Here is a 144,179-nt window from a genome sequence, read left to right on the forward strand (position 1 = left end):
GTACGTGCTAGGAAAATTGCAAGAAATGTTGCAAACAAAAGAACTTAATGTTAAGCAGTGGAGATGAGTAGTACAGCTGTATAGTTGATAAGGGCAATATGCTCTGACGGAAAGCGTTGGAAGATAACCAGAATTTTACCCTCTGTCGCGGTTACTTTCAGCTAGCTAATACTACTGGAGTTTAGAAGAAAGAGAGGAAATCTCAAAAGAACCTATAAAATCCTAACAGCACTAGACATGGTAAATGCAAGAGAGACGTTCTTGATGACCAGAGAGTCCAGAAGCAGGGGTCACAGTCTGAAGATGCAGTGTAGGCCATTTAAGACTGAGATGAGAGGAGTTTCTTTTTATTTTGAGACGGGTGAGCCTGTGGAATTCTCTGCCACAGAAAGCAATTGAGACTAAAACATTGAATATTTTCATGCAGGAGGTAGGCAGTTCTAAGGGCTAAAGGGAACAAAGGGTAATAGGGTGAAAACAGGAACAGGGTACTATGTTGAATGATCAGCTCCGAACATATTTAATGGTGGAGCAGATTAAAAGAACCGAATGACCTATGCCCGCTCCTATTTTCTACATCTCAATTTTCTACTCCTGTTTTTTCTTCAGAAACCTCAGGCCCTTTCTAGGGAACTATACATGTCAAACAGATGTTGCTTTCAGTATCTATATCTCTATACCATAGTAAGTGTCGTGTTTCATTTAAAATCGTATTAAATGCTTTCAGATGAAGGGTTTTTTGTCTAGAATACACACAATAGGCCGAATGGCCTCATTCTGCACCTTAACGATTCTGTAAACAGGATTGTCATTTTGAGATGAAGAAAAAGTTTCGAATATAAGAAAAACACGAGTATAACAAAAGGATATAATTTGGAAGGGACTTTCTTCTAAAGAAAGAAAGCAAATGTTGATTGATACAAAAGGAAGTCTATGGTGATGAGAAGGTGATTAATGACGTGGTGGCGAGTCAGTCCCGGAACCAAGTGTCGCGCCTCTGGCAGGGTTCGGGAAAGTTTTGGTGACGGACAAGAAGATGGCGCTTTCCAGTGGGAACGTGTGTCGGAGGTTTTTGTTGCTTTTAGCTCAAGAAAACCTGGAGTTCCGGCTCCCGGTGAGTCCGAGTCGGGCCCGGGTTCTGGCCGCCCGGTGATAGTCGGAGGCGGGACTGTACTCTCGGTCAGACCCGGCCCCGCGGATCCACTTCCAGAGCGAGAGGAGAATTTGTAGCATTTTATGTTTCAGATTTCCAGCAGCCGCAGGAGTCACTTTTTACGGAGGCCGCTCCGTCCATCCTGTCTGTGCCAGTCATGAAACATCCACCTATTATAAAATAAAACAAAGAACTGTTGATGCTCGAAATCTGAAATAAAAACAAAGTGCTGGACGAACTCTGTCTGCATTGACTGGCAGCATCTGTGGAAAGAGAAATGTTCAAATGTTTTTCAAGAATTCCTGTTTTTGATCCATCAATTCAACACCCATTTTCCAGCACTTAACACATGCCTTATATATTATGGGTTTTAAAGTGTTCCTCTAAGTAGTTTCTAAATGTCTTGAGGGTTCCTGCTTCAACTATCCTTTCAAGCAGTGAATTGCAGATACCCAATACCCTCTGGGTGGGACAAAAACTTCCTTAAATCCCCTCTAAACCTGCTTCCTCCCATAAAATATTGGCAGTTGGATATTGATCCCTCAACAGAGAGGAAAGGTTTCTGACATTGTACCTTTATCGATGACCCTCAATTCTGTACCTTTCAAACAGATTTCCCCCGAGCTTTCTTCCAAACATTTTCTGAAGGAGAGTCTAGACCCGAAACGTCAGTTTTCTTGCTCCTGTTAAAAACTCCTTGGTTTGCAATGTTCTTCCAGAGCTACACTTTGTTATCTCAATCCCAAACCTTTCTACTTTCTCGTCACGTCTGAATCTCACCCTGCCCTGACAACAGCCTGGGGAATCGTTGCTGCATCCACTTGAGTGCAGTCACATACTTTATATGGGGCAACATACAGAATACTGTAAGCAGGTCAATTTGTGGCCTAACTAATGTACTGTAGAGCTCTTGTCATAATCTACTTGCTTTTGTATTCAATGCCTCAACTAATAAAGTGAAAAGTCACCATAACCACCTTTGCACCTTAACTACTCGCAGTACTTTGTTATTATTTCAAGGAATGCCAACTCAATCATTGCGTAAAGCTAAGAGCCCAACCTGTTCAGAAACATATGTTCTATATTTCCCTAGATCATTTGCTGAAGCTAGTTCATGCTCCAGGTGCCGAAACTTTCTCTGCATCTCATCCAAATTCACATGAAGTGTGAGATCTGATAACAGTTGCTTCACACGGAGTTACATGGGTGGCCAGTCCATGTCTCTGCTATATCACTGCGGTGCTTTCCCAAGAGCCGAAAATTTCACCCACACACTGTGATGCAAAGCTGGCTTCTGTCCACCAGGATTTGATCCTATACCTTTTGCTGGTGCAGTGGGTAAAATGACCATGGGATCGAGTGGGCCCCAAAGAAGAAATGCTGTAAGGCTCAGAACTGTGTAATGGTCTTGACCTTGAAGATAGGAGCAGCAGTTACCAACTTAGTTAAACCTCTCTTCCATGTTAGTTAAGTTGTACTCATGATGGTTTGATGAATACTCTAGAAGTTTCAGAACAGTTTTTAAATAACTTCCTTTCAATCTAAATTAATAAGACTAATTCTTATACTGTTGTAAACTTTGCAGATGGTGCATTCGTATATATTGCATGAAAAGTTGTGTTGTTTGATTAGAGTACTGTTATTTCTCATCTGATGCCTCAGCCCAGCAGATGAATGATCTCTCTAATGTGTATGAAAAGTCTTAAGTTTTAAGTGAATCTAATTTGGGTCGCTCCTTTCAGAAGAATGAGAGGTGATCTTGCCAAAAGACATAGGATTTCTTAAGGCATTTGACAGGATTAACACTATGAGGATGTTCCCCTTTACTGGAGAGCGTAGGTCCCAAAGGCACAGTCTCAGAATAATTTAAGACTGAGATTGGGAGGAATTCCTTCTCTGAGGGTTGAAAGTCTTTTCACCTCCTTGCCATGGAGAGCTGTAAGGGCAGACACTTTGTGAATATTTAAGTCTGAGATAGAAAGGTTCTTGATCAATCGAGAAATCAAGGGTAATGGGCAAAGGGCAGGAAAGTGGATGTGAGGAATATTGGATCAGCCACGATCCTACTGAATGGCAGAGCTGGCTCGTGGGGCCCAAAGGCCTACTACTTCTTATGGACTTAATATATTCTGATCTGTTTGTGCACTTATGTTATTCAGCGCAAAATCTGCCTTTGTGATACAAAATGGTTAGTAACTGCTGGTGCAGCCTGGTCCAGGAATGGAAAACAGATGGTTCTCATCTTGAAGGCCAACATTGGTGAAATATTTAAGCAACCTTGCTGATTCAACTTGTGTGCCATTCAATTATTATTCTAAACAGGAGCAATCCTCACTGTCTGTGCTTTTGTGATTCAGTATTGTTGAAATGAACATCTGAAGTAATTTTATTGTCAACTTATTGCTAGTTCCTAAACCATTAGATTCAGTTACTTGGCTAAAATGATCATCAAGACATCCTCAAAGGTAGGAAGAATTTTACAAATTTTATTTATTTTTTATTCTCTAGTACAATAATGTGACTACCATTGAGCACATCTAAACTTTTCCAAACAAAAAGATATTGGAGGGGATATTGAAGCTCGGATCAGAAAGTCCTGTACTGTGATCAACGAAGTATTTATTAACTCTGTACTCTTTTAATTCAGAAGGGTTTGATTAGTTTTCAGGGTTTTTATATGTGCCATTGCCAACCACTTATCTTTTTGTTACAGGAGCTAAAATCCCTGTTTTCTCTTTGTGCTGGACAATTAAGGTGTGAGGAAAACTTTGATGAAAAGGTATGTTATGCCCTTAGTTTGTGCTGAAATAATCATATCACGCTACACTTGTAAACTATTGGATTTGTTTATAAATATACTGAGAAATCTCAAGTTACATTACAGTCTTTGCTTGTTTGCTTAGTATGTTGCCATTTTCTGCAACATATATAGTAATTTGCATGTGGGTTTTTTAAATATTAGTGATTGTGCAACAGTCTGCAATGGTCACAAAAGCATGTTAAACCTTTTTGATAGAAAAGTATAAGCAAAGTTTAACGGCTGTTGCTGACCAGCATTTTCCACACTCAGTATATATTCTTGTACCCTCTGCATTTCAGGCACAGTTGCTAGCCTAATTCCTCCGTACATGAGGCCTTAGTCAGGTTCTCAGTCATGTCCTGCATCAGTTTCCATCCCTTCTACCATCATGCTGATATAATGATCCCATCCTGTTAAGTACCTGTAAAATGAGTAAATTAATTTTAGGCCAAAAGGTGATATATTTCAGAAGTTCAATGCTTGAAATAAAAGCAGAAAAGAATGGCAGTGCAGGCTAAGCAACATATATTGAACAAAAAAATAGATGTTAAAGTTTGAAACCTTCTGACCCTTTGTGGTGAAGAATAAATTTCTTGTAAGAGTGTATTCCTCGGTTCTTACGCAAGGTGTTACGTGTGAACCAAAACTCTGAGTAACAATGCAATTTATTTTTCCCAAAGACTGCCAATTAGTTGTAACAGGAACTTGCTAAGTATGAAAAGCTGCCTTCTTTCTCAGCTGCCAGTCAGAAATCCACATCTTTCAGTGGCTTGGTTTTATGTTGGAACAAATTTCCTGGCCTGTGCTCTCACTCATTTTCCATATTGTACTCTGTTCTGGCAGTAGATTATTTATTCGTCTTTAGCTGAGTCTTGAATGTTTGGTTCATTTAGAAATTCTTGAGTTTCTAGTAATATCTGCTTAATAGTAATAGTAATAGCAATTCTCCAATCCTTATCTTCCTCTGGAACGGAAAGACATACAGTACCAGAGGGATACAGATTTGGGTGGAATATTGGACGCTCAAGTTTACACTTTAGTGGTGATGAGGAGTAGTCATTTTTAAACAACATTAGAACCTTATACTGCTCACCTTCTTACGGTGTTGCCTTTTTACCTGGAATAACACATTCCCAGTTCATTAAGTTTAGAGTACTTTCTGGATTTTACTGCAGTGAAGCCAAAAGGACAGTCCTTATCCCAGGCTTTTCTTTTTGCTTGTCAACTCAGTGCAATTCTGGATGTAGTTTTATTTCAATCGTCCTTTCAGTGAGAGTGTTGATTTGGGGAGAGGCAGTTGCTTCAGGTGATAGAGCTAAAGCAACTGTTCTTTCTCCTGCTCCCTCTGTTTCTCCTGTGACTCATTTACCTCCATGAACACCGCCGCCTCCAAGTTCTCCTTCAACCCACTCACAATCCTGTCTTAGAAGTATATCGCTGTTCTTCACTGTCAATGGGCCAAAATCCCGGAATTCCCTCCCTAATGGCATTGTTGGTCAACCTATGGCAAATAGCCTGCAGCAATTCAAGAAGGCAACTCACCAACACCTTCACAAAGGCAACTAGGGACAGGCAATAAATGCTGGCCAGAAAGCCAGCAATGCCCACATCCAGCAAACAAATTAAAACAAAACTGATTAACTGGTGATGGGAGCGGGATGGATGGATTGCAGGTGCTGTGAGACAGTACCTTCCCTTATCCTTGATTGATTCAGCCCTGACTCATTGTTAGGGGCTTTCAGCATCACTGCCATTAGATTATGTGCTACAACCCCGGCCTAAATCCTCAGCTTTATCACCACCCTCTCCTGATTTTAAGGCTGTCATTAAAACGCCAACTGAGTCTCCTGTGCTTTGGTGTATTTTTTTCCATTTGCTTCAGTGAGATGCCATGGAGCATTATTCTAATTTATAGATACTGTATGAATGTTTTACTTCAAGGGGCTGTAATGCCACTGACATCAAACCTAATGCTACAAGCCAAATAGTGGGAAAAATACTGAAGTCACAAACTCTTGCATCGTCAGCTCTCGTGTATTTAGAAATGAACAGGATTTGATATTGTGACTATGCAAAAGGAAGCACAATTCATGTTATTATTCAACTTAGAATTAGTTTATGATTCATGAAACGTCTGCAGTTTCTGTGATATTTGATACCAGAGTTGCTACAAATCTGTTTTCATTCGTTCACGAAATGTGGACATTGCTGGCTAGGTCAGCATTTATTACCCATCCCCAGTTGCCCAAAGAACAGTTAAGAATAGACCACATTGCTGTGGGTTTTGGTGTCACATGTGGGCCAGACCAGGTAAGGATGGCAGTTTCTTTCTCTAAACGACATTAGTGAACCCATGGGTTTTCCCAACAAATGACTTTGCTTTTACAGTGATTGTTAGACTTTTAATTCCAGATTTTTATCAAAGTCAAATCCACCATCTCTCTATGTAGGATTCAAACCCAGGTCCCCAGAACATCACCTGGGTTTCTGGATTAATAGTCCAGTGATAATACCACTAGGCCATCACCTCCTCTTAACCATCTATACAATATATCAGATTGTGTGGTTAATAAGGCTTCTCTACTGGTTGGATTTGGAGTTTTATTGCTGTTTCAAGTTAGTGATGTAGTTTTCAGTCTCTTCTAAGTAGGAGTGAACTGCTGTAGTTATGGAAGTGCTTGAGGATTCAAAGCACATTTTGTTGCAGGGTGATGAATGTAGATGTTCAAATTCCTGTAATGTTCAATAAAATTTGTAAATTTCCTAGATGTGAAGTTTAGTTTAATGCCAACGTGTCTTAACTTAATTCACATTCACTAAATATCTTTTAAAAGCCTCGTCAATATTCCTGACATTCCAAGTGTCTTAATTTATTTTCAGTCTCCATTCTGGATTCTCCACATTCCCTCTGAGGACATGGCAAAAGGAATCATGAAACGGACAGTGTGTGCAAAGTAGGTAATTCATGTAACTGTTTTTGATGAACAAAAGTTGGAGAGTAATGTTTGCCTCTCTTGTTTATACATTGCAAAACAACCTACACTATCTCCTGATATGTGGGACTCTGAATTCATTATGGTTGGTTGCTGTGGAATATTGTTAAAAATGGGTTGTGTATTACAATGCATGATACTTGTGCATAACAAGTCAGGGCCAATAGTTGGGTGTCATTGAAATATAAAAGCATCTGTTATTGCCAAAAATATGGCATTGGCATTCAGTTCAGTGCATTAATATAAACATGTATTTAAAGAATTTTTTTATTGCACAGTGGCAAATCCAACTGAGAGCTTTAATTTTTTTTTCTGAAGTAAACAGTGAAAAATGTTCTATCTTCCTTGTCTTGCTCTCTCCCATTTTCTTTTGTATTTTCACTCTTCTAAAAATCCATTTACTGTTTTCCCTTTATCTGTTCAATTAGCCATGTCATCCAGGGCTCAAAAGATTAGCATAGCTGCACATTTATTAGACTTGAATTTTAAGTATTTTCCAGAACTGACATTAGGTTATAGATACTGGTAGAAAGTTATCTGATTCAGCCTTTTCTCTCTTTATAACACCAAACAAATGTTACAGCAGCAGCTCCACTGTGGTGCAGCAGATGTATTTGTTCTGCACTCCATCAGTCTCTTTTTGGAAGACATGCCACTAATCTGCCAACTTGTTTCCTAAACTTTATTCCATTTAATTTTTGTCAAATGCTTTTCTATCTTAGTGAACTCTTCCCTTTATCAGCACTTTACCAGTCCAGGTCCTTGTCTTAAACTAATTTCCTATGTCTTTCTTTGAAATTAATTATTATCCCCTTGTTTCCGTTTTTGTTTGTTCACCAGCTTTACGTAATTTAGTTTTTGAAAGTAATGGTCCTTTCGTGATAGATGAAAAATGTAGAAGGTTTGCACTTTGAAAAACACCTCCAGCTTTGACCACTATTTTGGGATAGTTGAAATACCCAAACGTTATGTTGTTCCCACTTATCTGCAGAATGTGTAAAAAATCATGAGGGGCATGGATAGGGTGAATAGTCAAGATATTTTCTCCAAGGTAGGGGAGCCTAAAACTAGAGGGCATATGTTTAAGGTATGGGGGGCAAGATTTAAAAGGGATCTAAGGGACAACTTTCTCACACAGAGGGTAGTGTGTGTATGGAATGAGCTGCTAGAGGAAGTGGCGGAGGTTGGTATAATTACAATATTTAAAAGACATCTGGATGGGTATATGAATAGGAAGGGTTTAGAGGGATATGGCTAAATGTTGGCAAATAAGACTAATTTAGATTAATTTAGGATACCTGATCGTGGTGGCTGAGCAGTTAGCACTGTTGTCTCACAGCGCCAGGGACCCGGGTTTGATTCCACACTCGGGCGACTGTCTGTGTGGAGTTTGCACATTCTCCCCGTGTCTGCGTGGGTTTCCTCTGGGTGCTGTGGTTTCCTCCCACATTTCAAAGATGTGCAGGCTAGGTGGATTGGCCATGCTAAATTGCCTGTAGTGTTCAGGGATGTGAAGCTTAGGTGGGCTATAGGAGGACGGGTTGGTGTGGACATGTTGGGCCAGAGGGCGTGTTTCGACATTGTAGGGATTCTATGATTCAAAAGCGTAGACAATTTGGGCTGAATGGTTGGATTCCATGCTGTACATCTCTATGACTCTATGATCAGAAAAATCTTTACCTGTCTCAATTTGTACAGGTTCCCTTCATGTTTCTTAACTCTTCCCAGATGGAATCTGTCAATTCAATGCACTTGAATGTTCACTGGCAATGTAATATAATTAATCCCTTAAACTACCATACAACCTTTGTATCCCTGTCAAGCTCTCCTTAATTTGCACATTCTTCCCGAGTCTTATTTAATCTTAAGCCACAAATATATCCCCCTTGGTTCAGTTGGTAGCACTCACCTCTAAGTAAGGAGGATGTGGGCTCAATTCTGACTCGGGCATATGAGCAAAGAAACTAGCCTGATATTTCAGTTCATTACCGAACAGAATGCTACACTGTCAAGAGGTGCTTGTCTTTGAATGATACTAAACTGAAGGTGTTTATGTCCAGTCGCTAGGTGAGTGTAAGGAGCAGGGACGTCTTGCTGCAATTGTACAGGCCGTTGGTGGGACCACCCCTGGTGGGTTGTGTGCAGTTTTAGTCTCACTACCTGAGGAAGGATGTTCTGGCTATGGAGACAGTGCGATGGAGGTTTATCAGACTGATTCCTGGGATGGCAAGGCTGATGCAGGAAGAGAGATTTTATTCACTGGGTTAGAAGAATGAGGGGGTTCTCCTAGAAACCCACAAAATTCTAACAGGACTAGACAAGGTCAATGAAAGATTCCTAGTGATTAGAGAGTCTCAATCTAAGAACACAGGATAGGCCACTTTGGACTGAGATGGGAGACTTTTTCACCCAGAGGGTGGTGAACCTATGGAATTATCTGTGATAGAAAATGGGTGAAGTCAACACTTTAAATATTTGCAATAAGAAATTAGATGTAGTTTTTAGGGTATGGGAATAAAGTGGGAACACAGTACTGAGTTGGATGATCAATCATGATTATACTGAATGGTGAAGCAGGCTAAACGGCCTAACTGGGACATAATTTTAAAGTGAAAAGCAGGAGTTTTAGAGGAGATTTGAGGAAAAATTTGTTTTCACCCAGACGGTGGATGGGTTCTGAAGGGTAGTTGAGGTGGGAAACCTCACAACCTTTGTGAAGTTCTTGGTTGAACACTCGAAGTGTCATAACATTCAAGGCTATGGGCCAAGTGTGGGAAAATGGGACTAGTGTAGGTAATGGTATATTTTTGATGGTACGGCCTCAAGCCAATAGCTTTCTCCTGTACTGTATGTTTCTGGCATGTTCCTCCTCCAATATTCTACGTGTCTAAAATTTCTCTCCTTCACATATTCAACATGTAGCACAGTGTACCATCCACTGGTTATTGTCCATTGGGCTATTTGTGCCAATCTATTGCTTAAATCTTAACTTCCCTTTGGAGACTTCGTATGTCCATCTTCCTTTATCATTAGTTCTTTTCTAAACTCGGGTATCTAACTGTTCTCCTTCCTCTTCCAAAACATTTTACGACTATTCTCTAATGTTCTTCACCCTCTAATCTGTGAGGAAACATATCGCTGTCAGTCACATCTGCGAAATCGTTTTTTTGACGACAGAATTGTATGCCACTATCACTGTCTTATTCTTGCCTCATATATCCCTGGAGAGTCGTTTTTTTAGTTAAGTAAATGTTGCAACTAACCCAGAGTTTCTGTGTGTGTTACAGTAGTTTGTGTCACAGTTTCCAATATTTTGGAGCAGAAAGTGAAAGAGGTGGGCAGAGGGGGCGGGGTTGCCTTGTTAGCTAAGAATGAAATTAAATCTATAGTACTGAATGACATAGGGTGAGAGGATGTGGAGTCTGTGTGGGAGTTGAGGAACCACAAAGGCAAAAAAAACTATTATGGGAGTTATGTACAGACCTCCTAACAGTGATCAGGACCAGGGGCGCTAGATGCTCCGAGAAATAGATAGGGCATGTTAGAAAGGAACGGTCACGGTGATCATGGGGGACTTCAATACGCAGGTGGACTGGGTGAATATTGTTGCCGGTGGATCCAAAGAAAGGGAATTCATGGAATGTTTGCAGGATGGCTTTTTGGAACAGCTTGTGATGGAGCCCATAAGGGAGCAGGCTATTCTGGACTTAGTGCTATGTAATGAGCCAGACTTTATAAAAGACCTTAAAGTAAGGGAACACTTAGGAGGCAGCGATCATAATATAATAGAGCTCAGTCTGCAGTTTGAAAGAGAGAAGGCAAAATCGGATGTAATGGTGTTACAGTTAAATAAAGGTAATAACAGGGGCATGAGAGAGGTATTGACAAAAATCGACTGGAAGCAGAGCCTCGCGGGGAAGATATTACAGCAACAATGGCAGGAGTTTCTGGGTGTAATTGAGGACACAGTACAGAGGTTCATCCCAAAGAAAAGAAAGATTATCCGGGGTGGGATTAGACAGCCATGGCTGACAAAGGAAGTCAGGAAATGTATCAAAGAAAAAGAGACAGCCTATAAAGTGGCCAAGAGCAATGGGAAATCAGAAGATTGGGAAGGCTACAAAAACAAACAGAGGATAACAAAGAGAGAAATAAGGAAGCAGAGGATCAAATATGAAGGTAGGCTAGCTAGTAATATTAGAAATAAGTACTTTGTGTCAGTCTTCACAGTGGAAGACATGAGTAGTATGCCAACCATTAAGGAGAGTCAGGGGGCAGAGTTGAGTATGGTAGGCATTACAAAAGAGAAAGTGCTAGAAAAGCTAAACAGTCTAAAAATTGATAAATCTCCTGGCGCTGATGGGCTGCATCCTAGAGTTATGAGGGAGGTGGCTGAGGAAATAGCAGAGACTTTGGTTGTGATCTTTCAAAAGTCACTGGAGTCAGGGAAGGTCCCAGATTATTGGAAAATTGCTGTTGTAACCCCTTCGTTTAAGAAAGGATCAAGGCAAAAGATGGAAAATTATAGGCCGATTAGCCTAACCTCCGTTGTTGGTAAAATTCTAGAATCCATTGTTAAGGATGAGATTTCAAAGTTCTTGGAAGTTCAGGGTCGGGTTAGAACAAGTCAGCATGGATTTAGTAAGGGGAGGTTGTGCCTGACAAACCTGCTAGAGTTCTTTGAAGAGATAACAAGTAGGTTAGACCAGGGAAACCCAGTGGATGTTATCTATCTAGACTTCCAAAAGGCCTTTGATAAGGTGCCTCAAGGGCGGTTGCTGAGTAAGGTGAGGGCCCATGGTGTTCGAGGTGAGCTACTGGCTTGGATTGAGGATTGACTGCCTGACAGAAGGCAGAGAGTTGGGATAAAAGGCTCTTTTTCAGAATGGCAACCAGTGACAAGTGGTGTCCTGCAGTGTTCAGTGTTGGGGCCGCAGCTGTTCACTTTATATATTAATGATTTGGATGAAGGGACCGGGGGCATTCTGGCGAAGTTTGCCGATGATACGAAGATAGGTGGACAGGTAGGTAGTACTTAGAAGGTGGGGAAGCTGCAGAAAGATTTAGACAGTTTCGGAGAGTGGTCCAGGAAATGGCTGATGAAATTCAACGTGAGCAAATGCGAGGTTTTGCACTTTGACAAAAAGAATACAGGCATGGACTATTTTCTAAATGGTGAGAAAATTTGTAAAGCAGAAGTACAAAGGGATCTGGGAGTGTTGGTCCAGGATTCTCTAAAAGTTAACTTGCAGGTAGAGTCCGTGATTAAGAAAGCGAATGTAATGTTGCCGTTTATCTCAAGAGGGTTGGAATATAAAAGCAGCGATGTGCTTCTGAGATTTTATAAAGCTCTAGTTAGGCTCCATCTAGGATGCTGTGTCCAATTTTGGGCCCCACACCTCAGGAAGGACATACTGGCGCTGGAGCGTGTCCAGTGGAGATTAACACGGATGATCCCCGAATGGTAGGTTTAACATGCGATGAACGGCTGAGGATCCTGGGATTGTATTCATTAGAGTTTACAAGGGTGAGGGGAGATCTAATAGAAACTCACAAGATAATGTATGGCTTAGAAAGGGTGGATGCTGGGAAGTTGTTTCCGTTAGGCGGGGAGACTAGGACCTGGGGGCACAGCCTTAGAATTAGAGGAGGTAAATTTAAAACAGAAATGAGGAGACATTTGTTCAGCCAGAGAGTGGTGGGCTTGTGGAATTCATTGCCACGGAGCGCAGTGGAGGCCAGGACATTAAATGTCTTCAAGGCAGAGATTGATAAATTCCTGATCTCACAAGGAATCAAGGGCTACAGGGAGAGTGCAGCGAAGTGGAGTTGAAATGCCCATCAGCCATGATTAAGTGGCAGAGTGCACTCGATGGGCCGAATGGCCTTACTTCCACTCCTATGTCTTATGGTCTAACTGATGCAGTGATGAGTCTAAAATAAGCCTGTTCATGTGTTAGGTCAGAAAGCACGTTCCCACATAAAGATTGAAGCAGTCTGAGACACCTACCTCCAGAAAGACTTTGAGGCTTGTTCAATTGAACCTTTGAAACTAAGATCAATGTTCTGTTAGGCAAGAGGAGAAAGGGATATTAGACTAAATGGTAATGGAACAATAACAGAAATTAGAAAACCTCAACAAGTCCGGAGAGGAAGCAGAGCTGACATTCTAACCATCACCTGGTCCCTCTCTGACTGCTCCCTTCCCTTGCTCGACATCTCTGTTTCCACTTTTGTGGATAGGCTGGCAAATAGTATTCACTAACTCCCACAGTTCCTTTAATTATACATCCTCACTGTGCTTCCTGTAAAGCCTCTATTCAATTCTCCCAGTTTCTCCGTCTCTGTTGCATCCATTTGGACCAAAGGGTCTGTCTCCATACAGTATGACTATCTGTTCCAATAACAACTTCGACAAGGGGGCCTCCAAAGTGTCAACCTTCTTCCTGAACTGAGATTCTCCACCACTGTGGTTGACAGTGCCCTCAGCCATGTCAGGCCCATCTCCTGCACTTCGGCTCTCACCTCCAGGTGATCATTAGTTGCCATTTCCTCCACCTCTGGCAGGATGCCAACACTACATACATATTCCTTCATCAGCCTTCTGCAGGGACCAGTCCCTCTAGGACACCCTGGTCCACTTCTCCAATCCCAACATCTCACCACACTCCAACAGCATCTTCCCATGAGGCAACACCTCCCTCTATTGCCCTGGGCACACCTTCCCAGGTGAAGCAGTGATTTACCTGCACGTCACTTAATCTAGTCTACTGTGTTTACTGCTCACAATATGTTCTCCTCTACACTGAGCAGACAAAACGCAGATCGGGTGACTGTTTTATAGGATACCTATGTTCTGCCTGCAAAAATGACCCCAAGCTTCCAGTTGCCTGCCACTTCAACACACCACTATATCCCTTGGCCAGCATCTCTGTCTCAGGTTTGTTACAGCGCTCCAGTGAACCTCAGCGCAAGCTGGAACAACAGCATCTCATTTTCTACTTAGGAACACCATAGTCTTCTGGACTCAATATCAAGTTCAATTATCTTGGAGCCTCAGCACCTTCTTCCATATCCTAACCCCAACCCCAACACACCAGGCCTTGCCATCACATGGACTGCTACCACAACCAACCCATGGTCCCCATTAGCAGCTATTCATTGTCCCGTGCTGACCTTTACCCTCTTTGTCTGTCCAACTGTTGTTTTCTTTTTTTCTCTCTCTCTCTGTCTCTGGGCTCCATCTCTGCCTATCATTTGTTCTGTCCTCCCCCCATATCATCTTCAGCATATATACCAACCTTTTCCTAAGTACAACCATTCTGAAGAAGTCTCACTGGACCTGAAACATTAATTCAGCTTTCTCTCCACAGTTGTTGCCAGATCTCAGTTTTTCTGTTTTTGTTTCTGATTTCCAGCATCTGCAGTTCTTTAGGTTTTTTTGCCAAATGTTAAATGGAATTAGTATACAGATTTCCCCCATGGCTTAATTCAATGATTGAATAAACACAGTGGACTAAATGACCTATTAAAAAACACAGAGAATCCTGGAAATTTGGCTAATAAAGGTTTAGGGAGTGCTTCTCCATCAAAACTAATTCTTAGTGTTTCACAAAGGATTATTCCAATACTTTTTTCAGTTACTGATTGGAGCTCTGATATGTCCCACAGACCCTGGCCCTTCTGGCTACTGTTGAAGATCTAGAGGCCTAATGACTGTCCCAGTGGGGGGAGCATGGAGTACTTACAAACTGCAGTCAGAGGGTTCTCTTCAATCTGAGCTGTAGTACAGCCACCAAAGCATGCAGCTTTTGGCATCAGCCCCAAATCATAATGTCTTTGCATTCACAACAGAACTATGTAAATAAAAATAAACCTCAGGGGATCTCTCTCCCACTGCAACTCTCTTGTAATCTCTTCGGCCACTCCCCCTCTCTCCCTATTGATTTCAGAACCTTCTCCCCATGCCCCCTTTTCTGATGAAGGGTCTAGGCCTGAAACGTCAGATTTTGTGCTCTTAAGATGCTGCTTGACCTGCTGTGTTCATCAGCTCCACACTTTGTAAATTAAAAATAAGGTCGGAAGTTAGAACTATTCCTCATTGCCTCATTTTGTATTTTCTGTTTAAATGCAAATTGAGTTCTTTTTCCCACCATCATCAACTAATGGAAGCACTGAAGAGTTTCGGGTAACAGGAAGAGTTTTTCCAGGTAGGTTATTTGCTGTACCTTTTTTCTGACCTTTGTTCGTTGATGTGGGTGTTTCCGTGGTGCAAAGGTTGAGAAATTTGGCCCCTTTGTGTTTTAAGGAAAAAATATTGCAATCTGATAGTTAATGAGCACTACTGATAGAATTACAGTATGTGTATTATTCCTGGTGTTTCACCTAGTCCACTGTATGGCAACAGAACCCATGTTTGAAGAAATTGTTTTGGACACAACAACCATGCTTTACTTTGCAGATCAATATTTGAATTGTGGGGTCAAGGAAGATCACATGAAGAACTTTATAACTCACTGAAAAATTATCCTGCAGACAGAATGGTGTGTATGCACAGGAACCATCTACATTGTCTTGCGAATGTTGCTAAAACTGTAGGTCTGAGTTAAATTAACCATATTTATTTTTTTCTACTTCAGATCCCATTCCTTCAGTGTGGTTCAACATATCAGATAAAGGTTTATGCATTCAATAAAACATTGACACAAAAAGAGAGGATTCAAAAGATAGATGTATGTATAATATTCCTTCAATATACTGTCTATGGTTTAGCTTATGTTTATTTTCACAGTAGTGTTGGTTAATCTAGAAGTCTGAGAATATTAAGAGAGAAAATAACTTCCTGAATGCCTCAGTTGGTAACTAATTGCTAAATGTGTAACTAATGGCATACCATACCAGGGCTTTTCATCCTTGTTCTTCACTGGATTCGATGGTCAGAAGATAGCATTAAAATTGTTTTCAGCACATATAGGTTAAAGTGGGAAAAGTGATTCCTGCAAAATATGTGGGGATGGGGACAGGTTGTGTACTGATGGTGTTCATAATAGCTGAACTGTTGGCAACTTCATATTGCACAATAGAAAAATGAGAACTTGAATAAAGTTTCAGATACCAATTGTGGTGTCAGAACATAATTCCCTATATTTGGAAGAGGTGGGAGACTTCTATGGCAAGAAAAAAGATGATTTTGCTCAGACTTGCTTCATTTAAAGCTGCCACTTTTGCTCAAATTAGATACACTTGTCAAAAAAAATGGAGGATCTTGTATAATAGTTTTCTCTGGGAAAATCTTTGATCTTTTCAATGTTTTTGTTTGCTATTCTAATTATACATTTCCACCAATAATTTAGGAAAGTGTCTTTTACTTTTGCTCCAGCCAACAAAATCATAGAATCTCTGTAGCGTGGAAGCAGGCTTTTCGGCCCATTGAGTCCACACTGACTCTCCAAACAGCTTCCCTCGCAGGCACCCCCCCCCCCCCCCCCCCCCCACTCCAAACACTGTAACTCTGCATTTAACGTGGCTAATCCACTTAGCCTGCACATCCCCGGACACTATGGGCAATTCAGCATGGCCATTCCACCCAACCTGCACATCTTTGGACTGTGGGAGGAATCCCGAGCACTTGAAGGAAACCCATGCAGATGCGGGGAGAATGTGCAAACTCCACACAGTCTCCTGAGGCTGGAACTGATCCCGGAACCCTGATGCTGTGAGGCAGCAGGGTTAACCACTGAGCTACCGTGCTGCCTATACTATACAACTATTTATCTAATACTATTTAACTAATTTCACAGTCTACCTGCTTTTCAATAATACTGAAAGCAGCAAGCATTTTGATTAAGTTTTAAAATCATAAGAAATAGGATCAGGAATAGGCCATTTAGCCCCTTGAACCTGTTCCATCCTTCAATAGGATCATGGTTAATCCAACATTCTCATATCCACTATTCTGTGTTTTACCTGTGACCCTTGATTCCCCTACTGACAAGAGTCTATCTATCTCAGCCATAAATATATACAAGGACTCTGCTCCCACAGCTGTCTGTGGATAGGAATTTCAATCTTCTGAGAGAAGAAGTTACTCCTCATCTCAAACTTACATTGGTACCTCTTAATTCTAAGCTATGCCATCTTGTCTTAGACCCTCTCATGAGGACAAACATCCTCCCATCATTTACCCTGTCAAGGTTCTTAAGAATCCTATATGGTTTGAAGAGATCACCACTACATCTTCTAAACTCCAGAGTAGAGTCCCAACCGGTTCAGCGTTGTTCATAAGACAGTCCCTCCATATGAGGGATTGTCCTAGTGATCCTCATGTGACCTGCCTCCACCGAAATAATATTTTTACATAATTAAGTGGACCAAAACTGCTCACAGTACTCCAGCTGGGGTGTCACCACTATCTTGTACAGTTGCAGCAAGACCTCCCTCGTATTATACTCCAATCCCTCATGAAATAAGGCCTGGAATTCCACTAGCCTTCCTGAGTGCCTGCTTACACCTGTGTGTTAACTGTCTGTGTTTTGTGCATACTTATCCCCATCAAAGTATTTATGCCTAGATTTCTCTTGCTACTTCATACTTTCATTTACACTCTTATTGATGCAGGGTTGTGCTTACAAAGACGGATAGCAAATCTCAAGTTACGCAAATCGTGCTTAATTATTTCCTTGTTGATAGCTATCACTGTTAGAGACCTGAGAGTAGGCTTTCTTCTTCATTGGCCTGTGATGCAGGAGGAATGAGGGGAAAAATGAATATTCATAAAAATGTTATTTGTAGAGCAGCTATCCAATATTATGTCTGTTGCATGACTTGGCTCAATATTCTGCCCTTCCATCATTGCTGGACTGTGTCTTGTATGTACAGCTACAGGGTATGCTGCAGAAACTGACCATCTTCCACCTTCTTTCTCAGTCACCTTTTGCACCATCTGAATGACTGAATGACTTGTTATTATCAACGAGCAGTCATGGAGATGCCTCTGAAGACATAATGACGAATGGAATACTATCCAGTTCTGCCTGCCCGGTTATAGGAAAGTTATTATTAAGCTGGAGAGGGTTCAGAAAAGATTTCCTAGGATGTTGCTGGGTATGGAAGGTTTGAATTATAAAGAAAGGCTGGATTGGCTGGGCCCTTTTTGGCTGGAGCTTTATAAGTTTGAGAGACAACCTTATAGATGTTTATAAAGTAATGAGGGGCATAGATAGGATTAAAGGTAGTAGTCTTTTCCCTAGGATGCGGGAGTTTCAAGACTAGGGCATGTTTTTAGGATGGGAGGAGAGAGATTTAAAAAAGTCATGAGTGGCAAATTTTTTACATAGGGGGTGGGTCGCGTATGGAATGAACTTCCTGAGGAAGTGGTGGATGTGGGTACAATTATGACGTTTAACAGACATTTGGATAAGAACGTGAATAGGAAAGGTTTGGAGGGATATGGGCCAGGTGCAGGGACGTGGGGCTAGTTTAATTTGGGATTATGTATGGCTTGGACTGGTTGGACCAAAGGTTTCTTTCTGTGCTGTTTAACGTAATGACTGTGTGACTCTATGACTCGCACATCACTGTGGAAATAATGCTATCACGTCTAAGTTACACGTTGTACAGTATTGGGCATAAATTCCTTTTCCTTCATAACTGTTGGATCAATATTCTGGTGTTACCCACCTTAACTATCATTAAAAGCACCATCACTACAAGGATTAAAGTGCTTCAAGGAGAAGACCCAGCATTATCTTCTTAGGGCAACTAGCAGTGGGTATCATTCAAGGCTTTCCCCTGTCGTCCAGATCGTGAGAGAAAGTCAAGTAGAAACACCAGGAGCTAGAGTGGGAATGTGTAGGATGTATGTGTGCTTGGAAAAGAGTGAGTGAAACTAGCTGGAATGAGTGAATCACTGGGAGAGGGTGCCTGCAGATTTGAAGAAGTATATTGGCTGAATAAAACGTTCCAAATGATCCTTTGATCTAGAGATAAGGTTAGGATAACCTGTTGGCTATTGTGCTGTGCTAGTCAATCTGAGGTTCAGAGTTCAATTTCCGCCTTGCCATTTGTAAATTACATGATAATTCTTCATCAGAAAAATAACCATGAAACTGCTGGTTAGTGAGAGACACTGAGCTGAGACACCAGTGGTTGATGAAAAGGACCTGCCACATTTGCGTAGCCAGGTCTACTTGTGTCTCCAGCCCCTCACTACATGGCTAACTCTTCAGCCTCTTCGGGTATCGAGGGATATGTAATTTCAGTATTTCCCACATCCCATTCCAAGGACAGAATAAAAGGGTGTCCAGAGAAATCTGCAAGAATTTGGTATGTGTATACAAATTGCTGCACGTTAGCATAGGGATAAACAGTATCACTGAAGTCCCCACTATCAACATCTTGATGATTGCCATTGATCAGAAACTGAACTGGACTAGTCATATAAATGCAGTGATGACTACAAGAGCAAGTCAGAGACTAGGAATTTTGCAGGGATGACCTCACCTCCTGTTTCCTCAAAACCTGTTTCTGATGAAGGGTCTAGGCCCAAAACATCAGCTTTTGTGCTCCTAAGACGCTGCTTGGCCTGCTGTGTTCATCCACCTCCACACTTTGTTGTTTCTCAATCTTCTACAATGCACAAGTCAGGAATGGGTGGAATACTCCCCACTTGCCTAGATGAGTGCAGTTCCTCTAACAACACTGAAGAAACTTGACACCATATGAGACAAAGCAGTTCTGTTGATTGGCATCACATCACAAACAGTCAATCATTCCACCCACTGACACAGAGTACCAGCAGTGTGTACTATCTACAAGACATACTGCAGAAAGTTGCCAAAGTTCCATAGACAGCAACTTCCAAACGCCTGACCATTTCCATCACAAAGAACAAGGGAAGAAGATACATGGGAACACGTGCAAGTTCCTCTCCAAACCATTCACTGTCTGATTTGGAAATATGTTGCTATTCCTTCAGTGTCACTGGTTCAAAATCCTAGAGCCTTCTCCCTAAGAGCATTTGGGTCAACCTACAGCACATGGGATGCAGTGGCTCAAGATGACAGTTTACCACCACCTTCTCAAGGGCGAGAAATGTCCACAAGTGGATAAAAAAATCTTCCCATGCTTGAATTTTACTACTGAAGCTATGGTTATAGTTCACTTCTGTCTTATAACTAGAAACATGACCTGCAATATTTTATAAATATTAGAAAGCAAGCGTGAAGGTTGGGGCATTCCTGAATAAGATGATTATACAAAGTACTGGGAACTATCATTTTCACAAGATTAACATACCAACCAATGCATGTTCTAATTATCGAAGTTGCTAGAATGTAAAAAAGAATGTTCTGATGAATTATGTTTCTGTGATGCATGTCAATTTGTCTGAAATTTCATCTCATGTTCTTCACAGAATTTAGACTTCCTTCCCTTTCAAGGAACAGTGAATCTAAAGAATCCAGAGCATGTGTTTTGTTTACTTGAAGACTATGGTACAGACCCGAATCATGCTCCCGAGAAGCCTTTTTCTATTTATTTTGGAAGATGGGTGAGGATTTGTAGAATAATCCCCTCCATAGAAATTTAATATTTGTTGATAATTAACATTTTTGTACTCCTCCCTCACTGGGTAAATGTCCTATTTGATGTACAAAGCAGAAAATGCCCGAAGTTTTAACCCCTTATTAAGTACTGGTTTAATTGATCTGAACATGACTAGTAATAGAATGGCTCAATTGACCTCAATACGTAAATTACCCTGCCAGAATCCCTACTATAACGTGGTTTGTATAGTTAAATAGTCTGTAAACACCTGGGGTTCAAAATTTGTCTTGCTGTTGGTTTTTGAGGGTATTGGTTAATGAAGTGAGTGGAAACTAGTACAGAATTTTGTTATGCCAGTCTCCATCCCATGAGCCCTGAAATGAAGTTTTTCTTAGATACAGGAGTTGGATACTATGTCTAATTATCCTCAGTTGGACTGCTGAGATGATATTGCCAATGGAATTCCTCCTCCTCATGTGTCTGGTTCTCCAGTACACTGTACACTTGAACAAAGTTGGTGTGTAGTACTTTAAGACAGTGATACTCATGATTTCATTACTGCAGTGAATGATAAAACTGACATTCCACCAAAAGGACCCATTGTGCTATGCTGTGCCATTTGCTTCAGTGGCTGTCCAACATCAGACATTCAGCTTTCTCCTCCTCATTCAGCTGTATCTCTACCTGGTAGGTAGTTATCTACTTCATATAAATACCTGATCCTGGGGATTCTAGTGGAGCCAGGGGTATAACTTGGTGATCCTGTTTCATCCCATTATGTCAGCAGAATAAAAGAGTGAGCTTTCATTATCATGCTGTCTAAACACACCCTTGAAGAGTGGACATTAGGTAAGGAGGGAGCAAGGGGTATTTATCTATAGCACTCTAAGAATCAGTGTGTTCATGGGAATTGGAGGAGAATTAGAAGATTTAAAAACAAACGTTCCTCTGTTAAAGGAAAACACACTTTATTTAAGTAATTGTTAGTGATTGGCATCCTTCTATCTGTGAGGGATGATGGGAATGCAGTCTCAGAAATGATGTGGTCAGGTGAGATCATGTACTGCACTTCCTTTGAAAACTGAACAAATTATGGAAGGGCAAAATCTGCCATGACTGCCTACATGAAATTGTTGCTTCCTGCTATTACAGGGTAGTCTCTGCTGATGTCTTGTTTGCAGGGCTAGCATCTACTTTGGAGCTTCTCAAACCACATGTTTTGGCGGTGGTGAATTTCCATTCACCGCGGGTATCCTGTTTACATCAGTCGTCTGTTTCCGACTTGTCATGATTGATGTTAAGGATTTCATGTTTCTTGATTGCGTCTGTGAATCGGAGCTTCAGACATCTTGTCTGTCTCTTGGCATGGGGTATCTCCATATGCAGCATATCTTTGGAAATGCATCCATCATGTGCACATGCCCAAGTCAGCTGAACCCATTTTTACTTCATTGGCAGGCTTAGTATGTGTTTGCTGTATACTTCATTGGCATCTTGGTGATGCTGCGGACACATTGTTGATAGTGGGAATTAAGGTAGTAAATGCTTTTTCTTGTGAGTTGTAAGTTGACCAGGCTTTGCCACAATGCAGCAGTATGCTGATGATATGGACCTTGTTAGTGAACATCTTGGTATTGTGGGTCAATTTGTTATATTATTGTTTTTTGAGTTGGCCATACCTGGTGGCAGATTTTCCGCTGTGAATGCTGCGCTCTTCATTAAGAGACAGGTTGTTTGTCACCATAAGTCCAAGGCAGCAGAATATCACTGATTACTCCCAGTAATGTGTTGTTCAGTTGGATCACATGTGAACAGACATTGTCATTCCCAATACTAGCTTTCTTGGTGAGAGGCAAAATGACATGGGCACAGGGTTGGTTCTGTTTGTATGACTGATGGAATATCATCAGTAGATAGAAATTCTCTGTTCGGGGCTTGCTATCCTTTTTCTTGGTTTTCAGTCCTGATAGATTGAGAAGATTAAGTGAAATACAATAAAGGATTCCATAGAAAATTAGTTAATTTATTAAAAACTGAAAGAACTGCGGATGCTGTAAATCAGGAACAAAAACAAAGTTCCTGGAAAAGCGCAGCAGGACTGGCAGCATCTGTGAAGGAAGAAACAGAGTTAACGTTTCGGGTCTGGTGACCCTTCCTCAGAAGGTTCTGAGGAAGGGTCACTGGACCTGAAATGTTAACTCTGTTTTTGCCTTCACAGATGCTGTTAGAGCTGCTGAGTTTTTACAGCAATTTTGATTAGTAGAAGCTAGAAATTTTGAATGAAACTTTTGGTATATATCTCATTATTTAGTGCTGCAATATATCTTATATTTTGATTAGTGTTGATCAAAAAGCTGGAAATAGTGAATCCTTAAAAAATAATTTGGAGAATTAAAAGAAGTAAATACTTAATTTGCTGCCATGATCCATTCTGTTCTAGCTTGCAGATGGTCGGAGGGAGTTAATCAACTTGTACAGTGTGAAGAAGCGTCACTTCATTGGGAATACCAGTATGGATGCAGGTCTCGCCTTTCTAATGGCAAATCATGCAAAAGCAAGACCCAATGACTTGGTATTTGATCCATTTGTGGGAACAGGTAAATAGAAGGATTCAGCAGAAACCTATAGCAGTGTAAGCTATATTTAACTTCTTTGGCTGACAATAATTTTTATTTCTTTTCTCTGCATTGTTTGAACATTCTAAAGGCAAGTTGTACGGACAATTCATAGATGAAATTTAAATAGTTGTTTCATAGTTCAGAACCTAAATATTGCTGAACAGAGAGGCGTGTTGCTGAAGTTTATTTTGTCTTTCTCATCAGCACAACTGCTTCAATGCCAAATTTCAAACAATCACAGCTATTTTTACAATGGAAGAAAAGGGTGCTGATTGAGAATTCAACTCTCATTGGCCGAGGAGAAAATCAGTGGGAAACTATAGGCTCCCAAGTTATGATGTAGTTCAAAAAAGATACAGGGCTTGAACATATCCCTTTAGTTTGTTTCGAGGAAGTCCTTTTTTTTACAGTATGTAATGTTGAGCAAATATAAACAGATCATGTAAGGAGATTAATTGATTATCTTAAATTCGTTCTTAATCGACCCATTGTTCAAGTGCTGCACTATTGTGGAAATACGTCTAACTGGTTGACTACAGTCTGTATTTTACTTACTACGAATAACTGAAAGAACATGCTTTTTTGTTCAAACGGCCAATTGTCTGAACATTTGACCAGCCTGTCTGGTATCACAGAGGCACAAATATCATGTATGCATTTCAGTGCTGGTGCAAACCCAGGCACATAGATTTGTGATCTGTTGTTTCACTGACTCAAACAGGATTTTCCCTTTGGTTGTTTGTAATGGACAGAATACAGACAATATCCAACCAGTCCACATTTACAAAACTGGAAAAACGAAATGCCTACTATTAGAAGGGGTCTCCGTGATTTGGCAGCAGTTGCTGAACAAGTCCCAGGTACACCAGGAGTTATACAAGTAATCACTCAAGTTCATTGGAGAAGTTTGTAACACAACTCATTTGTGCTTGCTTGGTGTGAAATATATTAATACACAGGGTGAACTGCACCTGATATACATAAGTAAAGCTTTCATGCTTTGCATTTTTTTTTGATGAACCCAGGAACATGGGGACCCTATATTCTCCCTTGCTTTCTCCATAGCTGTGCTTAAACCAATTAGTGTGCATTTGTTCTGTAGTATAACTTGTTGTGGTTATTTGAAATTTGCTATGTTTGCATTTGTCCTGGATTGATATAATTTGCTTTAGTTTCCAGTACATTATCTGTCACTTTCCCAAACTGTGAATTTTACATTAATTATTTGAAGACTCAATATGTTTTTAAATTCCTTTTTTTTGCCTTATTTGGATGTAATTTAATGCACATTTTATGGATTGTGTCAATTGCAGGTCCCCCACCTTCCAAAGGCAGCTGACTCTCCACATAAGTTATAATAAAAGCAGAAAGTGCTGGATAAACTCACCTAGTCTGGCAACACTTTTGGAGAGTGAAGCAAAGTTAACATTTGTAGTCGGGTATGACTCTCTGTAGAAGCCCCACATAAGATGTCCTGGGACCATATCTCATGGGGTGCCTCACCTCTCCAAATGGGTGCCCTAGCTATTCAAAATAAATCCACTGAAACTGACCTCCTCTGACCTGGTTTGCACTTTACACTCACTGTTGAAGATAACCATAATCAGATTTAAATGGAGGTAGCAAACTGTTTAAATGACAAACCTTACTCTGTATGAAGCCAGGGGCATCCACAAACCTCCCTAAAGTGAAAATCAGAAGTAACACATTGCAGGGACTATACCTGTGATTCCCAGGGATTTTTGTGCTAGGTTGAAGTGGTTGTAAGTCATCCAGATCTGTTTTCAAATATCAGAACAGTGGAAAATTGATTTCAGTGTCTGTTTTTCAGCTGATTCTTGATGGGATTGGTAGATGGGACATGCATGTGTCCCGTAAAAGGTCCTGTTTGAGGTGGGGGAAACTCCCTGGAAAATAAAATTGGGGACTATCAGATGAACACGATCTCTTTGAATGGCAGGGGAGATTTGATCAGCTGGATGGCCTACTGCACCTATGCCTTATTGTCCTCTCACAGTCTATCTCTGAATCCCTTTCTTTATTATAGGGTGGTCCTGATAAAGAAATTCATTTTGAAGTTATTGTTCCTTGTTTTTCCTAGGTAGTCTTCTTGTAGCTTGTGCCCATTTTGGTGCCTATGTATGTGGAACAGACATTGACTACAACATTATTCATGGACGTGGTGAGTAACCCTTTCAAAACTTTTTGCATTGTTTAAAAAGAAATATGTCTTTCTTAAAATAAACAGGAGTAAGTTTATTTCTGGCACTTTACTGAAGAAATTGGTTTTTGCTTACAAAAAGAAATTGCTTCTAAAGCTTTTTCCTACTTTAACTTGAATGGGTAAATTTTGGACTTAGGTTTCGTGGTACTCTGCATGAGAACAGCTTCTATTTATGCAGCACTATTATGTTTAATTAAAAGTTCCAAGGAAGTTCACAAAAGAAAAATAGTTCAATTGACACCAGGCTCTGGAAGGAGAGGTTCAGGGGAGTGTTTGAAAGTCAGGTCAATGTTTTTAGAAAATCTGGCTCAGTCATATTATTCGTGTCATTGATTTGGAAGGTGCAGACCCCACTCTGGAACTTGCTTCAGGCTAGGTTATGGATTTGTTTTTCAGTGCTCTACTGAAGGAATCCTACTTGGTTAAAGGTAATGTTTTTTAGTTTAAATTTTAACTATCAGTCTGTTCTGAAGGATTTAAAACTTTGCAATGGCAGAATTTACAGAACAGTACAATAGGTCTTTTTGTTCTACATTTAAACACTCAACCACTTGTACTAAAACAGATTTATTGGCTGTTCATCTGATTTCTGTTTCTACAATATGCACTCTTGTCTGTAATTAGCTTAAGGCTTTTTGGCACATCTGAACACTTGAACGGTGCTGTATAAATGCAAGGTATTTTCTGTTTTAAAAAGAGGGGAGAGAAATTGAGAGATGATGTGTTTCAGGTAGCAGAACTTGAGTGTGGGACGGAGGCAGTGGAAAGCTTTATCACTGATGGTGCAGTAAAGTGACAGATGACATGGAATGTCAGTATTCAGAAGACCAAAGAAAATGTTGAAGTGATGTAATTATGTACAGATTACAAAGATAGTGTAGGGAAGTGTGGTGAATGACTGTGACGACCAGCTGATGTTTAGTATGCTGGGAGTATAGAGTGTGCATTGGGGTCTGTGGGAATTTGGTGAGAAATTAAGAAAAACAGAAGGTGCTTGGAAAAGACAGCAGGTTTGGCAGCATCTATTAAAAAAGCAACAGAGTTAACATTTCAAGTCCAGCATGACTCTCAAGAGCCAGGTTTCTGATGGGTTTTACGGTGTCGAAAAGTGGAGATGGGGCCGGCAGGAGAAAAAGGAAGGACGGGGATAGGTTAGAGGCCAAAAGACATTAATTGATAAAATGTTGTTTGCACATGAAAGGAGTGCAAGATGTAAAAGCATGAAAAATAAATTCTGAGGACTGTCCATGTGAAAAAAAGACCAGAAAAAAATCAGATTTAAATCAACTTTCCATCTGTTAGTTATACAGTGAGTATATTGTGCTTCATGTTAAAGTTTACTTTGATTACCATGAAATAATGGCATTGGATATTTCTTCAGGTAAGGCCAGCAGGAAAAACCAGAAATGGAGAGGACCAGATGAGAACATCCGGGCTAACCTTCGCCAATATGGCTTGGAGGAATTCTATATTGATGTGCTTGTTTCTGATGCCTCAAAAAATATATGGAGGAGAGGGAAGTTGTTTGATGCAATCATCACAGATCGTAAGTTGATATTGAAGAATTGTAACATTCCATTACAATGAAGACAGAAGAGGCTGAGCAACATATTTTGCATTGTTTACTGATCAGTGATTTAATTTGCAAGTCAGCACTGGTCAGTAATTTTGCCTGAGCTAGAGTTGGATTTGGGTCCTGATTTTCTCTGCAGATCTTGTAGAATTCCCATCTTCTGACCCAGTATTGGGATGAGAACAATGAGTAGCATAGGGTGGAGAGGTATTGGGTTGAGGTGGCAGCAGTGAACAGAGTATATTCTGCATGGATTATCATATGGGAAATCTGCAAATAGGGTTGGTGAATAAAATTTGACCACTCTATCTACAAGATAATGGTGATTTACAGGCGTCGATAACTCAGGTCATCGTATAACACTTCATAGCCAATTAAACATATTTGAGTATGGTTGCTTTTCTGATGAACCTGATTACTCCAGGTGGAATTTACTATAATTCTTCACACAAGTTAGTTTATCTTTTGAAAAGAGATAGGTTACGTTTGGTTGATCTCTGTGCTGGTGAATGAATTATAGTATCAATTGGGCAAGTACTGAACCCAAAAAAGCAAAAATTGGAGTGTTTCTGAGACATGTTTTTATCCTATACCACTTTTAAAATTTCTTGTCACTGACTATTTTAAATTATGGTTATATTGTGTTTAGACTTGTACACTGATGAGTTTTTTGTTTCATGCATTCAGCTATGCCCAAATGTCACTCCATGGTTAAATTCTTGTATCAAAATTACTCAATAATTGAGTATAAAAGAAAGCAATGAGTGTGAAAAGTTACCGCGTTCTTTTTGTCGAGCCTTTTTTTCGAATTGGCAAATTGTTTTTTTCCAGCTCCATATGGCATAAGGGAATCCACAAGAAAAACAGGATCACAGAAAGAAATTTTAAAACCAACAGAGGAATAGTAAGTATTTGATTTGAGCAATTAGCCCATGTTAAAAAACTGTTAATACTAACGCATTAACATTTTAGGCTGCCACTACGACAGCAGAGTGGTTCTAGAGGAGCTACAGTGGATGCATGAGATTGATAGAGACAAACAGGTGTGGCATACCATGACAGTACCTCACATGGCAGGAGTAGTTATAAGCAGCAGTATTACTGGGCTAAAGTTTTGAAAATATTTGTAGATTATTTTATTATTTTATGAAGTCTTTCATGCCTTACGCAAAAAAATGATCATCATAAAATATTATGCTAGCAGCCTTGCGGAAACTCATCAATTTGATTTCTTTCCTCTTTCAGCTGCTACCTAATCTATGTCCTCAAATGCTCCCTTTGCTTGAGTGGATGCAAACGCTTTGAGTTGGTCTCGGAGCTGACTTAGAGCCCCTGGGTGTTGTAGTAATTTTTGCAATAATAAGTACAGTGCTTCTTGGGATAAGCTGTTACACACAGGTTCAAACAACACTATGTCAGAATGCGTCAGGTTGGATGCAACTTCTTGAAGCACTTACAGCATAAGGCATCTCAAAAGGGAAGGAGGTTCAAAATGTGCATCTCTGGCACTGCTGCATTCTTTTTTGACCAGTAACTTCTTTACGTTGTCATTTTTATGCAGATAAAGATAGGGTAGGAGGATATTGGATGAGTACTTCGAACAGAGAGCTCTCTTACCAGATAGACTTCCACATTAAACTACTCAGTAGCTTGAATACTTTCTGACAGAGGGAAATTCAGTCCTTTCCTCTGCAAAAACTGAGATGGAAGGGATTTAAAATCCTCAAAGTACTCATTTCCAGTTGTTTGACTACAGTATCATTGCTGTTCTCTTGGACAATTAAAGCATCCACTTGATAAGGGCAGCTGATTCATAAATATGTACAATATGAAGTCCTCTCAGATAACATGAATACCCTGGATAACAAAGTGTAGAGCTGGATGAACACAGCAGGCCAAGATGCTGCTTGCCTGCTGTGTTCATCCAGCTCCACACTTTGTTATCTAGGATACTCCAGTATCTGCAGTTCCCATTATCTCTGATAATATGAATACCCTGCCTATTTTAACTGTGCAGACCCACTATAGAACCAAACAGAGCAGAGCGCTACTTAAGGCAGCACAGAGGAAGTTTGGATCACTCCCACCCTTCACTTGCCCTCCCTTCCCAGCACTTCCTGAAACTTGCCTGACCTGTGGCCTCTGGGCTACCAATTTTTACAGGCACAAATGCCTCTGAATACCTGGCATGGATTATCAGCTGGATGTTAAGTGAGGCCTGGACAAGAAAATGATGCGGGTTTTCATCTAATTCTTGGTGTTTTGCCAGCTTTCCATAGAATCCCTACAATGAGGGAATGGGCCATTTGGCCCAATGAGTCCACTCTGACACTCATCCCAGTGAGAGCCATCCCCAACCTAATCCTTGTATTATTTATCCTTGCACACCTTTGGACTTTGGGAGGAAACCCACATGGACAACGTGCAAACTCCATGGAGACAGTTGCTTGAGGGTGGCATCAAACCCAGGTCCCTGGTGCTATGAGGTAGCAGTGCTAAACACTGAGCCACTGTGCAGCCTCATGATACAAGATGTCAAATTCAGTCGCTAGGTGGCACTGTTTACCTCTGGCTATGAGGGCCTCTGAGCTAACCAGAGAATAAGTCATTTCTAACTGGATAAAACTAAGTCTAGGGAGAGGGTAAGATACTAAAATGTTCTTCAACATTATTCCTTTCGAAATAATGGGCAAAATGTTTACCTCATGATGCTAATGAAGTTACTCAAGATATATTTGGAAATGATTTGGAGTCTTTGAATTGATGATCACAGTTTCTGAGTAGTGGGAAACAGTTTTCAATAAACCAATAGAATGCTGAACTGCATCACCAAACATTAGAAACTCTATAGTGCACTACTGAAACCACAGCTTGAAGACTGTGACCCTTCCTGGTCACTCTGATACAGAAGATATTCAGGTGCTGGAGGCAGTACAGAAAAATGCCAGGAGGTTGCTCCATATTGTCAGAGTGATGAAGATCTATGGACAAACTTGGGCTCTTCAGCATCAGATGGATGACAGTGTGAGGACATGTTATAGAGATACATAAAACAATCAACTTTTGTGGAAAATGCAAATCAGAAAACAACCTCAAAGAGAACTACAAGCCAAAATAATGAACATATGGAAACAGGAACCTCTCTGAGAAATCAGTACACATTTCTGGTAGGCTAGTGAATGTGAGAACTTTGAAATCAAGAATCAGTTAGATGCCTCATCAGGAAGGTGGAGGATTTTTCTGAATGAATGACCAGGAAGCACTGAATGACGTTCACACTGATGTTTATCTTGTAAACAATTCTCTAGCTATTAGAAACTATTAATTTTCTATTCCTCAGGACTAACATTCTTCACTTTGATCAATCTGTTCAACTCCTCCGCTCCCCCCCAAAAAAAATTGGAAATGATTGCCAGATGATCTTAATTTAAACATCCTGTTCAAGTCTCTGGTGTTTCATTGCATTCATAATTTGTTTTCAGCTTGTTCTACAAGCCATTATTTTGTGTCTTTTTACAGTCTATATATATATTTTCTAAAACATGTATTTTCTTAATCTCTGTAGAGTACAATAAAATATTCATTCTTTAAATTACATTGTGAGGAATCATGATTAAATTCCGAAGCTGCAAGATGTGAACAATGGTAAAACTATAACCAAGCTGTAAGATCATTATGAGAAAGTAAAACATGTCTATAATGCACAAACAATCTCAGATTTTGTAACGTACTCAAGTTGCTAACTTGATGTTGTCTGGATCCTCCAACAATATTGCAGCTGTTAGTTCTTTTGAAGTTAATAGACAATATTAACCTGTTATGCATTATTAATAACGCTACTGTGCTCCCTGTGACGATATGAATGAATGGATGTTATTTACTAGACTTTGAATTAATTTTGTTGAGCGAAAAGGTCAAGTCTTCATTAAAATTAATGGAAAATAGATGGCGTTGAAAATTGGTTGAATATTGGCAAAACCATGGACCTCCAGTTAGCATTGATTTAAAGATTCTGGCCCCTGTGAAAGTTGATCCTACACTGTGGAATACTGTCTTCCCCTTTCAGTCATTAATATTAGCTAAAAATGAACTTGAGCAGCAGTCTACTACTTCACAGTTAAATTGAAAATGAGTGGTTTACTACAACTTAGACTAACTTTGAGTGTTATGAGGGGGACTGATTTTTAAATATCACCATACTAATTTAAAGTGAGTATGAACTGTAGAACAGCATTTTGTCAGTGGACAAAGGTGAAATGTCCATTTGCCAGGACTATTACAAAAGAGGACACCAGAAAAGTTCAGGGGATTTCGGTGACAAGTGATTCACAACAGACATTACACCAGGCATTGGTGATTAGCAACATTGTCGAAATCACCTCAAATATCAATAAAAATTAAAACCATCCACTCTCGATCCCACAAACACCTATATGCTTTCAGCTTCAACTCTGTCAACCTCCCAGGTTGTCACCTCAGGTTAACCTCTGATGTATGGAACTTTAGCACCAGCTTAGCCCTGTGCTTTGCTTCCTCTGCTGCATTTTCACTCAGACTGTTTTCTTTCAGCCTTGACATTTAAACTACATAAGTATTTGTGAAGTGTTAAAGGATCATTTTCACCCTTACATTTGACTTTTATTGCTCTTCTACCATTAAAACAAAACATTTTTTGGATTGCACACTTGAAAACAATCAGTTCTGTTAATTGTGTTTTAACTAAGGAATTAAGGTGAAAATTTTACATTTGCCCATCTAGTGATAAAGTTTTTAAACTGGTCTCATCAACCACTTTAAAAGCAGGGGAGAAACATTGAGGTGTTCAAGATCTAAGTGATATGTTAAAAAAACTTGCCTGTCATCTGAAGAGTGATTTTATTTGTTTTTATTATCTTTCAGCATGGAAAGTCATGTCCCAGTCTCTATGAGTTATCACTTGAGTGACATTTTCATTGATCTGCTGAACTTCGCTGCAGAAAACCTGATCCTGAATGGTCGTCTGGTTTATTGGTTACCTGTGTATAAACTTGAGTAAGGAATTGTTTACTTGTACATTTCAGGAAAATATATCTTTTTACTTTAGAGCTTTACAATAACCTGTGATTAAAAAGTCTTTCTTTTTCTTATCTTTCCTTAATGTGAGCTTTGTCAGCTAGGCCAGGATTCATTGCCCATATTTAATTGTTGTTGGGAGGTGATAGTAAGTTGCTGCAGTAATTTGGGAAGGTGTTGTAAGTCAAAGATTAGAGACAAGACAAGAGAGAAAGTTATTAATAATGAAATGATAAACAAGCTATGACAGAAAGGAATAGTGACTACATGTTTAAGACTAAATCAACATTTAAGTTTAGAGGACACAATAATAATTAAAAGACAAAATGGAAGACTCTGCATTTGGATGCATGGAGCATTCAAGACAAAACAGATGAGAAATTGAGTCTCAAACAATTAAGAATGATCTAATAGCCATTGCAAAGACATGGCATTAGGATAAATTAGTACTTGAGCATTGAAGGATATAGGGCGTTTAGGAAAGTTAGCAAGCTAGGAAAAGGTGGCTCTGTTTGTTAATGATTATATTAACATAATAGTGAGGGATGACCCAAGCTCAGGAAACCAGGATGAGAAGTGATAAAGGCAAGAAATCTCTCTGTGGTGTACAGGCCTCTACCAGTAGCCACATGGTAGGGTACAGTATAAAGGAAGAAATCACAAGTGTCTGTTAGAAAGGCATGATGGTAATCAGGGAAATTTTAATCTGTTGGTAGATTGGATGTTAGCCCTGTTTTCTCGCCTCTGATGTTGCTCACCTGCTGAGTTTCTACAGCACTGTTTTTATTTAAGGAGTTCATAGAATGTTTTCAGAAGTTTCTGAGAACAGCATGTTCTGAAGCCAACCAGCGAACAAGCTCTATCAGACCTGTATTGTCCCGTAAGATATGCTTGATTAATGTTTTCATAATGAAGGCATCCCTAGGTAGCAATGACCATCAAATGATTGAATTTTACACATGATGTGAGAGAAAGAGAAGCGGGGCCAAGATTTTATTTTAAAACTTGTATAAAAACAAATGTTCAGGTCATGAAAGGAGAGCGAGCTAAAGTGAATCGGCTGACTGAGTTAAAGGATAGGTCAACAGTGATGCAGTGGCAGATGTTTAAGGGGATGTTTGAGAATATGTTTAATAGATACATTCCAACAAGGAAGTAAAATTCCAAGCAACAGACCTTTCATTTGTGGTAAACTAGAAAGTTTAAAAAGATGATCCAACTTAAAGAAAAAGCATACAGTTGCACAAAGGTAGGTGGCATGTCAGAAGCTTGGACAGAATATAAAAAAAAATGCAAAGAATTATTAAAATGTTGATAAGAAGGGAAAAACAAGAGTATGAGAGGTTAGCTAGAAATATTAAGAACTTCTGTACATTTCAAAAGAAGAGTTAACAAGGCAAGCATTGTTCCTATAGAAACTGAGTCTGGCAAATTGATAATGGGAAATAAAAACGGTGGCAGATGAATTGCACAGGTCTTTTGCATCTGTCTTTACTAGAGAGGGTACAAGTAACATCCCAAAAGTTGTGATAAATCAGGAAACAGAAGAGAGGGACGAACTCAGGAAAATCAGAATTGACAGGAAAGTAGTGCTGAGTAAATTGAAGCTGTAGGCTGAGGAGTACCTGGATCCTGATGGACATCATTCTTGTGTCTTAAAAGAAGTGCCTTGAGAGAATCCGATGCATTGATTTAAATTTTCAAAATTCCCTAGATTCAAGGAAAGTCCCATGAGATTGGAAGACAGGGAATGTTACTTTGATATTCAAAAATGGAGGGAGAAAGCAGGGAACTAATGGCCAGTGTGCTCAACATTTGACAGAGGATACTCATAGAATCCCTGCAGTGGAAACAGGCCATTCAGCCCATCAAGTCCATATTGACCCTCCAACAGCATTCCACCCAGACCCACCCCCTAACCCAACACTGTATTCCCAATAGTTAATCCACCTCGCCTACACGTCCCTGGACATCATGGGAGAAAGTGCAGACTCCCCACAGTCACCCGAGGGTCAGGTTGAATCGAACCCAGGTCGCTGGTGCTGTGAGGTAGCAGTACTAACCACTGAGCCATTGTGCCTAATGTTAGAAACTGTTATTAAAGATGTTACAGCAAGTCATTTAGGAAAGTTCAGGGTAATCAGACAGTCAACATAGTTTTGGAGAAAGGAAATATTTTAACCAATCTAATGCAGTTTTTTGAGGAAGTAACATGTGATGTGGATGTAGGAGAACTGGTTGATATTTGTACTTAGATTTCCAAATGGTATTTGGTAAAGATCCACGTCAAAGGCTGTTGTAACTCATGACACAGGTGAGTATCACATGACACAGGTGAGTATCACATTGCCGTGGACAAAAGAAGCAGAGAGCAGAGAATAGGTTTTTTGTAGGTTGGCAGGATGTAATGAGTGTGACGCCACAGGGATTAGGTGTTGATCCTCAGCTATTTGCAATTTATGTAATTATCTGGGATGAAGGTCAGTTCTGAAGGGGGGAAGTTGCAGTCTTTGAAACAGGTGGACATCTAGGGTGTGCGGGAGTGGAACACCATTTTGGGAGCAGATGTGGTGGAGGCCCCCAGCAAAAACAAAGACAGAATCCCCCTTGTCTCACATATCACCCTAACAACCTCCGTGTCCAACATATCATTCTCCACCACGTCTACCACCTACAATCCTCCGTGTCTGCTGCCAAAATGGGGCGGTCCACTCCTGCATATCCCAGATGTCCTCCTATTTCAAGGACCGCAACTTCCCCACTTCAGTGGTTGAAGACGCTCTCGATCACATCTCTTTGTTTCCTGCACCTCTGCACTCACATCCCCTCCCCGCAACATAAACAAACACAGAATCCCCCTTGTCCTGGCATATCACCCCACCTACCTCCGTGTCCAATGTAGCATTCTCTGCCACTTCCGCCACCTGCAGTCCAACCCCACAACCAAAGATATATTTCCCTCCCCACCCCTATCATCCTTTTCGTAAGGGCCACTCTCTCCACTACTCCCTCATCCACTCCACACTCCTGACCACCCCCGGTACGTTTCCCTGCAACAGCAGAAAGTCCTGCACCTGCCCCTACACCTCCTGCCGGCACATGATCTTATATCTTAACCTTAGCATCTCAAAATCATAAGTGTTAAATTTGTTAATGGGAAAGGGAACAGATGGTCTGCAAAAAAGGATTTTGGATTGGGGGAAGACAAAATTTGTTGAAATAAAGCAAGATCTGACCAAAGTATTCTGGGAACAGCTACATCTGTGGAAATTTATGACAGACAGTCAGGGGTTCAAAATGGAATTGGCAAAAGTAAGGCACAGCATGTTCCCTTTAGGGAGAAATGTGGTAGCAACAAGCTCAGAGTACCCTGGGCGCCTTGGAAAAATCAGGATTAAATAAGAAGAAATAGTGAAGTTTTTAACAGATACAAAGGGATCAAATCAAAGAAAGCCCTAGTGGGGTCTAGAAGGTGCAAGATGGATCTTCAAAAAACAATTAGGAGATCAAAGAGAAGGCATGATTAAAAAGCCATGTAAAATTATCTAGAATCTCTCTGAATATATCAAGGGGAAGAGGATGACCAGAGAAAGAGTCGGGCTGATTAGAGGCCAAGGAAGAAATCTGTGTGTGGAGCCAGAGGATATTAGTAGGGTGATAAACAAGTACTTTCACATCTGTGGAGAAGGAAGGTACGGAATTTGGAAGAGGGACTGTGTAGTTCTTCAGTACTTTGAGATGGGGAATGAGGAGATTATGAATGGTTTGTGGGACTGTTGTGGGACATAAGAGAAAAAATTACAGGGGCTATAGCCACCGGGGAGGTGCCAGAGAACTGGAGGTCAGCTAATGTGGTTCTACTTTTCAAGAAGGCTGGTAGAAATAAACCAGGAATTACAGACTAGCGAGTTCCACCTCTGTGGTGGGTCGATTTTTGGCAAAAATTCTGAAGGAGAGAATTTCCACTTGGAGAGGCAAGTTTTGATTGGAGATAGTCAGCATGGATTTGTCAAAGGGAGGTCATGTGTAACAAATTTGATTGAATTTTTCGAGGAGGGGATCATATGTGTAGATGGGTGTCATGCAGTTGATGTAATTCATATGGGTTTCAGCAAAGCCTTTGATACAGTCCTACGAGGGACACTGTTAAGGAAGGTAAAAACTCATGGGATCCAGGGTCACCTGGCAAGTTGGATCCAAATTTGGTTTCATGGTAGGTGAAAGAGGATGGTGGTAGAAGTCTCCAGTAGCATTCCGTAGAAATTAGTGCTGGATCTTTATTGTTTGTTTTATAAATATAAAAATAAACAATATCTAGTACCTGGATGAGCATTTGAAACCTTAAGGCTATGGGACAAGTTCTGGAAAGTGGGACCAAAGGAGAGTGGGAAAGTAAGTTGTGAAGAGGACAAAGGGATATATTTTTATTAAATGAATGGGCGAAGATATAAAGATTTTAACAGAAAGTATCTGTTCTTTTTTCGTATCCAAGTAGCCAAAAAGGAATTTTGAGCAATCCAAAAACAATCCTGGAGCATCCTAGTGCAATTCTACTCTTTCAGTTCAATGCACCCGTTCTAATAAGTGCAAGTAGCACTCAGGACTGTTAAAACCTATTCAAAATAATCCCAAGCAAAAGTCCTTTACAACTTCATACACAAAACGATAGAACAGTAGAATTATGTAAAATAGTTCAAAGAGTCAAATAAATGTATGATTCTCAGGTATTCCTCAGATACCTAAGCAGCTCATGTCCATATACAGCAAGACCTAGACAACATCCAGGCTTGGGCTGATAAATGGCAGGGATCACACAAGTGCCATACAAGTACCAAGCAATGATCATCTCCAAACAATAAGAATAAAACCATCTCCTCTTGAAGTTAATTAGTATTACCATTCTGAATCCTCAATTATCTGATTCCTGGGGATTACCATTGACCAGAAAATAAACTGGATCAATCATAGAACCGTGGCTAAAACAATAAGTCTCAGGTTAAGGATTCTGTGGCGAGTAACTCCCCATATCTCTTGCAATGACCTATAAGGCAATGAAGGAAAACTCAACACCTCCATGAATGAGTGAAGCTGCAACATCATTCGAGAAGCTCAATACCATGCAGGACAAAGCACCCATCTTAATTGGCATCACATCGACCATGATCCACATTTGCTCCCTCCACCATCGGCAGGCAGTGACAGCAATGTGTACCATCTGCAAAATGCACTGCAGCAGATGATTCTACATCCTACGATGCACCTTCCAAGCCCAACGACTTCTGTTACTAAGGAGGAGAAGGGCAGTCGGTGCATGGAGACAATGCCTCCAAGTTCCTCTCTAAACTACATACTATCCTAACTTGCAACTATGTCACCATTCCTTCATTGTCACTGGATCAAATTTATGGAAACCCCTTCCTAACAGCACTGTGGGTGTAACTACACCCCAAAGACAGATGAACAGGAAGCTGGGAGAGGCACTTCACCCCTTGACCTGCTTTTAATAAGATTCCAGCTGACTTGATTGTAACTTCAAATTTACATTTCTGCTAGCCCCAAACAATATTTTACCCCCTTGTTTACCAAAAATCTATCTATCTCTACCTTAAACATGTTCTTGGACTCTGCTTCCGCTGACATATCAGGAGAGTTCCAAAATCTTATAACCTTGTGTGAGAAAAAAATTTGCCTTGCTCTGTTTTCACTGGGGAAATGTCTTATTTTTAAACAGTGATCCCTAGTTTCAAATACTCCATGAGAGGAAACATCCTGCTTACCTCAATTGTCTCAAGACCACACAAGATCTTGAATTTTTTTTAATCGAGTCACTTCTTACTCTTCGCTATCAGATTTAAGCTTGATTTGTTCAGCTTTTCCTCATAAGACAACCCTGATCCCCATTTTAAGTATTAGTCTCATAAACGGTCTCTAGTAAACTGTTTGTAATGCATAGACATCTTCTGGGAAATAAGGTGACCAATAGTGCGCACAGTACTTCTCCAGATATCTTACTTGTGCCCTGGAATAATGCTTAGGTTTTCAACAGTTAGAGGATCTGTGAATACTTGTGTGAATCTGCATTCCTGAAAATGTGAAACACAATATTGATGTTCATATACATTGATTCACTTGATGTCTGCAGGAATAATTAATTTATGTAGTACATTTGACATAGTAAAATACCCAAAGGCACTTCACAGGAGCATCATAAAGCGAAGCATGACATGATCCACATAAGGAGATATGTGACAAAATCTTGGTCCACGATGTGGATTTTAAGTAGTGTCTTAAAGGAAGGAAGTGAGTTGGAGAGATTAGGGAAGATGTCAGAGCTTCCAGTTCAGGAAGCTGAAGGCAAAGTTGCCAAAACTGGAGCAATTAGAAAGGTCCGTGCTCAACTGGTTGAAAGTATAGGAACTCCGATATCTTAGATGGTTTTGCAGCTGGAAGAGATTGGAAATTTAGAAGACAAAGGATTTTTTAACATCAACAGTTGCTTGACTGGGAGCCAGTGAAGGTCAGTGAGCACAGTGGTCAAAGGTGAATGGAACTTGGTGCAAGTTAATACCCGAACAGAAGAGTTTTAGATGATCTCCAGTTAATGGAAGGTAAAGTGTGGGAGGCCAGCCATGCGTGCTTTGGAATAATTGAATCTCGAAGTAACAAATGTGTGAATGAGGTTTCACCAGCAAATCTTTTTAGAGAAGGATGAAGTAAAGAAATGTCCCAGACATGGAAATGGGTAGTCTTGATGACTAATGTTCAAGACTAGTGTTTTGAACTTAAAGGGAGGCTATATGGACATGAAAGCTGAGTTAGCTGAAGTCAACTGGCACACTGTGATAGGGATAGAACAATAGAAATTTAAGGGCACATTTCAGAATATTCAGAATAAGTATGTTCCTATTGTAAAGAATCCTAAGGGGAAGATTCCCCTTAGTTAACTAAAGAAATTATGGAAGGCATTGAACTTGAGGAAAAAGTGCATAATTATGCAAGGATGAATGGCAGATAAGATTATTGGGGAGGCAATGGCCTAGTGGTATTATTGCTGGACTATTAATCCAGAGACCCCGGAAATATTCTGAGGATTCTGGTTCAAATCCTGCCATGGCAGATGGTGGAATTTGAATTCAATAAAACTCTGGAATTAAGAGTCTAATGATGAACTTGAAATCATTGCTAATTGTTTGAAAAACCCACTTGGTTCATTAATGTCCTTTAGGGAAAGAAACTGCCATTCTGACTGGGTCTGGCTTACACGTGACTCCAGAACCATAGCAATGTGGTTGACTCTTAACTGCCCTCTGGGAGGGGCAATACATGCAGTCTTGGTCAGTGACACCTTCATCCCATAAATGAATTAAAAAAAAGTCAGAAATAAAGGACGTCAGAGAATGACTAAAATGTTAATCAGGATAAAGAAATTAGATTGTGGGTGGACGCTAACTAAGAATATGCAAACACATTGTAAGATCTTCCACAGGCATTTATAAAGGAAAATAGGAAGTAAAGTGGATGGTGGTTCTCTGGAGTGTGAGAATGAGGACACCTGCAGATCATACAGAAATGGCAGATGAAATGCACAAATACTTTGCTTTTAGCTTGGGGAATGCAATAAACATTCAAGTAATAGTCATAAATTATGAAGTGGAAAGAAGAGAAGGAACTTCATGAACTTACAAGCTTGAGAATGGTGGTATTAAACATGTGATGGAGCTGACAACTGGCAAGTCTGTGGTCCAGATGGACTTCATCTTAGAGTCTTAAAAGAGTTGACAATGAGCTAATAAATGCATTGGTATTAATTTTGCAAAATTCAGGAGCGGTTCCATTGGATTGAAAAGTAGCCAAATAGCTTTTCTGTTCAAGAAGGGAGGGAAGCAGCAAACTGTAGACCAGTTTAGCTTGAAGGCTAACATAGAGAAAGCATTAGAATGGATCATTCAAAGGATTATAACTGTGCACTTAGAAAACCCAAGGTAATCAGGAAGAGTCAGCAACGTTTTATCAGGGGAATGTCATGTTTGTCTAATCTATTGGAGCTCTTTGAAGGAGTAAAATGCGCTGTGAATAAAGAAAATCAAATGTCATCTGGAAGAGGAAAACTAAGTGTAATTGGTTTTTCAGAAGGCATTTGATAAGGTATTGCATCAAAGGTTATTTGCAGAAAATGAAAGCTTGCTGTGTTAGGGTGACATTTGGCATGGATAGAAGATTGGCTGGCTGGCAGACAATAGAGATTATGCATAAATATATGTGTCTGGTTGGCATTGTGTGATAATTGGAGTCCTGCAGGTATCTGCTGCTGAGGCTTTAACTTCTTGCAATTTATGCCAATAACTTGAATGAGGGGAGTGAAGTCAGGGTAGCTAAATTCACAAACAACACAAAGCAAGGCAGGAAAGTACATTGTAAAAAGGGCCCAAGGACGTTGTAGCCAGATATAGCTATGTTGATTGAGTGGTTTAAATTTTGACAGATGGAGTATAACGTGGAGAAATTTGAAAATGTTCACTTGAACAGGAAGAACGACTGGGAAAATCCAAGTGTAAAGATCGTATCTTATTTATTTTCCTTTGTTTTTGGACTGTGGACTTAAAAAAAGAAGATACTGCTCTAAACGCAGGAGGCTGAGTAAAGAGATGGCTGCAATTTTAAAAATCATGTTTGCTGGAGCACAGAAACAATATGTGAGTAAAATACAGTGTTGCATTTTCCTTGAACAGTGAAAACAACAACAGACACCATGCAGCCAATGGGTTCTGAATTAAAAGAAAATTGCTTGCCATCAGCATTTTGGTTGGTTCCTTACCATATCACTGCATGTCTGTGTGGTTTGTAGAGCAGAGAACCCACCTAGAGTACGAAGAGAAATCATTGGAAAAAGAGCCTCAAAAATCTCTTCTGTGTGAAGATAGTGGAAAGTCTCTGAAATAGCTAGCTGCCTTTCACTCTCCTTTCTCATAAAATCCCCTGCTGAAGGAGGAATAAAACACTTTCAAAGACCGCAAAATAACGAAGAGTCAAGTAATGAGTGAAAGAGAGCATCGGTGTGTTAACAACCTTGTGTCAACAACAAAGAACTAAAGTCATTTGAAGAAACTGAGAGAAACAACTGATTGAATCCTGTAGTCCAGATGATGCTAATGAGCTGTGTTTCCCTGATTTCGTTTTCCTTTTCTGTCCCTAGTATTCATGTCCGTCTTTGTGTTTTTGTCTCTTTGTGAAGAAAACATTAGAAAGTGGCACAGTTAAATTATCAAGAGTTAGGTTAGCAATTCATATTTCCTAATTGCCGTTAATTGAAGAAAATTTGTTCATTTTAAAAAAGTAGTTATTCTCTTGTTAAGTACAGATGTCTGATGAGTGTTCCCTTTTAACCTGATTTCGTCAGTCAAGTAAATTAGGGACTTTGAATAGTTTGACGAAATCATTTACATTTGTGATAACTCCAGGAATAATGGGGCTGCTTTACCAGTGAGTCACAACATGAGGTGCAGAGGTATTTGGCTGTTCGGTGTACTAGACACAAAAGGTTACTATGCAGGTACAGCACCTAATAAGGACATGATATTCTCCTTCGTTACTTTTATGGTCAATTACTCCGGAAATAGGGTTTGATGAGCATCGGTGAGACCAAAACATGAATTAACCTTTATGTGTTTTGTTCTCTTTATTTAAGGAAGAATGTAAATACATTGGAGGCAATTCAGAGGAGGGTTATTAGGTTTGTATCTCAATAGTGGGTTGCCTTATGAGGATTAGAGATAATAAGAACTGCAGATGCTGGAGAATCCGAGATAACAAGGTGTAGAGCTGGATGAACACAGCAGGCCAAGCAGCATCTTAGGAGCAGGAAAGCTGCTAAGATGCTGCATGGCCTGCTGTGTTCATCCAGCTTTACACCTTGTGATCTCTGCCTTATGAGGATTGTTTGGACAGGCTGGGCTTGTTTCTATTAGAGTTTAGGAGAATGAATGATGATTTGATTAAGCTGTATTAAATCCTGAATCATATTGACAAGGTGGATGTAGAAAGACAGGGTCATTGAATATTTTTAAGGCAAAGAGAGATTTTTGACAGATAGAGTTATTGGGAATAAATAAGAATGTGGAATTCAAAACACAATCAGATCAGCCTTAACCTGTTGAATATCAGTGTAGGTTCAAGGGGCCAAATTGCCTACATCTGCTTCTATTGTGTGTGTGATGGTGCAAATTTGCGATTGAAAGTTCTGTGTAAGGTTGTGAAAAAAAACACTTAATACCAGACATTTGCCAGGGAGAGGGATAGACGATAATAGCTAGACAATACAACATAGCATAAATTTTGCTATTTCAGTGATGCTAATGATTGAAAGAAGTGGGGTGGCTATTGCATTTAGGTGATTAGTTACATTCCCTTAATTCTTTTATGTTTCATCTGCAGGGACCTTTGTTTCATTGTGTGTATATCCTTTGATATTTTTTAGGAAATACAGTCAAGGGAATTCTAGTGGAAAACTAAATCGAATACAATAGTACTTTTTTACTCGACAGTATCTACACTGACATAAAACATAATTCTTTGCAAAGAAAGGAATAAGTCCATACAATTAAAAACCTGACTGCATATCTCATAAAGATTGTAAAAACCAAAAGAACTGTGGATGCTGTAAATCAGAGACAAAAGTAAAAATTGCTGGAAAAGCTCAGCCGGTCTGGTAGCGTCTTTGGAGAGAAATCAGAGTTAACTTTTCAAGCCAAGTGACTCTTCCTCAGAACTTGACTCAAAACATTAACTCTGATTTCTGCCTACAGATGCTGCCCGACCTGCTGTGCTTTTCCAGTACTTTCTGTTTCGTCTCATAAACATTGTAGTCTATTTTAGTAAAGCAAAAGGCATAATTGGGTTCACAGCAGAATCAGCTTGTGGATTGCTGCCTCAGTTGAGGGGGGAACCAACCGATGTTACCACTTCGTAACGAACTCTCACCATTCTATTGCGTAAATCTATATTTGATGTCGAAAGTTCATTATTAAATGTTGGCATTGATTACTGCCGTAATACATATGCATTTTGTTATTCATTTGAAAAATGCCATTATTAATGTTTGAATGGCCTGATTAGGTATCACTTTACATGGTTTTGAAGCGCATTAACATTTCTTCATCCTTATTTACAGTGTGCTGTTCAAGCTAGACTAATTAGATGCTATCCAATGTTTAGTTGGGGTTTTCAAGTGGAACAGTTCACAGCAGTTGTCTCCCAACTGCTTTTGATATGTTCATAATACTCCCAATAAGAAACATGTTAACAGGAAGCTTTCACAACTAAGATTAACAGCCCAGTATTACAGTAATGTTTACAACATTGTTCATATCTTCTAAACCTCATCAACTTCATACTTTTCTATTGTATACACTGTGGTATATAAATGATTTTCATTTTCTTTTGCTTTCCAAAAAGCTCATGAAAGTAGATTTTCATTTTGGTAACAAATCAGTATCATGTCTATGAAGGAAAGTATATGCTTTCAGTTATAAAGTGAAACTTAACATGAAATCAAACTTGTAGTTAATTTCTTTTGAACCTTCTCATTACTGATTACTGCCCAAAGATGTTCATTCGATCACATGTTACAAGTGGAGGATTGTTTGGAGCCAGCCATGTAACATGAGAAATATCTCAACCAGTGTAGTTATACAGCTAATTGCCGACTGGAGACATTTAAGACTTCACCTCACAAGTGGTGATATTCATGATATCAGGCAATGGCCCTGAGATATATATTTTTTTATTCCATTTGGCTTTCAAAAAAAGCAAGATTAATTTTAGTGTTTTGTATTTTAAATTAAATAGGTATGAGACTTTTTTCTAATGTTGTATATTTTGAAATTGGAGCCTGTTTTCCATCAGTTTTTGATTTGACTTGAATCTCATAATATTATTGATTATCATTTTAGAAATTGTACATAAAAACATTGTTCTTCCAATTGGAGAATACTTATTTGCAAGGAGCCACAAATAATAAAACTTCAGGTCATCATGTACCTGTGAGTGGTATGATACAGGGCTGTAGTGTGCTTGAGAACTTGCTGACTGAAGCAAACGACTAAAGAACCACACAAGATTTACAATTCTGTACCTGTAAATACAAAAGATTTCATCAGTTACTTATGTTCACAGAAATCACAATTTACCTAGTAGATATTCTGTTTCACAAGTAGCATATTACTTGTCTTGCGTGACAAGCAATTTTTCACAGTTTCTTGATTTAGCTACATGTTAAAAATGTTTGTTGTTTGGATGTTTGTGTATATATTTTATGATATAAAATTAAGTTTCTACATTTCCCGTGCACCTGCGTAAATAATTTTTAGTTGTTTTGCGATGAAATTCTCCTGCGGCAGCAACATCTGGGCCTATAGTATTCCTGTAATTCACTAACAGAAGACTGTGTTAGAGCTCACTTCACTTCAACTAAGCCAAAATAAATTGGAGCTGTGTTAGATTCTCGTCACTTTGTGCTAACTGTACAGGACTCAAAATGGCATTGGTGATCTATCGATCTCTTTAAGCGCACATCAATGCATCCTACATTGTGAAAGGGATCCAGTTCAGACCATTGAAAACGGTCAGCTGTTTTGGGGACAGACCTGTGTCAATATGGAAATTGCACATCCTATGATGTAAATAATACCCAGATTGCCATTTAATGTCTGAACTCGTTCAAGCCCTGTGTGGTGCTGTGTATGTTGAGGTGATCGAACTGAAGAGGCCCAGCTGCACTCCACTGCAATTTGCCTTCATCGTTACAGCTTGATTTTGAGGCCTTGATCTAGGGAGCCTGTATGTTTGGCTGCCCAAAGGTCAAAATAGGCCCCTTGAGTCTTTTTTTAAAATCTTGCTCCGGTTGCTAACTAGTTCTGTGTTATCCATTCACTGTCCTGCTGCTCATACAGCTTTTACAGATTTTGCTGTATGTAGTGAAAAAGTGGGAAAGCTTATTGATTATAGAACTATATTTCTGAAAGTACGACTTCTAAATATGTTTTTGCCCTGATTCATTAAGTAGTGGAAATAATATTGGACTACATATCCTCGCCATATCATGTTTTTACTTTCTCTGTCATGTTAACCTGCTCCAGTGGATAAAACTTACCATAGATATTATCTGACCTGCGGAGCTTTTCCATCCTTGTTTTGATCTTATTTCAACCTTCAAGGACCTGCAGTATTTTGCTTTCAGTGAACATTTTGTGGATGTTTTATTCTAAATATATCCTCTCATCCTCTTCTCAATGTTGCATTTTTGTCCAGGGCTCTAATTTTCTTTCCCCATGAAGTGCCCAAGACAGCACACCACATTGTGCAGTGCATAAAATCATGCTGTGTAATTGTTCTCTGCTACCTTTTTGTTTGTACTTGGTGTTTCTATGTATAAGAGGTATATATATATATAAGCTTCAGCAAATCTTTGACATTTTTTTAATGTATCTCTTGCAATTTCTGTGTTTCTTGCAATTTTACGTGGGAATACGGTGTACAAATTTTATGCTTAAGCTAGTATGTAGATTTCCAGTTTTGTCTTGTCTGCGCTGAGTGGGCTTCAAGGAGCAAGGAGAATAATTGCATTGAACTTATCAGTTCATTTCTTAAAATATGTGTACATGTTAAATATTTCCAGCAGGGGATGCTACAAATCAAGAATTCAGTCAAGTCAGAAAATACTAAATGGCGTTGTAAAACTGCCATCCATATAAATTTATGAAAATATGTTCATAGCTTATATTATATCATGTGCTACAGATCTTTCTAGTGCTGTCTGTGTGGACTGATGCAGGTTAGGAAGATTCAGTTTTATCTTCTCTATGTTCTTGACAGAGGTCTAGACGGCGAGTATGCCCTCTGTGTGTTGTTAGTACTAAAGTCATAAACTAATTTATAAATATTATACATTTGACTTCTCTCCAGATAATGCATACAGGAGATTGTGGCATAAAAATGAGAACATGTTTTATACTTTCAGAAGTCATGTGTATTCTGTTTGTCATAGCTAATCAGCTCCTTTATTGTAGCACAGAGAAATTTATCTCATCAGTCATAGCATTGCAATAATTTTCTGTCTTGGTTATTGGGGATTGTATTGTGCAAATCCAAATGGTACTTGCTCTACAAAGATGCGTATAGATATTTTAACATGGCAGAGACTCTCATTTAGCCTTCCTTTTTATTTGTTCTGACTTCCGTGATGTTCTCTTTTAAGGATGACAGACTATGTTATTTGACAAAATTCTCAGATGTCATTAATACAGCTCCATACCAGGTGATGTAATGCACTTTATTGGGTGAAATTAAAAAGAAAATTTGCCTCCCCTCAGCACTGTTTTAGTGTGTGGCAAAGGACCAGACAATGTAGCGTAGTGACAGTGACTGGAGAGGTAACATAGTGATCACTGGCTTTCTGACTTTTCTGATATTCAAACAGCCTTTTTCAGATCAGTTTTTTCACCCCAAAAATATTTATCCAGCCAAGTTATAACATCAAATTGATGGCTCTAAACATGCTTGTGATTTATTAAACATTTCCAAAATTTTATTTTCAAATGGTTTAGCATTCCTAGAAAAGGTTTTTGAGTTTGTGAAATATCACATCTTGTTCATTTAGCAGAGTTTTATATTCAATTCCTTTTTTGGCCTGACTGATTTGGTTCTACATTTTCAACTACACAACTAACACAGCCTAGACATTTTATGGTTATGGTGGAGACGAATATTTGATCACTGTTTCTGTTTACTTCCATCAACATTTTAAGCAAATGCTCTAAAAGGCAAACAAAGATAAACTTCACATTTCATTACCACTTGGGTGCAGTAGAATGGTAGGATTGAATCTGACTGCATAATCACACACAAGTGGTTGAAAGGAAATACTGAAGCAAAATAAATTAGACAGTACCTTCCCAGAATGAACACAAATTGCGAAAGAGTTTTCTTTAAATTGGGTTATTCCAGCTTACTGTGACTAAAAATGAAAAGAAAAAACACTTTAAAGGAATACCAAATTCAAAACCGTTGAAGGATCGTGGTCCATATGAAATTTGTTTGGAGATTTAGAATATCCTCAACTAGAAAACATCGTATTTATTTGTTACATCTTTTAATATTAACAGATTCCCCATGGCTTGAATAGAATTTGTGTATTTATATAGAACAATCAAAATTTTCCTTGCAACACCACTCCAGTATCCCATATAGGATATCCCTTCTGTACATTTCATTTCTTTTCTGGCTGTAGGTTCACAGGCATCAGCCATTCTTGTTCAAGTGACCATTCTTCAAATGTGCATGTTGGCTGATAATTAGATACTCTTGAGATTGTAGGAAGCCCGATTGTGTTTGCACCAGCTATCAGTTTTCCAGCAATAGTCACAAGATAGTGGTCAGGTATGGAGAAATGCAGATGTTTCTCCCCTTCCTCCACCCCCAGCCTAGCAATAAGGCTATGTGACAGATCATTATTTATTTTTGCATTATTTTGTAAATGCTCTCAGAAATGTATTAAAACAAATAGTCATGTAGTGAAGAGGGTTTATGATCTGTGCCTCTATGGATTTATTGTCCCACAGTCATGGCATCAATGTTTCTGATAGAAAATGGATTAAAATTACAAAGATAATTTTTCATAAAGGTCCCACAAAATGTGTATTAGGAATTGTCAACTGTAACAAATTACATGCAGCAAATTCTCCATCCTCCAAAAAGTGTCTGTTATTAGTTATATTTTTCTTTGTTCACTCAGTTTGTTTCGTATTATTGATTGTATGCAATTTTTGCTGTTTACAAGACACCTTATATGTCGTAAAAGGAATAAATGTAGAATTTTAAAATCTGCTTTCTCTTCTGGACTTCTGAGTATGCTGTCTAACTGTACAAATGTATCAGCATCCAATGCTGGGCACTACACTTTAGGAAAGGTGTGAAGCCATTGGAGAGAGTGCCACTGAGGTTTACGAGAATGGTTACAGGGATAAGGAAATTCAGTCATGAAGATACCTTGTAGAGGTAGGACTGTTCTCTTTGGAGAAGAAAATGCTGAAAGCAATTTTGACTGAAGTATTTAAAATTATGAGAGGGCCGGATAGAGTAACTAGAGAACATGTTACCATTCCCATTGAAAACAAAAGGGTGCAGATTTAAAGTACTTATAAAAGAATCAAATGTGATGCGTGCAAAAGATTCTTCAAGCAGTGAATGGTTAGGGTCTGGAATGCCCTGTCTTACAGCGTGCTGGAAGCAAGTTCAATTGCGGCACCCACAAAGGATAGTTAGTTGAAAAGCAACAACATGCAGTATTATTGGGAGAAGGCAGGAGAATGACACCAGGTAAAATGCTCATTTGGAGAGCTGATATAGAGCCGATGGGCTGAGTGATTTTATGTGCTGTAACAATTCAATGATATATCAAGCAGCTATTCCTTTCAGTACAATTTCATTAATTTGTCTCCTTTTTCTTCTCTCAGCTACTCTGAAGATGTTATCCCCCAGCATCCTTGCCTGAAACTTATTAGTAACTGTGAACAGTCTCTCACAACCCATACATCGCGGCAGCTGATTACAATGGAAAAAGTGAAAGAATTTGAGGTATGAAAGCAGGGCATCTGTTTGTTTTTCACCAATCAATCTCTGACAGGAAAGTTGTTGGGCAGTTACCATGTTAGGTGCTGCATTCCAATGGGAGGGAAGAGTCTGAAGATGTGCCAAATGGACTTCCTTATCTCTATTAATCTGGTGCTGTAGGCAGAATTGTAAAATTGTTTCCTTACTTATATTTTATGGTCTGTAGTGAGAATGCCATGCATACAGGTTAATTGCCCTGCATATTAAGTGCCATCTGGAAACTTCAGGCAAAGGACAATAAATCTCAGGAAGACTTGAGACTGGAGAAATGTTCTTTCCAACAGAGTACCTCTGCATAGATTGTCCTTTAAACTGAAGTATTTAATTTCCTTCTCATTTGAACACAAAATTGCACAGATAAGTAAACAGAGACGATAAAATGGTGGGAAATACCTTGGGGAAACAATTTGTTCTGGATCACCAATGTCGGAAGTGAAATCAGATATTCCAAATAATTTTAAAAATATGTAGGTGTAAATCAGGTTACAGACAGAGATAGTAGGACCCTTCTTCTGAAGAAGGGTCTCGAACTGAAACGTCAGCCTTCCTGCTCCTCTGATGCTGCTTGGCCTGCTGTGTTCATCCAGCTCTACACCTTGTTATCTCAGGTTAGGATAATTGGCCTGCCTTGGTTTCAGGCATTTGATTTTTATTCAGATAGCCTGGAATGTTGTTTGACTTCATTTTAAGCAGAGATAAACTTTGCTAGACCTCTCCATGGGATATTAAATGGGTGACTGGTGCTAATGATGTATCAGAATAAACATGACGTGCTGAATCAATGATTTGATGGATGGAGTAGACTTGATCAATGGACTTGATTTTGCTGCTAGTATGCTTATCTTGACAATGGGTCAAATTCTATGTTGGGACTTAAGAAGAGCAAGTGTGGAACGTATGACCTTCCTATTGCAGAACAGTTAAGTCAGAACTGACAGACCCATCTAGTTTGGGACAAAAGCGGGATGTGTCATGAAGGTGGCTGTGTGCGCGTTGCCTGGTACTTAGGTGTAGGTAATTGGAGCAGGTAATCAGTTCCTATGAGAACCTGCCCTTGGAAAAGCTACCCAGAGACACAATAGAAATTAGGAGCCGTGCAGTTGGGCAAATTCTTACTTTCTGACATATAGTCAGTGACATGTTTATATCTCCTAGCTATATTTTGTTTTGAAGATATGTCATTAGGTACAAAATAATTGAATTTTGGCCATTTATTTAAACCACCTTTTCCTGCCGCTGCCTCCGTAACACATATTCCAGTCCTATCTCTTTGTAGCTCATGAATAATGTGAATATTTCTGTTTGCTAAGACTATAATTAGTATGAGCCAAAATGCAAAGTGTAAGAGACCTCAATTCCACCACACACAAGTGGTAACTTCAGTCACTTGGATGTGTCTCCGTCAAACGTAATTGAACCTCTATTTTTATGAGACGCTCGTGTCTCCTTAATGAAGCTGGTTGCCTCAGGCATGTTTTCTGCCTCGCAATTCAAAAATAAAATTTATTGAAAATGTAAATGTATCCTGCAAACACTGTTAATAGAATAGACGTATGGCATGATTCATGATAGACGTCTTTATGAAGCTAGTTTTCTGGGAGTCGCCAGCCATGTGTTTTTTTTTAACTATGATGTGGCTGTGAATATTTCAGCTTCGTATTTGAGGTGTAATTCTGCTGTATCATAGTACGATGAAAAATTGCTGTTTGTCCTGTCTGTGTTTGCTCTGACAGTCAGTGTTTGTGTTGCCCTCCTGTATGTTGCAAAGCTTCACAGAAGATGCCTCTGTTTTATATTATACTGTTGGTCCTGTGGAATTCATGTATTTTTTATTTATGGGCAGATTTGAGAGAGCACGAGGAAAACAATGCAGCTCATAGCTTCACTTCTAGTTGATGAACCCTTGAGAATGGTCTTAGTAGAACGTTGCTGACTTCTTTGCTGGCTTGTGCAAGCAATCTGAGCTTACACAAGGAAATAAGAACGCAGTGGATCTAAAATTCCTTGATCCCATTGCACCAGTGTAAATGCAGCAGGGTGGTCTCCATTAAACTTTGGTTTTGACTACACTGGGAGTGTGAAGGGACAGAACAATCTGGTGGTACCATTTCATTTAAATGTTTTGACAGGTATCTGTCTACGTTTGGGTGCACCTTAGGTGCCTGCTAGTGTAGCATTGCAGGAATTGTGAGACCAGGTGATCAAACATGAGTCCTCTCCTAAAAACAAATCTTTCTGTGCTTGGCTTTCCTATGAAAGAAGGGAGAAGAGTATTCAAAATATCTCTCAAAATTACCTAGGAAATGTCGGAGAAGAGGCAAATAAGGAGCATTTTGATGTCCAAAGAAACCTTAATGTAAGGAAAGAATGAGTTGTCATGCAGTCATTTCTCAGATAATTGTCATAAAGAAAGTTATGTGCTTTTGGTCTGTTTCATCGCTGAGGAGGAGGAGTTGTGGCAGTGACTGATGTTAAACCAGTGAGACAGCTTCATTGATATATTGTGTCCCGCAGGTGTTACTTGGCAAGGCCCTCACCCTGGCACTGTATTCCAGGTTGTTCTGCCTTCAAACCCATTACATTTGCTTCCTTCTTTAGGGATCTCTGTATCCAGAACATAGTGTGCGGACCCTAGCAAGCTATTACTCTGCGGATTACGAGAACTTGCATTATTTGCATTTAGTTACAAAGGATATGGACTTCCTGCAAGCTTTACTGTTAAAATTGAAGAGACTACTAGTGGGAGCTTGCAATGATATTTGTATCATGTGTTGTACACATTTTAGAAGAGTTGTGGAATTCTCGCACACTATTCGGGCAGTAGCCAGACAACAGTTGACGAGCCAATGGGACACAATGTAAAAATTGCAGTTGTTATGAGACTGAGACCTGGAAAGGGTGTGTTGTCTTCTGAAGACATGCTGGGCTCATTTCAGTAGAGCCTAGAAGAGTGAGGGATTACTTGATTGAAGTATATACGATCCTTAAAGGTCTTGACAAGGTGGACATGACAGAGGTGTTTCCAATTGCGGTTAAGTCCAGTATTGCAAGACACTGTTTTAAAATTAAAGGTCACCCTTTCAGGATGGAGATAGGTGAATTGTTTTCTGAGAGTTGTGTGACATACAGGTAAATAGGAAGATAAATCTTATTGGCCTTTATCATAAAGAAGTCTTGCTTCAATTGTACAGAGCCTTAGAGAAATTGCATCTGAAATACAGTTCGAAGTCTTGGTCAACTCATCTGAGGAAGGATACACTTTCCATATAAGTAGCACAGCAGAAGTTCACCTGATTAATTCCTGGGATAGAGGTATTGCCATCTCAAGAGAAGAGATAGGATCTGTATTATAGACTCTTAGAGTCATCCAACCTGAAAACAGACCCTTTGGTACAACTCATCTGCACCAGCCAGACATCCCAGTCTGACCTGGTCCCATTTGGCGGCATTTGGCCCATATCCCTCTAAAGCCTTCCTATTCACATACCCATCCAAATGCCTTTTGAATGTTGTAATTGTGAACACCTGCGCCACTTCCTCTGGCAGCTCGTTCGTTACACTCACCACTCTTTGCATGAAAAGTTACCCTCAGGTCCTCCTTAAATCATTCCCCTCTCATTTTAAATCTATATCTTCTAGATTTGGACTCACCCACCTTAGGAAATGAGAGGTGATATCATTAACTCAAAACATTATTAAAGCAATGGAGAGGATAGATGGAGGCAAGATAATTCCTCTGGCTGTGGAGCCCAGAATTAGAGGCACAGTGTCAGACAAGGGTTAAGCCATTCACAACGAATATGTGGAGGTACATCTTCACTCAGGACGTGGTGAATCTGGAGAATCCTCTAGGCTAGAGGGCTGTAGAAGATCACTGATTGAGTATGTACAAGACAGAAATTGATAGATCATTAGATACTATTGACATCAAGTGATATAAGGATAGCACAGAAAAATGGCATTGGGCTAAATCTAGAGCTAGCAATCTGCATGGATTTGTAAAGAGAAGGTTGTGTTCCTCTCCCTTGCTTCTGATTTTTGAAGATGGAACAAGCTTCGACGGGGGTAACGCTATTGATAGAGTGTACATAAACTTTCAGAAGGCAGTTGGTACAATGCCACGTAAAAAAATTTGTGAGGATAAGGGCCAGCAGCCCTTTAACTTGGCTGAATGGTAGGACACAGAGACAACAATCAATGGATATTTTTCTGGCTGATTGAAGAGTTGCAGTGCGGTTCCTTAGGTGTTGGTATCGGGGCCCTTACTTTTCCTAATATAAATTAATGATCTGCACCTTAATGTACAGGAGACATTTTCAAAGTTTGCAGATGATGTGAAATTTAGAAGAATTGTAAATTCTGAAGGTGACAATGTAGAACTTAAAAGGACAGAGCCAAATTGGCAGAGTGACTAGATAGGTGACAGATGGAGTTCAATGCAGAGAAATGTAAGGTAATACATTTAGGAAGAACATTGATTAAGAATATAAAATGTAGGTGCACTTTTAAAGGGAATGCAAGAGCAGAGGAACTTGGATGTGTATGTGCACAGATCACCAAAGGTAACAGGACAGGTTGAGAGAGCAACAAATAAAGCACAGTACTGTAGAGGCATTGAGTACAAGATCATACACGTTATGTTCAACTTGTATTTGACACTTGTTTGACCGCAGCTGGAGTGTTGTGAATGGTTCTGGGTGCCATATTAGAGGAGGATGTGAACACATTGGAGAGAGTGCAGAAGTTATTTACAAAGTATTGTCCTCAGGATGAGAAATTACAGTTATAAGGATAGATTGAAGAATATGGAACTATTCTCCCTAGAATGGAGAAGGCTGAGAGGAAATCTGCTAGAGGGTTTTCAAAATCATGAGTTGGCCTAATAGAGTAATGGGGAAAATCTGTTCCTGCTTATAAAAGGATGAAGAAACAGATGGCACAGATTCAACCAGCAAAGATACCTTGCTCCATTCCCCATCCACATTTTGGAAAATCTGATCACAACGCTGTGTTTCTGCTTTCGCTGTACAAGCACAAGTTGAAGCGTGAGCACCCAGTACAGGGAGTAGAGCAGTGTTGTTCTGAGGCAGCGGAAGGGGTTCTACGGGACTGCTTAGGGTTGGCGGACTGGTCCATATTCCAACGGCCAACCCAAATGAGGATTCCAGAACTGTGAAAGGCTTCATTAGTAAGCGTGCAAAAGTCTATGTGCCGAAGAAGTTAATTTGAATGTGCCCCAACTGGAAACATAGATGAACAGGGAGATCTGCTCCTGATTGAAGCTCAGATCCAAGGCGTTCATGTTGGGTGACTCTGACCTAGACAGGAAATACAGGTACAACCTTTGTAAGGCCATTAAATTCACCAAAAAGCAACATCAAATTAAGCTTGACAGCCAGTCTAACCACATGGACACCCATCGTGTTCATAATGGGGGCTACAAAGCAAAATCCAACAGAATTGCCGGCAGCAATACATCCCTACTCTGAGGAAGGGTCACCGGGTCCGAAACTTTAACTCTGTTTTTTCCTTCACTCATGCTGCCAGACCTGCTGAGCTTTACCAGCAACTTTTTATTTGTTCTTGATTTACAGCATCCACAGTTCTTTCAGTTTTTAATATGTCCCTACTCGATGAACTCGATGCATTCTGTGCTCACTTTGAACAGAAGGTCAGTGAAATTATGTCTCCTGTCCCATCAGCCTCAGGCGTACCTGTACCCATGGTCACTGCCACAGACTTTAGGTCGGCCATCCTGAGAAAGAACCCACAGAAAGTGACTGATCAGGATGGAGCCCCTGGCCATGCACTCAGATTCTGTGTGGACCGGCTGGTGGGAGTATTCACAGACATCTTTAACCACCTCTTACTGCAGTCTGAAGTCTCTTTTTGCTTCAAGAAGACCACCATCACCCCGGTGCCAAAGAAAAATGGTGCAATGCTCCTTAATGATCAATGCCTGGTGGCTGTGACCTCCATAATTATGAAATGCGTCAAGAGGTTATTCATGGCTTACATCAGCTCCAGCCTACCAGATTGCCTTGATCCTTTTCAATTTGCCTACTGATGCCATAGTTCCACAGCATTCTCCATCCCCCATAACCATACATTCATCCCTGGAACATTTGGATAAGGAGGATGTCTACGTCAGGCTCCTACATATTGACTACAGCTCCACCTTCAATGGCATAATTCCAAACAAACTCATCCTTAAACTCCAAGACCTAGGTCTCATCTCGTCTCCCCACTCTGGAACTGGATCCTTAACTTTCTGACCCATGGACTGCAATCGATAAGAGTAGATGACAACATCTCCACCATAATCCTCAACACTGATGCCCTGCAAGGCTGCATACTCAACCCCCTGCTATACTCCTTATGTACTCATGGCTGTGTAGCCAAATTCCACCCTCAACTCCACTTACAAGTTTGCAGATGACAGATACCACAGTTCAACATTGGATCGCAAATGACACTGAGGCAGAATACAGGAAAGAGATGGAGTGCTTAGCGGCATGTCTAAAAACAACAATCTCTCCATCAACATCAGCAAAAGGAAGGAACTGGCTATTGACTTCAGGAACTGAAGAGGAGGGCACATCACTGATGTAGACAGTAACGCTGAGGTTGAGATGGTCAAGACAGTCAAATTTCTGGGAGTGCCTATTACCAACAATCTGTAGTGGCCCACCTCACACAACGGTCAAGAAAGCACAGCAATGTCTCGATTTCCTCAGGAGGCTAAGGAAATTCAGCATGTCCACAAAGACTTTTACCAATTTTTAGAGATGCATTGAAAGCATCTTATCTGGATGCATCACAGCGTGGTACGATAACTGCCTTTTGCCAGACCACGTGGAACTGCATAGGATCAGGAGCACAGCCCAGTCCATCAGACAAACCAGCTTTCAGCCATTTACTCCATCTATACTCCCTGCTGCCTTGGGAAAGCAACCAACATAAACAAAGACCCCTTCCACCCCAGTTATACTTTATTCCACCCTTTTCTGTCAGGCAAAGGATACAAACATTTGAATACACGCATTAACAGATTCAAGAGCAGCTTCTTCCCCATTCTTATCAGACTTTTGAACGGACCTCTCAAATGTTCATGTTGATCTCTTTCTCTGTACCTTCTCTGCAGCCATATCACTGTTTTCTGTACTCTGTCCTGCTACCCTGATTCCCTTTGTATTGTACGATCTGCCTGGATAGCACGCAAAACAGTACGTTTCACTGTATCTTGGTACATGTGATAGCAAGCAATCAAATTAAACGCAAAGTGATTTGCAAAAAGAGTGAATGCGAAGTGAGAAAAATATTTTTCACACTTGGCATGGAATGCGCTGCCTGGAAACATGGTGGAGGCAGATTCAATTAAGACAATCAAGAGCTTATTGGACGATTATTTCTGTGAAAATATTATGAAGAAGCAAAACATGTAATTGGCAGTAGGTAATGACACTCGATTTAATAGCTAGTGCAGGTATAATTGGCTGAATATCCTTCTGCACTGCAGCATTTCTGCGATTGACCATTATCTAGAATGGCAAAGCAGGCTTGAGAGGCTGAGTGGCCTATTCCTTCCCTATGTTAAGTGAGCAGAAGTGAGAGTTGCTTAGCCATTTTGAGAGAAGTTATTTTGTTGGGACTTTGAAAGTGGAGGTGACAGTCCAGTTATGCAAATCAGTAATTGTAGAAGTATGATAAATAGAGGACAAAGACTAATAGTTTGGTCTTTGACCATGTCATTGTATGTGAGTTCCGGATAATGTTTCCCAAGGATAGACGCAAAACAAATTGGGGTTAGTGTGTGAAAGGTACTTGTGAGTGACAGAAATGCTCTTAACTATAATGGATTAGCAATCCAGAGGCCAAGGGCATGACTGTTACTGTATAGATTGGGGAGTTTACATGGAGAGAGTGATTTAAGAAACTTTAGACCAGAGTGAATTCAAAGGAGAGAGAATGACTAATTGAAATGTATGTTAAGATTACCAATGTTGAGAATTCATTCAGGACAGTGAAGGAGGAAAGTAATGAAGTTACCTCAGTGCTAAAAAGATCAAAAGTATAAGTAGATTAGTGGAGCTCAGGTCTAAAGCAGCAAACAAATCTCATGAGCAAGTAAATTCTGACACTCTGAGTTATGTTGACAAGGTTTTGTAAAATTAGGTTCTGTAAAATCTTGATCGTAAACTTCAGCTTATTCGCCTAGAGCCTTTATGAAGATCAGAAGTGAGGGATCTCCGCTGATGATTGCATAGGTTTCAGTCCATTCGCAACTCTTCAAACTGAAGCAGTCCCTAGGAATTCTACAGTAACTAATTCACTTTCAGAAACCCCTCAGCTTGTCCACCATTTGCAAGGCACATGTGGCAAGTATGGTGGAATATTCTGTACATGGCTGGATAAGTCTAGGTCCAAGAACGCTGGAAGAATTTGACTCCTTCCGGACCAAGCAGCTCCATTGATTGGCATCCAGTTCAACATATTAAGCATGCCCTCCCTTCACTACTGATGCACAGTGACAGCAGTGTATACAATCTACAAGATGCTTTGCAGAAACTCACCAAGGCAGCATTAATAGAACGTAGAACATTACAGCGAAGTACAGGCCCTTCGGCTCTCGATGTTGCGATGACCTGTGAAACCAAACTGAAGCCCATCTAACCTACACTATTCCATTATCATCCATATGTTTATCCAAAAGCAGTCAGCTCACAGCGCCAGGGACCTGGGTTCGTTTCCAGCCGCGGGCGACTGTCTGTGTGGAGTTTGCACATTCTCCCCGTATCTGCGTGGGCTTTCTCTGGGTGCTCCGGTTTCCTCCCATGGTCCAAAGATGTGCAGACTAGGTGGATCGGCCATGCTAAAATTGCCCGTAGTGTTCAGGGGTGTGTGGGTTCTAGGGGGATGGGTCTGGGTGGGATGCTCCAAGGAGCGGTGTGGACTTGTTGGGCCGAAGGGCCTATTTCCACACTTTAGGGAATCTAATCTAATTAATGTAATCAATGACCATTTAAATGCCCTTAAAGTTGGTGAGTCTACTACTGTTGCAGGCAGGGCATTCCACACCCTTACTACTGTCTGAGTAAAGAACCTACCTCTGACATCTGTCCTATATCTATCACCCCTTAATTTAAAGCTATGTCCCATCATGCTAGCCATCACCTTCCAAGGAAAAAGGCTCTCACTGTCCACCCTATCTAATCCTCTGATCATCTTGTATGTCTCTATTAAGTCACCTCTTAACCTTCTTCTCTATAGCGAAAACAGCCTCAAGTCCCTCAGCCTTTCCCCATAAGACCTTCCCTCCATACCAGGCAACATCCTGGTAAATCTCCTCTGAACCCTTTCCAATGCTTCCACATCCTTCCTATAATGCGGTAACCAGAACTGTACGCAATACTCCAAGTGTTGTCCCAGAGTTTTGTACAGCTGAAACGTGACCTCATGGCTCCAAAACTCAATTCCTCTACCAATAAAACCGAACACACTGTACGCCTTCTTAACAACCCTATCAATCTGGATGGCAACTTTCAGGGATCTGTGCACATGGACACCGAGATCTCTCTGCTCATCCACACTACCAAGAATCTTACCATTAGCCCAGTACTCTCTATTCCTGTTACTCCTTCCAAAGTGAATCACCTCACACTTTACTGCATTAAATTCCATTTGCCACCTCTCAGCCCATCTCTACAACTTATCTATGTCCCTGTGTAACCTGCAACATTCTTCTGCACTATCCACAACTCCACCGACTTTAGTGTCATCCACAAATTTATTAACCCATCCTTCTACGCCCTCATCCAGATCATTTATAAAAATGATGAACAGCAGTGGCCCCAAAACAGATCCTTGCGGTACACCACTAGTAACTGAACTCCAGGATGAACATTTCCCATCAACCACCACCCTCTGTCTTCTTACAGCTAGCCAGTTTCTGATCCAAACTGCTAAATCACCCTCTATCCCATGCCTCCATATTTTCTGCAATAGCCTACCATGGGGAGCCTTATCAAATGCTTTAATGAAATCTATATACTCCACATCAACCGCTTTACCCTCATCTACCTGTTTGGCCACCTTCTCAAAGAACTCAATAAGGTTTGTGAGGCACAACCTACCCTTCACAAAACTGTGTTGACTATCCGTAATCAAATTATTGCTTTCTAGATGATTATAAATCCTATCTGTTATAATCCTTCCCAACACTTTACCCACAACTGAAGTAAGGCTCACTGGTCTATAACTACCAGGGTTGTCTCTGGTCCCCTTCTTGAACAAGGGGACAACATTTGCTATCCTGCAGTCTTCTGACATTATTCCTGTAGACAATGATGACACAAAGATCAAAGCCAAAGGCTCCGCAATCTCCTCCCTAGCTTCCCAGAGAATCCTAGGATAAATCCCATCCAGGCCAGAGGACTAATCTATTTTCACACTTCCCGGAATTGCTAACACCTCCTCCTTATGAACCTCAATCCTGTTTAGTCTAATAGCCTGTATCTCAGTATTCTCCTCGACAACATTGTCTTTTTCCTGTGTGATAGCACCTTTCACTCCCATACCTATTCCACCTAGAAGGCTAAGGACAGCAGATGCATGGGAACACTAGCACACCTGAAGTTCCCCTTCAAGGCACACATTATCCTGACCTCGAATGACGTTACCTTTCCTGTTGCTGGGTTGAAATCTTCCTGTCTACCGGCTCTACAGGTTTAACTGTACCAGATAAATGGTAGCAGTTCAGAAATGTGGCTTACCAACACAAGGGCAATTATGGATGAGCAACATATGTTGGTCTTCTCAGCAACTGTCATGTCCCATGAGGTAATAACAAATAAAAGGAAATAGATAGGCGATCAATTCAGAGACCACTGTAGCAAGTGATATTCCAAAGCTGAATGAGGGTTGGTGTCCAAGATCCATAGTCAGCTGAAGGATAAAAAGGTGATAACAAAAACAAAGTTGCTGGAAAAGCTCAGCAGATCTGGCAGCATCTGTGGAGGAGAAAACTGAGTTAAAACAGAGTTCTGAGGAAGGGTCACTGGACCCGAAACATTAATTCTGTTTTCTCCTCCACAGATGCTGCCAGACCTGCTGAGCTTTTCCAGCAACTTTGTTTTTGTTCCTGATTTACAGTATCCACAGTTTCTTTGGTTTTTATTTGATAAAAAGGTGATGGTGAGGTTGAAGAACACCGGGAAATCCAGAAGCAGCAAAGGTTTTTTTCTTTAACTTTAGCCCAGTGATTTTTTTTTTGACGAGGAATAAACTTTATTGGGTTTGTTGGATATTGCTGAATTCGTTGTCCAGAGGCCGAGGCTAATACTTTGGGGACAAGGGTTTAACTCCCATGATTGCAGCTGGTGGAATTTAAACTTAGTCAGTAAAGTCTGGAATTGAAAGCTGGTGTGAGTACTGGTGATGATCATTTGGGTGGCATGGTGGCTCTGTGGTTAGCACTGTTGTCTCACAAAGCCAGTGACCTGGGTTCAATTCTAGGTCCCTCAGGTGACTGTCTGTGTGAAGTTGCACATTCTCCCCCGTGTCTGCTTGGATTTTCAGTTTCCTCCCACAATCCAGAGGTACACAGATCAGGTGGATTGCCCATGCTAAATTGCCCATAGTGTCCAGAGATATGCAGGCTAGGTAGATTAGCCATGGGGAATGAGGGTTACGGTGATAGGATATGGAAGTGGTAGCGTGTTTTGAGAAGATTTGTAGCTCTGGTTGAGGTTCTGGATGTAAGTTTGCTCGCTGAGCTGGAAGGTTCGTTTTCAAAAACGAACCTTCCAGCTCAGCGAGCAAACTTACATCCATGTGGGAGTGGGTCTGGGTGAGTTGCTCTTCGAAGGATCGGTGTGAACCTCATGGGCTGAAAGGCCTGCTTCCATACTGCAGGGATTCCATGATTCTATCATTGTTGATTGTTAAGCCTCCATCAGGTTCGCTGATGCATTTGGAGAGAAGCCTTATGTACTCCCATCACCATGCCATTTTCCAGCAGTGGCAACCTCTAGAGCATTCATCGAATTGCAAAGTGAAATAATTAAGGGGCATTTTTTGCCCCTGTCAGCATTTTACTGACAACAGGAAGGATTACAACCACAAGGGAAGAGTGCTAGGTAAACAGTCTTCCTGTTGGCTTTCAACAGAGAACAGTGGAGGGAGCTCCTTGATGATATCTCTATGATCCATAGCAAGGCTTTCTGTTTCTGCTAATGGTAACCCTGCAGTCAAGTGCTACTGATGGAACAAGGATCCGTTGCCTGTCGATTGCTAGGGCCTGCCTTCCTCGCCTGGAAATGTTAGAGAAAATTTCTCTCGTTTTTTGAGACCCTCAGCGCATTGAGATATCATCTCATCATGCTGCAGCCTAACTACCACCTAACAAGACTGCTGAGTTGCTAACACTCTGATTTGGTTAAATATATAAATAGTAACCACTGGATGGTTTGAAAAGAATACTATTTTTCATTAATAAAATGTGAGGCTGGATGAACACAGCAGGCCAAGCAGCATCTCAGGAGCACAAAAGCTGACGTTTCGGGCCTAGACCCTTCATCAGAGAGGGGGATGGGGTGAGGGTTCTGGAATAAATAGGGAGAGAGGGGGAGGCGGACCGAAGATGGAGAGGAAAGAAGATAGGTGGAGAGGGTGTAGGTGGGGAGGTAGGGAGGGGATAGGTCAGTCCAGGGAAGACAGACAGGTCAAGGAGGTGGGATGAGGTTAGTAGGTAGGAGATGGGGGTGCGGCTTGGGGTGGGAGGAAGGGATGGGTGAGAGGAAGAACAGGTTATGGAGGCAGAGACAGGTTGGACTGGTTTTGGGATGCAGTGGGTGGAAGGGAAGAGCTGGGCTGGTTGTGTGGTGCAGTGGGGGGAGGGGACGAACTGGGCTGGTAGCAATTAAGGTGAAGTAGTCAAAATGGTGCGTCGTAATGGTGATTTTCTTGTTGAACAGTTGTCACCTGAACTCATCTGAATAGGAAAGTCGGCAGATTTAAATCAGTGCCTCTCAGCTTTATCTGTGCTAATAGTATCAGTTAACATTTTATATCCTATATAAATTATTCCATTCCCTGATGAGAACACTTCTTAGAAACTGAACATTGGCAGTCTTTATTCCTTTTCATGGTTAATGGTTGGTTAAAGCTGTCTTTGTTTAGATAAAACATAAATTACCCTTCAATGCCGTTTCAGAATGCAACAAATGATGCCAGCACACTGTGTTCTTGAGCTTTAAGTATGAATTCCCATGTGTTTCAGCAGTAATATATGCCAGGCATTACTGTACTGTAGAACTTTGGATTGACTACAAAATCTAATTGAACTAACCATTGAAACAACATATTGAAAAGTTTCTGCAAAATAACAACAAAAGGTAGCTGAATGTGTTTATCAGGGAATAACACTTACAGGCTTTAGATAAAATTATAAATTGTCAGTATGGTTTGTGATTATTACCTAAATTTGAAGAGTAGTTTATTGCTTTTATAACAGCTTGCTGAGTAGTGAAAGGTTTGTACAAAATGTTGCTTTTGCCTACAAGCATACACTGTACAGTGTGGATACATTAGATACAAAATTAACTTATGTCACTTGAAGCCAGTATTATTCTTCAAGTTGTTCGTTTTACCCATTTGATCTGTTTGTTGGATTAGTGATGCCAATGTAAGTAACATAGATAAATCACCAGCATAAATGCTAGCATCTGGAAACAAATGCATTCTTTCGTAAGTCTTACAATTAGCTTAAACAAAATCTGTTAGCCATTTAGACCACTGAAATCTTGCATGAAGAATGGTATAACCCGTCCTGCAAATGAAGTGAACATGATAGTCAACATTGTTAGGAACATCAAAGTTAACGAAGCCTCCGCATTTATTTTGCAATCAGTGACAATTGGGAACCAAAAATACATGTGGAGAAATTTACACAAAATACATTTCTGAGACCTGACCTATTTGGAAGTCAACATATTGATGAGGCTAATCATAAATCTTTGCTCAGGACAATCAGATAACTCCACCTCAGCTCATTTCTTTAGAATGACCTGACATTTCAGTCTTGCAACATCCAGATGGTTCTTAAATAATTCCAGAGTTCTTACCTTGATCACCTGTTCTAGGTGTCCATTCCATGTGGATCACTTTTTGTGCAAGGAACATTGTCTTTTCCACTGTACAACACAAGCTATTTAATGCAGGAAAATGTGAAGTGATGCCCCTTTGAAGAAGTAACATGAAGAGGCGCTATTTTGAGTGGGCTGCAAAACAGAGAAACTTGGAGGGAAGTATTTATAAATTGTTGAAGATCACGTGGAAAATTGATAAGACATTTAAGAAAATGTATGAGATACTCTACATACTTGAATGGGTAAATAGAGGAATCTAACAGAACCATTAGTAACTGATGGATTATTTTCATAGAACAAGTTGAACAAAACTGATTCCCCTAGAACCTAGATAATAAAATGTGAGGCTGGATGAACACAGCAGGTCAAGCAGCATCTCAGGAGCACAAAAGCTGACGTTTCAGGCCTAGACCCTTCATCAGAGAGGGGGATGGGGAGACGGAACGGGAATAAATAGGGAGAGAGGGGGAGGCGGACCGAAGATGGAGAGTAAAGAAGATAGGTGGAGAGCGTATAGGTGGGGAGGTAGGGAGGGGATAGGTCAGTCCAGGGAAGACGGACAGGTCAAGGAGGTGGGATGAGGTTAGTAGGTAGATGGGGGTGCGGCTTGGGGTGGGAGGAAGGGATGGATGAGAGGAAGAACCGGTTAGGGAGGCAGAGACAGGTGGGACTGGTTTTGGGATGCAGTGGGTGGGAGGGAAGAGCTGGGCTGGTTGTGTGGTGCAGTGGGGGGAGGAGACGAACTGGGCTGGTTTAGGGATGCAGTTGGGGAAGGGGAGATTTTGAAACTGGTGAAGTCCACATTGATACCATTAGGCTGCAGGGTTCCCAGGCGGAATATGAGTTGCTGTTCCTGCAACCTTCGGGTGGCGTCATTGTGGCACTGCAGGAGGCCCATGATGGACATGTCATCTAAAGAATGGGAGGGGGAGTGGAAATGGTTTGCGACTGGGAGGTGCAGTTGTTTGTTGCGAACTGAGCGGAGGTGTTCTGCAAAGCGGTCTCCAAGCCTCCAAGATAATAAAATGTGAGGCTGGATGAACACAGCAGGCCAAGCAGCATCTCAGGAGCACAAAAGCTGACGTTTCGGGCCTAGACCCTTCATCAGAGAGGGGGATGGGGGGAGGGAACTGGAATAAATAGGGAGAGAGGGGGAGGCGGACCGAAGATGGAGAGTAAAGAAGATAGGTGGAGAGAGTGTAGGTGGGGAGGTAGGGAGGGGATAGGTCAGTCCAGGGAAGACGGACAGGTCAAGGAGGTGGGATGAGGTTAGTAGGTAGCTGGGGGTGCGGCTTGGGGTGGGAGGAAGGGATGGGTGAGAGGAAGAACCGGTTAGGGAGGCAGAGACAGGTTGGACTGGTTTTGGGATGCAGTGGGTGGGGGGGAAGAGCTGGGCTGGTTGTGTGGTGCAGTGGGGGGAGGGGATGAACTGGGCTGGTTTAGGGATGCAGTGGGGGAAGGGGAGATTTTGAAACTGGTGAAGTCCACATTGATACCATATGGCTGCAGGGTTCCCAGGCGGAATATGAGTTGCTGTTCCTGCAACCTTCGGGTGGCACCATTGTGGCAGTGCAGGAGGCCCATGATGGACATGTCATCAAGAGAATGGGAGGGGGAGTGGAAAAGGTTTGCGACTGGGAGGTGCAGTTGTTTGTTGCGAACTGAGCGGAGGTGTTCTGCAAAGCGGTCCCCAAGCCTCCGCTTGGTTTCCCCAATGTAGAGGAAGGCACACCGGGTACAGTGGATGCAGTATACCACATTGGCAGATGTGCAGGTGAACCTCTGCTTAATGTGGAATGTCATCTTGGGGCCTGGGATAGGGGTGAGGGAGGAGGTGTGGGGGCAAGTGTAGCATTTCCTGCGGTTGCAGGGGAAGGTGCCGGGTGTGGTGGGGTTAGAGGGCAGTGTGGAGCGAACAAGGGAGTCACGGAGAGAGTGGTCTCTCCGGAAAGCAGACAGGGGTGGGGATGGAAAAATGTCTTGGGTGGTGGGGTCGGATTGTAAATGGTGGAAGTGTCGGAGGATGATGCGTTGTATCCGGAGGTTGGTAGGGTGGTGTGTGAGAACGAGGGGGATCCTCTTTGGGCGGTTGTGGCGGGGGTGGGGTGTGAGGGATGTGTTGCGGGAAATACGGGAGACGCGGTCAAGGGCGTTCTCGATCACTGTGGGCGGAAAGTTGCAGTCCTTGAAGAACTTGGACATCTGGGATGTGCGGGAGTGGAATGTCTTATCGTGGGAGCACATGCGGCGGAGGCGGAGGAATTGGGAATAGGGGATGGAATTTTTGCAGGAGGATGGGTGGGAGGAGGTGTATTCTAGGTAGCTGTGGGAGTCGGTGGGCTTGAAATGGACATCAGTTACAAGCTGGTTGCCTGAGATGGAGACTGAGAGGTCCAGGAAGGTGAGGGATGTGCTGGAGATGGCCCAGGTGAACTGAAGGTTGGGGTGGAAGGTGTTGGTGAAGTGGATGAACTGTTCGAGCTCCTCTGGAGAGCAAGAGGCGGCGCAGATACAGAGGAGCTCGAACAGTTCATCCACTTCACCAACACCTTCCACCCCAACCTTCAGTTCACCTGGGCCATCTCCAGCACATCCCTCACCTTCCTGGACCTCTCAGTCTCCATCTCAGGCAACCAGCTTGTAACTGATGTCCATTTCAAGCCCACCGACTCCCACAGCTACCTAGAATACACCTCCTCCCACCCATCCTCCTGCAAAAATTCCATTCCCAATTCCTCCGCCTCCGCCGCATCTGCTCCCACGACAAGACATTCCACTCCCGCACATCCCAGATGTCCAAGTTCTTCAAGGACCGCAACTTTCCCCCCACAGTGATCGAGAACGCCCTTGACCGCGTCTCCCGTATTTCCCGCAACACATCCCTCACACCCCGCCCCCGCCACAACCGCCCAAAGAGGATCCCCCTCATTCTCACACACCACCCCACCAACCTCCGGATACAACGCATCATCCTCCGACACTTCCGCCATTTACAATCCGACCCCACCACCCAAGACATTTTTCCATCCCCACCCCTGTCTGCTTTCCGGAGAGACCACTCTCTCCGTGACTCCCTTGTTCGCTCCACACTGCCCTCTAACCCCACCACACCCGGCACCTTCCCCTGCAACCGCAGGAAATGCTACACTTGCCCCCACATCTCCTCCCTCACCCCTATCCCAGGCCCCAAGATGACATTCCACATTAAGCAGAGGTTCACCTGCACATCTGCCAATGTGGTATACTGCATCCACTGTACCCAGTGTGGCTTCCTCTACATTGGGGAAACCAAGCGGAGGCTTGGAGACCGCTTTGCAGAACACCTCCGCTCAGTTCGCAACAAACAACTGCACCTCCCAGTCGCAAACCATTTCCACTCCCCCTCCCATTCTTTAGATGACATGTCCATCATGGGCCTCCTGCAGTGCCACAACGATGCCACCCGAAGGTTGCAGGAACAGCAACTCATATTCCGCCTGGGAACCCTGCAGCCATATGGTATCAATGTGGACTTCACCAGTTTCAAAATCTCCCCTTCCCCAACTGCATCCCTAAACCAGCCCAGTTTGTCCCCTCCCCCCACTGCACCACACAACGAGCCCAGCCCTTCCCCCCCCCACCCACTGCATCCCAAAACCAGTCCAACCTGTCTCTGCCTCCCTAACCGGTTCTTCCTCTCACCCATCCCTTCCTCCCACTCCAAGCTGCACCCCCATCTACCTACTTACCTCATCCCACCTCCTTGACCTGTCCGTCTTCCCTGGACTGACCTATCCCCTCCCTACCTCCCCACCTATACTCTCTCCACCTAACTTCTTTTCTCTCCATCTTCGGTCCGCCTCCCCCTCTCTTCCTATTTATTCCAGTTCCCTCACCCCATCCCCCTCTCTGATGAAGGGTCGAGGCCCGAAACGTCAGCTTTTGTGCTCCTGAGATGCTGCTTGGCCTGCTGTGTTCATCCAGCCTCACATTTTATTATCTTGGAATTCTCCAGCATCTGCAGTTCCCATTATCTCTCCCCTAGAACCTATATTTGTCTTATATGGCATTGAAGTTGTGATTCCTTGTCCCACTTTCTCAATGTAATTTCTTCTAGATTTATCTTTTTCACTCCACTGTGTTGTCAGCCTCATTGGGGTGAACCTCTCATTTACCTACTTCCTGAGCTGAAATGTTTGATACTGTTCACAACCCAAGTCCCTGCTACCAGGAGTTAGTCTTGGGTGAATTTTTTTATGCACTGCCATCAAATTTTGTGCATTGTTAGAACATGATAAAACATGTAGTCTGACCAGAGTAGTATACTACCTAGTCAAGACTTCCTCTTCCTTATTCTTTACTAATTTGATCATGTAGCTCAATGCATTGTTTGCAGACTCTTTAAAAAAACAGCATTGTTAATCTGCCAATTTGCCAAAATCTGTGCTTCCTTGGCTTTTTATCTTCCTCTGTGGCAAGTTTGTTAAAATGCAGCTATTCGTTTTTGAGACAAACTGAGGTGAAACCATTGTCTCTGCTGACCTTCAATGACAGTCAATTCACTTTTCATGCAATCTGTGATAGAAATCCAGAATTATTTGCAACACCTGTGGGTACTGGGTGAATTGCATTTTTAAGACTAAGATCACTAGAATAATGCTGGGCCAGGATAAAAATAATGTGGCTCAAAGGGTTAGGTAAATGGAGCTGAGGTGCAGATAAATTGTAATCTATGTCATGGCAGAGCAGATCTGAAGAACTGAATGACCCATTCCTGTTTCACTGTTCCTATGATTATAGTTAATGTAACAGTGAAAGCTAATGGCCATCAGATATTAAACTACGTTTGATTCGTAGAAAAGTTGATTTGGGCAGTGTTACTATTTTTAAATGACCCGATTACCTAATTAATGGTTTTCTTTCTGGTATTCAACTGCATAGTTCCAGAAGAAATTGAGAATTGCCTGAAAATGTTGAAAAATGCTCTTAAAAGTCATTTATATTTTAGTTTCCTAGCAATCTGTTTTCCATCAGATGTCTCTGCTTGCAATGTAGTTTAAGACCACAATTATTCTTGGTTCAATTATTTTCAAGAATTCTGGAAATCAACTTGAGACTGATAGAAACCAAAAGAACTGTGGATGCTGTAAATCAGAAACAAAAACAGAAGTTGCTGGAAGAGCTCAGCAGGTCTGGCAGCATCTGTGGAGAGAAATCAAAGTTAATGTTTCAGGACAGAACTGTTTAGAGCAAAAGGTGCAAAGGTTCTTTCGTTGCATCTGGGGAAAAAAATTTTGATTTGAAATCTGTGGCTTGTGTAAATTTTAATTTGATATATCATTTTGTATCTGCATCTTTTCAATTACCTTTGTATCTAATTTGTTTGTGTGGGTCACATTTTCGAGTCTGCCAATACTGAAGGAGTAAAGTAAATAGTTTTCCTTACTGACTCGAATTAGCAGCTCATAATATTAATCAGCAAATATCCTACAGAAGCCTACTCAACGTGCTCCACTTTCACCTGATCACCGCATTGAATTCATTTACTGGATTACCACTTTATTTTTGATGTCTGGGTTTAGTTCAACTAACTAATTTGGCCCCATTTCTGATTTTGTTTTTGTTCACAAAATATGGACATGTCCATCATTAACTGCCCTGGCAAAGATATGATGAGCTGTCTGCTTGAACTACTGCAGTTCATGGGGAGTTAGGCAGTTCCAGGATTTTGACCCAGCAACAGTGATGGAATGGTATTACAGTTCCTGACCAAGATGGTGTGTGGTTTAGATGGAAACTTGCAGATGGTGGCAATCTCATGTTTCTGCTACCAGTGTCCTTCGAAGTACAAGAGGTCATGGGTTTGAAAGACACTATTGATGGTGCCATTCCATGTGTCTTGTAAATGGTGCACATGCTACCACTGTTCATTGGTGGTGGTGAGAGTGAATGTTGAAAATTTTGGATAAGGTGCCACTCAAGGTTGTTTTGTCCTGCATGGTATCAAGCAGCTAGAGTACTGTTGAAGCTGTATACATTCAGGCAAGTGGAGATTATTCCATCACATTCCTGATTTGCACCTTGTAGATGGTGGGACTCATGCAGAAATCTTAGCCTCTGACCTGTGGTTGTCTTCCCTTTTCTTCCCAATGTGATTGGCCCCAACGTGGGCCATAACCCAGATCTTCCCCCTTCCTTTCCAAGTTCCTCAACAGTACCTCTGAAATATCCTTTACCTTTGGACCACGTAGGCAGTGTGCCTTCTTAGCTGATCAGCCCTTGCAGCAGATTCCCCTAATTACTGAATCTCTTGTGGGTACAATCTTTCCACTGTGCACTTCCTTGGATTGCGCATGGCACATTGTATCTTTTGGACAGGACCAGTATCTGTGGGATCTACCCATTGATTTTTCTTTGGTTCAGTGGTTAACTCTTCTGCCTCTCAGTGCCAGGGACCTAGGTTCAATTCTAGCTTTGGATGACTGTCTGTGTGGAGTTTGTATGTTCCTTCGTGTCTTCGTGGGCTTCTGCTGGCTGCTCTGGTTTCCTCCCACATTCAAAAGACATGTAGGCTAGGTGGACTGGCCATACTAAAATTGTCCCATGCTATCCAGGGACATGCAGGTTGGGTGAATTAGCTGTGGTAAATGCAGGGTCACAGGGATATGGTGGGATGCTGTTAAGAGGGTGAGATGGACTAAATGACCTCTGCACTGTAGAGATTCTATGATTCTATAAATAACTGCTAAGATAATAGAGACAGTAGTTGCAATTAGATTCTGGACAAGTCCCAGCAGACTGGAAAATAGCAAATTTAATACCTTTATTCATAAAAAGAGGGTAAGGTAAAGCAGGAAATATGGTCAGTTACCTAATATCTGTCATTGGGAAATTGCTAGAATGTATTAATAAGCCATTGTAAACGTTCAAAAAAGTGGTTAGAAAGGCATTGAGGAAATGTTTTCCCTAAAAGGAAACTAAAACAGAATAAATTTAAAAAGCCGAAAGAATTGCAGAATTTGTAAATCAGGAACAAAAATAAAGTTGCTGGAAAAGCTCAGCAGATCTGGCGACATCTGTGAAGGAAAAAACAAAGTTAATATTTCAGTTCTGAGGAAGGGTCACTGGACCTGAAACATTAACACAGAATAGATTTTTCCTGTTTTATTCCAGTGTCATAAACACTTATGCTTAGGATGAAGTTTCAATCTTTTGGCCATCTGATTTGCTGGTGGAAAACAAGCATTTATTACTCTCATTTAAACACAGATAAAAGAAACTTTTATGGCCTCCCTATTCTCTCCAGCCCTTTCTATTTATAACAGTTTGATTATAAACCCAGGAAGCCTATTTGACCAAATTTATTGACCCAAACTCTAATGCTTTGTCCATCTGGCTTTTTAATATTGGATTTTTTAAAACAACACAACATCTAATTTTATCTAGACGTCAAATTCAGAAGCTTCATATCTGTCATTTTCGTCTCACATCATTTCGTTGCCTATGAAGCCTTCACTTACTGAAAAAGCAATACCAAATACATCTATCTAAAATAGAAGTTGTGAGCTATAAATTCAGATTGGATATCACTCATGGTTCCTTCTGCAACCGTGATATAAGCTTTGAATTAATCTGTCCAAATATGTGGCTGGGTTTAACTGGCTCAGAAAGAAGTTTATAGCAATCATAAATGAGCTACTGTTTAATACTCAGACAGTTCAGTCTGCATTTTGAGAAGATTCTCTCCAGCAGTGGCACGCTACAGTAGCACATATGTTGGCGATAGTGCTTTGCTGTAATGTTTCCCCAGGCAAGTGGCAGTAGATGCTGTGTCTGGAAACAATGAACATGCGGAGCATTGGATAAAAGAGAACATTGGTGCTGATAAAGATACAACAGGTTTAGTGGAGGATAATGGTCTGGTTTGAAAATTAAAAGCTTATGGGATCCAACAGTAAGTGGGAGAAGCGAATGGTTATTATGTTTGATGGGTACTTTATGACTGGAAGACTGTTTCTAGTGGAGTTCCTCATGGCTCAGTACTGGATCCCTTGCAGAGGAACATGTTTAAGAACTTTGCAGATGTTGCAAAAAATAGTCCTGTGTTTGTTGGTGAGGTAGAAAGCTGAAGACTGCATGAAGCTGTTGGGTATTGGGGTCTCTCATAACTGAATTTTCCTGGTATTTATTGTGTAGAATGAGATTTCATTTAACAGCTATTACAACAGTACTCGACTTCCCCAAATTCTTGCAAATAAGAGCAAAAGGGAAGAATTATAAAAAAAAATCACTGAGGTGACGATGCTCATTGAACTAGCATCAACAATTTATCTGGTGCTAAATGCGCCCTATCATTAGTGTGTTGTTTTCAAAAATAAGAGCTGTGTTCTTTAGGAAGAATAGTAAACTAACTCTCAGCTGAAGGCAGGCATGGTGACAACAGTCATTTGACATCAAGTAGCTGTCCAGTGGTCATTGGTCAAAAGGGTTCAGATAATTGATTGACCCACAGAAAACAACCTGGCCCTAGAAATGTTATGTGACAATAAATGCTTGGGGCATAGGGGCATTCTTATTGGAGAGTACTCATCAGTCAGTCCTCAGAGAGTTGTTTTCTCAAATGGAAGATAATTCAGAAGGAGAAGAGGAAGACCAGCGTAAGAGTTCCCTTTTATCTCAGCTAGAGAGTGGGTTGCTGCCCCACCATCTTAACAAGACCACACATTCTGTACTAATGGCCTGTTTGTCTTCTGGTATCAGTCAACCATCTCCAATTGTTATGGTTGTATACTTTCTTCATCTAATTAACTAATGTATCCTATCTAAACTGCTATTCAAATTCGATAAACTATCGAAAAATTGTTACAAATTGTTGACTGCTTAAATTAGGTTTATGTGATCAGTAACTCCCTAAAATCAAGAAGTCCGTCAAAGATGGTCACTTGCAAATGATCATGAAAAGATGTGCTAATGACTCACAGATTAGTCTGGCCTTCAGTCATCTTGGAGCACCTTTTCCATAGGATCTGTGAAGACTGTGGGATTGTTGGTAATGAAATCATGTACAGGCATCTCTCACTTACCAAAATGAGATTTTGGAGGGTTCCCTCACTAGGGTTCTCATGGGCAGCCTTAATGGTGACAGATCTGAGTACTGGACTGTCATCACAGACAAGGTATATTTGTGTCTCAATGTAGTCTATGTGCTTTTAAATGAGACAAGTCATGCATGAGAAGGCCAAATGAAGGAGCAAAGCAGTGCATACAACTTTCCATGCGATGGCCATCCAAAAGAGGAGTGACATCTCCACAGAGTAGTCCTCACCGTCAGAAATTAGCTTGCTTGTCGGCTCAGCAGATCTTCCTATGGAATAATCAGAGATCTGGTTCACCCGAATTGAGGAATCGATGTGCCACAGTTTGCAGCACAAACGTACACAGCTTCATTTCTGGCAGCAGCTGAGACCAGGCAGCCCTTCTCCAGCATACTGGAGCATTCCCCAGCCTGAGTTCTAACTGTTAACAAACTAATCCTCCTCAGAGTTTTCAACACTGAAGGCTGGAAGAAAGCAAATTGCTGGAAGAATGTACTTGCAAGGAGAGAATATGCCCGTTGCCTGCCTGTGGGAAGATTATTGCAAGGATCTTCGTTAGATGCCCATTTCTGTGGTTGAGGAACTTATTTCAGAATTGGAGTGTGGTTTTCACCCATTGAGAGGCACTGTAGACATAATATTAATTGCATGGCAAATTCAAGTGCAAGGAACGACCTCATGAAAGCTTTTTGACACTTTCGAAGTGACAATTTCTGAGGTTTATGAGGTGTCCTTTTCAAATTTGGTTGCCCTCAGAAATTTGTCATTATCCTTTCTCCATGTGGCACTAATAGAATTATTACAGACCCTATCAAACTGAAAAAAAGGAGTGAAGGAAAGTTTTGTCATTATGCTAACTCTTCATTTTTTTGCTGTAAGTTTACACCTCAGCTATGGGGATATTCTAAAGGAGAGGAATTTTTTAAATTCATGTGGCCTTCAAATCCAAAACCAAACTACTCCACGCCCGTCATAAAGCAGCCATTCAGGTGAAGTTTGTGTGTTTGCTCACTCAGAAACTGAGCTGAAGTCACTTGCGTACTCTTTCTCTGAAGCATATGATGAACCTGAGGCCCTGTTCCAGCCAGTTGCCGCAGCAGAACAGCTCCCTCCATTCATTTGAGAGCAGTGGTGAGAAACTGCAAAATGTGGACCGTTTTCCGTATCTCTGAAACCTCCTTTGTATGAAAACTGACTTATGGAAAGGGGAAAGATGTAGGATGGCTTCTCCCTTTATCCATCTCTTGACTAACCACAACAAGATGTATTTTAATCACGTTGAATGCTCTGTCTCAAGAAAGGACACGGACAGGTTTTCTCATTAAGTTAAAATTAAAAGAAATAATAACAGAGATAATGGGAACTGCAGATGCTGGAGATTCCAAGATAATAAAATGTGAGGCTGGATGAACACAGCAGGCCAAGCAGCATCTCAGGAGCACAAAAGCTGACGTTTCGGGCCTAGACCCTTCATCAGAGAGGGGGATGGGGGGAGGGAACTGGAATAAATAGGGAGAGAGGGGGAGGCGGACCGAAGATGGAGAGTAAAGAAGATAGGTGGAGAGAGTTGCAATGGGAGAGAGATTCCCTGAGGTTGGTCCGGAGGGAGGAGGGTAACTTCTTCAGGTTAGGCATCCCTGGAAGAGGCTTCGCAGTGAGGTTAAAATAGTATCAGAGATAATGGGAACTGCAGATGCTGGAGATTCCAAGATAATAAAATGTGAGGCTGGATGAACACAGCAGGCCAAGCAGCATCTCAGGAGCACAAAAGCTGACGTTTCGGGCCTAGACCCTTCATCAGAGAGGGGGATGGGGGGAGGGAACTGGAATAAATAGGGAGAGAGGGGGAGGCGGACCGAAGATGGAGAGTAAAGAAGATAGGTGGAGAGAGTTGCAATGGGAGAGAGATTCCCTGAGGTTGGTCCGGAGGGAGGACGGTAACTTCTTCAGGTTAGGCATCCCTGGAAGAGGCTTCGCAGTGAGGTTAAAATAGTATCAGAGATAATGGGAACTGCAGATGCTGGAGATTCCAAGATAATAAAATGTGAGGCTGGATGAACACAGCAGGCCAAGCAGCATCTCAGGAGCACAAAAGCTGACGTTTCGGGCCTAGACCCTTCATCAGAGAGGGGGATGGGGGGAGGGAACTGGAATAAATAGGGAGAGAGGGGGAGGCGGACCGAAGATGGAGAGTAAAGAAGATAGGTGGAGAGAGTTGCAATGGGAGAGAGATTCCCTGAGGTTGGTCCGGAGGGAGGAGGGTAACTCCAGTTCCCTCCCCCCATCCCCCTCTCTGATGAAGGGTCTAGGCCCGAAACGTCAGCTTTTGTGCTCCTGAGATGCTGCTTGGCCTGCTGTGTTCATCCAGCCTCACATTTTATTATCTTGGAATCTCCAGCATCTGCAGTTCCCATTATCTCTGATACTATTTTAACCTCACTGCGAAGCCTCTTCCAGGGATGCCTAACCTGAAGAAGTTACCCTCCTCCCTCCGGACCAACCTCAAGGAATCTCTCTCCCATTGCAACTCTCTCCACCTATCTTCTTTACTCTCCATCTTCGGTCTGCCTCCCCCTCTCTCCCTATTTATTCCAGTTCCCTCCCCCCATCCCCCTCTCTGATGAAGGGTCTAGGCCCGAAACGTCAGCTTTTGTGCTCCTGAGATGCTGCTTGGCCTGCTGTGTTCATCCAGCCTCACATTTTATTATCTTGGAATCTCCAGCATCTGAAGTTCCCATTATCTCTGATACTATTTTAACCTCACTGCGAAGCCTCTTCCAGGGATGCCTAACCTGAAGAAGTTACCCTCCTCCCTCCGGACCAACCTCAGGGAACCTCTCTCCCATTGCAACTCTCTCCACCTATCTTCTTTACTCTCCATCTTCGGTCCGCCTCCCCCTCTCTCCCTATTTATTCCAGTTCCCTCCCCCCATCCCCCTCTCTGATGAAGGGTCTAGGCCCGAAACGTCAGCTTTTGTGCTCCAGAAATAATAACTGTTTATTTCATAGCAGCCAAAATTTAATAATGTCCACTCATTCACCTACACAGAAGGAGGCAATTACTGAAGAGATCACTTAAACGTTTAAATAGTCCAAAAAGTAACTAATACACTTATGTTTGAAGATTGGAGGAAACAAATGCCACAGGCCTAATGATTTTGTTTTAGCTCACTGTGGGAAAATAGTAGTTGGATGTTTATGGTCAGTAATTAACAATAGCTTATCCCTTGAACCAGTAATTTTTGTTTGGCTTTGCTTCAGCCAAATTTGAGCCCCTGTACGGAAGTTTTGGATTGGTTTTGCAAATCTGCAGGTAAATTGCAAGAGTCACAGGACTTGAAATGTTAACTCTGTTCCTCTGTGTACAGATGCTGCCAGATCCAGGTTTCTCCAGCATTTTGTGTTTGTTTGTTGGTTTGCTTCAGGTAAAATGTAACCCCATTTCTCTGCCTGTTAGAATTCCAGTCTGGTTTCTTTTCTTGCAGGCTGCGATCTTCTCCCTCTGTGGTCTCTTCAGCTCCCGGTATGAATGTCATGAGGCTACTGCCTAAATATGTGTTAAGAAATGTTTCTTTTTGTTAGCTGGTGTCTGTCAGGGAGCCCTGGTACCAATGTTCCCATTGTTCATACAGATGATCCCTGACCGCAGTGGCCTTGACAAAAAATCGGGTTTGATTATCGACCACTTGTATCTCCTTGTGACATTTTATTTCATGTCCAACTTGTGGAATTTTGACCTGTAGACGTTAACTCTGTGTGGCCGCTGCATAATAGAAGTAACAGCTGTTAACGCTACAGGTGAGATCAATTGCATTTTTAATATATCTTCACATATCCAGTCGTAGCAGCAAACTGCTTCCAACCTTGGGCAGATTTAAGTACATTTGCATACAGCAGGTGAGGTCACCTGATCACTTGACTCTGTCTTAGTTGAAGAAAAAATGTCAATTTCCATTTTGCTTTTTAAACAAAATGTGTGTGTCTTTTTTGTACATTCAGGAGTACCCTTCTGCAGCAAGACAAAGTATAGATGGCAAAATTAATTATTGCCTCCAATGTGCTAGCATTCGGCTGACTGAGGGTAAGACTATTTGGGGACAGGATCTTAAAACAGAAATTAAGCTTATGGCTTACCTGGTAGCAGTAAAATATGCCTCAGTGACTTGGATGACTCACTGCAGCAGCAAGAGAGATGTGGTGACCTAGTGTTATTATCACTTGACCATTAGTCCGGAAACTCATGTTCTGTGGACCAGGTTCAACTCTCACCATGGCAGGTGATGGAGTTCAAATGGAATAAATATCTGGAATTAAGAATTTAATGATGACCATGAAACCACTGTCAGAGAAACCCCACTGCCTTACTAGTGGTTTTCAAGGAAAGAGATGATCTGCTCTGGCCCTACATGTGACCCCAGACTCTCAGGAATGTGGTTGATTCTCAGCTGCCCTCACAAATGGCTGAGCAAGCCACTCAACTCAACTCAATTGCTCGGAAATCTCACCGAAGAAATGAAACTGGATGGACCGCTAGGCACTGGAAAAGTGGTCGACCTTCTCCATTACATCCAGGGGCTGGTGTAAAAATTGGTAAAACTGTCTCACAGACTAGTCTAGTCATGCAATACCCTGACATCGTCATACTCATGGAATCATACCTTACAGATGATGTCCCAAACATTACTAACACCTCCCTTGGAAATGCCCTGTCCCACTGGCAGGATAGACGAGCAGAGGTGGTGAAACATTGGTATTGGTATACTGTTGGGAGGGAGTTGTCCATGGGAGTCTTCAACATGACTCTGGACCCCATGAAGTCTCATGGCATCAAGTTCAAAATGGGCAAGAAAACCTCCTGTTTATTATTACGTACCATCCTCCTCAGCTGATGAATCAACACATTTCTATGTTGAACACCATTTGGAGGAAACACTGAGCATGCCAAGGGTGCAGATTATACTCTGGTTAGGAGATTTCAATGTCCATTACCAAGAGTAGCTCAGCAGTAGCATTACTGATTTAGCTGGTCGGTTTGTAAAGGACATAGCTGCTAGACTAGGTCTGCGTCAGGTGGAGAGGGAACTAACGTGAGGGAAAAACATACTTGATCTCACCCTTACCAGTCTGCCTGCTACAGATGCATCTGTCCATAACAGGGGTGGCACAGTGGCTCAGTGGTTAATGACAGAGACCCAGGTTTGATTCCAGCTTCAGATGACTGCCTATGCAGAGTTGCATGTTCTCCCTGTGTCTGCGTGGGTTTCTTCTGGGAGTTTTGGTTTCCTGCCACAGTCCAAAGATGTGCAAGTTAGGTGGATTGGCCATGCTAAATTATTCATAGTGTTCGGAGGGATGTGTAGGGTAGGTGCATCAGCCATGGGAATTGCAGGGTTCCAGGAATGGTGTAAGGGGATGGGATGCTCTTCAGTGGGTTGGTGTGGTCTTGTTGGGCTGTATGGCCTGTTTCCATGCTGTGGGGATTCTATATAAAATAGTGACCATCCTGGAAGCAAAGTTCCACTTTCACATCGAGAATGCTATCCATCTAGTTGTGTGGCACTGTCACTGTAATAAATGGGTCAGACTCAAACAGATGTAACAACTTAAGGCTAGGCCTCTGTAATGGACATTGAAATCTTCTAAGTAGAGTACATTCTGTATCCCTGCCATGCTGAGTGCTTCCTCCAGGTGGTGTTCAACATACAGATATATTGATTCATCAGCTGAGGCAGGATGGTACGTAGTAAGAAGCAGGAGTTTTGTTTGCCCATTATGAGACTACATGGGCCATCAACAGCAGCAGAACTGTACTCTAGCACAACCTGCAGCCCCATTGCCTGACAATCCCCCACTCAACCGTTACCATCAAGCCAAGGAACAAACCTTAGTTCAATGGAGACTGCGGGGGGTGGGGGGGAGCATGCCAGAAGCAGCATCAACATACGTAGTGCCAAGTGGATGATCCATTTTGGCCTCTTCCAGCAGTCCTCAGCATCAGCCAATTCAATTCACTTGACATGGTATCAATAAATGGTTGGAAGCACGGGACACTGCAAAGGCTATAAGTTCTGACAACATTCCAGCAATAGTATTGAAGACTTGCAGTGCAGAACATGCTGCACTGCTAGCCAAACAGGTCCAGTACATGTGTACTACAAAACTGGCATCTACCTGAAAATCTGACAAATTGCCCAGTTATATCCTGAATACAAACAGCAGAACAAATCCTGCCATTTACTGCATAATCAAACTACTCCCAATCATCAGTAACGTGATGGACAGCCTCATCAACTGTACTATCAAGCAGCATGTGCTCAGCAGTAAACTGCTCAGTGACACTCAGTTTGAGTTCTGCCAAGGCCACTCAGCTCCTAACCTCATTGCAGCCTTGGTTAAAACATGGTGAAAAGAGCTGAATTCCAGAGATGGGGTAAGAGTGACAGTCCTTGACATCAAGTCCACATTGACTGAATGTGGCATCAAGGAGGCCTCACAAAAGTGGACTCGATGGGAATCAGAGGAAAATTCTCTGATGGTTGGAGTCCTACCTGGCACATAGGAAGATGGTTGTGGTTACTGGAGGTCAGTCATTCAGCTCCAGGACAGCTCTGCAGGAGTTCCTCAGGGTAGTGTCCTCAGCCCAACCATCTTCAGCTGCTTCATCAGTGACCTTCCATCCATCCTAATGTCAGAAGTGGGGATGTTCACCGATGATTGTACAATGTTCAGCACCATTCACGACTCCTCAGATACTGACACAGTCCATGTTCAAATGCAACAATACCAAGGTCTAGGCTAACAAGTGGTAAATTATGTTCATGCCACACAAATGCCAGGCCATGACTATCTGTAGTAAGAAACAATCTAATCATCACCCTTTGGCCTTTAAAAACATTAACAAAACTGAATTCCCCCACTATCAACACTTATGGGGTTATCATTGACCAGAAACTCAACTAGACTTGCCATATAACTACAGTGGCTACAACAGCAGCTCAGAGCTAGGAATACGCTGGTCAGTAATTCACCTTCTGACTCCCCAAAGCCTGTACACCATGTACAAGTCAGGAGTTTCATGGAATGCTCTTTACTTGAGAATTCGAGAAGTTTGATGCCATCCAGGGCAAAGCAGCCTATTTGATTGGCACCACATTCACAAACATTCACTCCCTCTACCGCTGATGCTCAGTTGTAGCATAGTGTGCTTTTTAGAAGATACACTGCAGATATTTCCTAAAAAAAACCCCTTAAACAGTACCTTCAAAACCCATGGCCACTTCCATTTAGAAGGGCAAGGGCAGAAAATAGACGGGATCATCACCACCTGCAAGTTCCACTCCAAGCTGTTCCCATCCTGACTTGGAAATATGTTGCCATTCTTTCACTGTGGCTTGATCAAACTTTAGGTCCTTCAAATCAAGCTGTAAGAAAACTGGTTCTTCAGCAATGACCTGTCCTGAACTGATATATCCAACACCAAGGTGGTATTGGAGGCAGTTCAGAGAAAATTCACTATGATGATCCCCGGAAAGAAGGGATTGTCTTAGGAGCAAAGCGTAAACAGGTTGGGACTCCATTTATTGGAATTTAGAAGAATGAAAGGTGATCTGTCTGACACATAGAGGATTCTTAAAGGACTTTTTCAGGGTAAATGCTAAAGGATATTTTCCCCTTATGCTGGAGTCTAGGACCAGAGGGCATCATCTCAGAATAAAGTGGCACCAATTTAAGTCTGAGATAAGGAGAAATTTCTTCTCTGAAAGCTCTGATTCTTTGGAACTCCTTGTCTCAAAGAACTGTAGGGACAGAGTATATTTAAAGACTGAGATAGATTCTTGATCAATAAGGGAATCAACGATTACGGGTAAAACACAGGACAGTGGATGTGAGGAATGCTGGAGCAGACTGATGAGCTGAGTGGCCTATTCCTGTTCCATTTCTTTTGGTCTCTGGCCTTTTGATTTTATGGTCTCAAAATCATTCAAAACCAGCCTCACTGGGCAGGACTTGACATGAGACTCCCAAAACACCATCTCTCGTGGGCACTCAAGTCTTTTTTTATTTGTTCATGTGATGTGAGCTTTGCTGGCTGGGCCATCATTTACTGCCCATCCCTAATTGCTTGGAGGGTTGTTAAGAATTAATCACATTGCTGTAGGTCCATGTGAGGAGAGCAGATTTTCCTCCCTGAAGGGCATTATTGAGCCAGATGGATTTTCAAAACTTCTGAGAATGACTGTATAGTTGCTGTTGGACCATCTTTATACCCCAGATTTTTTTAAAATTGAATTCAGGTTTCATCATCTACCATGGTGGGATTTGAACCCAGGAACCCAGAACAAGTGTCCCTGGTTGGGGGATGGGGTGGGGGGGGGGCAGTGTCAACATTCCCTCTGAGCTGTATGGCTGCACATGTGTCCACATGCTCAAGGTTCCGTGCTTGATGATTGCTATGAGCACGCCAGTCACAGTTTTGACTTCTGGACGTCATTGTCATGCATGGTCCTTGGAGCCCCATTTGCTGGAAGGAAAGTTAGAGGAAACACTGCTTTGGTCAAGTGATGATGTCAGTATGCCACAGCCTCACTTAATTCTGGCAGGCAGTTGCAAGTAGAAATGCTTTAGGAATGTCCTCAGTGCATTGTTGTAGGTCAGACATATCAGTAGGAGATCTTGGCTTGCGACCAACCAGAACGGAGAAACACTTTGAGAGACACTGTCAGGCGTATGAAATTGAGGTGTCTAAATAAATGCATAAACTTCCAAACAGCACAATCCACCCAGCCCTTCGAATATCACTTGCCTTGTGTATGGCAAAGTCTGCAGCTTGCTTATTGGACTCTGAAATGGCTGTTAAGTTCATTGAACTGGGATAGAAGCAAGCCATCTCAATTCTGCGGGATGTTTCAATGACTTGTCAGATGGGAAAGCAACAGATGAATTCTGAGAAGTGTGAAGTAATGCAATTAGAGAAAACACAGCAATGCAAGGGAATAAACAAGAATAATAAAATTCTGGACATAGAGAGAATCAGAGGAACATTGCAGTGTACGTCAGATTCCTTAAGGTAAATGACAGGTAGATGAGATTGTTAGAGGGGTGTATGTAATACTTTATTACCTGAGACCTAGAATACTGGAGCAAGAAAGTTGTGCCAGAATTATATAGAACACCGGTTGGCCCACAGCTGGAGTTCTACGCATGATCCTTGTCATCACATTACAGGATGGATGTGACTGTATTGGAGAGGGTGCAGAAGAAATTTACAACACTCTTGCCAGGATTGGAGAATCTTAGCTTTGAAGAAATATGAGGCATTGTTGTCTTTGAAGCAAAGAAAGCTTCGGAGATAATTAATTGACGTTTATAAAATTGAGGGGCCTTGACAGAGTGAAGAGGAAGAATCTATTTCTGTTGGCAGTGTGGTCAATAACCAAGGGGCATAGACTTAAAGTAATTAGTGGAAGGATTAGCAACGAGTTGAGAAATAATCTTTTCACCCAGAGGGCACTGGGGTCCTGGAACTCAATGCTGGAAAGGCTGATGGAGGCAGAAACTCTTATCACATTTAAAAAAACACTTGCATATGCCTTTTGAGCTGCTGTAATCTGCAGGGTTACAAGGCTGGAAGTAGAGATTAAACTGGGTAGCTCTTTTTCAGCTGACGTTTGTGAGATTGGCTGGTTTGCCATCGTCTGTGCCATAAATCTTTCTGTGTTTCTAAAATAATGGGATTCCTATACACCCCAGTGCAGCTAGCCACTAGAGCTACTCCTTCAAAGGAATATATCCGTTGACCACATACAGAAGTTTACAACTTGCAAATAGCACGCATATTGAACAGATTAACCCCGAATAGCTTGATAAATTGAATTTGCTTTGTGTAGAAGAATTGTTTTTTTTATTAAAGTTGAATTGCAGAACTGAAGAGCAGAAGTACCTTTTTTGGGTTGAATACCAAAATTGAATAAATAAAACAAATTGATGCTCAATGATTTTAAATTTATTCAATAAAAAGTAATAGTGTTATAAAGCGTGCAGCTGAATAATGGAGCTAAGCATTGAGACATTCCTGGCTGTTTAACTGGAGGCTCCTTTTTGGCTTTGTCTTCCTTGTTGGCTATGGCTTACAGATGAATTTCATCTGAGCCTTTTTAACTGGTTCCTGATTATATGATTATACAACATACATCATCTTTGTATTTCAATCTAAGTCCACACCACCCTGACTTAATTATGCATCACAGTTCATTCATTGTCATTTCGTGAAAATCGTAGAATGTCTTACCAAACAACATTCTGGAGTATCTTCACTCCTTCCCAGGGTCAAGAGGGCTGCCCATAACCATCTTCCTGAGGAAATAGTGATGACTAATAAATACTGGTGACATACACATCCCAAAAATGTTAAAAATTCATTGTGTACTGCAGTTAATTGATCTCAGGATTTCAAAGTTTTAACAGGCTTTGTGAACATGACATAATGGTGCTTACTAATTGTTTGCAATGGGGCAGACCAATGTAACATGACACCTGGTATTCCTACTCCCACCTCACCTACTCAGTTGTATCCGTTGTTCCTGATGTAGCCTCCTCTACATTGGTGCAACCAAGCAGAGGCTCGGAGACTGCTTTGTAGAGCACCTATGCTTGGTTCGCGACAAACAACAACTCCTCCCAGTTGCAAACTACTTCAGCACCCCCTCCCACTCCCTGGACGACATGTCCATCCTGCGCCTCCTCCAGTGTCACAATGACGCCACACAGAAACTGGAGGAGCAGCATATTCCGCCTTGGCAGCCTACAACCCAATGGTCTCAATGAGGAGTTTACTAGTTTCAAAATCTCCCCATCCCCAGCCTCATCCCAAGACCAACCCTCCCTCTCATCCCCACCTCCTTGACCTGCCCGTCTTCTCTCCCACCTATCTGCTCCTCCCACCTCACTGACCAATCGCCACCACTACCTACTTGCTACCACCATCCCACCTACCTTTCCCAGCCCAAACCCTCCCTCTCTCTATTTATTTCACAGCCCCCTTCCCCTCCCCCCATTTCTGAAGAAGAGTCCTGACACAAAATGTCAGCTTCCCTGCTGCTCTGATGCTGCCTGGCCTACTGTGTTCCTCCAGCTCCACACTGTGTTATCACCCACTCATAACCATTCAGACAATAATATCCTGGCTTCGAGCTCTCAAGCACCAATCAAATGAATAAGAAACATTGCTACCAATAAATTAATTGTAATGTGTAATTGAAATAAAGTTTGCTAAAATGCTGACTTGCTTGTTTAAGATATAATGGGGAAATGTAAGACTGAACTGAATAATGATCAGGTGGAAAGAAAATTAAGTCCAAGGATATTTGCAAACAAATTGAAAGTAAAGTCACTGCCGTTGCACAACGAATCAGAAGTTGAAACATTAATGTGCCAGGAGGATGCTCTCTGAAGTCACAAAGACCTTAAAAAGAAACCCTCAATGTAGATCAATACAAATACACTATTGGCATATTCAGTGCAATTCTCTTCCGAGTACCTTAGCCCTAATGCGGCCCCAAGCCAGATATAATTGAAGAAAGATAATTTTGCTGAGTCAATCCAATTCTCTGGAGTTTGGACCCTGACTGAATGAAATTGGAATGATCCTGTCTTGAGGCCCCACAGAAAGCATTGAAAACTAGATTTCTGCTCCCCTGAATCCAACTGAAATGTGTAGCCATCAATTGTCACCAATCAAGCTGAAAATAAAATTGCAGTCATCTTGCTCACCTGTGGTTGGGGCCATTGTACTGCACGTGAGCTGAAATTAGGACTTTCAAGAACAAAAGTTCTTGTGTAAACCACCCCTGACAAGTTTCTCAAACTTCATTTAGCAGAAAGTCAACAAAATTGAACAATTCATGTTTCTCAGAGATAGCTTCTCAGAGAGCTGCAGATGTTGGGGTCAGAGTTGAAAAAGTGTGGAGCTAGAGGAACACAGTGGGTCAGACAGCATCAGAGGAGCTGGAGAGTCAACGTTTTTGGACTAGACCCTTCATCAGGTCCTGGTGACGACTCTCCTGCTCCTTTGATACTGCCTAACCTGTTGTGTTCCTCTAGCTCCACACTGTATCAAATTATGCTTCTTCTAGCCTCTCACCCTGCATCACTAAATCCTATCAAATATGCCAGTCTCTCCTCCTGCCACTCCCAGTGACCAGCTAAGAAAATGGATTTGGCCCAATACCACCCAATCTTTCCCATTCATCATTTCTTTCTGTCTTTTGTCTCCTCTTTATTACATTGGCTGCTCAGTTTCTACAGTGAAGTAATAGACGTGGTCCTCTGTTTCTTTGCTTTTGCTGTCTGTACTCCTTTTTCTGCTTCCATCTTCCTTTCCATGTTCATTTCCTCATCTGTTTCATTCATCTCTCTACTTCATTGCCTTCACTTCCTTACTTCTGGCTTTGTAGATAAAATTTCACAGCATGAGCACAAGGTTTTCAAGAATGTTTATCCTAAAGTTTCACATGAAAGTTTAATTGTAACATGCTACCAGATCCAGGAATCCAGGAAAGAACATAGATAACTGAAAAAAGCAGGAAGGCTTGGTGTAACATATTGGACAAAGCTTTTAAATTAATGATTGGAATCCTCCTAATTTACACAAATGAACTGGATACTGAAATCAAAAATAAAGGCATCTAATTTGCTAATGACACAAAATAAGGACAATAATTGAGATGGTTTATGCATAAAGCATTTTTATTGTTTATGCACTTTGAGTATACAAGCTAGCTTATAAAATGTAAAACTGAAAATATAAAATAACATAGATTGTTCAAAACGTATACTGGGTAAACATATAATAAATGAAAAAATGAAACAAGATAAATTTTAGGCTTGAGAATAATGATAGAATTATTTTGACTTAGAAAATGTAACAAAGCTTATAGAAAGTGGAACTCTACAGCAGTTATGCTCACCTTTTTCCTCTACACTAGTCATTAAAGAACTAAGTTTCAATTGTGATCATGATGGTACAAAAATATATAGACAATTAAAATATAAACAATGAGTGCCAAGTGTAAAGGCAATTATTAATAAGGGTTTAAAAAACCCATTAAACTTTATTTGGGGATGGTGTGGCATTGAAACATAAAATAACTGGTACGCCCTAATTACTGCAAAATTAAACCAATAAATTAGAACTCAGGAGATAAAGTTGTTAGATAGATCTAAGTGTTTAATTATTTATTTATGTGAAGAATTCGATCTCCATAGAATAATGCACTGAACAATCGACTTGGGACAAATGTTTAAGGGCATGGAAAAAGCATTTGGTGCTGGTTGAGAAGTAATAGTTTTAAAAGGATGTGCTTTAATGCGCAACTTTGCCTTTTTCTCACGTGTGGCTATTCTTAAATAATTTTTAAACATTTTTTTTGAAGGCATGTCACTTTTATAAATAAGTGAACTGGTTAACACCAAAAGGATGTGCTTTTCCACAATTTTTTGGTCCATTCAATAGTTAATGTATGTATGAAAGATTTTGCTTAATTACATCATGAATTAAAAACTAGATGATAAACGTAATGATCTCTCTGGTTCCCCAATTAAATATTATAAACAGCAGAAGTCATTGTTTTTGTTGCCCATTCCAAACTCCATTTCTTAGTTCCTGAGTTTATCCCTCTCCCTATTTACGATTCGAGATTATGTCATTCTGTTTGGGATCTTTGTGTTAAATTTGCTCCAGAGATGAGCTTCTAACCTCTAATTTGTACCGTCTTTAGACTGCCTATTTGCACAATTATAATATCACTGACTTCATCACTGTGTCAGCCTATCTGCTGCTGACACCCTCATTTATGTTGCTGGAAACATACACTGCCCTAAGATTTGATTTATAGTTTGTATGTTCTTTGTGAAGAATGTGGAGATGTGGGTTTTTTGGAGGTTTGTTCTTATGGGTTTGCTACCGAGGAGTCTGGTGACTTGTTAATTTGCATGCTTTTTAATGAGGTTTTACAACCGTTGAATTAAAGAAATGGGATTTAGTAATTCAGTGCATTAAGAAAGTGGAAAAACTATGCTGTTGCTCAGGAACTTAGGGATGTAGATAGAAAAATCTCGATGGGAGTTGGTTAGTCAGCATGTGTGTCAGTGTGAGGTACAAGATTGTTACTTTCGCTCATGAGAAATCCTGCAAAGCTGCTGGATACTGAGTTGTGGGAATTTATGTTTGCTATGATGTTAAAGTAATCATGAGTTTAGCTTGCAGTTTGTTTTCGGTGTCTCTGGGAGAGACACCAGCTGAACAAAAGCATCCAGTGGATGTGCAGAAACTCACTGGTAGGAAAGCAGTTACAGCTGTGTTAGCCCGAGCATAAAGCTTTCATGTGAAGATTGTGGTAAATCTTCATTGAGGTATTGGTGTTTGCAAAAATTTGCTGAGATAGAATGGATATTGTGAGTTTGAATCCTTTTCTGGTATTTGGATTGAAATCTTTTTAATTATTATGTCTAATGTAAAATATTTTATGTTTAATATATGTTTTATTGTTTGTGTTAAATGTGCACTAGCAGACTCTTGTGAATGTTTGCAGTGATTGACCTCCCTAGTTTAAAATAAAAGTTAGTGTCTTCCAAGCCACGTGTTACGCTGGGAACTGATATGTCTTATGATAACACAAAACCAAAATCTTGTTATTTCTAGATTTAAGCTGGTTGGTCTCCCACAATGCACCGTCTATAACCTTGAAGTTGTCTAAAGCTCTGATATTTGTGTTTTAATCCGCAACAAATCCCATTCCCCTCTCATTCCTGTGTTCACTGGTATACATCGTCTCCAGGTAAAGTAACATTTTGATTTGAATTTTGATCCGTGATTTCAGATCTCTCCATGGCCTCACCCTTTCCAATTCTGTGTGAGCTCCTACAGTCACACACCCCTAAGATATCTGCACTTGTGAAATTCCAGCCTCATGGGCACCCCAGTTTAAATAGCTCCAACTTTGGTGGCTGGGCCTTCAGTTGGCTGGGCCCTAATCTTTGGAATTCCCTCCCTATGCTTTTCTACCACTCTAACTCACTTTCATTCTTTAAGGTTCTCCTTGAAATATATCTCTTTAACAGAACTTCTGATCATTTTATGCAACACTTTTTTTGGCTTCTTATTATTTGCTACTTCTAAGTACTTATATAAAACTCTTTGAGATATTGAACTACATTAAATTGCTATATGAGTCTTTTTAAAGGTGACATAAACCTATCATCAAATGCATCAAAAGCCAATCTGGTTCACTATTGTCACGTAGGAACCATACTTTATAGACTCAGGTCTATACTTTACCTGACTGACTGACACATGACTCCAGACTACAGCAATGTGATTGAATCTTAATTCTTAAACCAGTTGTAGTTATTGGAGGTCAGTCATCTCAGTCGCAGGCCATCATTACAGAGTTACTCAGGATAGTGACCTGGGTCCAACCATCTTCAGCTGTTTCATCAACGACCTTCCCTCCATCATAAGCTGTAAAGTGGGAATGTTCATTGATTGCACAACATACAGCACCATTTGTGACGACTGAGACACTGAAGCAGGCTTGGGCTAATAAATGTTTAGCAATGTTCATGCCATATATGTGTCAGGGAATGAGAGTCTTAAACAACAGATAATCCAGCCATCTCCCCTTGAAAATCAAAGGCTTAACATTGCTAAATTCCTCACTATCAATATCCTGAGGTTTACTATTGACCAGAAAGTGAACTCGACCAGCCATATTAATTCTATGGCTACAACAGTATGTCTGGGTCTCGGAATTGAACAATGACTTATCGCCTGTCTCCCCAAATTTACAAGGCACAAATGAGGATTGTGATAGAATACTCTTTGCTTGCACACTCAAGCTCAGCACTATCTAGGACAAAGCATCCTGCTTGATTGGCACCTTGTCCACCACCTTCAACAATTATTCCCTTCACCACTGATATACAGTAGTAGCAATTTGAATTATTTGCAAGATGCACTGCAGCAACACACCACAGCTGTTTCCATAGCACCTTGCAAACCTGCAGCCTATACCACTTGAAGGGCAGAAGCAGCCATCTGCAAGTTCCCCTTGCAAGCCACATTCCATCCTGAATTGGAATGATATTGTTGTTCCTTCACTGTAATTGTTTCAAAATCCTGGAACTCTAACAACACCGTGCATATATCTACACGCCAAAATCTGCAACACTTCATAATATCAGCCTACCACCACCACCTCAAGGGCAATTAAGGATGGGTAATAAATGCTCTTTAGCCAATAATGCCCATATCTTGTGAACAAATAGGGAAAAAAAAGCTTATAGATGAAGGCCCACTGCCTTAATTGATTCCCAGTCTTGCCAGTGAAGTGTTCTGGAAATTGATTAAAATAAATTTGGATGGGTAACACCATGCAACTGCCTTCACAAAGGTCAGGATTTTATGTTGTTTTCATACAGAGTTCTTTGATTTTATGATTGTGCCATTAGCTCTATAGTTCCTCCTCTGTCCGGCTGTACATGTTGCTGACAAGTTATATAGACCCTTCTTTGTCCTTGTCTGTGGACCATAATGAGGTGCTGTTCTAGGACCTTGGTTAACTTGAATTCCCGTTCTTTCTGCTGGTTGGAAGAGAAGTGACGGTCAAGAATCCTAACCAACTTCCCATTAATTCCACTGCACAAGGGCATCTATCACTTGGCATACAAATTTAAAGAAGCTGAATAAGTTCTAGCACAAAAGTGGTTATCACCAGAGTGTAATTGGAACATTTTTCTCCTGAGATAGAATAATGTATATTTTTAGAATATTGTAGAGAAGCACTTCACAGATCACAGAATCCCTACAGTGTGGAAACAGGCCCTTTGGCCCAACAAGTCCACACTGACACTCAGAGCATCCCACCCAGACCCATCCCCAATAACCCATCTAATCTACACACCCCTGAACACTATGGAAAATTTAGCATGACCAATCCACCTAGCCTGCACATCTTTGGACTGTGGGAGGAAATCAGAGCACCCGGAGGAAACCCATGCAGACACGGGGAGAATGTGCAAACTCCACACAGACAGTTGTCCGATGGTGAATTGAACCCAGGCCCCTGGTGCTGTGAGGCAGCGGTGCTAACCACTTACCTGATTTACACCAAATAGTGACATTAATCACAAAAGTGAAAACAGTTTTAATAATTTGAGTAATTCTTTTTAAAAAATCAAATATTTTGTGCTTTTCAAGAATAATGTATTGCAAATTGCATTGTGGGGAAATTACTTTTTTCTTGTCTTTTTATAAATTTTGTTTGGCAGGGGGGAGAAACAATACTGTGATATATCATAAATCAGCTTTAGTAATGATGGACTGGACTTCAGATGAATCAAAGAACTATCACCACAGGAAGCAAGAGTGAGTTCCGAGTCTGTAGGATTGCAAGGGGCGATTTTACTGGCAGCAGCCAATTCAGAGACTGACCCTAGGACTGCCATCCAATTAAACTCGGTGGCCTATTCCCAGAACTCCTGGCCGATCTGAGGCCACGAGCTTGGCTGACTCAGTAGAGCCATTGATACAGATGGCTATTGCTGACTCTGCAGCAAGGGATGTCTGTCTGTTAAGGAGTCCTCAGGTGGTAAGATGTTTTTGAATGTGCCAGATCCAAGACAGGCAGACCCTGGCATCCGCGGGAGTGAAGTGTCTGATTGCAACATGGTGCTGCAGAGGCCATGGCGCAGCCTGAAAGAAATCTGTCCACCCTTTCTCCCTGTCACTCCTCTCCAACTCCCCAAACACACACACATGCACATACACACCCATCTTGAAGAAGTTTTCCTCAAAACCGACTGACCAATTACAATAAACCCACTACCAGCATCCACCTATCACCATCCCACCTCCCCCAGCCCCACACCCCCACCCCCCTTTTACTTCTTGGCTCCCCTCCTCCTTCTCAGTCCTGACAAAGGGTTTCGGCCCAAAATGTTGGCTTTCCTGTTCCTCAGATGCTATCTGTCCTGCTGTGCTTTTTCCAGCTTCACATCTATTGACCCTACACACATGTATATCCCAGAAAGCTACCTTAATATGCGTGATGGTCTCCTACATAGAAGAGAGAGACACTGCTGGTGCCAGTAAAATGTTGGTGACGGGTGCACAGTAATCATTCATTGACCAATTGATTGAATTAGTTGAACACACAACTTTAGTCAGTGGGCAGCCATTTTCTGTTTCTGGAAATATCCCAACAGGTTTATTTGCAAGCACAAGGACTGAGGCTGTGAAAGCTTGTGTTTTCAAATAAAGCTGTCGGACTATAACCTGGTGTCATGTGATTTCTGACTTTGTCCACCCCAGTCCAACACCGGCACTGCCACATCATTGGAATATCTAATTACAGGAGGAAGATGCTAACATTCTTTCTTGGCTCCTTCTGACAATATTTGATGAGCCCTCTTGTTTTTCAACTCATCTTCCAGCGGGCTGGTGAAGTTCAGTTCCATGTTTCAAATAATTTGCTGAGATAAACGTGTGTCTACATTTAACGGATAAATTCCAATTTTGGCATGTAGACAGGAACAAAATTGCAGTTTTCTTTTAATGTATTCTGAAGGTTGGGTAGCAGTTTCTGTGGTAAAACTGGAGCGGTAACTTCTCCATATTAATAATTTTGTTGCATAACTCTTCAAGCGCAGGTCACTATTTAAATGAAGTAATTTATTTTGGATGTATTTTCAAATGATGTTTCTCTGCTATGATTTTCATGGTTTCGTGTCAGTGGTTTTATGTCAGAACTGGTTGTCATTCTCAATGTTTATAACTGTATGATTTTGCACAAGTGGTTTCTATAGCTACTGTACAGCAGCAGATGTCGAGCAGTGAAAAGCTGTGATAAGAAAGACAGGCTTTTTAAACAAAAACCAGACATGGGCAATTACCCTGAAGCTGAACTGAGGCCCATTTGAGTAAATGTAGGATATGAATCTTTAAAAAGTGTAAGCAAATGCAACACCACCTGATACTTTCTTTTTCCTGTTTATAATATGGAAACAGCATAGCTAATAACAGATTAGATATTGCAATTGCCAGAGCAACTTTTTAGGTCAGCAGTTTTTTTCCAAAGCCAATTGTCAAGGGTTAGTTTGAATTTCCAGAAGCTAAGGTGAGAAGCACACAGGAGCAATTTACTTTGTTTGTGCTTTCATCTGCGATTTGCTTCTAAAACTTTACAGATAGCAGCATTTCTTTTTCGAAACAGCTGGTATTTAAAGGCCATAAATGACTTGTGGTTAACATGGCAATAAGGGACCCCAACCAATGATTATGTTATCATTTGAAGAGGGTCTGTATATTTTAATGTAATAATAGTAGCACAAAACAACTGGAGGTCAAAAACGACACTGTTTAACCCTCTCACATCTGAGAAGGATAAATCAAATTTATAGGTTACACGTGTCCAAGTAAATGCACTTCTGATCCAAGCATAAAATTCCATTGTATAAAACTGCTTGGCATTCATGTTTAATTGCGTAGTAACTCTTGATCCAAATGGAACATTTAAATAAATGCTGATCGAAGCCCAAAATATATCTAGTTATCTGGTTTCAATGATTCGCATGATAAGGCAGTGAGTCCTTTGGTAAAGGCCATTCAAAATATCTTGCTGACTCTAGGAAAAGGTTTCTTTCAGGGTGTGACTGTTCTTGTTTCAATTCAATTGCTGGATATAAAATTAAGTAGGTTGCGGTACAAGGACTTGAAAGTTGGCTGCGTTTAATTGCAGTTTCCTGATCCCAGCATAACCTTTCTTGGTAAATTAGTTTATCTGTTTAATTGGAATATATATTCTACAAATTAAACAGGAAATAAATACACTTACTGTCTCCTTCTTAACTGCTTCATTAGGGAGACAAGACATTAAGTTACATCCAGTTTAATTTTGAGTCAAACATCTTTAAAAAATAAATCATTCCATTATTTTTAAAGTTTATTGAATTAATTCCATAAGTATCTTGGGAGATTCAATTAAAATACATGTTGTTTAACTAAGAGGCAAGCTTTCATTTCTAAAATTACACACAATACTGGGATGGTGCTGCATTGAAGCTGATATAAATATAAAAAAAACACTATTTCCAGAGTATATTATCTTGGTGCAATTGTCTCTCCCCATTTGTTTCTGCCCGGACTTTCATTTACTAGTCCTACCTTTTATTGTTGGATAATATTTTTGATGTTTCCTCTGTCAACATTGACATCTTACTGAAATTATGGTCAGCTTAGATGTGAAGAAAAGACCATTAATCTCAGAAAGGTGGGAAATGGCAAAAAAGGGAAGCTAGTGTTGCTTCAGAACGAATAGCAGGTCTAAACTCTGGGTGTGCTGAGTCAGGTAATTTCAGTTGGGTTAGTACTGTACTGTTTTGTAAGTATAGCTAGCTCAGGTAGAACAAAGAGCCAAATATGATTCCTACTCATTATTCAGTTGCTTCATTTTACTTTCCCAATCCACCAACACATTCCATCTCTGCTTGCAAGTCATGAAATTGTATCTTCCGGAGAAGTAGAAAAATATAGCAAAGATTATTAGAAAAGCAATTAATTAGCGTAAAACCATTGAGTAAAAGGAGTGAAATGCATCTTTCATCAAAGAAAATGAGATTCTTCCATTATAATAACAGAGAAAAGGAACTTGCCAAAACATAGCTCACCATTGATAAATACTGGACCAAGGCAGAGCTACTTCCAGGTTCCCGGAGGAGAAGGATGTTCTCACCTTCTGTAGTTGAACTAAACAGTAAATGCTACTACTTAACATACTCAAAATAAAACCAATTCCCCACCTGTGCTATGTGTGTATTAAGTCTTTTGCATCTTGTATCTTGCATCAGGATATATTTCCTGACTGTGTAACTCAATTGGCTGTTGTCATGTTTTTGATACATATTGCACACCATGTTTATTCATTATAACTACTATGTGCACATGTATAATGCATTATATTTTAGCTGCATCATAATTACATTCACCGGTTCATTTTTGTTCTGTGCATTCACTTAACGCCTTCACTAAACTTTTCACCTGAAAATTGCAACAGTTGGAACATGAACAAGAATGTTTTTGACTAGTGCTGAACTGGATTTAAAATGTGAAGTATAAACTACTCCCAAGAAGGTACCAGCACTGTTCTATTAGTTACTAATGTGTTTTAGCATTGATTGCTTAGTTTTTGTTCAAATAACTTTGAACAATGAGGACAAATTTCAAAAGCTTCACTGATGAAAAAAATGTTGTGTCTTAAAAGCAGGAGGGAATATATCCTTCTGTAGCTGTTACACAGAGAAACACTGATAAGTCTGAGTTCTCACCTTTACTAGCTTTATTTTTTATAACTTTAAAAAGCATGTTATGCTGAGGGTGTCAGTGAAGCTGGATCAGAGAGAGCAAAAGCTGGGATTTCAAAGGGTCTCAGGGACTGGAATAAGATGAGTGATGAGCTGAAACATAAGAAGAGTAAAGGATGTGTGCCCATCCCCTTTTCATAGCAGTGGCATTTTGCAAGTAGTGGGAAAGGTTTCCTGTGGCCTTTCCACCCAGAGGCCAGTTGTGCCGCTTCAGAGCTGATTTTTTTATGGCTGTTGCGTACATTTTACCAGCGTTGTGTGGGCCCTCGCCACTTGAGGATTCTGCCAAGTGAACTCTGGACCCTTTCTTGGAGCTTGACAGAGTGCTCTCCTATCACCACAAGGTACTACGCTGGAAGCAGTCCTCCCTCCTTCACCAGCTAGGGTCTGCAAAACTGGCTGTGCAATCCCAACCTTGCTTGTCTTCTTCTGAGACTGAAGTCCGTGCCACTTCTCTGAGAGACTGCAATTCCAGTCAAAATGGCCGTGGTGTGGTTGTACTTGGCTTTACGGCCCAAGGAGAAGGCTAGTGCTGCCGAGAAAAAATCCCAACCAGTGATCAAGAGATAGAAGATACTGAGAGATACTGCCATCAGAGGGGAAGTGATTTTCACACTTATTTAATATTCAGTTTTCAAGTAATAGTGTTAAACCGCCTCAATATATGCCTTTTTTTTGTTAACAGTTAGGAAACTTTGAATTTAACATCGGAGAAACTGGGATTCTAACTTCCAATTTCATTTGGGATAGAGATGAAGAATTCTGGTGAAACAGATGGATATGTAGAAGGAGGCATCACTTTCTTCATTCGAAATTGTATTCTCTTTTTGAGTTAAAGTTTAAAAGTAGTCAAACTGTCACCTATCTTTGGAAAGAAGCAAGTGTCAATGGAGAGGATACGGCCTGCATATTAAAAGGGAGGTGATAGCAATGAGAGAAAATGGAGAGAATATAGGGAACTGTTAGATTGTTTCAAGGAGGAGGTAGTGTTCAGATGAGAGGCTGTTAGAAACAGTAATGGATAGTTCACAAATTCAGTGAGAAGTTGATGTAAAGAAGCGACGGGAGCAAGCGTTTTCAGATACTTATTTCTAATTCATAGCTAACCACAGGCAATATCAATTCAAAAACAAATTTGTCTTGGATGAAAATGTGCTTCTGAAAATCAATTATTTGGAATTTTGTTACAGTTAAATTAATAGTCGAACAACGTCGTTTATACTAACTTCCTTTCCTTTGTCCCCTAGGATAAGGATCGATATGCCCATCTTATTGACGCAAAGTACAGTCCATATATGGGCCACAATTCATTCCGTGACAAGTACTTCAGTGGAGTAATGAAGAAGATTTCTAAAGAAAATTGAAATATTCAAAGCTGAACAGTTCAAATCTATTTTGAACCATGAAATGACTTTAAAGGATCATTTTATTTGGCTGTTTTACCAAACTTAAGTCTTAAAGTTTGAGAGAAGTAATGAGTTCTAAATTGCTTTATATGTTATATGGCCAAATAGAATATGCATAAGCTGTTAAAACAACAAATATCCTTTTGTATGAATTAAGTATGTTTGTAAATAATTAATTTGTTATGAGAGAAAAACACAAAGGAATCCAGTTTGTAAAGCAAATCATGCATTGAGATGTAACAAGAAATCAGTATTGAGCCAAAATAGGTTATCCTGCCATATTATAGATAAAATTGAAAGAATGTTACCAGCTGACATAGGTTTACATTAATGAATGGTAAATTTACAATTAATAATTAGGAGATATTTCGCAAATAAATAATGAAAAAGAAATATACCTGCAAGTAGAGCAGTGATGGTGAAAGTATTTGGAATATTTCAGAAGTAGTAGAGTGATTTGTGTAATTTTCCAATGTACCGAATAATGAAATGGGATAACCATATGATACATAAAATGGGCTGACTGGCAGGGACAAGAATAATCCATTAAGCCTGGTGTGCATGTGCCGTCATATGATAAGATCATAGTTGATCTGTGTCCTCGCTCCAAATGTCCATCTTTCCCCTAAATTACTTTGTACCCATCGTTAACTTTCACTCTCAGGTTTAACAGTGATAATTGATTGAGCATTAATTGCTATTTCTGGGTATTCCAAACTACTTCTAATTGTTATGTGTTGAAGATGTTCCTAATTTCACTCCTACATTTCCATGCAGTTGTTGCCCTCTACCTTTGTACGTAGAGTACTTTAACCAAGACTTTATGTAGCTGAAGCATGACTTCTACTCCCTTGTATGCTAGATTTTTAAATATAAAGGTCAAAATTTTATCAGCTTTACGATTAATTGCTGAATCTGTTCATGACATTTTAATGAACAGTGTACATGGATGCCCACAGTATTTCTGGGCATCTAGTGTTTCTAGCCTTTCACCATTCAACACTTTTGGCCATTCGTTTAATCTGTCAATATCTGAGGTTGTATCTTTCTAACCATACCATTTATAATGCCACCTATCTTTATACCATCAACAAATTTAGAAATTTGGCTTTCAGTTCCCTCACCCAAAATAATATGAATGTTTTTAATCCCAACAGAGAGTTTGAGATTTAAAAATAGATTCTTCCCTGGTGTGATCATACTTATGAATGGACCTTTTACATATTGGAGTTGATCTTTCTTTGCCCCTTTTCTTTAGCTGTAACATTGTATTCTGTTGAGCTTATGTAAGGTTTGATTTGTCTGGTTAGCACGCAGAGCAGTACTTCTCACTGTATCTCAGTACGTGACAAGAATAAATCAAACCAAATCAAATCTTGCAGATTCCACTTGTCACATCCTGCCAGTTTGAGTACCTACTATTTACCCCTCCCTTCTTGTTTGCTGTTGTTTAGCCAATATTCTGACCACATCAATAATTTGCATTCAATTCCATGTCTTTCAGTTTTTTGCCAACAGTCTCATGTGAAGGTTTTGGTGGATGTTATGTACAAGGATTGCAGAAGGTATTTCATAGAAGCAGCCTTGTACATTAGTTGACTCTTCAAAAAAAAATCGAATCCATGTTATTGCTCTCTGATAATTGAAATTTACAAGGTGTTCAAACACTATCCTTAACTATAGATTCTAGTAATTTTCTGATAACAGATGTTAGGCTAACAAGACTATAATTCCTTGTTTTTCTTCTCTTACCTTTCATAAATTGGGGAATGACTTGCCCAATTTTTCAATCCAATGGGGTCGTACCTGGAGGATTTTAATTGGAGAATCCAATGTTCTTACCCAACTTGATTTAGAACACTGGGATGGGAACTGTCTACCTCCTGGAGATGGGTGTCTCTTTTTCACCATTATCTTCTTCTTTACTGTTATTTTTCTTGCATTAATTTTGGTGAGTCCCTGTTCCAGATTCAATATTAGTGTTCATAAGATGCCCGGCATGCTAACCTTTTCACCTCCTGTGATTACTGACACAAACTAATATTCACTGTGTGCCATTTCCTTAATTTGAATTGACCATAAAATTGTTATTAATTTTTTTGTACTTTTCTCATTCACTTTTTGCATTTTATATAATTTTTTTCACTTTTAATTTTTAGTTTTTAATCCTTGTCAGAAGTATTGAATAACCCAGTTTCCAACATCTTCCAGGTCTCAAGCAGTGTCATACCAGACTTGAACCATTAAACTCTGTTTCTCTCTCCATTGATGCTGCCAGACCTTCTCAGTTTCTTCAGCATTCCTGTTTGTGTCAGATTTTCAGCATCTGCAGCATTTTGCCTTTATTCTGTATTCCATGTTTCTTTTTGAAAGCAAAGGGCAAATGTAATGATTTTTTGAGGGTTTTTGGCCTCAAGTACCTAGTGGGTTTTCTTGCAGTACCTTACCAAAATTGCCTCATTAACTACTGACCCTGCCCCTATGGTATCATGATTATCCTATTCTCAGGCCCCTCCGTACCATGTGCTGTATGTACTACTGACACTGCCAGGAAACCCCAGATGGGTGGTGAGACATTTGATTCCTCATCCCTGTTAAGGAGTGCATCCTGACCACCTCAACTGCTGGTGGGTTGTGTCCAAGCCTCTGAACTGCTATCAAAGGCTGCCTTTTACTGTGCTGGGGCCCCTTGGCTGAAGGTTATCTCCCTTGAGTTGACTGAGGACAACTGACAACCATGACAAGTTTCCTGGCTTTGTGTCTGCACTAAATGACACAGCAGTATAGAGAGCCTGGTATTTCCAACTGAGTGGGCAAAGTGCAAAAAGGCAGTGCAAGGCAGAGATGCTGTGAGTGTTTATGTAGATTCAGCATGAGTGAGCGCTATGGCAGCAGGTGAACAGGCTGGACATGCAAACCAGTCCAGTCCATGAGCTGGGTGATTATCTCTGTATGCACGTGTTCTAGCTGCAGCATTATAGTGATAGGTGGCAGAACAGCTGAGGTGAAGCGTTCTGTAAGGGGATGTGCCACGAGTGTTGTTAGAGGCTGGCACATGTAGAATGGAAACGTCCATGGATTTGAGGAATGTGTAGCTGGTGCCTAAGAACAGTGCTGTGAGATAGTAGTGCCCAGTGTCCAACATGGAGGCTCCTCACTGCCAGTGGCAAGCTGAATTTGTCACATACCCACTCTGACTTCCAAGTTGAGAATTCTTCACATCTGGCTTGTTTGGTGCGTTTGGTAAGATGGGCATTCATGAGGCAAGTTGTGCTGTTAACAAGGTGTTTAACAAGCAATAAGTCCCCTTAGTTGTTAACATGTTGCTGCCTAGTGAGCAACATGCGTCACTGCTCTGCAGCTGCATAAAATGTGCAACAAGTTGCTCCTGATGTTAGGATGGGCCTCACCAGATTTCTCACATGATTCTGTGTCAAATCTTGCATTCAGACCCATATAAGATTCTGCCCAAGTGTCTATCTCCCAATCAGTTTTCGTTGCATGTAATTTGATCATAACATTCCTTAGGGGTATTAGCTGGATCAAATTTCCCAACATGTAAAAGTTCTTTTTTTGAATACCTCCCTTTAATCATCTAATGTTTTACACATTTACAGCTTGGTCCATTTATTGAGGACAAGCTTTGCCTCATCCCATTGAATCAGCCTCACCAATCTCTGTAATCTTAGTCGTTGTTTTGTGTTTTTTCCTTGCAAAGACTACATTGAAGTCAATCACATTTTCGTTACTATTAGATAGGTATCGACAGACGATTAGGCTGGTAACTAAATCTGGCTCAATACCCATCACTAAAATCTAATACTGTCTCTTTTGTTAGTTCTGAGGTCTAGTACGCATGATGCTTTGTATTCCAGGCCTTTTTTTAAATCTATAATTAATTATTTTAATGGTAAGAAATATTTTATTTTGCTATGATTACCTAAGCCATTTGTCTTTGTGGCCCAGGCAATTATATACTATATAGCAGCATGATCTAATTTAATGTTTAGGGTCATGTTCCTGCCACATATACAGATCATTTCCTGATCCCAGGGATTGAAAATGAATGTCATACTTTAGAATTGATTATAAAGTGTAAGTTTGTAGTCCATCAGTGAAATAGTGAGCTGGGACATGGATGCTTCTTAATTACTTTGGAGAAGTGAAAACACATATAGAGTGTGGTAAGTTCTATGATGTGGTTGTTTGTTTTGTTTCAAAAGAACGATTATGAAGTTTCCACCTAAGCCCTGGGTATGGTTATATGGAGCTGTTTGAAGGCTGAAAAACCATTGGTACTTGTCAAATGGATTATCTTAAACCTGGCAGGAAGTAATGAGTGAATAGCCCCAGGGCTCAGTATTGGGATCATCACTGTAACAAATTTTAAATTTCTGAATCCAAAGTGACCAGCTTTACCAGTGATGACAAGCTCGGATGGATAGTGAATTGGTTCAGAGATAGTAGGAACTGCAGATGCTGGAGAATCTAAATGACACAGCAGATAGTAGGAACTGCAGATGCTGGAGAATCTGCGATAACAAGGTGTAGAGCTGGATGAACACAGCAGGCCAAGCAGCATCAGAGGAGCAGGAAAGCTTACGTTTCGGGCCGAGACCCTTCTTCAGAAATGGGAGAGGGGAATGGGATGCTGAAATATATAGAGAGAAAGGGGGAGGCGGATAGAAGACGGATAAAGGAGAAGACAAGTGGAGAGGAAACAGACAGGCCAGAGAGGCTGGTGTGGAACCAGTAAAGGTGAATGTAGGTGGGGAGGTAGGGAGGCGATAGGTCAGTCCAGGGAGGACAGACCAGGTCAAGGGGGCAGGATAAGGCTAGTAGGTAGTAGATGGGGTGGGGCTTGAGGTGGGAGGAGGGGAAACAGAACCCCCTCATTGTCACATACCATTGCACCAACCTCCAAATCGAACGCATCATTCTCCGACATTTCCGCCATCCACAATCCAACCCCACAGCCAAAGACATTTTTCCCTCCCTACCCTTGTCTACTTTCTGGAGGGACCACTCTCTCTGGGACTCCGTTGTCCGCTTCATACTCCCCTCCAGCCCCACCACACCCGGCAGTTTTCCCTGCAACCGCAGGAAGTGCTACACCCACCCCTACACCTCACCCCAATCCTAAGCCCTAAGAAGACCTTCCACTTCAAGCAGATGTTCACCTGCACATCTGCTAATGTGGTATTTTGTATCCACTGTTCCAGACATGGCCTTCTCTACATCGGGGAAACCAAGTGGAGGCTTGGGGACCGCTTTACAGAACACCTACACTCGGTTTGCAACAAACAACTGCACCTCCCAGTCGCGAACCATTTCAACTCCTCCTCCCAGTCCTTAGACGACATGTCCATCCTGGGCCTCTTGCAGTGCCACAACGATGCCACCTGAAGGTTGCAGGAACAGCACCTCATATTCCACTTGGGAACCCTGCAGCCCAATGGTATCAATATGGACTTTGCAAGCTTCAAAATCTCTCCTCCCCCTACCACATTTCAAAACCAGCCCGGCTTGTCCCCGCCTCCCTAACCTGTCCTTCCTCCCACCTATCCCCTCCTCCCACCTCAAGCCCCACCCCATCTCCTACTAACTAGCCCCATCCTGCCCCCTTGACCTGTCCATCCTCCCTGGATTGACCTATCTCCTCCCTAACTCCCCACCGACACTCACCTTTACTGGTTGCACTCCCCGCTCTCTGACCTGTCTGTCTCCTCTCTACCTGTCTTCTTTATCCAGCTTCTATCTGACTCCCCCCTCTCCCTATTTATTTCAGAACCCCCTTCCCTTCCCCTTTTTCTGAAGAAGGGTCTAGGCCCGAAATGTCAGCTTTCCTGCTCCTCTGGTGCTGCTTGGCTTGCTGTGTTCATCCAGCTCTACAACTTGTTATCTCGGATTGTGAATTGGAGCTGGTTTGTATTCATTTTGCTTTCAAGGATTGATGATGGTGTGCAAAACAGTGAACAGTTAATTGGGTGGATAACAGAGCTACTTCCTTTTATGGAGGCATCAAGAATGAAGGTCTTATGATAGCTCAAGATGCTACAATATGGAAGAATATAGTCCTAAAGCTGCAATCTAATTTCAACAGCCATTTGCTTCACCACGTGTAAGAGGCAAAATCAGTCAGAAGGATACTATTGAGGCATTCTTCCGTATCCAACTTTCAGGCCAAAGAAAATTAAATGTAAAACTTACATCTGGTTGATATATACTTTCTCGATATCATAAGAGATGGTTAGAAAGCAGAGCTCACGTATCAGAAAACACGTCCTTTACAGAAAAGTGTCCATACTTTTAGATTGTGTTGTAACATTTAGCAAAGGTTTTACTAATGCTGATTTTTAAAGTACTGGCAACATTTAGGACTTTCCATTCTTTATCTCTTTATATTCTTATAGCTGTAAAATAAAGGACCATTCATAAGGCATCTACTTGAAGAAAAACAGACGCAGATGCAGTGGCTGATATTAGCCAAGCCAGTTCCTCTGCAAAATTGATTTTGGAGACTACCAGCAGTTAAAATGCCAGGGACTCTATATCACAGAGAACTCAGAGTAAACAGAATCCACCAAACAGGGACCTTTTTGATTCAAAATTGTCTACATGGACGATATTTATTGTTCACTAGAAATTGGCATTTATTCTGCTCAGAGCAAAAGTTAACTGGGCATTTAATATAAATATTCAAAGTTATTGGGGTTTAGTAGAGTGAATAAAAAGCGTTTTCCATTTCTGATTGACATGCTGATATAACGGCATTAGTTTAAAACAGTTGGCAACCCATTAGGATTAGATAGGCAAGTGGCTATGATCTGTAATGCACTGCCTAAAAGTTTGATTCTTGGAGATTCAATGGGGATTTGATATATATGCAACAAAGAAAGCAAATTGCATGGCTATTGGGAAAGAAAGATTGGAATCTGGGACAAATTAGATAGCTTTTTCAAGGAGGAGACACTGGTGTGATGAGTTGAATGGTCTTGAGTTCAGTCATAACAAAGGGGTCTTGCAGTGCTGTACCTTTGAACCAGGAGGTCCAGATTCAACTCCCACCTGCAACTCTCTTGCCCATCTGCTCTCGCAGCTTGGAACCTCCAGGTCCATACACAAGCTTATGTGCATCTTCACCACAGTGCCCATAGATCATAATTTTAAAAAAGGAGTTGAAATAGGTCATTTAGCTCTGTAATTTGGTAAGGTTTTATCTGAGCTAATTATGGTCCACCTCTACTTTCCTGCCTGCCCCCGCTTAACCTTTTAATTCCCAAGCCAATCAAAAATCTTTCTAACATAGACTTAAATAGAGTCAATCACTTGGCTTCTGTCATGATCACAAATCATTACCGTAGATCACCTAGGGATGTTTCAAATTTTGCTGGTTTTCTTTTAACATAATGGATATACAGTCAAAGGTTGACTACAGATGTAAATTCAGTGGCTGCCTGCAGAGAGAAAGAGACTCTGGAATGTCACACCTGATGACTTGTTGAAGAAGCTTCAAAGGGAGAAAATGCAGTACAAATGAATGAGTAATCTCCTGAGAGTATCTCAGACTATGAACATGATGATTAAAAAAAACACAGCGACTGAGTGAGAGGTATATTTGCGTTTTTCTTCTTCAAGAATACATTGATAAAGCAGCTAAAAAACCAGATGGAGCCCTTGTCTGTTAGTGGTTTGATGTCTTTATGTGTGGGTTAGTGTGCTATGAGGGTCATAGCTGTCAGAACAGCCATTTAGACCTCCATGCGCCACAGACAAAAAAAGGGAAAAGACTCAATCTGAGTGTTGATAGCTATTGTTGAAAGACATCAAGATGAAAATGTTTCAATCTACCTGCAAAGACAAGAATCTCAAACCAATATCAGTACTATTAGTAACATCCACTGGATGCATTGTTCAACTATCTGCTCTTCATAAATAATTCAGACTGATCTGTAAATTTTTATTTTAACCTCTACCTTTTTCTGTGCCCACATCTTAATTTCTAAAGTGTTCCATTGTTATTTTTCTCACAATTAGGAACTAATAGACTCTTTTTTTTGTTATTTCAAGAAAGCCTCGTTAAATTGGCTCATTTTAAAACAAATGTTCATTTGGTGCGGGGGGGGGTGCAAAAAAGAATTTAACTACGAAGGGCTCCTGCTAAAATTAAATTTATTGCAAACAATAAAGGTGAATAATGAAGGGGAGTCAGTTCACCCATCCTGATCCCAGAGATTAATGGTTTGATGCTTCCTGTCCAGAAGCATAATAAATTTGGAAACCTCACCTGGGTACAGGTAACAATACCTAAATGTTCTGTGCAAAAGATAACTTTCAAAGACTAGTTACCCCCAAGAGAAGTAATTCCTCTTCATCTTTGCCCTAAATAGGAGACCAGTAATTTTTAAACTTCCAGATTTAGATTCTTCCATGAAATGGAACATCCTCTAGCATTGAGCCTGTCAAAGCCCCTCAAAATCGTATATAAAAACAGAAATTTCTGGAAAGACCCAGCAGGCCTGGGAGCACCTGTGGAGAGAAAACAGAGTTAATGTTTCAGGTCCAGTGACCTTTCCTCAGAATCTTATGTTTAGTATGTTTCATTCTTCTGAAATCCAATGAATATAAGTTCTATCTGCACAACCTTTCCTCATAAAATAATCCTTTATCACATGAATCAGCCGAGTAAGCCTTACCTGAACCACTTTTATGAAAGTCTTTCCCTCTTCAAATAAGAATATCAAAATTACACACAGTACTCCAGCTTGTGTTACTGCAATGGTCTGCATAGTTGCAACAATACTTTCCTTACTTCTTTAATTCATGTAAAAAGAATATGTACAAGGCTTGGCTGAGGAATGAATAGTATTGTTCTGAACTGTAACAATGCAGGGGTTCTGTGTAATCTACTAGTCACTTAAAACACCTGAGCCCCTATGTAATTGAAAACTCTCCTGCCTGATCTTTGTTATTAGTTTCAAATATTCATTTTTTAAAAATGCAGAGTATAGTGGATGATTGATACCATTGACGTCTATCAGGATCATGAAGGGTCACGGTGGAGGGGCACATGGGGCACGAGAGGCCATACTGGCCATTTGGGGGGGGGGTACGCCATGGCATGGAGGGCATAAGGGTGAACTTTAGAACTTACCTTTTAAAAGATTCTTTCATGCAGCCTGTGGTTCTGAGATACCGTGAACCACAGTTCTTTAAAAATTGGCCTGATAACATGAAAATTGTTGAAGAGTAGGCCATGCCTTTTTTTCAAAATAATGCATCAGGTGAAATTGGGAGCGCTTAAAGCCTGAACAAGCCCGCATACATAAAAGACTCTGGTGAACATTGGAAATCCAGAGGATGGAACCCAAAGTCTTGGCTTGGCAAAAATTTTTAAAGGGCTTCTGAGCCAATGATTCAGTGAAAATCTAAGCAAGCTACCTATTCAAAGTACTTGCCACCTCCTTGTTTCCTGTTATGATTTCCTCAGTCTCAGCTTCCAAGTGACCAACACTAATTTTTAACTCAAAACCAAAAGAATTGCGGATGCTGAAAATCAGAATCAGAAGTTGCTGGAAAAACTCAGCAGATCCAACAGCATCTGTGGAGAGAGGAGAATTAACATTTTGAATCCAGTGACCCTTCTTCAGAACAAATTGTAGCCAAGCAAAGTATACATATTAGTGTATTTAGTATATATACTAAAGAAGGGGTGGAAGGAGGTGGATAGTGTAAACGATAGGTGGAGATGGAGCCCAGTGAGGAACAAGAACAATTGGACAGACAAAAGGATAGGAAGAACTACTGATGCTGAAGTTAGAGATAACACAGTGTGGAGCTGGAGGAACATAGCAGACCAGGCAGCATCAGAGGAAGAGGAAAGCTGATGTTTTGGGTTGGGACCCTTCTTCAGAAATGGGGGAGGGGATGGGAGCTTGAAATAAATAGACAGAGGAGGGTTAGAGCTGGGGAAGGTAGGTAGGATGGTGATAGGTTAGTGTAGGTAGTTAGTGGTGGGGATTGATCAGTGAGGTGGGAGGGCAGATAAGTGGGAGAGAAGACGGATGGGTTGAGCGGGCAGGGATGAGAGGGAGGGTTGGTTATGGGATGAGGCTGGGGATGGGGAGATTTTGAAACTAGTAAAGTCCACATTGAGACCATTGGGTTGTAGGCTCCCAAGGCGGATTATGAGGTGCTGCTCCTTCAGTCTCTAGGTGGCATCATTGTGACACTGGAGGAGGCCCAGGATGGACATGTCGTCCTGGGAGGGGGAGCTGAACTGTCTCGTGACTGGGAGGTGTTGTCGTTTGTCATGAACTGAATGCAGGTGCTCTACAAACTGGTATCCGAGCCTATGCTTGGTCTCACCGATGTAGAGGATGAAGTGGAACTAGAGGGCTGGGGCAGGGCAGCTCTGAGCCAGTGTGAGGCAGCACAAATGAAAAGAGAGTGTATATGTGGCCCCTAATTTTAGCAATTCTGTTTTTATTTATTTGTAGAAGCTTTTACAGTCTGTTAATATTTCTTGTAGCTTTTTCTCCTTCTCCAATTTTTCAACCCTTTTATTTCATTTTTAAAATTATTCTTTGCTGGGTTCTAAACTTTTCCCAATTTTCTGGATTGCTACTAATCTTTCAGCATTGTATATCTTTACGTTCAATTTGATACCATCCTTGTTTGCCTAATTAACCCTTTGAACTGAGGGTACTGGTACAGCTTTTTATACATCTCAGCTCATTGAATTTCTGGTTTCCTGCTGCACTCCTGGCAAAGTTAGGATTATTTAACAGTAACAATTTCAAAGAAATTTACAGTTAATGTGTTCTGAATAGATTTGGTGTGATTTATTACTGCCACTTGTACTGAGGTACAGTAAAAAGTGTTATCTTACATGCTTTACAGACAGATCGTACCATACAAGTGCATCAAGGTAACGGAACAGAGTTCAGGATACAATGTTACAGCTGCTGAGAAGGTGCTTTGAGGGTTCTGCAGTAACATTGAACAGACCCATTCAAAATTCTGATAACAGTAGGGAAGAAGCTGTTCTTGTATCCATTCATACATGTATACAAACTTTTATATCTTCACTCTGACAGAAGAGAATATAATTCAGGTGGGTGGGGTCTTTGATTGTGTTGGTTGCTTTCCTGAGGTAGTGGGAAGTGTAGGTGAAATCAGTGGATGAGAGGCTGGTTTATGTGACAGACTGGGCTATGTACAACTCTCCGTAGTTTCTTCATAGTTTCCATACCATACTGTGATGCATTCAGGTAAGATGCTTTCTATGCTGCAACTGTAAAAGTCTTTGTGATCATGCTGAATTTCTTTAGACTCCCGAGGAAGTAGAGGTGTTGCTGTGCTTTCTAGACTGTCATGTCAATGTGGGTGGACCAAGACAGATTGTTGGTCATCGTCACTCCCATGAACTTGACGCTCTCGAACATCTCCACCTCAACACCATTGGTGCACACAGGAGCGTGTACTCCACCTAGTCTCCTGAAGTCAATAACCAGCTCCTTCATATTGTTGATGGAGAGATTGTTATCTTTACACAATATCTCCTTCCTGTACTCGGCCTTATTGTTGTTTGAGATCCGACCTACAATGGCGCTGTCATCAGCAAACTTGTCAATGGAGATGTACACTGCAATTAAATAAGTTATAGTGAGCAAGAGTAGGATGCCACCTTGGCTGTGGTTTTATGATGTTTTTAATTAAGGTTTCAACATTTAAATCAGATGTGAATCTTCTTACTCCCTTGTGTAAAGAAACTGAAAATTGATAAAATCTCATGGTCCACCTTTGAGGCTGTAGAGATGATTAAATAAAATCTTGGAAGTATAATATTGTGAAAAGCAAAAACTTGAGGTAAATGCACAGAAGGATCAGTAGTTTCTGGGGCAATTGAAGGATAATGATGCAGATATATTTGTTTTGAAATAATTCCTACTCTATTTTGACTCAAATGTACATGAACGTAGAAATAAGCACACTGTAACTTCATGTAGATTATTTCATTACAAGTTGTGGTACAGCTTTTAATGGAGCCAAATGTCTGTGTATGTTCTGATAACTCCTATCTCAAAAAAATCCAGATCTTTGTTCTTCGAAAGATTCTGGCTCTTCCTTTCTGGTTCCTGATTCAAGTTGTAGTCATAACTGGCATAACCTCAATCAGCACTGATATGAAATCTATTTTTGGAATGATGGACTGACAACTGGACAACCAGGTTGTGATAAGATGTCTAACAGAGGTGATAGTATACAGATGTATTTCCTTAGTTGAACCTTAATGATCTTCTGAGTTTAAATTCCACAATTCTGAGGGTGTAGATGGCTCTGGCACTAATATTTAAGGCATTAGTAATTAAGGAACATAACTTGCTTAAAAGCAGCTAATCTAGTAAACCTGATATGAAACTATGAAGTTTAAGAACCGAAGGTTTGACCCCAAAAAGATGTGTGAATTGGTAATCAAGTCAGAAACATTAAGTTTGCTGTGACAAGTCAGCTATTCAGAAAATTTTTCTGAAGAAGGGTCTAGGCCCGAAACATCAGCCTTCCTGCTCCTCCTCTACACCTTCTTATCTCAGATTCTGCAGCATCTGCAGTTCCTCCTATCTCTGATAGTGTTAGCAAAGGTTAAGTTGTTTCTACACTTCATTAATAACAAATCAAATTTTGGTGGAGTTAGTTATGTTGGCAAGCATTTATTATCTAAGTATGAATTGATGTATGAAATTATTATCTAGTGAAATGTCTTGCAATTTGTGACAGTTAATGGAAGGATTTGATTTTGAAACAAAAATAAACGAGTAATATTGCCTGGTATGTATAAAAACTCAAGCTTTTTGTTTGTTGCATTGTATTAGTGAATGCCATATTGGTTTATGAGCAAGTTATCTTCACATACAGATTAATGCCAACTGACTTTGCATTGATTTTCTGGGTCATTCTTTTCAAGTTAGTGTTCCCTGAACTATCTAGGCTTCTAGCAAAGCTGTTCCACTTCAGCTACACCACTAGTGTTCAACAACAATGTGGAAAACTGCCCAAGTACATTCTGTTCACTAAAAGCAGTACAAATCCAATGCAGATAATTATTGCCCCATCAATCTGCTCTCAATCATCAGCGTAGTGTTGTCAATTGACACTTTACACAGCAATAACCTACTGAGCAATTTCAGTTCCACCAGGGCCACTCACCTCCAGATCTCAATGGAACCTTGATGCGAACAAGGACAATAGAGCTAAAAAAAAGTGGTGGGATTGACTGCCCCTGACATCAAGGCTGTATTTTACTGAACAGGGAATTAAGGAACCCTGGACCAAAAGTGGTTATGAAGAGAATTTTTTTCCAGGGCTTGGAGTAATACCCAACCTAAGGGAAGGTGGTTGGGGCTGTCAGAACAGGTCAGAGGTTTGGAAATCTGCAATAACTCAGTTCTTTTCTCTCTGAAGCCAATCCAACATCTACAAGGCATAAGTCAGGGGCGTGATGGATTTCTCCCCGCTTGCCTGGTTGTGTGCAGTGCCGACGACATTCAACATGACACATTCGATGCTGCATCTAAAACCTTCGATATTCACTCCCTTCATCTCTGGCACATCATAGCAGCAGTGCACTACAAGATGCAGAGCAAAAACTCATCAAGCCTTCTTCACTCACAACTCCAATTCTGCATCATTTATCACCTAGAATAATTAGATTTATTATCACATGTATATAAAAGAAGCACAGTGAGAAATGTTTGTTTGCATGTTATACGCACAGTATCGCAATGTTCTGGCACTATCATGAAACACAGATATAACGCATTCTCCCTGTTCCCGATCTGGCACTCCTCCAGACGCTGCTGCCAGTTATCAGTCATTGGGTTCCATCACCATCCCTTATACCAATGCTACCACTCCTCCACATGCCCGGGCCTAGCCTTGGACCTGCAGCCTCCGATCAGCTTGCGAGTCTGGGCTGGGGGGAGTCAGCCCGGGACCTGCTTTCACTCTCCAGTTGACCCTGGGCTGGAATGAAGCCATGTCTGGCTCATCCTGGCATTGCTGCTGCTGTCGCCCGAGTCCTCCATCTTCACCTACCACTCTCCAGGCTTTAAAAAGGAAAAGGAAAAGGACAAAAACAAAACAAAAGCAAGAAGGAAAAGAGAAAGAAAGCAGAGGGGGGCAGGTGAGGCCCTGCCTCAGCTCTGCTACTCCTCCGCCATCTTGAACATCCAGACAAGGGCAGTAGATTCAAGAGAACAACACCAGCTGTAAACTTTCCTTTAAGCCATACAATAATACTCCTGCTGCTGCATCAAAAACTTTGACCTCTCTTCCTAGTAGTACATCAATGCAACTACTTGACACAGACTGCAACGGTTTAGGAAGACAGCTCATCACCACCTTCTTCAGGACAACAAGGAATGGGCAACAAATGCTGGCTTGTCAACGACACTCACAATTGATGAATGAATAAAAAAGTAAAAAGTATATTCCAAAAAACAATGCTCATTTCAAGAAAGGTATCAACAATGGATATCTCTCTACAGTAAACGTTTTATTATTCAGCTCCTACGGTACCAGGAGTAAGCCAATTGATCTGGATTCTGGATAATCAAGGGGCTCACAGAATCAATGTAAAAACATACACTAAATAATATAAATGTAATGCAAGAGTTATGCATATCACTGTTATACTTTATTACATCATAACTTACTTAAATAATAACGCAACTTTGCCTTAAATAAGACTTACCTGCAGAGGGCCATCTCACTTGCACCCTCAACTGACTACTCAGACATCACAGTGTATAGAAAGAAATTGACTTGAAATTGAATCGACTGTGAATATTCTGTGTGGCCATTCGATTGAACAACGAGTATATTTGCACTAAGGTAGATAAATTAAAAAGCTTCATTAATCGAACAGAACTATACAGTAAACGTCACGGTATTTGAGGGATATCATTTTTGCTGGTTTATCGCAAGAGCCAGTTCATAAAGTGTGGCTAAAAACAAAGTTTGCTGTACAACATTATGCAGTAGAGATCAGTGACAGATTTTCACTAATCCAGTGCAGATTTTTTGTTTATTGTAAGGTATTTTGGAAATAGAGACAAGGATTTACATATGCTTCTCCTTAAAGTAAATATAATCCTGTTTGCTGTGACCCCACTCACAGTGGCAGTTTTGACAATTCTGCACTCAATTTCAGTCCTCTATGGATGGCAGAAATAAAGACTCACCTTTGTGTAATGTCGGTCACTACCTCGGGACTTCCAAAAATACTTCATAACATGGAAATTAAGTGGAGTTACTGTTGGAGCATGGGAAAGGTGGCACCAGATTCGAGCAGAGCAAGGTCCCACAAACACCAATGTGATGACAGCGCGATAACGATATCGGTTTAAGGATTAATGTGACCCACCACTGTGAGACGACGTCTTCCTTACTTTTGTTTTTGATGTAATGTCAAGAGATTTTAAATCCACCTGAGAGGGAGGATGGGGCCTTGGTTTGATGCCTTACTGTACACTGATCTCCAAATCACTATTTTTGCCTATTTAAATTCACTCAATAGAGAGTGATTGCCTGGACAAAAACTAACTGCAGCAAGTAACCACTGGATGATAAAATGTGAGGCTGGATGAACACAGCAGGCCAAGCAGCATCTCAGGAGCACAAAAGCTGACGTTTCGGGCCTAGACCCTTCATCAGAGAGGGGGATGGGGGGAGGGAACTGGAATAAATAGGGAGAGAGGGGAAGGCGGACCGAAGATGGAGAGCAAAGAAGATAGGTGGAGAGGGTGTAGGTGGGGAGGTAGGGAGGGGATAGGTCAGTCCAGGGAAGACGGACAGGTCAAGGAGGTGGGATGAGGTTAGTAGGTAGCTGGGGGTGCGGCTGGGGGTGGGAGGAAGGGATGGGTGAGAGGAAGAACCGGTTAGGGAGGCAGAGACAGGTTGGACTGGTTTTGGGATGCAGTGGGTGGGGGGGAAGAGCTGGGCTGGTTGTGTGGTGCAGTGGGGGGAGGGGATGAACTGGGCTGGTTTAGGGATGCAGTGGGGGAAGGGGAGATTTTGAAACTGGTGAAGTCCACATTGATACCATATGGCTCTGCCTCTTTGTAGGTTACGTGGAACAGTCCATCTTCCGCACCTACACAGGCCCCAAACCCCACCTCTTCCTCCGGTACATTGATGACTGTATCGGCGCCGCCTCTTGCTCCCCAGAGGAGCTCGAACAGTTCATCCACTTCACCAACACCTTCCACCCCAATCTTCAGTTCACCTGGGCCATCTCCAACACATCCCTCACCTTCCTGGACCTCTCAGTCTCCATCTCAGGCAACCAGCTTGTAACTGATGTCCATTTCAAGCCCACCGACTCCCACAGCTACCTAGAATACACCTCCTCCCACCCACCCTCCTGCAAAAACTCCATCCCCTATTCCCAATTCCTCCGCCTCCGCCGCATCTGCTCCCACGATAAGACATTCCACTCCCGCACATCCCAGATGTCCAAGTTCTTTAAGGACCGCAACTTCCCCCCCACGGTGATTGAGAACGCCCTTGACCGCGTCTCCCGCATTTCCCGCGACACATCCCTCACACCCCGCCCCCGCCACAACCGCCCCAAGAGGATCCCCCTCGTTCTCACACACCACCCTACCAACCTCCGGATACAACGCATTATCCTCCGACACTTCCGCCATTTACAATCCGACCCCACCACCCAAGACATTTTTCCATCCCCACCCCTGTCTGCTTTCCGGAGAGACCACTCTCTCCGTGACTCCCTTGTTCGCTCCACACTGCCCTCCAACCCCACCACACCCGGCACCTTCCCCTGCAACCGCAGGAAATGCTACACTTGTCCCCACACCTCCTCCCTCACCCCCATCCCAGGCCCCAAGATGACATTCCACATTAAGCAGAGGTTCACCTGCACATCTGCCAATGTGGTATACTGCATCCACTGTACCCGGTGCGGCTTTCTCTACATTGGGGAAACCAAGCGGAGGCTTGGGGACCGCTTTGCAGAACACCTCCGCTCAGTTCGCAACAAACAACTGCACCTCCCAGTCGCAAACCATTTCCACTCCCCCTCCCATTCTCTTGATGACATGTCCATAGGGATGCCTAACCACTGGAGCTTGTTTTCCTGTGGAATGTCTGGAGGGACCAGAGAAACTATCTGTTTGCAAGTGGCTTACATGTTCTGGATGTGAGTTTGCTCGCTGAGCCAGAAGGTTAGTTTTCAGACGTTTCGTCACCATTCTAGGTAACATCATCAGTGAGCCTCCGACGAAGCTTCGTCGGAGGCTCACTGATGATGTTACCTAAAATGGTGACGAAACGTCTGAAAACTAACCTTCCAGCTCAGCGAGCAAACTCACATCCAGAACCTCAACCTGAGCTACAAATCTTCTCAAAACTCGCTGGCTTACATGTTTTGGGATAACCTCAGTGAACAAACACAGCTGTCAATCTCAATGGAACCTGCTGTCAGCAGTGTTTCTTTAATGCAAATGAATTATCAGACAACTTGTTATGAAACTAAATATGCAGTTGGTAAACTATGTTGTGTGACTTCTCAACATGTATGTTGAAAATGAAATACATTGCATTAATTAATACATTGATGTATGATTAGACGAAAGATTCACTAAATGCAGTTCTCAGTGCACATTTTGCTTGATAACAAGAAAAGGTCTAACTGGCCTCCTACGGGGTTCAATTGGCATTAGCATTAACAAAGCAGAAATAGCACTGGGATTGATATCAGTGTTTGAGGACAACTGACATGGGCGGAGGTTGTAATGATCTCAGTATCTTGCATCCCTTAGGGAATGGTTTTCCAGCTTTTACATTCTGGATGATATTGACACCAAGTTCTCCTCATACAGAATAGGCCATTCACAACATATCCCATCACTCAGTAATGCCCTGACAAGAGCGAAGATAAAACATCACAACATTTCAGACTGTCTGGCACAGACATCCTCACAGGATGAAGCAAGTCAGCACTGGAAGCAAGGTTGAGTACATATCATTCCTCCAGCACAAGTGCCACAGATTATGTTCAAAGCTGAGAAAAATGAATTCTAATACTGCTTTATTAGCAGTGATGATGGAAATTCACTCCTACATTTAAAGTCAAGGTAAATTAGCCTATCGTATTTCCCATAAATCAGAATCTAACTACATCAGATTTCTTGGAGTGATTTAGTCCTTTTTGACATTTGGCATGCCTACAGCTCCATGAATCAGTTGTTTTGCAGATTTTACAACAGGCACTTTTGATTTCCCACCATTACTATAGCAGAGGATCAACGAAATCTCCGTAAATTATGTAAAAGTCTGTTATTGCCATTTCTTATCAAGGCACTCACTGCTAGCTTATTACAAGCAGCAATAAAAACTGCCCCATTCCACCATCTCTTTCGCTTTCCCACCTATTGTACTTACTGGGAAATAACCTTGTTAGTCATCACCCTGTCTAGCTGACCCATCTCATTGCTGACCCTGAGGATTCTGCCAGCACATCATCTCTCACAGTTCCTCGACGCATTTTCCTACCCACTGTCCGAGCCATCCACAAACTTTTTGTAGATAATTGCATTAACATTGTGGCCTGAAGAGACACCTGTGCGAAGATGATGACACCATTCCCTTTAATGAAGCCTGTTCTGCTTGGCTGCAGTTCCCATCATTCACCATGTCAAGATTGTTATGCTGGTAATGTAATGGTGTAGTGGTCTAGTCATCATAAGATCAGACCTTGGCTCGAACCCTGCTCCTCTGACAAATTCCCTTCATTCAAACAACTCATTTTGTTCCATCCATCTCCTGGTCTTTAAAATCACCATTCTCTACCAAACTCTCATGTTTAATATAAACTTTTACCACCAGGATACCTGATCTGAAGAAGACGTGCAAGGTCCTCTATTGGAAGTTTGATAAAGAGAATTCTGTGCAGGTAAGTGAGCAGTTTTCTCCTTGATCAGGAAGAACATAGATACAGATGCAAGGGCTCTGAAGCTCGTTGGAATATTTGGACCACTGAATTCACTCTATTCAAACTGCTCCTAAAATATTCTGTTGTGTATTACACATGATTTTGCTGTCATACACTCACACAGGAACACTGCCTGGGCATCCTTAGCATGGGTGAACTTGCCTGGCTGAAATAGCTCAGAATTTCCTCAGAATTGCTCCTGCTTAAGCATCACAATACTACGAGAAGTGAGTCAGATTCAGTTATAAGAAGGTAAGAAAAGTTTCAACTGTACTTACAGTGGAATTTTGGCAGCAGGCTCACAACACTGAGGAAATTTGGGGTACATGCTCTGCTAGATATGGATTTTGGATTGTCAACAGAATCTTGACTTCAGCTACCCTAAAGCCAGTTGACCACAATGAGGCCTGCAGCAGTAATTAGCCACCCTTTCCTGACTCAAGCACCCTAAAACTTTCAGAAGTTATTTAAATAGGACTGACCTAAGAAAATGAAGTCATTTTGGCAGTACATGAATAGGAGCAAACTGTGTACAACTGTAGTAAAAATTAGCCCAGTGCCAGTCTTCTAATTGTTATGCTCCCAAATTGATTGAAAATCTAGAAGTAAACTTAAAACTTCAGTCTACAGAAATTGCAACGTTTTGTTTATTGGCTTATTAAACTTTGCTTCCCCTAAAAATCCCTCAGATGGGTTGTTGAATCTAGTTTACATGTACGTTGGCTTTTATCTACCGATTTCTCAATCATCAACATTGCTGTGGGTAATTTACACTGATTGAGCAAACTGTTTATGCTTGGATTCTAGAGGGCATGTTATATGCCAAAGATTCAAGGAAAATGTTCTTATTGTATGCTATATAGGTTTGCCCAGTATTACCTCAACATTGCTTTTGTGCTGCCAATATAAACTAGAGTTGTGTGGGTTTTGTTTGACAAGGGTTTTACAACACACAAGTGCAGCTGACTGCAAACCCATGGGTCTTCCACTGTTGGCTGTAATCCACAATGTAAAACAAAATTGGCTCATTCATCCTGAAAACATAGTGAATCCATACAAATGTGGATTGATTATTCTTCTGTCCGAAGCTGAAACAAAAGGGAGGGGCATATTTGGCTTTTAGACTGAAGCACAATGAAGAGGAGAAGAGTGGCTACTGTCTTTGTCATGAAGAATGTTTTGGCTGAGATAGAAGTAAGGAGGAGAAAAAGAGCAGAGGCAAAAATAATCCTGGAGTTGTTCTGTTCGTGGATGCTGACTGACCTATTTGTGCTTCCAACATTTGCATTTGTTTTGGCTTTGTGTTTGTACTTTAATCCCTACTATAACAGTCATCCCATACTTGTTGTTTTCATGCAGGAAACCTTTGATGGCAAAGATGGAATATCGTTTGAGACATGAAAAGTTTCCCATTACAAAGAGAAAACATTTGGAATGAGAGAGTGAAAGGGTGAAAAGAGAGGCGTCAGTCAGGACTGGCACCACTCCACCACATACATGTGGTGCCATCAGAGCAATTAGGGAGAAGATTTCATGTCAGCCTGTTCTGCAAATCTGTATCATGATCTGAGGCAACTTACTATTTTTGAACAGATTAATGACCTAGACACATTAATCTTTGTTGCTTTTTTCAAGACCATAAACCATATTGGTTATATTTCTAAGAGCCTGTTCCAAGTGCAACGGTTAGTCATGTTTTGTAAAGCACTGCAGCAATCTTCTTGCCAACAGATCCTGTAAAGAGGTATAAATATTACCAGTTCATCAGATTTAGCATTTAAGTTGTAGATCTGTCAATTGAATGTGGCAAATCTGTCAGCCTATTCTTAAAAGCACAGCACTGACACATGAATTTTCTCGTTTGTTTTGTCATTACTTCTCTAACTGTAATTCCAAGTTGTCCAGTTAAGTAAAACTTCATTGATACGAACTGAGTAACCTATCATGGTCTCAGCCTACAAGTCTATGATTGATCATGAGATGGTCTGGAATATGACGCATCAAACACATGTGGAAAGCAGAGATAACAAGGTGTGGAGCTGGATGAACACAGACAGTATCTTAGGAGCAGGAAAGCTGACATTTTGGGCTGAGACCCTTCATCAGAAATGGGGGAGAGGAATGGGGTTCTGAAATAAACAGGGATAGAGGGGGAGGTGGATTCTCCAGCATCTGCAGTTCCTATTATCTCTGATATAATTTTAACCCCACTGCGAAGCCTCTTCTAAGGATGCCTAACCTGACGAAGTTACCCTCCTCCCTCTGGACAAGCTTCAGAGGGTCTCTCCCCCACTGCAACTCTCTTGTACTGGCTCCATCCCCATCTCTTTAACTTGTCTGTCTCCATAAGACCATAAGACATAGGAGTGGAAGTAAGACCATTCGGCCCATTGAGTCCATGCCACCATTTAATTATAGCTGATGGACATTTCAACTCCACTTACCCGCACTCTCCCCGTAGCCCTTAATTCCTTGCGAGATCAAGAATTTATCAATCTCTGCCTTGAAGACATTTAATGTCCTGGCCTCCACTGCGCTCCGTGGCAATGAATTCCACAAGCCCACCACTCTCTGGCTGAAGAAATGTCTCCTCATTTCTGTTCTAAATCGACCTCCTCTAATTCTAAGCCTGTGCCCATGGGTCCTAGTCTCCCTACCTAACGGAAACAACTTCATAGCGTCCACCCTTTCTAAGCCATACATTATCTTGTAAGTTTCTATTAGATCTCCCGTCAACTTTCTCAACTTTAATGAATACAATCCCAGGATCCTCAGCCATTCATCATACGTTAAACCTACCATTCCAGGGATCATCCGCGTGAATCTCCGCTGGACACGCTCCAGCGCCAGTATGTCCTTCCTGAGGTGTGGGGCCAAGAACTGGACACAGTATTCTAAATGGGGCCTAACTAGAGCTTTATAAAGTCTCAGAAGCACATTGCTGCTTTTATATTCCGACCTTCTTAGGATAAATGACAACATTACATTCGCTTTCTTAATCACAGACTCAACCTGCAAATTAACCTTTAGAGAATCCTGGACTAGCACTCCCAGATCCCTTTGTATTTCAGCTTTATGAATTTTTTCACCGTTTAGAAAAGAGTCCATGCCTGTATCCTTTTTTCCAAAGTGCAAGACCTCGCATTTGCTCACGTTGAATTTCATCAGCCATTTCCTGGACCACTCTCCTAAACTGTCTAAATCTTTCTGCAGCCTCCGCACCTCCTCAGTACTACCTGCCTGTCCACCTAATTTTGTATCATCAGCAAACTTCGCCAGAATGCCCCCAGTCCTTTCATCTAGATCATTAATATATAAAGTAAACAGCTGCAGCCCCAACACTGAACCCTGCAGGACATCACTTGTCACTGGTTGCCAATCTGAAAAAGAGCCTTTTATCCCAACTCTCTGCCTTCTGTCAGACAGCCAATCCTCAATCCATGCCAGTAGCTCACCTCAAACACCTTGGGCCGTCACCTTACTCCGCAGCCTCTTGTGAGGCACCTTATCAAAGGCTTGTTGGAAGTCTAGATAGATAACATCCATTGGGTTCCCCGGTCTAACCTACTTGTTACATCTTCAAAGGATTCTAACAGGTTTGTCAGGCACGACCTCCCCTTACTAAAGGGCGGCACAGTGGCTCAGTGGTTAGCACTGCAGCCTCACAGTGCCAGGGACCCGGGTTTGATTCCAGCCTCGGGTGACTGTCTGTATGGAGTTTGCACATTCTCCCCGTGTCTATGTGGGTTTCCACCGGGTGCTCCGGTTTCCTCCCACAGTCCAAAGATGCGCAGGCCCGGTGGATTGGCTACTCTAAATTGCATGTAGTGTTCAGGTGTGAGTGGGTTATAGGGGGATGGATCTGGGTGGGATGCTTCAATGGGTGGTGTGGACTTGTTGGGCCGAAGGGACTGTTTTCTCACTGGAGGGAATCTAATCTAATCTAAATCCATGCTGACTTGTTCCTGTACTTCCAAGAATTTAGAAATCTCATCCTTAACAATGGATTCTAGAATTTTACCAACAACCGAGGTTAGGCTAATCAGCCTATAATTTTCCATCTTTTGTCCTGATCCTTTCCTAAACAAGGGGGTTACAACAGCAATTTTCCAATCATCTGGGCCTTTCCCTGGCTCCAGAGGCTTTTGAAAGATCACAACCAACACCTCTGCTATTTCCTCAGCCAACTCCCTCAAAAATCTAGGATGTAGCCCATCGGGTCCAGGAGATTTATCAATTTTTAGACCTTTTAGCTTTTCTAGTACTCTATCTTTTGTAATGCCGACCATCCTCAACTCTGCCCCCTGACTCTCCTTAATTGTTGGGATATTACTCATGTCTTCCACTGTGAAGCCTGACGCAAAGTACTTATTAAGTTCTTCAGCTATTTCTTTATCTCCCATCACTACCCTTCCAGCATCAATTTGGAACGACCCAATGTCTACTTTTGGGTCTCATTTGTTTCTTATGTATTGAAAAACGTTTTACTATCATTTCTAATATTACTGGATAGCCCACCTTCATATCTGATCCTCTCCTTCCTTATTTCTCTCTTTGCTATCCTCTAGTTTGTTTTTGTAGTCTTCCCAATCTTCTGATTTCCCATTGCTCTTGGCCACTTAGTAGGCTCGCTCTTTTTCTTTGATACATTTCCTGACTTCCTTTGTCAGCCATGGCTGTCTAATCCCACCCCGGATAATCTTTCTTTTCTTTGGGATGAACCTCTGTACTGTGTCCTCAATTACACCCAGAAACTCCTGCCATTGTTGCTCTACTGTCTTCCCCGCGAGGCTCTGCTTCCAGTCGATTTTCGTCAGTTCCTCTCTCATGCCCCTGTAATTACCTTTATTTAACTGTAACACCATTACATCCGATTTTGCCTTCTCTCTTTCAAACTGCAGACTGAACTCTATCATATTATAATCGCTGTCTCCTAAGTGTTCCCTTACTTTAAGATCTTTTATAAAGTCAGGCTCATTACATAGCACTAAGTCCAGAATACCCTGCTCCCTTGTGGGCTCCATCACAAGCTGTTCCAAAAAGCCATCCTGTAAACATTCCATGAATTCCCTTTCTTTGGATCCACCGGCAACATTATTCACCCAGTCCACCTGCATATTGAAGTCCCCCATGATCACCGTGACCTTGCCTTTCTAACATGCCCTATCTATTTCCCAGTGCATCTTGCGCCCCTGGTCCTGATCACTGTTAGGAGGTCTGTACATAACTCCCATTTTGATTTTTTTGCCTTTGTGGTTCCTCAACTCCACACCGACTCCACATCTTCTGACCCTATGTCATTCAGTGCTGTGGATTTAATTTCATTCTTAACTAACAAGGCAACCTCACCCACTCTGCCCACCTCCCTGTCTTTTCAATAAGTTGTGAATCCTTGGATGTTTAACTGCCAGTCCTGAACTCCCTGCAAACATGTCTCTGTGATACCTACCACATCATAATCATTCAAGATGATTTGTGCCATTAATTCATCTACTTTGTACAAATACTACGAGCATTTAGGTAAAGTGCCTTAATGATAACTTTCTTATCATTATTAGAGATATTGAAAATCATAAGCTGTCCTAAGTTATCCTTCCTTTTTGCTGCATTCCTAGTCTGCCTCGAGCATAAACCCACCTGTACACATGCTATTCTGCTGCTTATCTTTTCATTTAACTCCATACTCCCTGTCTCTTTCACTTTCCCTTCACACCCAACTCAGAAGTTTAAAGTCCTACTGACCACCCTATTTATCCTTTTCTCGAGAACACTGGTTCCAGATCGGTTCAGGTGGAGGCCGTCCCAATGGTACAGATCCCCCCGGCTCCAAAACTGATGCCATCCCCGCCTCTCTGACCCGTTTGTCTCCTCTCCACTTATCTACTCCTCCATCCATCTTCGATCCACATCCCCCTCTCTCCCTATTTATTTCAGAACCCTCTTCCCCTTCCCCATTTCTGATGAAGGGTCTAGGCCCAAAACGTCAGCTTTCCTGCTCCTGAGATGCTGCTTCACCTGCTGTGTTCATCCAGCTCCACACCTTGTTATCTGGGATTCTCCAGCATCTGCAGTTCCCATTATCTCTGATACGTGTGGAAAGCAATAGCAGAGGTAATCCTACTGGTGGATAAAATTTTGAAAGCATGGATAATCACATTTGTATCCAGAAAACTTTGGTCCACACAGTCTGAGTAATGTTCAGGGCTATTTATGAAGTTTACTGATCTGAAAGCAGTGCTCCTGGATAGTTGCATTTATTATTTCACATTTTGAGCTGATTATTGCATTTTGCCATTTTTTAAAAGTGGAATTTGAGAATAGCATACAAGAAAGAATTTTAACTTTGTTTCTCGTTAAAAAATAGCACCTGATAAAAATGAGCAAGTTGTAGTGAGGGTCATTAGGCAGTTTAGTTGTATTCTGAAAGTTATGATGTCATCCTTGCACAGGATGGCACTACTTCTTTTAAGAAAATCTTTCATCCACTGATGGTTGAGGGAATGTGCAGGCTTTAAGAAATGTGATGAAGAGTCTCGGCCCGAAACGTCAGCTTTTGTGCTCCTAAGATGCTGCTTGGCCTGCTGTGTTCATCCAGCTCCACAATTTGTTATCTCGGATTCTCCAGCATCTGCAGTTCCCATTATCTCTAAGGCATATGCATGTCAGGTTAACGTGAGTTTGAGAGGAACTTGTAGATGATCATGCACTGAAACGCTTACTGACTGTACACTTCTAGGTGGTAGAGGTCACAGATTCAGAAGGTGCTGTTGAAGATGTTTTGATGAGCTGCTATAGTGAGTCTGAGGTGGTACATACTGCAGATACAGTGTGCAGATGGGGGAGGGAATGACTATTGAAGGTGGTGAATGGGTTGTTAATCAAGCAGACTGTTTTGTCCTGCATAATACGTAGCTTCTTCAGTGCACTTGAAGCCATTGCAGGCAAGTGGAGAGCATTCTATTGCATTCCAGACTTGTGTTTTGTTGATGATGAAAGGCTTTGTAGAGTCATGAAGTGACTTATTCACAGCAGCATATCCTGGACACACTTTTAGACACCATATTTATGTTGATGGTCTATTTACTTCTGTGCTTGATGGTAGTCCCTGAATGTTAATGCAGGGGAATTCAGTGAAGGTAAAGCAACTGACTAACAAGAGGAGGTAGTTACATTTTCTCCAATTAGAGATGTTCATTGCAGGAATTTGTTATTTGCCATTTATCAGACCAAACACAAATATTGTTCTAAGGTTGCTGCACAGAACAAATAAATTTATTTAGTATCCGAAGAATTGTGAATAAAACTGAACATTATGTAAACATTAGTGAGTATCCCCGTTTGGACTTTCTAATAATATGAAGGTCATTGATGAAGTGGGCCTAGGACACTTTAAGAAATTCTGCTTCAATGTCTTGAGCCTGAGATGATTGAACTACAGCAATAACAAACCTCTTCCTTAATGCTAGGTATTTATCTAGCCAGTGGAGAGCATGCCCCTTGATTCCTATTGAATTCAATATCTCCAAATATCTCTGATACCACATTGACTCAAATCCTGATGTCAACGGCAGACATTCTGACCTCACCTCTAAGATTTAGCTTGAATGGTCATGTTTGATTTAAGGCTTGATATGATTTCAAGCTAAGAGGTCCTGGTGAAACCCAAAAAGACATTAATTCAGAAGACAGTGGGTATGCAAGTGCAGCTGGATAGCACTGTCACCAACATTTCCATTACTTTGCTGATGATTGAGAGGAAATTGATGAGGCAGTAATTTAGCAGATTGGATTCATTGTGCTTTACGTGAAAGGAACATACCTGGATATTTTTCCATATTGTTATTCAAATCCCAATGTTGTAGCTGCATTACAGCAGGTTGCCTAGGACCAAGGCTACTCTGGAGCACAAGACTTTAGCACAATTGCAGTTGTCAGTTGCCTTTGTTCTATCTGGTATCTCCAGCCGTTTCTTGTTATCGTGCAGAGAGAATAAAAATATCAACGAATCAAAAAATTTTAGTAGTGTTCATGTTCAAGTTTCCAGCCTCTTAGCTATTTAGGCCATAAGACCATAAGACATAGGAGTGGAAGTAAGGCCATTTGGCCCATCAAGTCCACTCCACCATTTAAATCATGGCTGGTGGACGTTTTAACTCCACTTCCCTGCACTCTCCCCGTAGCCCTTGATTCCTTGTGAGATCAAGAATTTGTTGATCTCTGCCTTGAACAGCAAAATGATGGTGGCGACAGAAGGTTAATATAATTCACAAACCAATTTTGAGTTTATATACGAAAGAGCTTCTTTGTTTTAAAACAACCCCTACCTGATCCAATATGATTGCAGTATGAACATCATTGTAGTATTCTTATTTGTTGTCCTTCTCCATAACTTTGGAAGGTTGAATCATCTCAAACATATTATTAGTTCCAAGAATATACTTTGTTCTGAATCAGAAAGACAGTAGGATGACTGGACTACCAATAGTGCTCATGAATTAGCTGTACGCATGCTGGTCATTGGTGCACATGCAGTTGCACATTAATTAAACCCTTTTAAACCCTTGTGTGTGTTGACTGTTGGAATGCATGTAGCCATATGAGTACAGTCTGTAAATCCAAGTACCAAAGATGTGATAAAAATTTGATCAAAATGAATGACTGTCTCATCCGTTCATCTTCATACTGCATCAAATTTAATAGTCTGGCCACCTAGAAAGCATGATATTAATTCCAAAGGGCACTTGCTGCAAATATGGATAGTTAATTGACTAAAACTGCTCCTTGGATTGATCTAATGACCAAGAAATCAACTGCTTCAGTGACTTTCTGATATTCAGAGAGCGTATCTTGGTCTTCAAGAAGTATTACAAATCTTCATGTCAATGATACAAAATTGCGTGATATAATATTTCTCCTTACGCGTAACACCGTTATAATAGAATCCGTATGGTGTGGGAACAGACTATTCAGCCCTACAAGTCCACACTGGCTCTCTAAAGATCATCCCCTCAGATTTTCTCCTCCAACCCTATCACGCTGCATTTCCCATGGCTAATCCACCCAGTTTACACATTAGGTAATTTAGCATGGCCAATCCATCTAGCCTGCGCATCTTTGGACTGTGAGAGGAAACCAGAGCACCCGGAGAAAACCCACACAGGTACAGGGAGAATCCGCAAACTCTACACAGACACTTGCCCAAGGCTGGAATGAAACATGGGTCCCGAGTGCTGTGAAACAGCAGTGCTAATCACTGAGCCACCATGTTATAGTCAAGCTACTCCTGGTTGCTGACAGTATGTAGAAAGTTCTGGACTTCCTGTAGTTATTGCATTGTGTATTGTCTGGTGCCCTACCACCACACCAATTTACATTTCTAAAAGGAATTTAGAACCCATTTTGAAATCCATGTTTAGTTTTACTGATTATTCCAGAGAAATTCCTCCAACAAAACACATTGTACTGACAGGAATTTTGAAATTAAGCTGGGAGACTCAGAAATACTTACCAAAAACAACACTAAAGTGATTATTCTAAAAAGAACCCTGCAATTCATCTTTAAGTATTAACCTTAGCCTATGTCTGTTTAAATCATCAAAGGCACTTGTGTTTCATTGTGATATACATTAGATTTGTGACTCCTTGGGTATAAGAGAAGTCATTTTGAAGGGATAATGTCTTCAAAGCCATAAAGCATCATCTGTGTGGCTACAACCTTTCAAGAGTTGGTGCATCTTCCTCCAGTCCTTGCTTCATGCAATTTAGGTCAGAAACTAAGTGGTGCAATCTTTTGGATTCAGGCATTCTCTCAAATTCATTTCCAGTTTGAGCCATTTGATTCCCATCAGACAAAAGCATAAAATTCTGAGATCAAGATGTTGTTCACCTTTAACTACACTAAGCTGAAAATATGAAAGTTGAAGTTGTTAAGTGAATTTTGGATTTATCATCACAATTTTTATTGAAAATATTTCAGTTATTTCCTTTATAACATTAATTCAGGTACCAACAAACATAGTTACACTGAATTAACGATAACAAAGTGTGGAGCTGGATGAACACAGCAGGCCAAGCAGCGTCTCAGGAGCACAAAAGCTGATGTTTCGGGCCTAGACCCTTCATCAGAAAAGGGGGATGGGGAGAGGGTTCTGGAATAAATAGGGAGAGAGGGGGAGGTGGACCGAAGGTGGATAGAGGAGAAGATAGGTAGAGAGGAGAGTATAGGTGGGGAGGTGGGGAGGGGATAGGTCAGTCCGGGGAGGATGGACAGGTCAAGGAGGTGGGATGATGTTGGTAGGTGGGAAATGGAGGTGCGGCTTGAGGTGGGAGGAGGGGATTGGTGAGAGGAAGAACAGGTTAGGGGGGTGGGAATGTGCTGGGCTGGTTTTGGGATGCAATGGGGGGAGGGAGATTTTGAAGCTTGTGAAGTCCACGTTGATACCATTGGGCTGCAGGATTCCCAAGTGGAATATGAGTTGACTCTTAACTGCCCCGTGGGCAATTAGGGATGGAAAATAAATGCTGTTTTGACAGTGACACCCTCATCCCATAAAGGAATAAAGGTACCTACCATCCCACCAGCATCCATTTCCAGAAGATCATCGGATGCCATTTCCGCCACCTCCAGCAAGATGCCATTACCAGACACATACTCCCGTCCGCTATCTTGTCCACCTTTCTCAGGGACCGTTCCCTCTGGGACACTCTGGTCTGCACTTCCCTCCCCACCCCATCATCCCTCTACAGCACCTTCCCGGCAACCAGTGAAGGTGCAATATCTGCCCATTTACCTCCTCCCTCCCCACCATCCAAGGGCCCAAACGTACCTTGCAGGTAAAGCAACAATTCACCTGCACCTTCAGAAACTAGTCTGCTGCATTTGCTGCTCACAATGTGGTCTCCTCTACATTTGGGAAATGAACATCTATGTTCTGCTTGCAAAAAAGACCCTGAGTGCCTGTTGCCAGCCATTTTAACACACCACCCTGTACCCTGGCCAACATCTCTGTCTCTGGTTTGCTGTGGTGTTCCAGCAAAGCTCAACGCAAGCTGGAAGAACAACACCTCATTTTCTGCTTGTGCAACCTACAGCCCTCCGGACTCAATGTTGAGTTCAATAATTTTAGGGCCGAAACGCTCCCATGTCCCAGCCCCCCAACCCACACACCAAGCCTTGTTACCACATAGCCTGCCATGACACACCCCCTGTTGTTAGTCACTAATAGCTCCCATTAACAACTATTCATCCTCCCAGCCTGATGGTTAGCAACTCTTTTGTCTGTCCATCTGTCTTTCTCTCTCTTTGGGCTCTATCCTATCATTTACTGCCTACCCCACCCACCTTCCTATTTTCAACATATAAACTGGTGTTTTCCCAGCCACCATCAGTTCTGAGGAAAGGTCACTGGACCCGAGACGTTAACTCCAATTTTTTTCTTCACAGATGCTGCCAGACCTGCTGAGCTTTTCCAGCAACTTTGTTTTTGTTCCTGATTTACAGCATCCACAGTTCTTCTGGTTTTTAATAAACTAGGGAACCTTGCTGTCAATGACAATGGATCAGAACTCAAAATACAATTAGGATTTGTTAAGCTTTGTGTTACCAATGTTTGTTTTTCTGCTGCAGAGACGTAAGAACTACATTTAGTGCTACGTGGTAAAGTCCTGTGGGGTGCATGGAATATCATACCATTAAAACATCCAGGAAACTTGAAACAGTGAGGGAGAAAGAGAACTGTAAGGGATAATGACAGGGCAGATATTTTACTCCTCTCAACAGAAATCCACCTCTTGCACACATTTTTTGTGACTTGCCCTTCCAAGAACATACAGAAATATGGGTTAAAAATGATTACAACCCTGGTTTGTGTGGTAATGGTGTGTTAATAAACTGTAGTCCTTGTGTGTATTAGCCTGGGTTTGGGTGCTCATTTGCAGTTGAAGAACCACCCACTAGTCAGCTCTGTGTTGGAGCTAAAAGGCTCCACTCTCCGAGTACAGGGTGCAAAAAGGAATGCAATGGATTTGAACTAACCATAAAGTCAAAAATCCTGAAATTGATGGTTATACTACCAATGTTTCACCATCTATTCTGCATGAAACACCTAGCGAGGCTGATCCTTAGATTTTTGAACTCATTGTTTGGACTCATGTCCAAATTCTAATCTCTGTGCCTACCTGTAGTATTGTTACATATTTTCATGTTTGGTAACAGATAAACTTACTCTTTCATTAACTCAAGAAAACCTAGTTAAATTGACTCCATTTAAAACATAAATTCATCAGGAATAAAGGCATCCACCAGACAGGAATCTGTTTTAAATTAACCTTGTTACAACCAACCAAATGGGTGGGGAATAAATAAAGGCAACAAGCTCATCCTTCTCACCAGGATCTTTATGATTTGGTGTAGCCTTTTGGAACTGTAGAACTTATGAAACCTCATTTGTGGTCCGATCTAAAAAATTCAGGGGCTGTGCTGCAATTTGAACACAAAGAGGAAACAAAAAATGAGATAAATTGTTACCTTGAAGTCAATTTTTAAAAGTAGATGCTGCAAAAGGCTTTCTTGAGCTTATACTGTTACAGTGTCGAGACCCCTGTATTTGAATTCAACACATTCCTAATAAAATTGGCCAAAGTTATTTTTGATGATTTGAAAGTTCGGTCCCTTGAACTGTTAAAAGTTTAGCAAAGCACTTGGAATTAGAATTAGCCCGAAAGCTAGGAAATTTGAAGTTTTAAAAGGGTTTCCCAATGGCTTACATGTGGATACTGGGGATGATGTAACAATTGAGTCTGCAGCAGTGAGAATAAAATTGAAGTTGCAGAATTTAGAATTCAAAGAAAAGTAAAGAGAAAGAGGAAATAGAAATAGAGAAAGAAAGGAATGGGAAAGGGAAGAAACAGGATTAAGGGATGGGAGAGGATTTCAGGAAAATGGCAGGAAAACGAATCTGAACTAAGACAGTTTGAGCTGAGGGGCAGGAGCTTTGTTGTGTCCCATGAAGACACCAGACTTGAGTAACTTGGTTTACACATTTAATTCTTACAGTGGAAAAGGCAGAGTTAGAAGATTTATTTAACATTGAATGGGTAGCACAGCAGTGAAATTGGTCAATCAAATGTTTTTTCATTACTGCTGTGATATAATCTTTTGAGGAAACCTCTTCCCTGAAGAAGGTGCCAATAGCAATGAGGCAGTACAAAAAGCATATCTTAAATATGTACGAGTCAGTGCTGGAGGCAGTACCAACAAAAACACCACACCATCAGGAAATGACTTGAAATTTAAAAAGATTAAGTGGCTTGATTTTGACCAGTGGATACGGACATTTAATGCAGAAAATTAAAATACGCTAAATCTCTTTGAGGAGTTGAAAGACTCCATAGCCTTGATAATAAGAATGAATGCAGTGGAACAAAGAGTTTGGATCCAGGCAGGCGGCCATCCTAACTAATGATTATGAGCTGATTCACAAACCCTTGTTCCAGAAGAATCCCTCCCCTAGTCACCTCCAACCAATTGGAAAGGATAGAGATGGGTACAATGACAGGCAACTGAGCACCTATGGGAGTGAAGGAAATGCTGGGAGTCCTTAGAGAAAGGCTGGTGCTGAGATTGATGGTGAGGTCAAAATGCCTGTGTGTTTTAACTGCTGACAGTTGGGGCATATTTGGGCCAACTGCAGGAAGCTGCAGGGAAAGAACGAGTCAGTCAGAGGGCTAGTACATTAGGCAATAGCTCTGATTATGGCTACAAATCCCTGTAAAAGCGTGCCTGAGAGTGTGGATGAGGTTCGATAAATCCCTACGAATTACTGTGATTTTGCATCTAACAGAAGGGCAGCCACACTTCCCCATGGGTGAGGCAAGCATTCACACATGATATTGAGGGATACTGGGGCCAGGCAAACTCTACTGCTGAAAAAGGCACAACCTTCCCATCAGAGAGTGCAGTAGATACCAAGATGTTGGTGAAATGATTAAGGAGGATACCTACCCATCCCCTTTCCCCAGGTTGCATTGGGAGCGCAACCACATGTTGGGAGCAGTGACTTTGGGAATCATCACCTGTTTGTCTGTGGTTGGGCATTGACCTGATTCTTCACAATGACCTGGGTGCGATCAAAGTTAGCAGGATCCTCAGGGGCCAGCTGCAGGAGAAAATGTGCACCATTTCCTTGGACTGTGTGGTCATTACAGGCAGTGGAGGCTGAGGTGGCACAGAAAAAGAAGTCCCTCAAACCTAGTTCTCTGAAACCTTCTTCAGAAGCCTAGTAGACACTAAGAGGTTAAAAATAGACCTTGCTTGGTAGCAGGCCCTGCCAGCTAATCCACTGTGAGAACCATCAGCTCAGGCTGCTCACATTGAAATTGAGGTGGAAAAGAAACTGAATGCTACTATTTTAAAAAGGAGGTGCTGATGAGGAAATGAAGAACCCCCAACGCCCAACCAACAGAGCTGTGAATGAGGAATGGGCAGTGATCCACTAGGTGGTGGTACCATTGCGGTATCGTAGGGATAATATTGCAGCTAGCTCACAAAGTTCCAATTTCTGGACGTGTCAGCATGTAAAACTTATAATCACATTAGCCAGCATTTTAACTGGCTATAGGTCCACAGTGATGTCATAACATTTTGCACCCACTTGCAAAGTTGTGAGGAAGATGCAATGTAGAATAAACTTGCACCTATGATTTGTGTGCTGGCTTTTGGGGAACAATTCAGCAAGGTGTCAATGGTGTGTATAGGACTCCTGCCTGAACCAAAAGGGGAAGCAATATATCCTCATCATCATTGATGTAGCTACATGTTTCTCAGAGCCAGTTCTCTTCAGAACCAAAACTGCCGAGACAGTGGTGATGGAACTGACTCCATCCTTCACCTAGTATGATGTGCCCACCAATATCCGACCAGATCATGGCCACATCTCATGTCCATAATATTACAGGGTGACGTGGGCAACCTGGGTATCGCCCAGAATCCAACTGCGCTGTATCAGCAATAACGCAGGAACACTATAATGGTACCACCAAATCCTAAAAGTAATCACAAAGGCATAGTGTCATGAGTACTCCATGACTGAGCTTCTTCTCCATCACTGGGAACTCACTCAATGAATCTAATTGTTGTAATCCATTTTTATTAGCTTATGGGCATCAAGTGCTTGCCCCTTTGGAATATTGGATCGGTAGAGTAGGTAAAGCAGTATACAGAACCAAGATACACTTACCAAACCGGAAGGTTTATGTGACTATCTCAGGAATGAAATCTCTGCCTTTGTAACTTCTGATGGGCATTACGTGTCATGCCTTTTGGACTCTGAAATGGCCTGTCACCTTTCAAATGTTGATGAACCAGATCATGGCAGGCTTACCCAATTGCATAGAATACCTGGGAGATCGCCCGGGGTATAACAACACCAGGGAAATGCACTTGGAGCAAATGGAAATTGTCTTACAATAAATGCAGTCTATCTGTAGGTTGTTGGACACATGTGGCAAGAGTGCCATGAGGTTGTGGGATCCTGGAAGGCAGGGTTTGCTTTCTTTCCTTTCCTTCTCTGTTGTCGCTGTACCTCATCCTCCAGGCTTTTGGACACAGAATGTGATGCAGCTTGATGGACAAGTTGTCACTATGGTGATTGACTGTCAGACTTCTAGCAGTCATCAACACCAATTCTGCAGCACTTGAAAGTGAACTTTGGAGAACGTCTTTGAAGTGTTACCTTCATCCTCCCCTGAAACATGGAGCATCTGCAAATTGAGAAAATTGGATCTAGTAAGGAAGATGATTTTTCGCCATTTGGTCACAGTTTTCGGTGCATTGTAGTTTGTTTTGCAGGAATTTTGCTTGTCGGTCTAACTTCATGACAGACACTAGCATTTATTTTACAGTCCTTCCATTGAATCTGGAGGATGTGATGAAGGCATTGTTGATGGAATTTCTCATGGACTATCATGTTTCACTGATGCACAGTCCAATCTCATTGCAGTGCAAGAATGTGGTGATGACAACTCCTCTGTACACTAAGACTTCTGTTGACTTGTAGAAGTCTTTGTTATCAAATACTTGTTGCTATAGATTGTAAAAGGCTGAGCTGGTACAGCTCTTCCAGTGTTGGATCTCACATCCAATGGTCTTGTGTTGAGAGAAGAGGCAGTGAAGGCATGAGGAGAGCTCGACATATTCAAGCATGTCTGCTTCAATGTATTTGGAAAATGGCATATTTAGACAACTAAGTGTGGGTTGGTATATAAATCTTGTTTTGGAAACATTCAAGGACTTGCCAAGTCTCCGGTATGCAATATTGAAGAGATTGGAAGTAGCTTGCAAATCTGGTACAGAGTGAGCAACAACACTGCTTTATGACTGAATATGACTGAAGTGAAGGTCAAGTGTCACGAGGAATTCTCACACCACTACAAACTTTTTATTATCTGGCATTTATGGGACCAGGAGTGTGCCGATTGTTTAAATATACTGGATAATCAAGAGCTGCGCATAACCGCGGTGAACCCTAACCAAGCTGAGCCTCAGGATACCAGCATGCTTTAAAAATGCTATGTAAAACATTATCACACCTCCAAAACTCAATGTAAAAACACACAGCAAGTAACAGAAATGTGATGCAGGGGATATACACATTACTTTATGTACAGCATAAATACTCAGGCATTGTGTAGATCGCGGTATTTGAGGTATATAATTTTTGCCGGTTTATCAAGAGCGCTCTTGATAAGGTTCTGGTTAAATCAGAGTTTGCCGTACGTCTACGATCATATTCTGGATATCAAAATCAACTCGGTGTAAATCAAAGTCACTGTCAGTTTTCCCTTCCTGATGGAAAATGTATCCCCTTGTTCCTTGTTCCTTCAGCCGCTTTTCCCCAGCCAGAAAGTCCAACTGAGAGTGGCAATACAGCATCAGCTAGGAGTCTTGATAGCTCACATGATACAACATCAATTCTTTTTGGACAGTCACTCTCAGGGTTATGAAAGGGTGTTCTTAACATTCCAAATTGTAATGTTTAGTGTTTTTTGTTCCTTTTACTTCAAGATGGTAATCTCACTGGTGTGGTTTCCAAGTCTAGAGAAAGTGGGTCAGCCTAATTTTGCTGCACCATTCTGAGTCTCCTTTCCATGTGGACAAACAGACAATATCCTGAAGTAGACTACACAATGATAAACACTACTGCCCAAAGACACCTCCACCTCACTACTGACTCCTTAACTAGGATTCCCAGTTTCACATACAAAAGGGCCTGTCACACATTCTCTATTGCTGCAGGACTTGGCAAGTAGACCCTAGTAGAAGCTTTCACATGACTTTTTAACGTGGAGACCTTAGGACATTGTCATTGGCCTTGTGAAATATGACAACCAAGATTGGTGATGAGGGATAACACAGCGTGGAGCTGGAGGAAAACATTAGGCCAGGCAGCATCAGAGGAGCAGGAAAGCTGACGTTTCAGGTCGGGACCGTTCTTCAATTTCTGAAAAAGGGTCCTGACCTGAAACGTCAGCTTTCCTGTTTCTGTGATGCTGCCTGGCCTCCAGTTCCACACCTTATTATTTCTGACTCCAGCATCAGCAGTTCTTCTTATCTCTGGCCAAGATTGGTGATGTGTTGAGCCACGAAGACTTGGGTCACCTTGCCAAAACGGCCTTCTTCTTCCTTCATAGACACAGAGACAGTCTTCCCTTGCCTGTTCGGTTGAAGACATTTTGAACTAAGGACATTCTTGGAAGCAAGGTCCAAATGGGCAGAGAAACTGCATCTTTAAACATGTTGCTGGAACTTGGATCCTCGGGTCCATGAATGAGTATTGCAGCTGATTGTATAGCACCAGATAATTATAGCCATTGTTGCTGTACTTGTTAGAGGCCAAACTTCCAGCAGCTGGAATCCAGAGAGGAGATCTCATATGTTCTCTTTGTGGGGGCTTTGCTACAAATGTTGCTGTATTTGCCATGCATTCCACAGTAGAATGTGAGAGAGGTGATACATCTTTGCAGAGACGTCACCACTGCAGATCTCTACAGTCATTTAAACCTATTGCCAATAAGGATTTGCAATTTTGACATTAAAAAGTATGCTATATGCTATTTGTATACAGTAAGGGATATCACCTGTATCAGGCTCAAATTCTACACAGTTTTCCTCCCTTGACAATATGGTGTGTGGTAATTCCCAGAGCAGAACATATGTAGATTGTAATGTACTGTGCAGAAAACTTCGGGGCTTATTTTGTACTTGTCAAGCAGATCTGCCGCCAACCAATTTCTAGGTCTGTATGCTACAACAAGAGAAAAGAAATATATTTCTTCCTAGCCCTATGCTCGGTGGCTTAAAACTGACTTAAGTTGGTAATTATGTAATAAGACTGAATTCTCAGGCAATTGCTAAATTGTTTAGTCCTGCCCAAAGTGGCTATTTAAAGCACCATAATTTAATAAGACTACAGGTAAGGATTGCTGACAGTGTTGCTTTAATGTCGGTTTTGACATTAGTTGGAAAGTTTACGATCCAGATATTCTAACGGCCAAACAATCCTTGGACTTCAGTTGCATGTTGGGACTATATACTATTCCTACTTCAGCTTACTGTATTGGATATGTCTGGGACTTGAAACTAGTGATGGACAATCCCCCTGCATCTGGAACCATCTGAAAAAGCTCACCATTGAATTCAGAGACTGAGGAGGGTCTGAAGCAGTTCATCGTCATAGTTAACCAGGAAACATAAAAGGCTTAAAAACTGCTCTAACCCTTGGGTAAGTAATAAACTGATACCAGACTCATAACGGAACCCTCCCTCCGGCCATAGATAACATAGTATGGAGCTGGAGGAACACAGCAGGTCAGCCAGTATCAGAGGAGTAAGAATAGTGACAGTGTTGCTTTAATGTCAGTTTTGATATAAGTTGGAAAATTTATGACCGAGATATTCTAACGGCCAGATAATCGTTGGACTTCAGTTGCATGTTGGGACTATATGGAATTACTGATTCAGCATTTTGGGTCAGGACCTCTGGCCAGCCCTGATGCCCAGCTCCTCACCAGCACCCCTTCCTGACCTGACTTCCACTATCTGTGTGACCAGACACCCTCCCCTCCGTGACCCAACCACTAGCACGCCCACCAACACTGCACCTGCAATGTTGAACTAGCACCGAAAGATCTCATCCCAGCCAGTTTGATTCTCCAGCAATCACCTGATACAACATTCATCTGAACTTGTGCCAAATCAGCGCCACATAGCCCCCGATAACCTTCAGACTTGATCTGACTCCCAGCTCCTCTACAGATTCAAAGCACTTGCCTGGTACCTAACCACTTCATTCAAAGAGCACCCAAACCCCTTCATCGTCCTTACGTATTTACCCTTTCACAGTTGCTGCTAAGGTGTCTTTTGGACATTTAAACTACAGAACAGAGCACAAAATGCCATGAAAGTCGGCATGATAGGTTCTTTACAGAAGCCACTTTCTAGGAACCTCCAGCACAGGAATCATTTCTTGATAGGTAGGTACTTTTTAATCCTCACTTTAAACCCTATTTCCAATTTTGATTGGAATATCTGGGCCAAATCTTTAGTGTAATTGCTGCTCCTGAAGTAAAATGAACGTTTGTTTTCCTTTGGCATTTTGCTTTATATTCAATAACTGCTCTGAAAGTATAAATGCCAAGATGAAAAGCCACATTTACTCATGTATCAAGGATAAATCTCTCCTTATGTACTTATTATGGTTTGAAGGTTAAATGGGCACATATTGTATTTAGAACATTCTCACTCTTGAATACAGCATCTGGGCTTTGGCTTGGATGCACTTAAAATGGATTTGTTGATTATGAGATGTTCTTAATGTTTAGAACATATATATTTTTCTTACTGGTTCCCTGCTGAATAAAACAATGCAAACAGTTTTGGAAGACTAACAGGCACATATGTTCACTCATTTCAGAAGCCATACTGTGTAACAAAGTTAAATTCCATGTGGTGAAATAAATTGAAAATGCATTAGGTCAAAATGTCAGCTAATGGAATTTTTGCTCTCTGTCATTGTGTTATTAGCTGATATGAAATGACTATTAAGAATTTCTTGCCAGGAATCACTGTGGTGTTTTAGTATAATTAAAAGACATGGAATGCTAACATGTGAAAAGGATAGTGGCTGAATTCTGATGAGTTCAAGTGAACTATGATAATCAAATGTTTGCTACTGACATGGATAGCTCAAGTCAGGACATTCCCTGACTCAGCAAACTAGCCTTAATTTAAAGGGCCCCTTTAAACTCATCTTTTTCTCCCAGGATGAGGCAGCAGATACAATTGGTCTGCTGGCCCCAGAATTGGTACCAAATTGGATCAGTTAAGCCCTCATTCCCACTAACCCACCCACCTCTAATACCTGGCAGGCCAAGCAGCATCTCAGGAGCACAAAAGCTGACGTTTCGGGCCTGAAACGTCAGCTTTTGTGCTCCTGAGATGCTGCTTGGCCTGCTGTGTTCATCCAGCCTCACATTTTATTATCTTGGAATTCTCCAGCATCTGCAGTTCCCATTATCTTTCACCTCTAATACCTTCTCCTTTTTAACTAATGCTGCCCATCCACATCCTCCCAGGTCTCTCATACACACATGGTATATCCATAACTACTGCTTTGGTTTCTAACACAGGCAACAGCCATGTGCAGATTTAAAAACTATAAACTCCAAACAATCCAATACAGCTACACATTTGATAATGAAAAATGTTTCTCATAATTGCAATCCATTGAGTTTTTAAATCAAGTCATTGAGTTCAACCTTTTATAGCCTCTTTAAAATGTCAATCAAACTGTGAACTTAGAGCCCTGGCATGGTGACTCAGTGGTTAGCATTGCTGCCTCAAAACACTAGGGGCCTGGGTTTGAATCCAGTCTTGGCAATTGTCTGTGTGGAGTTTGCACGTTTACCCTGTGTCCGCACAGATACTCTTTGGGTGCACTGGTTTCCTCCAACAGTCTGAAGATGTGCAGGTTAGATGGATTGGCCATGGGATTAAAGGTCTGGGTGTGCTGCTCTTCAAAGAGTCAGTGTGGACTAAATGGGCCAAATAGCCTGCTTCCATACTGTTGGGATTCTATGACTATCACTTTGATGCAGTGAATATGCTACAGCTTGTTGTCATGGTTTTGTCCACCAGATCTTTCATTGGGTAGATTTACTGCCATTGATCCTTCTCACTGGTTTTAGTATAACTTAGTGATACCAAATGGGGAAGGACATCCACACAAAGTCTCTGGAAGAAGTGAGCTCGATCTTGGTAAACAGAATAGGTTTATTCAATAGTACTTAATAGCTGGCTATATTGGATCTGAGTTACATGATATCTCTTGCATGATGTCAGGCTGGATCTAAGAGCAAATATACATTACTGTCAGCTACGAAGAATTTAGCACTTGCAACTGGTATTTACAGAACTCACAAAACTCCAGTTAATTCCTCCCTGGAATGGTTCTTTATATCAGGAGGGCTTATCTTCTCATGTCAGTTAGCCCTTTCAATACTAACTGCCTGTACAATACTTATAACTTAACAATATAACAACTTCTATGTAACATATAACTCTTGTGGTACTTATTGACCATAAACACAAAAAAAGGCACAAGCTGCTGTCAAGGGCCAGGGTAATACTTATGGACAACATTCAATGACTTGCATTACATGATATGATGATCAGTGACATATATTTTAATTTGTTCTTGGGATTTGGATAATCCTGGTAGGCCACATTTATTTTACATTCATGGTTACCTTGAGAAAGTGTTGAACCATCATCTTGAATCACTGAAGACTTCACTGTTACTTTGCAAATGTCTTGTTCACTAAACCACCATCTGAAGAAATTAAGAACCTTACTAAATGTGAAATATGTCCTCAGAAAATGCTCCATCTTTAACAAATTAATGCAATAAATGTTTTGTTCATGATCAGTAATTAGCATCTGTTAGTTATTACTTCCAGTATTTCATAGCTAATACTCAGCATGCTTTGTGACAGCAGATGGAAGTAGCTATTTGTTTATCACATGAAAATGATGATATTAATTTCAAGTACTATTGTTACAAATACAGATAACTCTATAGCACCATTAGCACTAATTAGCTCTTTCCTATTTTATTTGCTTGATTTACTACCATGATTTGATGGATTAGTGAAAAGCATTTCACTGAAGAAGCAATAGACAGTGAATTATTCAACTTGCTTTTAACTATTTTTTTGGAAATAATTCTAGATTGGTCAGACAATATTGTCAGATGATGCGCATAACTGGGTAGGATTAAGTAAGTACTTGGTCCACTTGGGATGGCACTTTATGTAATGGTTATAGGGAACATAGAATGTATATTCCTTCATGACATATAGCAAGATATATGGTAATGAGAATGGTAAATGGTCCAATGTGACAATAGTCTTAAGCTCAAAAAGAGACCACTTTCTGATCTTTTATCCTTGTTTCTGTTTTGTTGTTTTTTGTGATTTTCTCAGGCAACAGGGAATTTTTCTAAAGTTCTCTTTCATAGCATAATTGATGATCTAAAAACTTTTTGTATACATTATCTATAAAATCCTACTTATTGCAAATACACAAAAAAACCCTGTATGAGTTTATCCCATGTGGAATGGATTAAGGCAGACTAGAATCCTGGTCCACAACCATTCCTTGGTGATGGGTGGCAGACTAATATACAAACTTGCCAGTGTAGTTGTGCTTTGGTCATTGCTGTATCACTTACAGAATCAGATGGAAGACTATATGCTATTTCTGATGGGAATGGACTAAAAATCAACAGTTATTCTAAGTTAGTCTTGTGCATTGCTGACCATCTGGCTAAAGGCAAGTGGAGACATTAACAGAAGTCCCTCTCAGCTGAGAGATGGCACTGTCGTAGCAGAGAAGAAAAGAGGAATGATTCAATTATGAGGCAATAATAGATTCAATACAATACTGTATAGATTCAATACATGACTGTCTATGCCTGCATAGAATTGTCTAGTTCAATAAACAAGTCTAATGTTTATTGTATTGCAGAATTTTTCAATTCCACACAGAAACCTATCTGGTATTGTCAATCATACTTTATTAGCAACTTAAACTGTGTCTGACTCTTTGGAACTCTAAACCTGTTTCTCCATCAAAAAATAAACTTCTCAAAGCCCATTTCTTCACCTGTCAACCCTGCTAAATAATTTTGCTTTGCTCTCTGCTCATTTCCCTTCACTACCATTTTTGATGCCTGGTGGCTTTCCGTTAAATCAAAGAACCATAGCAATGCAAGTTATAGAAAAAAGTGTGCAATTGTGTGCATGTAAACACATTCTTTAGTCATGATGTTTCAATGAATATGCTACCCCAATACTCAAGTTCATTCCTTAAACTCTGCCACTCATAGATTATTCCTTCTTTCCAAATTATTTCTAATTCTGCTAAATAGATTTATTGTCAAATTGAATTTCTAAATTTGGGTTTTAATGCTATAATACTCTTCCCAGTGTAAACACCATTTGCCTTCCTTACTTAAACTTCACTGGTACTTTTCAATATCGGTCAAAACAAAGATTTATTTTCTGTTTTCTATGCATTTTTAATCACTCTTGGACATGTTATGCAAAACCTATGTGGCAGTTGTGACTTAAACACAGATCTTCATCCCCATAAGTAGGAACAGTACCACTCAGCCATAAGGATCTCCTAATTTTGTTCTGGAATTCCTGTTTATTCATATTGATTTATGAGCCAGCTATCAGTTTTGTCTTGTTACAGTTTTCAAAGGGACCCTTTCCTCAAGTGTTTCACAATGTGTCAATATGATGGCCTTTTACTGTTAAATTCATAGGCAAGTCTGGCATGTGCATTCTACATTCACGCAAAACTCAATAACATTATGATCCACATAGGCTGTCAAATGCTGGGGAAGTTTTGCCAGGCATTCGGAGGCAAGTTTAGAGATGGGCTTTGGAGGAGGGAACATGGCATGAACAAATGAGGCGAAATGGCATTAGATAGGAAGTCTGATGTGCTCCATCTCATGCTTTTCACAAAACCTGCTTCTGTGTACTTGATATCAACTTGTGACAGGAAGCCAGTTGTTGACTGAGCAATTATTAGATATTTTCAAGGCCAATTGGGTTTTATAAGCAGTGCGTGAGAGTCTACAATATCTACAGCTTGTCAGTTTACAAGAGACAAATGCAGAGTGGGAAGTTACAGTACCATGAAAATAATATGTTAAAGATGCAAATTGCCAAGTTTGAGGTTTGTCCAGATCAGAGGTTTACGGTTAATTATCTCCTGGAAACTGATATGGCAAGTAGTATTCATGGTGAAGAAATGACTGTCATTTCCTTTAGCCCTTTGATGCTTGTACTTCATCTCCTCCGTCCTCATTCCATTCACTCTCTCTGCAGACAGCAAAAGGATTGGCCACCCTTAGATTAGCACACTTTGAATTGCACTCCTGCCTTCTCAAATCCTAGTTGACCCTCATTGGATGGCAATGCTAGAGGCTGCTTCGAAACCAGATGCTTCCCAGAAGAATGGGCCAATAATCCCGCTGCAGGAACTGAAAACGGTCCCTTCATCCAGAAAAATCCTAAGGTGGTAAATGTCAGACCATTGTTTGCCATATTGCATTTTAAAATATACATAATTTAGAATAGTTTAGATTCATAGAGTCATCCAGCATGGAAACAGGCCCTTCAGTCCACATCATCCATATTGATCAGATTTCTTAAACTGAACTACTCACATTTTCCTGCATTTGGCCTTCATCCCTCTAAACTTTTCCTTTTCATGTACCTGTCTAAATGTCTTTTAAATGTTGCAATTGTACTCAGCTCTACTACTTTCTCTGGCAGTTGATTCCATATATACATCTCCCTCTGAGTGACAAAGTCTCCCCTCAGATCTAGGCCCGAAACGTCAGCTTTTGTGCTCCTAAGATACTGCTTGGCCTGCTGTGTTCATCAGCTCCACACTTTGTTATCTTGGATTCTCCAGCATCTGCACTTCCCATTATCTTTGATCACAATTTAAACCTATGCCTTCTAGTTTTACAGAAACTGATTTGGATCCACTAAAATCCTTTACAGCTTTGGTGGAATTTAGTGTAGTATCTAATAACTGTGAACTTAATCCAAGTAACGTAGGACTAAACTAACTGAGGCACTGGTTCAAAGTTGACTATTTTCGTAAGTGCAGATCTTTTAGTGGGCTAGCTTCTCTCTGTAATTAACCAAGTTATTTTGTGTTAATCTGAGCAATATAAAGTGAAAAATGTTAATACTAAATGCAAGTCTCTAGCAGTACTGGAAATAATATTAAAAACATCCAACACATGAGAAGCAATGACATTGTATGACCTGCACTTTGCAAGTGCATTCCAGATGCACGAGTTTTAAATCAGCCAAAAGAACTCACACAAAATGTCAATTCTTTGAATCATTCACCGCAATAATAATCAAAATCAGATTTCACTAACATCCTGTAACATTAATGCAAATTTTTTAACATACTCTGTTAAAATACCAAGATTGTTTTCATCTTTAACATGTGCCAATGTTTTATGGTACTATTTGTCAGCCTGCTATGCAAAAATCTAATAGCATGTTCATGCCAGGGAGCATAGGGTAGTACTGTAACTTTGCATTATCCAATGAAGAGGATATCACGTTATTTAGAGGTGCCCTGTGTGATCTGGCTTTTGTATTTTCTGGGTAATTGGTAAATAAAGACATGCAGTGGAAATGTTATACATTGTACCACCTATACTAAGGAGAAACGCATGCTGCCTGTCAAATATCACGGCTGCATCTGTACTAGAGTATGTGCTTTTGTTGATGATGTCATCATTAATGATGCAAACCAAAATGTTTGTTTTGAAATCTGGAAATGTATTTGCTACAAAAGTACCTGGATCATTTCTGTCATCAATTCCAGTCTGTTCTTCATCTATTCATGATTTTGTTTTGCGATTTTAGAAGTGTCCTTGGTTATGCTTGTTTATAGCAACAATTCCAGAAACCTTGGAAAGATTAAAAAGGATGTAATTGGGAGTTTTAAATGACAGAGTCCTTTGCTGGATTAATGTAAAAATATTCTCTGAAGCCTGTGGCTGCATTGCCTTATTCCATCTTGAACACTGCTGTAAATTCGCTTCAAAGAAAACAAATGAACAATGTATTCTCACCTAGAGTTGAATGGTATACAGAACTACAGTATCCTCTGGGCACAGTGGCATCATTATTAAATATTGCAGCATTGTGTGATTTTTTTGAAAGAATTCCGAAGATTTTTTTTCTTCTTTTCAGGAGTTTCTGTATTACTGTAAATATATTACTAGACTGAAAGTGTTATAAGTTTGTTGTACAATCAAACTCTCCTTCAGGCATTGAGTAATATTCTTATGACACTGTTGTTTTGTCTCATCTTTCACAAGGCAAATGTTTTGCTGTTTGCACTTGGATTGTCCCCACTCACCATGACTATTAACATTTCTGTACTTGTTGTGGGACCACATTATAAGGCAGAGACCTACAGCTGGTCGAGGCTGTTTCAGTCTAAAGCACATTTGTATCGTTATGTTACAATAAGTTAGTCTAAGGTTTCGTTTTATGTGGAGGTTGTTTAAATTCAATCAACGTAATATAGTTCTTTAGTCACATGTAAATACTGCATTTAGTTTTTGCTTATAGGCCTTCACATAATTGTATATTTTCAGAGATTATCAAAGAAATTCTGCAGAGACGTTATGGGACTAGCATTGGGAATGGGACATGAAAAAGACATAGAACAGCAGAATGTGTGCTAAGCAATAAATTCAATCATTTTGTGCCATTAATTACACTTACTCTCAATTAATTTACAGCAAATATTTTAAATATGAAGTTTTTCTTACAATTTTAAGCTCCTTAAATAAAATTTCACTGTTGTATTGTTGTGGATGCCTAAGATCATTTAAACCAAATTCCAAATCACTATTTTACCTTGATGTTCTGGAAAAAAATACAACTAAAATCTTACAAAAATAGTTGAAATTAAAACAAAAACTGAGTGGTAATGATAAACATAAATACACATAGTCAATTTTTACATTAAAATTTGAAGAATCCAAGGTACTATGGAAACATCGTGACCTGGCCAACATTCTTCCTTCAAACATTACCACTGAAACAGTGTAATGATCTTATGCATAGAATGGCTGCAGTATTTACGCACTTAACACTGCAAAGAAGCTCATTGTAGGTAAAACAACTAAAGATATTTGTGAAATTTGATAAACTGCTGTATGTATAAATATAAATAGCAGCGGTTATCTACTGGGAGTACTGATGAACTGAGCAATTACTGTTAAACAGTGAGTTGCAGTGTGATCCAGTGATTGGCAAAACTGATTTTTGGAATTTTGGTGCATGAGTAGTGCTCTAATAGATGCTTAGTTGTAGCTTCATAGCTCTCAATTTTATATTTCTAGGATTTGAAGCAATGTGAAAACTCTGTAGTAAGATAGCAACTTGAAAAGACAACGAGAACACACAAGGAAAACCTTAGAAAAGGTTAAGACCAACAATATCAAATGGTTTCCAGCTCTAAGAACAATCTTCTTTTAACCACATTTCTCCTACCACGCGCAATTGTTTGACTACAAAGTATCTGTATTCATGTAAGCAGTGTTTAGATAATGATGTGGGACTTCTTTCATGTAAAAACAGTTCCATAAAAGCTAGAGATAACATCAACACATAACTCAAATGATTCAGTTAAATAAATAAAGGAATGTAAATTTTAAAACTTTTAACCTATAACAGAAAGCAGACACCCAACAGAAACCACATTGTTTAAGGGGGCTTTTTATTTGCTGCCAATGTTTGAGGGTGAGGTTTTAGCTGTAGTACATAAAGAACGACTTAGAGCAGAGATATGGGTTGGGGAGCACAGTTTGCTGTGACTCAAAATTTATAGACTTGAAATAAGGGATTTTGTGTCATTCTAAGAATTTTTTTTGCTTAAAGATGCCTGAAGGAAATAAAATAATTTCTTGGACTCAGAGATTTCTGTGTATGGTCTGCTTTTTAATGTGATCCAATGTGGTTGTGAGCTGTTAACGACAATGGAGAGAAGCCTTATGATTTTACAACTCACATCTTCACATGACATATACTAGAAAATTTCAAAGCCATTTATTGCATTCCTAATTTATGTTATCTTTTATCAAAATATATGTTATTCATAAAATTTATCAGAGTACTGGCCTTTCAAATTTGTCATTACATAAGGTGCAAACTAAATTCTTAATTATAAATGTTTTTAAATAACATAAAGTTACTCACAACATTTACAATTAAGAATTACCCTACCCATTAGATGTCAAACATACAACCTGAGAGAAAACTGAAAGAACTGCGGATGCTCTAAATCAGAGTCACAAACAGAAATTGTTGGAAAGCTCAGAAAGTATGGCAGCATCTATGAAGAGAAATCAGAGTTAATATTTTGTGTTCGGTGACCCTTCCTCATTCTGAGCTGTCTTTCCTTACATAGAAGGATTCTTTCTTTACATAGAAATAAAACGGTAAAATTTCTTATCCACTGTCTGGGCAAATCATTAGCTTGTTGTAGTACCCATTTGCGTTTCATTCCATTTATTTAAATTGGACAGATTCTCCACAATAATAACATGGGTCTACACTCAGGTAAATGAAGCGAATATCATTCCAGAATATTAATGGCCTTTTTCTACATGGTAGAGATTCAATGATTCTATGATTGTATAAAAATGGAGATTCTCTGGTATTGAGTTTTGAATATTCCATGTCAGTATCCTGGGCTTGTCAGGTGATCACTACAGCCCATTTAGGTCAGTAATGTCACTTTTGAAAACCATTTCCAGTTTTTAAGAGTCTCAGGTATTAAGTCAAATATTGAAAGTTTAATATTGATTGTCCATTTTCACTACGCTCGTATTTTCAGCTGATTTCAAGAAATCACAGATGGTGTTGTATAAAATGCAGGATAAGTATGATGGCAACTGTCCTGGAAATTATTAGACTAGACTGTTCCCTACGCTGAACTCACAAAAATAATCCCCTAAAATGCAATTGTCCTCTTTAATTTTCAATATAAGAACACAAGTATGGGGTGATGTACCTCTATGTTAGCAACAATTATTTAAGGGGGGAGGATTATTGATATTTTAGAGATAGAGAGTGAACAAAGCTCAAATGCATTGTAGAGGCATTACACGGAAGTGACTCTGTGATGTTATTGCAAAGATATCATTTTATATGCATTTCGTTGGTATAATGGAAATTGCTCAGTTACTCATTAGAGAATCACTGAGTTCTTTATAGAACTAGGTGAATTGCGTTGAAGAAGTCATAATATTGAAATTATGAAGCAATTAACCAATCAGTACACAGAAATGTATAAAGTTGTAATTGACGCCATAATTTGCTGTTCTTGATACTGAAATGTTTATACATTTAAGATGATTTCATTAAAAGCCTTGAATAAATTGAGTAAAGCATTTTAATAATGCATTTTTAGACTGGCAGGTACATACTGCATTCTATGAATTTTAAAAAGCAAATGTATTCTTAAAAGAGCCATGCTATACCTGCATAGGATGCACTCTGAATGGTGTGCTAATAGTTACAGTTTAAAGGCATGAAGGCTCTATCCTGAAATAGGGGTTTCAAGCAGATTAAAACACTCAGCTGTTGTCTTGTGCTTTTACTTGTTCAGCACACAGCCCGCATATTCATGCAATAAAGACATATGATAGCATTTTAAAATGAGCATGGAAAGAGCTGGGGGTAGTATCACATGTGGGTCAGAGTGATGTTTGAGACAAGCAGACTTAAGAACTAAGAGGAAGTGCATAGAAATGGTGAATATACTTTTCCGAATGGGGTAAAAAGGTGGTGAGATCTGGGCTCCACCTGGTGATGACAGGAGGTGATGAAAGGTTGAGCAGGATAATTGGTCTTAGAAAGTAGTTTAGAAAGCAGCGGATGGATTTCATCGGTGACAAGGAAAGGCTCTGGGGCAAACATGACTTCTTTAGGAGAGAAGATTTTTGCATGAATCAATTTTGCAGCAGAATGTTGGAATCAATAATTATGTTTGTATTTGGAAACATCTAATCCAGACATGGTAGAAAGGTATGTGGAATGTGAAAATGATAAAGACAAGGTTACAAAGTACTAGGAAATATGGCAGAATTGTTGAAGTTAAAAAAGAAGGGAAACAACTATCTAGAATAACACAGAATGTATTAGGAATAAAATGTTGTTTCTACAAATGTATCCAGGTATGAACCAGCAGATGTATTGGAGATTGAATGAGAGGGATTGAAGAGAATCAAGGAGAAAATCAACACAATTGGCATAGTTGATTAGAATACAAAGAGAGAAAGTAATTTTCCTCCTTGACCTTTGGAACTGGG

The 144,179-nt window shown here is 40.9% G+C and overlaps 1 protein-coding gene and 1 pseudogene across 2 annotated transcripts; one reads left to right on the top strand and one right to left on the bottom strand.

The window, feature by feature from the left end:
- The first annotated feature begins 1,011 nt into the window (after positions 1-1,011).
- trmt11 (tRNA methyltransferase 11 homolog) lies at positions 1,012-95,559 on the top strand. Of its 2 annotated transcripts, XM_059645389.1 has the most exons (14): positions 1,012-1,114; positions 3,867-3,932; positions 6,834-6,907; positions 15,408-15,489; positions 15,586-15,678; positions 20,361-20,495; positions 22,932-23,088; positions 25,211-25,291; positions 26,715-26,879; positions 27,738-27,810; positions 31,806-31,937; positions 48,467-48,587; positions 75,330-75,367; positions 94,506-95,559. In XM_059645389.1, the coding sequence occupies exons 1-14, from the start codon at positions 1,037-1,039 to the stop codon at positions 94,594-94,596; spliced, it is 1,386 nt and encodes a 461-aa protein (XP_059501372.1). In that variant the 5' UTR covers positions 1,012-1,036; the 3' UTR covers positions 94,597-95,559. The 2 variants fall into 2 exon arrangements, with proteins under 2 accessions (XP_059501372.1, XP_048387857.1); XM_048531900.1 differs by lacking the exon at positions 75,330-75,367.
- Positions 4,730-5,974, bottom strand: LOC125452315 (SUMO-conjugating enzyme UBC9-like; annotated as a pseudogene).
- Positions 95,560-144,179: the final 48,620 nt, after the last annotated feature.

This window comes from Stegostoma tigrinum, chromosome 4 (assembly GCF_030684315.1).
Source record: "Stegostoma tigrinum isolate sSteTig4 chromosome 4, sSteTig4.hap1, whole genome shotgun sequence".
Taxonomy (NCBI): Eukaryota; Metazoa; Chordata; class Chondrichthyes; order Orectolobiformes; family Stegostomatidae; genus Stegostoma; species Stegostoma tigrinum.

Coding starts and splice junctions, on each gene's coding strand:
- trmt11 (XM_059645389.1), top strand. CDS start 1,037: ATGGCGCTTTCCAGTGGGAACGTGTGTCGGAGGTTTTTGTTGCTTTTA. Junction 20,496..22,931: donor CTATTTATTTTGGAAGATGG/GTGAGGATTTGT, acceptor ATTCTGTTCTAG/CTTGCAGATGGTCGGAGGGA. Junction 48,588..75,329: donor AAAAAGTGAAAGAATTTGAG/GTATGAAAGCAG, acceptor CTTTTCTTGCAG/GCTGCGATCTTCTCCCTCTG.